General features: G+C 32.3%; 17 protein-coding genes and 2 non-coding genes across 29 annotated transcripts in view; 8 read left to right on the top strand and 11 right to left on the bottom strand.

Annotated features, from left to right (window-relative positions):
• The window catches only part of LOC107029440 (thiamine pyrophosphokinase 1), a 5,266-nt gene extending 1,468 nt beyond the window's left edge, over positions 1-3,798 (bottom strand). Inside the window, exons 1-5 of one of the 2 annotated variants that reach the window (XM_015230853.2) lie at positions 3,556-3,798; positions 3,207-3,303; positions 2,148-2,220; positions 1,027-1,125; positions 181-430 (exon numbers count right to left, since the gene is read on the bottom strand). In XM_015230853.2, the coding sequence (XP_015086339.1) occupies positions 181-430; positions 1,027-1,125; positions 2,148-2,220; positions 3,207-3,303; positions 3,556-3,760 (724 nt within the window). In that variant the 5' untranslated portion in view covers positions 3,761-3,798. Of the gene's footprint in view, positions 1-180; positions 431-1,026; positions 1,126-2,147; positions 2,221-3,206; positions 3,309-3,555 lie in introns of both variants that reach the window. The other variant, XM_015230854.2, reaches the window with a different exon arrangement.
• Positions 3,799-20,517: 16,719 nt separating this feature from the next.
• LOC107030434 (probable metal-nicotianamine transporter YSL7) lies at positions 20,518-23,074 on the top strand. The gene has a single exon (XM_015231715.2). It carries the CDS (start codon positions 20,625-20,627, stop codon positions 22,626-22,628), a length of 2,004 nt encoding a protein of 667 aa, XP_015087201.2. The 5' UTR covers positions 20,518-20,624; the 3' UTR covers positions 22,629-23,074.
• A 1,030-nt stretch (positions 23,075-24,104) lies between these two features.
• LOC107031164 lies at positions 24,105-38,816 on the bottom strand. Of its 2 annotated transcripts, none has more exons than XM_015232415.2 (27): positions 38,552-38,816; positions 38,109-38,340; positions 37,895-38,016; positions 34,361-34,483; positions 34,070-34,213; positions 33,306-33,961; positions 33,011-33,132; positions 32,832-32,923; positions 31,686-31,908; positions 31,427-31,490; positions 30,968-31,116; positions 30,779-30,849; positions 30,523-30,696; positions 30,366-30,437; positions 28,334-28,435; positions 28,169-28,258; positions 27,681-27,756; positions 27,492-27,588; positions 27,290-27,359; positions 27,007-27,186; positions 26,709-26,831; positions 26,549-26,632; positions 26,197-26,381; positions 25,951-26,089; positions 25,767-25,826; positions 25,401-25,505; positions 24,105-24,404 (listed from the first exon to the last, which is right to left on the bottom strand). In XM_015232415.2, exons 1-27 carry the CDS (start codon positions 38,639-38,641, stop codon positions 24,291-24,293), a joined length of 3,759 nt encoding a protein of 1,252 aa, XP_015087901.1. In that variant the 5' UTR covers positions 38,642-38,816; the 3' UTR covers positions 24,105-24,290. The 2 variants fall into 2 exon arrangements, with proteins under 2 accessions (XP_015087901.1, XP_015087902.1); XM_015232416.2 differs by having other exon boundaries at positions 38,109-38,289.
• An 8,877-nt stretch (positions 38,817-47,693) lies between these two features.
• Positions 47,694-52,245, top strand: LOC107030552 (translocase of chloroplast 159, chloroplastic). The gene has a single exon (XM_015231822.2). It carries the CDS (start codon positions 47,858-47,860, stop codon positions 52,058-52,060), a length of 4,203 nt encoding a protein of 1,400 aa, XP_015087308.1. The 5' UTR covers positions 47,694-47,857; the 3' UTR covers positions 52,061-52,245.
• A 1,385-nt stretch (positions 52,246-53,630) lies between these two features.
• On the bottom strand, positions 53,631-55,615 carry LOC107030551 (stress-related protein). The gene is made up of 3 exons (XM_015231821.1): positions 55,377-55,615; positions 54,715-54,939; positions 53,631-54,451 (listed from the first exon to the last, which is right to left on the bottom strand). The coding sequence occupies exons 1-3, from the start codon at positions 55,536-55,538 to the stop codon at positions 53,957-53,959; spliced, it is 882 nt and encodes a 293-aa protein (XP_015087307.1). The 5' UTR covers positions 55,539-55,615; the 3' UTR covers positions 53,631-53,956.
• Positions 55,616-60,619: 5,004 nt separating this feature from the next.
• Positions 60,620-60,736, bottom strand: LOC114074101. Its single transcript, XR_003574585.1, has one exon. It is a non-coding gene; the product is annotated as a U5 spliceosomal RNA (small nuclear RNA).
• Positions 60,737-62,931: 2,195 nt separating this feature from the next.
• Positions 62,932-63,048, bottom strand: LOC114074102. The gene has a single exon (XR_003574586.1). It is a non-coding gene; the product is annotated as a U5 spliceosomal RNA (small nuclear RNA).
• Positions 63,049-64,300: 1,252 nt separating this feature from the next.
• Positions 64,301-68,800, top strand: LOC107030550 (alkylated DNA repair protein alkB homolog 8). The gene is made up of 4 exons (XM_015231819.2): positions 64,301-64,682; positions 66,311-66,342; positions 67,467-67,664; positions 68,118-68,800. The coding sequence occupies exons 1-4, from the start codon at positions 64,436-64,438 to the stop codon at positions 68,418-68,420; spliced, it is 780 nt and encodes a 259-aa protein (XP_015087305.1). The 5' UTR covers positions 64,301-64,435; the 3' UTR covers positions 68,421-68,800.
• A 794-nt stretch (positions 68,801-69,594) lies between these two features.
• On the bottom strand, positions 69,595-70,484 carry LOC107030549 (translocator protein homolog). Its single transcript, XM_015231818.2, has one exon. It carries the CDS (start codon positions 70,322-70,324, stop codon positions 69,728-69,730), a length of 597 nt encoding a protein of 198 aa, XP_015087304.1. The 5' UTR covers positions 70,325-70,484; the 3' UTR covers positions 69,595-69,727.
• Positions 70,485-76,501: 6,017 nt separating this feature from the next.
• Positions 76,502-83,322, top strand: LOC107029293 (dol-P-Man:Man(5)GlcNAc(2)-PP-Dol alpha-1,3-mannosyltransferase). The gene is made up of 13 exons (XM_015230676.2): positions 76,502-76,739; positions 76,846-76,880; positions 77,380-77,517; positions 78,333-78,401; positions 79,428-79,585; positions 79,695-79,761; positions 79,863-79,916; positions 80,365-80,453; positions 81,150-81,266; positions 81,438-81,544; positions 81,681-81,759; positions 82,575-82,631; positions 82,715-83,322. The coding sequence occupies exons 1-13, from the start codon at positions 76,592-76,594 to the stop codon at positions 82,896-82,898; spliced, it is 1,302 nt and encodes a 433-aa protein (XP_015086162.1). The 5' UTR covers positions 76,502-76,591; the 3' UTR covers positions 82,899-83,322.
• Positions 83,323-83,917: 595 nt separating this feature from the next.
• LOC107031434 (rapid alkalinization factor) lies at positions 83,918-84,598 on the bottom strand. Its single transcript, XM_015232809.2, has one exon. The coding sequence runs from the start codon at positions 84,482-84,484 to the stop codon at positions 84,128-84,130; it is 357 nt and encodes a 118-aa protein (XP_015088295.1). The 5' UTR covers positions 84,485-84,598; the 3' UTR covers positions 83,918-84,127.
• Positions 84,599-88,746: 4,148 nt separating this feature from the next.
• Positions 88,747-93,699, bottom strand: LOC107031433 (protein LOW PSII ACCUMULATION 1, chloroplastic). The gene is made up of 9 exons (XM_015232808.2): positions 93,378-93,699; positions 91,714-91,817; positions 91,214-91,349; positions 90,813-91,044; positions 90,509-90,666; positions 89,900-90,088; positions 89,582-89,682; positions 89,319-89,415; positions 88,747-89,134 (listed from the first exon to the last, which is right to left on the bottom strand). The coding sequence occupies exons 1-9, from the start codon at positions 93,624-93,626 to the stop codon at positions 89,060-89,062; spliced, it is 1,341 nt and encodes a 446-aa protein (XP_015088294.1). The 5' UTR covers positions 93,627-93,699; the 3' UTR covers positions 88,747-89,059.
• A 2,256-nt stretch (positions 93,700-95,955) lies between these two features.
• LOC107031420 (cytochrome b-c1 complex subunit 6) lies at positions 95,956-102,669 on the top strand. 2 transcript variants are annotated; one of them, XM_015232779.2, is made up of 5 exons: positions 95,956-96,060; positions 96,239-96,286; positions 98,690-98,774; positions 102,102-102,191; positions 102,319-102,669. In XM_015232779.2, coding segments are annotated over exons 2-5 (210 nt in total). In that variant the 5' UTR covers positions 95,956-96,060; positions 96,239-96,284; the 3' UTR covers positions 102,352-102,669. The 2 variants fall into 2 exon arrangements, with proteins under 2 accessions (XP_015088265.1, XP_015088266.1); XM_015232780.2 differs by having other exon boundaries at positions 96,045-96,135.
• A 2,490-nt stretch (positions 102,670-105,159) lies between these two features.
• Positions 105,160-109,167, top strand: LOC107031419 (cytochrome b-c1 complex subunit 6-like). Of its 2 annotated transcripts, none has more exons than XM_015232777.2 (5): positions 105,160-105,264; positions 105,506-105,552; positions 107,533-107,617; positions 108,650-108,739; positions 108,824-109,167. In XM_015232777.2, coding segments are annotated over exons 2-5 (210 nt in total). In that variant the 5' UTR covers positions 105,160-105,264; positions 105,506-105,550; the 3' UTR covers positions 108,857-109,167. The 2 variants fall into 2 exon arrangements, with proteins under 2 accessions (XP_015088263.1, XP_015088264.1); XM_015232778.2 differs by having other exon boundaries at positions 105,219-105,331.
• A 2,285-nt stretch (positions 109,168-111,452) lies between these two features.
• LOC107029376 (glutathione S-transferase PARB-like) lies at positions 111,453-114,509 on the bottom strand. Its single transcript, XM_015230775.2, has 3 exons — positions 114,363-114,509; positions 113,707-113,755; positions 111,453-111,901 (listed from the first exon to the last, which is right to left on the bottom strand). The coding sequence occupies exons 1-3, from the start codon at positions 114,507-114,509 to the stop codon at positions 111,453-111,455; spliced, it is 645 nt and encodes a 214-aa protein (XP_015086261.1).
• On the bottom strand, positions 111,811-120,751 carry LOC107029375. Of its 5 annotated transcripts, none has more exons than XR_003574520.1 (16): positions 120,621-120,751; positions 120,415-120,445; positions 120,246-120,307; positions 119,756-119,795; positions 119,596-119,645; positions 118,750-118,965; positions 118,491-118,644; positions 117,793-118,115; positions 117,551-117,676; positions 117,344-117,465; positions 117,132-117,223; positions 116,971-117,062; positions 115,626-115,759; positions 115,186-115,277; positions 113,707-113,755; positions 111,811-111,901 (listed from the first exon to the last, which is right to left on the bottom strand). XR_003574520.1 is itself a non-coding variant. In XM_027911891.1 (15 exons), exons 1-14 carry the CDS (start codon positions 120,660-120,662, stop codon positions 115,211-115,213), a joined length of 1,554 nt encoding a protein of 517 aa, XP_027767692.1. In that variant the 5' UTR covers positions 120,663-120,751; the 3' UTR covers positions 113,762-115,014; positions 115,186-115,210. The 5 variants fall into 5 exon arrangements, 3 of the variants coding, with proteins under 3 accessions (XP_027767692.1, XP_027767691.1, XP_015086260.1); XR_003574521.1 differs by having other exon boundaries at positions 118,750-118,968; positions 120,246-120,304; XM_027911891.1 differs by lacking the exons at positions 111,811-111,901; positions 113,707-113,755 and adding an exon at positions 113,762-115,014 and having other exon boundaries at positions 118,750-118,968.
• Positions 120,752-122,348: 1,597 nt separating this feature from the next.
• Positions 122,349-127,244, top strand: LOC107029703 (wee1-like protein kinase). 2 transcript variants are annotated; one of them, XM_015231144.2, is made up of 10 exons: positions 122,349-122,814; positions 123,228-123,288; positions 123,390-123,459; positions 123,914-124,168; positions 124,328-124,395; positions 124,479-124,588; positions 125,018-125,058; positions 125,151-125,299; positions 126,200-126,553; positions 126,825-127,244. In XM_015231144.2, exons 1-10 carry the CDS (start codon positions 122,492-122,494, stop codon positions 126,918-126,920), a joined length of 1,527 nt encoding a protein of 508 aa, XP_015086630.1. In that variant the 5' UTR covers positions 122,349-122,491; the 3' UTR covers positions 126,921-127,244. The 2 variants fall into 2 exon arrangements, 1 of the variants encoding a protein (XP_015086630.1); XR_003580255.1 differs by lacking the exon at positions 126,825-127,244 and adding an exon at positions 125,524-125,669 and having other exon boundaries at positions 122,391-122,814; positions 126,200-126,336.
• A 5,250-nt stretch (positions 127,245-132,494) lies between these two features.
• Positions 132,495-136,598, top strand: LOC107029721 (potassium transporter 5-like). Of its 2 annotated transcripts, XR_003580203.1 has the most exons (9): positions 132,495-133,027; positions 133,203-133,428; positions 133,506-133,754; positions 133,861-133,914; positions 134,007-134,267; positions 134,357-134,524; positions 134,630-134,884; positions 134,999-135,996; positions 136,395-136,598. XR_003580203.1 is itself a non-coding variant. In XM_015231164.2 (8 exons), exons 1-8 carry the CDS (start codon positions 132,890-132,892, stop codon positions 135,883-135,885), a joined length of 2,238 nt encoding a protein of 745 aa, XP_015086650.1. In that variant the 5' UTR covers positions 132,495-132,889; the 3' UTR covers positions 135,886-136,314. The 2 variants fall into 2 exon arrangements, 1 of the variants encoding a protein (XP_015086650.1); XM_015231164.2 differs by lacking the exon at positions 136,395-136,598 and having other exon boundaries at positions 134,999-136,314.
• Positions 136,599-137,371: 773 nt separating this feature from the next.
• On the bottom strand, positions 137,372-140,330 carry LOC107030849 (transcription factor bHLH125-like). The gene is made up of 3 exons (XM_027911903.1): positions 139,659-140,330; positions 138,626-138,970; positions 137,372-137,718 (listed from the first exon to the last, which is right to left on the bottom strand). The coding sequence occupies exons 1-3, from the start codon at positions 140,238-140,240 to the stop codon at positions 137,605-137,607; spliced, it is 1,041 nt and encodes a 346-aa protein (XP_027767704.1). The 5' UTR covers positions 140,241-140,330; the 3' UTR covers positions 137,372-137,604.
• Positions 140,331-141,504: the final 1,174 nt, after the last annotated feature.

Raw genomic sequence — 141,504 nt, 5'->3', positions numbered from 1 at the left:
AGAAAAAATGTTAGCATTGGCTATCTGGCGAGAATTGTATCCTTCTTGTAAATGAACCAATAGCTAAACAGAGATGTCCTTGGCATAAAGCATTAGCCCATAACAAAATAAAGTAGGTAGCATCTAAAGTCTAAACCACACATAAAATTTTATATGGAAAAAGTAGATTGAGCTACTCACCCAGATTCCATTGGAGACCCGTAGTACTGGTTCTTCCGGCAACCGTTCCAATGGGTATGAGTCCGCAATGTGGGCCCTCAACTAAGGATTGTATATGAATCTTGTGATGATGCTTACTTGGAAGAAGTTGGATTAGACTATCATCAGAGAGAAGAATAATCCGCATGGAGGGGAAACAGCATATGACATTAATATTTCCCATCTCATGGTCAAATCTTCCCCCAAGTGCTCCAGTGACTAGAATACACAACTGTAATTACACAGAGATAAAGTTAGTCCCACTGAAACTCTATTAGGACATTCTTTCCAGTGATGGAAGCCTATATTCAAGTCAATATGTTGACTGTAATACTGCATCAGACTTTTAAGCTTCACAATAGTCGCTTTTTTTCAATGTCAATAGATGCAGTGATGAACTCAAAATAATAATAAAAAGACAACAAATATACTGCTCCATTTATTCTTAAAAAATATATAATACATATTGCACCATTTAATACAGTTTCATGTTTATAATGACTATGCCATACTGTAAAATGTATTATCACCAAAACCCAATGTGTCAACTCCAAAATTTGACAGTGCATGATGATCCAGAACCGTTTAGGGCAAAGCTCAAAATTTTTACTATTTCAAGCATCCATTCTAAAAAGAGTAATATATTAATTATTTGGAGTAAATATAACTGCGGAAGAATTAGATCACAAATATCCACAAGGAGATATTGGTCGACAAACTATATAGTGAAATGACATTTTTAACAGATGTAAACTAGAATACCACATATTTATAACGAATAGAAAAAGGTTAAAAATTTCCAGAGCTATGCTGCAAAGCTTAACTTACATTTGGATGTTCCGAGTTTAGTGAGTCACGAATATATGTAACGCATTTATTAAGATCTGTAGTATCTTGATCTTGAGATTCATCAATTATCTTGGTTCCCTGCATGTGGTTAGCAAGCAAATCTCAAAATATGGTTTTTCCCAAATCGGTAGATCTTCAAAATATGGTTCAAACATGCTTTGTAATGAAATGCTGGAAAATGAAATACACATGTAGACAGCTAGCTAATCATCCCCCAAATTGGAGTTTTAACATGATTCAAAATGAGAAAAAGGCAGATGTATAATTGTTAAATAGGCTAGAAAGACATTTAGACAAGAGCACATACATTTGATGTAATACTCACACAAAAACTAGTAACTAAAAGTGTAACAATGGTCGTTATGCAGCTCAAAACTTTGAACTCAACAATAAATTTGGGACTTCATGTGGTGTTAACAAAGTAGGCATCTCTCTACCAGACTGAAGAATATATTTGCAGAGCTCACTGTACTGTAAGCAAGTTTCTCACTCTGGCACACAATTTAGCAAAGTTTTTCATTTCGTTATTACATACAAGCTACTTGAATTTCTGATCTTCCTAACTGGATTGTAATTTAATGTTATCACATCATTTAACTCTGAGACCAACAGGGAAGCCCTTAACACATTATACACTAGTAACCCGTCACATGATGTCCCACTCCATACACTAGTAACCCGTCACATGATGTCCCACTCCATAATGTATCCAATTTGAGCCACCACATGGAAAAAAGACTCACCGTGTTACCTTTCTCTAAAACGATACAAGGCAATTTTCAAGCATTTAACCCAAAGTGATGATTCAATTAAAGTAGTCTTAAGGGACAAATTCTGAAAAATATCTCAATTAACTAGGTCTCATATCCCAAATTAGTTGAGACCAGCTACATCAATCATCTCCTTTCGGCCACACAATTCAGGCTCCATTTAGTTTCAATACTAAATAATTGTCCTTTAAGGCAAACTATGGTTTCTCTAAAACTAATTCTCTAAATTTTAGACTTATCCCTACACAATTTTCTTAAAAAAAAATATCCCATTTCAAAAGAAATTTGTTGAGCATCTACAGGACCACCCATAAGAAAATTCTGGCTTACCAGGCCTCTATAATAATCAAGAACATCAGTTCTGATTGAATCCATATCTCCTTTTATAGCATATGGCTTGTACCTGCAATAAGATCATGATTTAGTCTTATTCAATCAATGATAACAGACAAGTTTTCCAAACATAAAGAAAATGTGCTTTGGCCAAACAAAAAGATAAAATATGAGCTTTTATATATAGTCAGATTGTGTTTTAGCTAATTTAAAGTTCAATCCTATTATAAAAAGGCATCCGGGTGCACAAAGCATCCGCGTTGGCGGGGAACGGAGAAGACCGCACCCCAAGTGATGTGATGCAGACAACCTAACCTAATCCCAAATAGTGACTAATTTTCTTCCCTAATGTAGAAATCCAAGTTAAGCTTTCCTTTAGTCCATCTTGGTCCAAGGAAAAATAAACGAGGCTCGCACATGTGGAAGTGTTGTAAACGTAACTGATCCACAAACAACTTTTATTTATAGATGCGTTCATTATGAGTTGGAATTCCTAGACTAAAGCTCCGATCCCTAGCAAAGGCGATTTCATAACGAAGAGGATTTGAACTTGAGACCTCCGATTAAGGATGAAAGAGTAGTTACCATTCCAACATAACCTTTGTTGATTTTCGTTGCTTTTTTGCTTGGACTCTTCAAAGATGTATATGGGTGCATGTCACATACTCCAAAAGCAGTGCAATTTTTTGAGGGTTTGATGAACATAGACTAAGAATAAAATCTCTCTATGAGCTAAAACTTTTCGCGAGGTGATTCAAACAATTCAAACAACAACAACAAAGGCAAACATAAAAAAAGATGGAGAAAACAATGTAATCAAAAACAGATTTCACACATTGAAAACACACAAAGGAAAAGACAAAAGAGTAAAATTTCTTTTGTAGAAAGTAAACTACAAAAAAAGTTGTTCCTCTCTAAACACCTCAAAAGCTAATAAAATTTCTTTTGTAGAAAGTAAACTACTACAAAACTCATTTAAAAAACACATCAAACTAAATCAATAAGCTACTACAGAACTCATTAACCACATAAATCACTCAATATATTCAAACTCACCTTTTACGAATTTCAGAAGCCTCCTCATGAGGAAACATGCCAGGCAATTCATCAAACACCCTATTCGCTCCACCGTCAGCACAAATATGAACCTTTGCTGTTCTAAACAACAACATATTCACCATATTAGACAAAAACTAACACAAATCCCAGAGCCAAATGCACTACTTAAAAAAAGTTCAAAAAAAAATGAATCAGGAACAAATTGATACCCGGTCCTCAAGCTAAATAACTTAATATTATGATTTTACGAAGAGATCACCATTTCACATATACCATATTTAGACTATAACAATACAGAAAACTACGAAAAACGCTGAAAAAAAACGAAGAGCCGCAAGTCCATTACCGTGCTTCCAAAGCAGAGGAGTGAATTTCGGGAGGCTTTGGTTAAGGATAACGAGAGCGTACGTTAGAGCAGGTCCGTCGTCGGCGGGAAGATTTGGTAAGAGGAAAGTAGAAGAATGAGACGTCAAACTCATCGTTGCTAACTTGCGCACACCCCTACTGATTCTGTTACTCAGATTAAAGAATGGAGAAGGCATGAACATCATTGGAGTAAGTATTTATATTCAATTTCTACTAATAAACAAATAGTACTATATTATTTATTTTTTTATTATATTATAAATATGAAAAGTTCTATTTTGACCGTAAAAAAAAAGAGAAAATTATAAACCCTTTTCACAAAAAACGGGACGTGATGGGACGTGGCCAGTTGGGTTAGATACTCCTAGACCCTATGTAGGGTCGTATATTATTAATTTGATTTATTAATTTTAATTTTTAATGATTTGATTTTTTATTTAATTAATAAGAAAATATTTTGAAAATAAGTATATGACTTTTCTGATAAATTTGATGCATACACACAATAATGTAATTATACAAACGAGAAAAAACTATACAAGCATAACAGAAAGAGAAATTAAGAGGAATAGAGTTTTTATTGATTTTAATATTTTTTATAATGTGAAATTGTGAACTTAAAGTCATTATGAAATGTAAATAAGTACGTTTACCCAACAATACAATACTATTAAAAATCAATATCGAACCGATAATTCAATAAGTTTTTTTATAAAATTGTTAAACCAATAACAATAAACCAACAAAATTTTTATAGGTTCCATTCATTTGTTTGTTTGATTTTTGCACAGTCCTAACTCCTATCTTTTATTGTAAGTTACTCTAGAAAAAAAATAAAAACACAGTAGATTTTTACTTCTCTTTTTACAATGAAAAACGAGAAAAAAAAAGTAGAGAGAAAACTTCTTATTTCTTTAAAATACTAGTAATCGAAAGATTTTTATTGACAAGAAAACCTCTTTATTAAGGGGTGAAATTGATTATTTTTTTTTAAAAAAAAGAAATCCATCAAATAAACATTCACTATTAAAAAAAAGAGAGAGAGAGAAGGGGGGGAGTAGGGAAGAGGAAATAGAGACGAATTATAACGTGGAATTGAATTCTTATGGGGTAGGGAGTAGGGAAGAGGAAATAGAGACGAATTATAACGTGGAATTGAATTCTTATCAATAAGGTGACAGTTTAGATAGTCAATCAATTACATTGTTAATTTTTTTCATTGTAGCATAAATATATTTGTAACACATTAATTACTTTTTTTTAATTTTATTTTTGATATTAATAATTTATATTTCAAATTTATTTGATTATATATCCATTAATATATGAATTTATAATAAGTTTTTATAGTATTAATTATTACATCTTAAGTGGCTTGAAAAATCAAAAAATTAAAGTAGTAAAAGTGAACAAAAGAAAATAGTAGTTTAGATGATTCTTTGATTTAGCGGTGGAGAAAGGAAGTGATAATAAAAGTCAACGAATTTAGGTCGAAATGTAAGGGATGATCTCCTTTCAATTTTATTTTATTTGATTGATACGAAATTTTAAAAAATAAGTAGTAATATCTTTGATTTTTGACTTTAAATTAAAATATGTGATATAAATATATTTATTGTGTTACAGTGAATGTGTTTATTTGGAGAAAAATTAGAAATTTTTATCAGAGATCAAGTCAGTTTTTCTCTTATTAATTATCTCTGATAAAAAATGTTATGTCTACCATCTCTTTTTTATATTTTATAATTTTATAATTTTAAATATATCAAAATATTTTTTAATTTTACAATATTAAATATGTGAAAATTGATAAAAAAAATTGAAAAGGATAGAGATATTTTTTTATGTCGAACTAAAAAAAAAAGATAAATAAATTCAAATAGAGAGAATATTGTGTTTTTTTATCTATATGTAGATTAATACGTAATTATTTTTCCGATTTCAATTTGTTTCTTTTTTTTTAAGTTTATTTCAAAAGTCATACCTCTTCTCTTGATAATAGATAACTCTTTGATTTCAATTTTTCTTTATCTTTACATCAAAATCATAAAATTTTAAAAAAAAAATTCTATTATTTTTTTTTACTTTCTGTCAAGTTAAACTTAACCAAATAAAAATTAAGATGGATAAAGTAATTAAAAAGAAGTTTGACTATTGTGTTTACTCTCTCTCTATCCTAATTAATGTGACGCTTTTCATTTTTTAAGACTTAAGCAATTTAAGTTTGATCGATAATTTAATGAAATTTTCAAAAAAGAATTAATAAAATTTATGTGTTTATAAATTACGTAAAAAATATTATAAGATTACAATAATTGACAATTTAAATTTTAAAATATACATAAAAAATTAAACTTATTTAAATCTCAAATAAAAAAATATTAACATAAATTAAGACAAAACATATATTGTTTTAGTCTATATTAGATAAGATATATTCAAATTAAAATTTAAAATACAAAATCCCAAAGTTGATTGTCAAAGTACAAGAAATTGAAATTGAAATTTAATTGCCTGACAGAAACACATGGTGGAATGGGTCATGTTCATCCAGGAGGAGAACTGGAATGAAAGCAACCCATACCCCTCACATTCCCGAGGGCATACGATCTCTTAAAATTGTCCTCAACAGATAATAGTTATAATTAAGATATCTAAATAAAATATACGAATAATTTTAAAGAATAATAATTTAAACCTTTAATTTTTGATGAGTATACATAAATATTTTTCTCGTTTATGGGTGTTTATTATTTAATATACCATTCAGTATATAATTGTTTTCCCTTGTTTTTATCTATTTTGAGATGTCTATGTAGTTATTTAAAATTTATTAAATATACATTTATAAAGTTGTTCGAATTATATTAAATTAATGAATATATTAGTCCAAATAAATATTATAGATTAATATAATTGATTTAATTATTTAAATTCAATAAATATGAATTTAATTAAAACCAGCTCCATAAAACTCATACGACATGTCACTTAAATCTGATTGGCCGAAGGGAGTCCTACTCCAATCGCAACTCTCTATCCTAAACCTATAAATAGGGTCTCACAGTTCATAAAAGAGGACCGAGAATTTTAACTAAAAGCTATAGAAAGCTCGTGGATCAAAAGTTACAGATTTGTCTACAAGTTCAAGAGTTCAAGAATTCAAGTTTCAAGAATGATAAAGATCAAGACTGCCGAATTCAAGATCAAGCTTGAAACCCCTGGATTCAACTAGAAGTCAAGCTTAAGATAAAATTCAAGTTCAAGATCAAGATAAAGTTCAACATAAAGAGCAAGATCAAGTCCAAGTCTAAGTTCAAGTCCAAGATCAAGATAAATTCTAAGTTCAAGATCAAGCTTCAAAGCCTTTGAATTATATTTGAAAAGACGAATTCAGAGGAATCGTAGAGATTGTAACACTCGCACTTTAAATAATAAATTGATTGTTGCCATAATCTTCCTTTCTTGATTATTGTTTTCTCGACGCGAATTTATTGTCTACAAATTCTGCCACGCCCGGTGGGACAATCTCTACCTCTCATCTCAACTTTTCAAGCATAAAAAATATCAAAATGTCTTCTACTATAGAAGAACAACTAACAAGCTTAATTAACATAATTGAAGGCCAGACAAAGTCCGCACACGAACAAGATACTAAACTTTTCAAGCTAACAAATACGATGGATAACATGATTGAAAGAAGATCAAGTCAATCACCTCTGAAGCTTTTTGAAATTCAAGATGAATGAGAGTCTTGCGTAAAGCAAACAAAGATCATAGAGATTCATATCTCAATTGAAGTTTTGATTCCAATTGATCAATTAAAGAACTTTATCATAGAGGCTATCAAAGACATACTGAGTTTTCATCCAAATTTTCTCCCATATATGCAAAGTCATATACACAAAGGATTGATAACTTGAAAATGTTTGAGGGTTATCAACCTCCTAAGCTTCAACAATTTGATGACAAAGAAACTCAAACAACATATAACGCACTTTATTGAGACTTCCAATGCTGCTGAGACGTATGGTGATTATCCTGTTAAAGAGTTCGTTCAATCTCTCAAAAAAAATGCCTTTGATGGTACACAGATCTTAAACCTAATTCTATAGATATTTGGGCGCGATTCGAGCAAGTGTTCCTTAATCGTTTCTATATCATGAGACGTGTCGTTAGTATGATTGAACTTACAAGGGCTCGTCAAGGTGAAGATGAGTTAGTTGTTGACTTTATCAATTGCTGGAGAAGTCTGAGCCTCAACTGCAAAGATCGCCTTAGTGAAATTTCTAGCATTGAAATGCGCATCCAAGGTATGAATTGGGGTCTTCGCTACATTTTGCAAGGTTTAAAGTCCAATACATTCGAAGAGTTGGCAACTCGTGCACATGACATGGAACTAAACATAACTTTAAGAAAAGATCAACAATCTCCTGTTTATGGACCTCATGAAGATGAAGATATAGAAGAACTCCAAAGTGGGGGCAAGTCTGCATCCGAAGATGGCTTTGAAGAGTCAATGTATATCTAGACGCTTCTTAACGCATGAGCTTAAACTGCAAGTTACAATGCTCCTTGAGACACGAGCTTAAACTGTATGTCACTTAAATCTTCAAATTGAAATGCTCCTTAAGATACGAGCCTAAACTGTATATCATAAAGCTTTTTTAAATTTGAGCAAAATCTTCAAGTTAAAATACTGCTTGAGACATGAGCCTAAACTGTATATAATAAAGCTCTTTGAATTTGACTTAAATCTTCAAGTTAAAATGCTCTTTAAGGTACGAGCCTAAATTGCATGTCACTCCTGACCCCCAAAAGTATAAACTGTGTATGACACAACAAAAAAAAAACAAAAAAACAGCTCACTCTTCAGAACTACGTTGTGACTTGATCCTCTTCATTGATTGAGGTACATAGGCACTTAGAACCATATTCTAGGTTCAGTTGCATGAGTGTCAAAAAAACAAATGTTTCTACTTGATCTGTTACATGAGTTAAAGCTACGAGTAAGTTTTTATAAAACTTCAGACTTACACCAAGTGGTGGTGACTCAATGGGGGCAAACTATTATGAATAAAATTGTTTCAAGATGAAGTCTTCAAAATCTCCAAGTATGCGAGTTGAAGTCTTCAAATTCCTCAAACCTAATCTTTGAAAGATAAAATATCTCGACAAGACTTGAAAAAGGGGGCATTTGTAATCACTTAAAATTTATTAAATATAAATCTATAAAGTTGTTCGGATTATATTAAATTAATGAATATATAAGTCTAAATAGATATTATGGATTAATATAATTGATTTAATTATTTAAATTCAATAAATATGAATTTAATTAAAGCCCGCTTCATAAACCCATATGACATGTCACTTGAATCTGATTGGCCGAAGTAAGTTCTATTCCAATCGCAACTCCTCTATCCAAAAACTATAAATAGAGGTCTCATAATACAGAAAAGAGAACCAAGAATTTTAACAAGAAGCTTGAGAAAGATCGTGAATCAAAATGTGCAGATTTCTCTACAAGTTCAAGAGTTCAAGAATTCAAGTATTCAAGTTTCAAGAACGATCAAGATCAAGAATGCCGGATTCAAGATCAAGCTCGAAACCCTTGGATTCAACTAGAACTCAAGATAAAGTTCAAGTACAAGATGAAGATAAAGTTCAACATAAAGATCAAATTCAAGTTCAAGTCCAAGATCAAGATAGAGATCAAGATCAAGTCCAAGTCCAAGATCAAGATTAAGATAGAGATCAAGATTAAGATAAATTTCAAGTTCAAGATCAAGCTTTAAAACGCTTGAATTATATTTGAAAAGACGAATTCAGAGGAATCATAGAGATTATACTCTAACACTTGATATAATAAATCGATTGTTGCTATAATCTTTTGTTCTTGATTATTATTTTCTCAAAGCGAATTTTATTGTCTACAGTCTAATAGTAGTATTTGTCAACTATATAAATTAATGGATAATTGTACACCTTATCTAATTATAGTTTTTTTATTATGTTTTGTAAGAGGTTAAATTTATTATATTAATTAAAGACTAATATAATAGAATTATTTTTTAATTTATAATTTGTTAGGAAGTGTTCAAAACCAGTAATGAACAAATATTGTTGAATAGAAAGAATATTTATATTAGAAAATAGAAATAATTGATTTGGAAATGATTTTTATTTTTTTCTCCTATATCATATTATCATTTTAAAAAAAATAGGAAGGTGCTTGGATTAGTTTAAAAGTTGGTAAATTTACTTTTAATTAATGACTTTTGAAAGTATTTGACAAATATAAAAAATAGTAATTTATAATAAGTTGAAATTGACTTAAATTAAAGGGATAATGCCCAAATACCCTTTCAACCTATGCCCGAAATCTCAGAGACACACTTATACTATACTAAAGTGCTATTAATAATTTTTTACCCCTTTTTAGCCTACGTGGCACTATCTTGTGGGCCCAACGATGGTTGACTTTTTTTTTCAAACTAGTGCCACGTAGGCTAAAAAGGGGTAAAAAATTACTTATAAAATAAGTTCAGGAAGGTAATAGGACATTAGTATAGTATACGTGTGTCTCTGGAATTTCGAGCATAGATTGAGGGGGTACTTGTGCATTTTCCCTAAATTAAATTAAAAAGTGTTTGATAAGGTAAAAAAAAAAAAAGAGTTTCAAAATATCAATTATAATCAGTGCCGGGAGAAACAATTCCGTCTAAAATGCATCTGCAATTAGGTTAAGAAAATGCAATAAATTGAACGAAAAGTATTTTGAATATTTATGATTTTCATAGTGATTTTGAATGAAACTCAAAGGAAAAATCAAAGGAGAGGCATACCGTTGGAGTGATTCATCATCCAGAACCTTCTAGAAACTTCAGCTTCAAAGCAGCGGCATCGTTTTTGTGTGAGCTATGATTCCGTTGTTGCATTTGAGAAATGAAGAAGGAGAGTGAGCGCGTGGGAAATCTATGGAGCGCGTGAGTGTTCTATAATAGGGAGTATGGGCCGGGTTATTGGATATTTAGGCTTCTAGTTTGGGCCTAAAAATATACAAAAAAAGTCCAATTTTTTTTATATTTGAAATATGACTATATTGGATTATTTGATGCGTAAATTACATAAATCTCATAGTTTTAATATGAAATTATAATGGGAAAATTGAATATAATGGCAAACCAACAATTCAAATTATATGTTATAATTATACTTTGATTTAATTGTGTCTTGTAGCAAACTGTTTGTCAGTTCCCTCTCTCCCTCAAACTCTCGCTCGCCATTCTCCCTCTCGTTTTTATACAAACAACATATGTATAAAATGTATTTGTATAAAACGAGAGAAAATTGTATATATATGTGTATTTTCGTTCCCCTCTCCCAGATCTCGCTCGCAACCCTCGCCTTTCTCGCTTATACAGACATAAACGAAATGTATAAATTGTGTTTCTGTTTATATAAAGCGAGAGAAAATTGTATATACACCTGCAAATACATATATATATTTTCGTCCTGTACACTTATAATTATACAATACAAATAATACCCTGCCCAATTTTCTTTTCTCTTTCTCTCTTTCTCGTTTTATACATAAACAAATTATATAATTGATCTTTTGTATACAACTTACTTTCTTTTGTATATGTATAGAGAATTATACAACTGATTTCTTTGTATATTGATAGTGAATTATACAATTGTTTTTTTTGTATATGTATAGCAAATATACATATTTATGTTTGTTATGAAGCGCAATTATAAAAAGTATAGCTATAACATACAAATATGATTTTTGTGTTTGCTATATGTGAAAGTTACTCAATTATAATCTATCCTCAATAAGTTTATAATTACATTAACCTCTTAAGAATTAAAAAAACTGATACAATAATTAAAGCTCGGATACATCAAAAACTAGCTCGAATACATTATATGTAGCTCAAATACATTAAATACTTGGATTGGATACATTAATATGTAGTTAAGATACATTAAAAATTAACTCAGATACTTAATATGTAGCTTGAATATACTAAATACTGACTCAAATACATTAATATGCAGCTCAAATACATTAAAAAAATAAGAGATTTTGGAAACTTTTAAAAAGTAAGAGAGAATAATGGAAATAAGTTAAACGAAAGGTGTGCATTTTATGACATAATTAAATGATTATTTTCTCAAAGTGTGAACTATATTTTAAAAGCTGTAAAAAAATATATGTTTTGGTATAGGGCTTCGTACTTTAAATTTTGAGAAAATTAATTTAAACTTCTCGTTTGATCATTTATGAAATGTATTAATACAAAATGAAGTTACACTTCATAATTTATTTTCTCGTAACATGAATTGAAAATTTGTGATGGATAATTACTTGGTCAATAAAGAAAGAGCCACTACTCCTATAGGCTATAAGTTTAACAAAATTATAATTAATTTTAAAGTTTTAAATGTTTATATTTCCGCCAATATATGTAAAGTCGTTTTATTGGATATAAAATTTAAGAAATACAAGAAGAGTTAGTTATGTTTACCAAATTGCATTTATTACTTTAATACTCTTTAATTTTAGTTAATTTTTATTCACAATAAAATGTTGAGCAGGATTCAATAAGAATATGGTGCAATTTAATAGTTATCAGAAAAGATGAATTTTTTCCGAATGGATAAAAAAATATTACATAAGTTAGATATATTAAATTTTTAACATAGTTAAAAAGGGGAAATTTGTAAGGTAGTATTCTAATCAATTTCAAATAACTACTTCTTACAAATAAGTAAAGATGATAAATGATGAATTTTCTCTATAATTTTTTTTTTTTGAATTGAGACAGATTGGACTTTTAACATGGTTCAAATAAGGAAAATAATCAATTTTAAATAAATACATACATCTTACAAATAAGTAAAGATGATAAATGATTATTTTCTCTATTACTTTTTTCCCTCTATTGTTCAATTCCATAATTTCCATAAATAGGAAAAATGAGAAGAATCTATTCAAAAATTAAATTATAAAAATACTCTTTAACTATTAATTAGTTTTCTTAAAATCATTTAAACAATGCACTTTTCATTTAATATTTGCTTGAAATTCAATGAATTTGGATGGTAGAATTTTATGGTAAATTAACACTCCTAATTGCAGAAAAATCATACCTATAAATATTTTTTTTTTCTTCTTCCCTTATTTAATTAGGTTTTTATATATTCCAGATAAAGTATTATATCATGTAAAGCTTTTTTTCTCCTTTTACAAAATCTCATTCTTATTATTCACAAAATTCTCCTAGTTTTTCTATTTCTTAATTTTTTATTTTTTTTTCTCTTTGTTATTTTGAATTAAATTGATTTTTTTATGTTCAGTGAAAAGAAGATTTAGCAAGTAGAAGTTTTAAAGACAATAGAAGAGAAGTGTTACATGTTACATTTATTGGTAGAAAAATTCATTGAAGGCTTTTTCAAGATTTCATCTACTTATCAAGGTAACATTTTATTCAATTTTACCTATATTTTATATTTTTGAGATATTCCAAACATTAACTTGAGCGTTACTTTGGTAGGATATGGTTAATATTTGTATTTAGGTATGTATTTTTTTTTAAAAAAAATTAATGTGAAATGCTTTGTGTATCGCTTTTTTTTTATAATAGAAAAGTTTTTTTTATCAAAAGTCTAAATGTAAGATTATTTTGTATGACAAGTAAAGTGTAATTGTTCTTTTAAAAAATAAAATTAAGTCGATTTTGAATTTCTATATTTTTCTAACCTGGAAAGATTCAATACATGAAATTTAGTTAATTTTAAAATTTTAAATATTAGATAAATAATTAAATGATTATTTTGTCAGTGTGAACTCTATTTTAAAAGGATAAAAAATAATTATATTTTGTCATCATAAAATAAATATTTAGTAACTTAATTTTAACTTTTTCATTTTCCTTTTCATGAGATATATTAATGCCAAATGAAGTTACACTTTATAATATATTTTCTCGTATCACGAGTTGAAAATTTGACAAACAGTTAATTTAATAAAGAAATGATTATTATATAAATTATCAAAATTATAATCAATTTTAAAGTTTAAAATATTGCAATCTTTATTTTAATTTATGTGGCGTTATTTGATTTGAAATTTCTGTTTCAATTTATGTGACGTTATTTAATTTGAACATAATTTAAAAAATAAGAAAAGAATTTGTTATTTTTACCAAATTTTCATCACTAAAGTTAATTTAGTACTCACTTATTTTAACTTTTATTCACGGATTGAGTGGAATCAATAAGAATACAAGATAAAGTGTTAGAGTGATAATTTTATCTTATTTTTTTGTCTTCAATAAACATTTGTATTTCTATTTCCATAAATAGAAAAAGTGGAAAGAATTTAAGTTTAAAAAGTGAATTGCATAAATATCATATAACTATTAATCTTTCTGTTTAATAAATAATTGTCCACTATTAACTTGACATATATCTTTAACATAATAAACAATAAGAGAAATGTTACTATTTATCCTCTAAATAAATTGAATTTAATATTTTGAAAAATATATTAGATACTGAATATTGAATACAAAATAGTAAGAGTAAAATATATAAAAGGATAAAATTTTGAAAACTAAATAGTAAGAGTAAAATAGATATAAAAGGATAAACTTATCTCTTCATTTCTTAAATTGGACAAAAATTATTTAACAACTATTTTTGGTAGAGTAAATAAGTAAAAAGATTCACTTTTCATTTAATATTTGATTTGAAATTTAATGAATTTAGATTGTACATAGTTTTGGTGAATTAACACTCTTAATGCAGAAGAAGATTACACCTTTAAATATTTTATTTTCTCAACTTCCCTTATTTAATTAAGTTTTATCATTGTATATTCAAAGTTATAATATTGTATCATTCTTCACTTATCTATCAAGGTAAAGAAAAGTTACTTTCAAAATTCTACTAATTTTCTACTTTTGATTATTTTTATTTTGAATTTAATTGATTTTTTTATTTTCTTTTTTGTTCAGTGAAAAGAAAAATAACAATCGAAAATAGTGTTTGCTCAATTGAAGACTTTTTCAATATTTTGTCTAATAATTCAATTTTATTACCTATTTATATATTTTTGAAATATAATATAAATTGATTGAAAAGTTTTGATAAGAGTTTATTTTTATATTTTTTGAGTTATTCAAAGCATTAAAATAAAAAGATCACGTTTAATATATAACTTCTCATTTTTCTGTCGATAGAATAGAATAAATTAATCTAACATAGATCGAAAAAAATGTTGTTGATATCCATCGTTATTTAATATTGTGTTTAATATTTATTCTTCTATTGTTCGATCATTACATTATTTTGTAGTTATTGCTTCCTTTTTGTAGACTTTGCACTATTTTCTTGTGATTCAATACGTTTTCATCTTTGTATATGAAATTGCTAATAAATCGAGGGTATGTTGTTCTTGTTGATCGAAAAATAAAAATTAAAGTGTGATCATAATTCACATGTTTTCGAGTGAAACTTACTTATATAATACCATTGATTTATTTATATACTAGACTTGGCACTATTTTCTTATGGTTCAATATGTTTTCTTCGAAATTGCTTATAAACCGATGGTATGTTGTTGTTGATTGAAAAATGAGGGTACAAATTAAAGTTAGGTCATAATTCACGTGCTTTCGAGTAAAATTTACTTTTATAATATTGATTTATTTATATACTTTGAATAACATTTATGTTAAGATCCTTGATCTTCACCATATGAGGACCTTCAAGATGAGAGAAGAGAAGAGAAGAGAAGAGAAGAGAGGAAATATAATGTTTGTGTATTTCCAACTTGTATTCAACAACCTGTACATACTGTATTTATACACTTCATTAACAACTTTTAACAAACTCTAACTACCTTTCTAACAATATAACTAACAAGATACAACTAACTAATTAATGGAAAATATCTTTTTTATTTAACATCCTCCCTCAAACTGATGCTTTGAATACATCCTTCAAGCACAGTTTGGTCATTAAGTGTTCATGTTGTTGCCTGCCAAGACTCTTGGTTAATAGATCTGCCTGCTGTTCCTTAGTAGAAACATAATGGGTTTTGATAACACCTTGTATAATCTTGTCTCTCACAAAATGACAATCAATGTCAATGTGCTTAGTTCTTTCATGAAAAATGGGATTTGCTGCAATCTGAATAGCAGCTTTGCTATCACAATAGAGACATATTGGAACCTCAATACTGATTCCCAGCTCTTTATACAAACCAATCAACCAAGTTACTTCAGCCACAACAGAAGCCATGCTTCTAAACTCTGCTTCAGCAGAGCTTCTAGCTACTGTTTCTTGTTTCTTTGACTTCCAAGACACTATAGCATTGCCAAACTTCACTAAGTATCCTGTGACAGACCTTCTAGTCTGTAAACAACCACCCCAGTCAGAATCACAATATGCTACAAATTTTCCAGAACTATCTGAGGGCATTAGAAGACCAAGACCTGGAGCATTTTTTATATATTTCACTACTCTTAAGGCAGCATTCATGTGAGATTGTTTGGGACTGTGCATGAATTGACTTAGCACTTGCACTACATATGCAATGTCAACTCTAGTCATAGTAAGATATAATAACTTTCCTACTAGCCGTTGATATTGAGTAGGATCAACAAGTAATATATCTTCACTTGTAGAACCTGCTTCCTTAGTTATAAAATCATCATAGTCAACTGATGTAAGTTTCAGATTTGTCTCCAAAGGTGTGTTAACTGGTTTAGTGCCACTCAATCCCAACTCACTAATTAGTTCCAATGCATACTTCCTTTGGCTCATCACTATTCCCTTTTGTGATCTCACAAATTCAATTCCAAGAAAGAACTTCAATTCTCCAAGATCTTTCATTTTGAACTTTAGCTTTAAGTCATTCCTTGTTTGTAGAATCAGATCTGTACTGCTTCCTGTCACCAGCAAATCATCCACATAAACCAACACAACTACCAACTCTCCTTGAACTATCTTGGTGAATAAGGAATAGTCAAAATGACTTTGTGAGAAGCCAAGTTGTATCAATGCATCAGTGAGTTTCTTGTTCCATTGCCTAGGTGCCTGTTTGAGTCCATAAAGAGACTTATGTAATTTGCAGACAACATGCTTCCCCTCCTGGCTAGCAAAACCAGAGGGAACCTCCAAATACACTTCCTCCACTAAATCCCCTTGAAGAAAAGCATTATGAACATCCATCTGAAAAATAGACCAATGTTTAGCTGCTGCCACAGCCACAACTGACCTGATAGTGACCATTTTACCAACTGGAGAGAAGGTGTCGGTGTAATCTAACCCCTCTTGTTGGCTATAACCTTTAGCTACAAGTCGAGCCTTGTACCTTTCCACAGCCCCAGAAGATGTGTATTTAACTTTGAACACCCATTTACACCCACTAGGTTTTTTTCCAGCTGGTAGTTCAACTAAACTCCAAGTAGGTTTTTTTCCAGCTGGTAGTTCAACTAAACTCCAAGTGTGATTATCTTGTAATGCTTGAATTTCAGATTGCATAGCAGCCACCCAATTTGGATCTTTAATAGCCTCAGTATAAGAAGTAGGTTCTTTGATGACAGAATAAGATGCCAAAGCAGCTCTACACACAAGTGATAAGTGATCATAACTAACCACATCAGATACTGGATAACAACAATTTGCACTTCCTTTGCTTGTGGAGACATAGTCATGCATCCAAATAGGAGGCTTAGTAGTCCTGGAAGATTTTCTAGTAACAGGAACTGTTGGAGATTGTAGTGTTGAAGTTTCAGAAACAGAAACATCACCCATTGAAGAACTATCCATAGAAGGAACAGAAGAGGAAGAAGCAGGAGCAGGAATATTGAATGATGGAGCATTATTCTCTATATAGGATGACTGCAGTTCATCTTCCTTCAAGGAAAACAAATGAGAAGGAGAAGTGGAAGTTGTCTTGAAAGGAAAAACATCTTCCTGAAACAAGACATCCCTACTTGTCAAAAATACTTTGGACTCCAAATCATACATAGTATAGCCCTTTTTTGACACTGAGTAACCAAGAAATGCTGCAGGAATAGCTCTTGGAGAAAATTTGTCCACCTTTCTTACCTGAGTTACATACCCCAAACAGCCAAATACTTTCATGTGAGCTAGAGAAGGTGAGTGTCTATGAAGTCTCTCAAAAGGAGATTTATCTTGAATGATTGCAGAAGGCAGTCTATTAATGATGTATACAGCAGTGATCACACAATAACCCCAAAATTTCAATGGTACACCAGCCTGAAATCTAATAGCTCTTGCTACTTCTAAAATGTGTCTATGTTTCCTCTCTACCACTCCATTTTGTTGTGGAGTGTAAGAGCAAGAACTTTGATGTACAGTCCCAAAAGACTTTAGCAATCCATTCATTTGTGAGTTAAAGAACTCACACCCATTATCAGTCCTAAGACACTTCACCACAGAAGAATAAACAGTCTGAACCATAAGCAGAAATTCCTTAATCACAACAACAACATCAGCTTTAGAAGGTAGTAGAAACAACCAAGTATATCGAGAATAGTCATCAACAAGTGTAAGAAAGTATTTTTTTTCCATTATGAGTAGGAACTCTATAAGGACCCCAAACATCACCATGAACTAACTGAAAACAACACTCAGAAGTAGTAGTGCTTAATGGAAAAGACAGTCTAGTTTGTTTTGCTAAAGGACACACCTTACAACTCTTGATACATTTGTCCCAATTTGTAGAATTATGACCAAACAGCTTGCTTATAGTGACAGAAGAGGTGTGACCCAACCTCTTGTGCCAAAGATTCATACTCATGCTATAGCTATCAGAATCTGTAGAAGACATTCCAAGTGATGAAGAACAGGCATTAGTAGCTGCAGCAGCAACATTTGCTGTAAATGCTTTCTTATGACCTGATTGAAACACATACAAGCCATTTTCTTCCTTACCAATCCCCTTCACCTTGCCACTTGAGAGATCCTGAAGAATACAAAAATCAGGATAGAATAATACAGCACACTGAAGCTCCTTTGTCAGTTGAGAAACAGACAACAAATTGTATTTGAACTCAGGAATATGCATGACATTGGTTATTTCTTGACCAGGAAAGAGACAGGATGATCCTGTGTGAGTTACATTGACTACATTACCAGTAGGCAAATGAACTTTGCCTAGACCACTCTTGTTTACTGTTGTAGTGTGGGATAACAGCTCAACAGAACTAACCATATGACTAGAAGCACCAGAATCCACTATCCACTTAACATCATCTGAAATGATAGTAGTATGAGGGATCATACCTACTGTCAAGGCTACATGATCAGCTTCAGATTTTTCTGAATCAAGCATGGTTAAGATCTGTTTGTATTGTTGTTCAGTAAATTGAGGAATAGCACCAAATGCATCAGTAGAACCTTTAGACATGTGAGAAGATCCTGCAAAATTGGCAGATTGACCCCCAAACTGATTTCCAATATCACTAGGATTAGGATTGCCCTTACTAGTTTCATTGTCTTNAGTTTCATTTTCTTTGATATATGATCCTGTTTTCTTCTTGAATTTATAATCTGGAGGATATCCAATTAACTTGTAACACACTGCTTTTGTGTGACCTGTGAGATGACAATGATCACAGTAGAGATCACTCTTTCTGCTTCTGCCCTTGTAAGAGGAATTATTCCCCTGATAGTTAGTGCGTACACTCGAGTTGCTTTTACCACTAAACAAAGCTGTCCCCTCAGCAATTTCAGAGCTGTAAGAAGAAGAAGAAGAACCCAGAGATCTTCTACTTTCCTCAGAAATGATCATGGCATATGCCTTATTAATCGATGGAGTAGGAAGCATCATCATGATATGATTTATAGACTGTGAGTAAGACTCATTTAAACCCATCAGAAATTGAAGAAGGCGTTGATACTCAAAGTGTTCCACATATTTCCTAGACTCAGCACAAATACATCCAGGACATGGCATCAATGCATCAAATTCTGCCCATAGTTCTCTTAGTTTTGAGAAATAGGTTGAAACAGAAGAAATTCCTTGGTTAAGAGTAGAACTTTGTGAATGAAGGAAGAAGACTCGAGATCCATTAACCTTGTCAAATCGTTCTTGTAGATCAGTCCACACCTTATATGCACTTGTAGCATATACAATCCCACTAAGTAATTCAGTGCATACAGAATTCATAATCCATGAAAGGACTATGGCATTACATTTCTCCCACAAATCATGAAGAGAAGCATCAAATTTCTCCTTAGGATATCGACCATCCACAAATCCTAACTTGCTTTTACCTAACAGACTAATTCGCATTGAACTGCTCCATAATGCATAATTCTCAGGGCCTGTTAGTTTAATTGAAATTAGGGAACTACCTGGTGTATCATTGGGCTGAAGAAACAAAGGATGATGTTGATCGATTGTTACCAAAGTGGGTACAACTTCAGCTCCAATTTCCAGATCTGCAGGTGAACTAGCATTCACCATTGTTGAGATGTTGAACAGGAGAAAACAGAAACAGTAAAGAAATGAGATGAAACGTGAACCAGAAACTGAGAAGATCGAAGGAATATGAGATCGATTACTCAAGCTCTGATACCATGTTAAGATCCTTGATCTTCACCATATGAGGACCTTCAAGATGAGAGAAGAGAAGAGAAGAGAAGAGAAGAGAAGAGAAGAGAGGAAATATAATGTTTGTGTATTTCCAACTTGTATTCAACAACCTGTACATACTGTATTTATACACTTCATTAACAACTTTTAACAAACTCTAATTACCTTTCTAACAATATAACTAACAAGATACAACTAACTAATTAATGGAAAATATCTTTTTTATTTAACAACATTTTGATTGGATTGTGTATATATGGACAACTAAACTTTGAAATCAATTGAAAAACTACTAGCATGAGCAATCTTTGAGTTCTTCCTTCCAACTTCTCGATCACTTATTATACAGGTGTAACACACGTGTTCAGAAACTAGACGTATCACTTACTTTGTGTTGTATGATTCGTCAATGTAGGGTTCAAATGGTGAGAAATGGAGATGAGGAGGATCAAGAGAGGGGAGGAGTTACGCGAGGGGAATCAAGAGAGTATGCATTCAAGGACGAATATGTGCCTCCGTGGCAGAAACAGATAACGTGGAGATCAATGGTGACCGGACTGATCTTGAGCATTGTCTTCAACTTCATCGTTTGCAAACTCAATCTCACAACTGGTGTTATCCCTTCTCTCAATGTAGCAGCTGGACTGTTAGGGTTCGCGGGGGTTAGATCATGGACTGTTGCTATTGACAAGTTTGGATTGTTGAAGCAGCCTTTTACTAGGCAGGAAAATACTGTTATACAGACGTGTGTCGTTGCTTCTTCTGGCATTGCATTTAGCAGCGGAACAGCAAGTTATATGTTGGGAATGAGTCCGTATATAGCAGAACAATCAGGGGCAGGAAATACCCCGAATAATACTAAGAAACTTTCTGTTAGTTGGATGTTTCCTTATCTATTTGTGGTTAGTTTCGCGGGGCTTTTCTCCATTGTGGCATTGAGAAAGTTGATGATAATGAAGTATAAGTTAACATATCCTAGTGGAACTGCAACTGCATATCTTATCAACTGTTTTCACACTCCAAAAGGAGCTAAGCTCGCGAAGAAACAAGTGAGTTCATTGTTCAAATCGCTTGGGTTCAGCTTTGTATTCGCGGCTGTTCAGTGGTTAGTTGCACGGGATGAAGGGTGTGGATTTGGTAGCTTGCATACATTTGGTGCTCAAGCTTATGCTAAAAGGTTCTATTTTGATTTTTCGTCTACGTATATTGGAGTTGGTATGCTTTGCCCTTACATGGTCAATATATCATTGCTAATTGGTGCTATAGTATCATGGGTTATAATGTGGCCAATGATTGAAGCAAAGAAAGGGATATGGTACTCTGCTGATTTATCCGCGACAAGTCTTCATGGTATTCAAGGATACAGAGTATTTATCGCCATTGCCATGATGCTTGGTGATGGTATTTACCATTTTGCCTACATGTTGGTGGTTACAATCTTAAGTTTCACGAGGAGGAAGAATCCTCGGAAAGAAGATGAAGAAGAGGATGATGACAATAAGATACAGAACGAGTACTTCTTGAAAGACCAGATTCCTAACTGGGCAGCAGCTCTGGGATACGCTTGTATTGTAGTTGTATCTATCATTGTGATACCGATTATCTTCCCCTCACTCAAATGGTATATGGTTTTGGTTGCATATTTGATCGCTCCTATTTTGGCCTTCTGCAATTCTTATGGAGCTGGTCTTACTGACTGGTCCCTTGCCTCAAATTACGGAAAAATTGCAATCCTCACGTTTAGTTATTGGGTTGGTTTGGAGAACGGTGGTGTGATTGCTGGGCTCGCTTCATGTGGTTTGATGATGTGCATAGTAGACACAGCTTCTGGTTTGATGGGAGATTTCAAAACTGGTTACTTAACCCTTTCATCTCCGCGTTCCATGTTCTTTAGCCAACTCATTGGAACTGCTATGGGTTGCATCATAACCCCTCTAGTCTTCTCAATTTTCAACACTGCCTATACCTTAGGTGATCCAAACGGTCCATACCCTGCACCATATGCTCTCATGTATCGTGGGATCGCCTTACTTGGAGTCGAAGGTTTTGATAGTCTACCCACTCATTGCCTCATCCTCTCTGTTTGGTTGTTTGTAGCTGCAATACTCATCAACCTAGTCACTCAGGCGCTGAAGAAATGTGAGACCAAGTATAGAATTTATCGATTCGTTCCTAGTCCAATGTGTATGGCTATACCATTTTACCTTGGAGGGTACTTTGCCATTGACATGTGTTTAGGTTCATTGATCCTTTTCTGTTGGCAAATGTATAACAAACAGAAGGCAAAAGATTTTGGATCTGCAGTGGCTTCTGGTTTAATATGTGGCGACTCCCTGTGGGGAATTCCAGCATCTATTCTTGCTCTAGCTGGTGTCAAAGCTCCATTTTGCATGAAATTTTAGTCAGTTTTACATGTTGTTTTAAGGTATGGTATTTTACTATTTACTAGTGTTAAGACAAGTTGTGTTTCTATATGTTGTTCTTGTTTTGAAATTCATAAGTCATTTGCATAGACAATTTATGATTTGTTAGCAAAATACTGCACACTCTATTTTGGTTTTATGTTTTGTATTGATAGTAATGTGTACTTGGCTTAGCCGTGTAATGTAGAGTATACATAGATCTTACCTGTATCTTGTGGAGTTAGAGAGGTTGTTTTCGAAAGACAAAAGGAGGCTAAAGAAAGAAAAACATACACTTGACATGTTAAAAGTTTAGTCACAAACTTGACTTTGTAAACTTAGAGCTGACAGTTAATCACTCCAGGACTTCATCACACCTCACAGAGTGATTCAGGTTCACACTCTTTTATCATTCACAGCATTAGGCACACAATATCACTGGACAAACAACTACTTCAAAAACTTGATATGAACAGAACATGTTAACTTGGTCTTACTTCAACTAAATACTCCAACTCATCCTCAGTGTGTCTTATGCAACGAACACTTGATGCTGACGTAACATATAAATTTTGGAGTACATTTTGTAAGTTGAAACGTAAAACTGACACAATGGAGACAAGTTGAGGTGTCTAGATGTGCATACTCAAAATTGTTATGTTTAACTGTCAGTTTGAGGCCAAATTCGAGAGTCTGTTATTGCAATTCATATTCATTTCAAGGGAAGAGCGTGATTATCTGCAAGACAGCAACTATGTTCTCAAAACTTGGTAGTGAAAGTTTTGCCTCTTGTTTATCTCATATCTTCATTTTCTTCAGATAGGTGGTGTTATGGTACACCAAAGGCGAAGCTAGGATTTTACAAAGACGAGTTTTAACTAATAATAACTGAGTTCTAAATTTAATATATCAAAAACTACTAGTGTCCTAAGGTAGCAAATCCCCTTGACACATAAGTAGCGACCTGCACTAATGGTGTAACGCTATCTCTGTTGCAGGAAAGGGAATCAATGTCTCTATTGGAACTTGGAATACCCTAAAAGGAAACATTTACGTGAACCTAAATAGAAAGAAGAAAAATCACATACACAGATCTCTGGATGTGTTATTCCTTCTCTTAAGTTTTCATGTTCTGTAAGAAATGGGTACAATCTACCCAAAAAAAGTGAATAGGTGGTTAAGTTCTTACGCGATGTCGGTGACCTTATGCTAGACGTACTCACTGAGGAAAACGTTGAGCAGTCAATCTCGTGACAGAGAGAGAGAGAGAGCAGGGATTGAGGTGGTGTCCGTGCTCAACGAAGTCGAAATGCTATCCAAAGTAAACTAAAAGATTCAATAGAACAAGGCCTACTCCATCAGAAGATGTCAAACTATACAAAAGCTCAAATGCAGAAAAAGAATATTAGGATATGCTTTTTCTTAAATTACTCAACTCATATGTACAGAGAAGAGAGCTAAAAATGACTTCAGGACTTGCAACTGGAAAAACTCCTATCAACTAAGTATGATACACAAGGGGGGGTCAGGGGCCAAGGCCAATTGGACTTTGGGGAACCTGAAATGGATTATCCACGCAATGCTGATCTCGCTGTTATCGCGGGTTGCAGAACAGGAAAACAAATAAACCAATGCCTTGCTATAAAGTTAAACATATCTCCTCTACATGAAGTAACTGAGAGATGTTTTCTTTCTTGATCCACCTTCTCCATATAAATCATTCCACTGGAGAAGCTCATTCATATTTGAAGACTCTGATGACACACTGGCACATACCTGCATTTATCAACACACAAACAAGTCATGAATCTACTAAAAGATATCAACATCCAACATCACGTATGCAGCAAGATATTTGATTGACGTTATCAAATTAGCTGCTGTTATGGAGTCATCGAGAGTGACGGTCATTTGATCGCATTATCTCAACTTCTCTTCTTCATTACAGATAAGCTCTTCTGGAGCGTGCAAGCATAATCACAAGGATAAGATGAGATGAGTTTAGGTTTATGTGGAAGACTCTAGAATTAACCAAAAAGAGGCATCACAATAAGATTAGTAGCCTAAAGAATCGCATTTGAGCTCGTAAGTCCAAGTACCAAAGTTCCTCGGACCTCCAACATGGCTTTACCCAATGGACATCCTCTTAGTCACTTGTATCCACACAATTAGCAGGCATTGCACTATTACAAAGATTGTGATGCTGTAATAGGGACCAAAGCAATTAGCTTAATAAACTAGGACGCAAGGTTTATAACGTGGCACCACATCATTAAAAAACCACCATTGTAAAAGAGGAGTATTGGAGTATCTCTATATTTCGCTTGTCAGATTAAGGGCCAGCCAGTGCAGATACAGAATCCCTATCCACATAAACCAAATTCCGTTTGAACTACTTCACCAGTAGCATGTAATAAGACGTGAGAGCCAACAACACTCACCCAGTTAATATGATTTACCCCTTAATTTTATGAAGACAGCTCCCAAATCCAAATCTGTATCTCCCACCAACAAATATATAAATAAAATAAAACTAATCACTTGAGTACATATCTATAACCTAATCACTTGAGTACATATCTATCTAATGTTGACGATCAGCAACACGTAACATCCTAAAGGATCCATGAGAGTCCCCAACTCCCCAAGTTCACTACTTGGCAATAAATAAAGTTACCAACCTTTCTCCTGAACCCCAAGTAAATTTCACTAAGGAAGTAGAATGCAACACATAAAAATCATCTTAACAAATCACAGTATGTGCTACTGTACCTGCTCATGTGCATACTTAAAATCATCCATGTTAAGAGGACGAATGTCTGCACTACTATGCAAAGCCGGTGATGGCCTGCTTTCTGCAATTGCCGATGCTTTCTCCTGAAATCATGGCCCAAAAGTAAAAAAAAAAAGAAAAAGAAAAACAATTGAAAGATTAGCAGATTAAAGTGTAAAGACACCTCGCAGTTGATGATGACCCAATAATTTCAAACATCACGAAATGAAACACACACATCATGAAGCATAACTAAACGACTTCCAAACAAAATTAGTAATAGTTATTTTTTGTATGTTGTGGATCCAGGTCACCAATTCAACCAAATTTTGAAAGAACAACAAGACAGAACTCAGGCGACTGACCTTCTTCTCCTTCTCCAAAATTTCTCTAATAGGGCAATGCGCAGCGCTCACACACAAATTCTGGGATTGGAAATTCAAAGTGGCAGTAAGTATGATATGCAACATGGATTAATAAATGCAGTTATTTTGAATGGGGTTTGCAAAAACTAATACATTAGGCAGTACAAGTAATATTGATCCAGACCTTCAAATCACTCCCTGAATACCCGTCCGTCATAGTAGCAATAGCTTCTAAATCAACATTTGGGGCTAATTCTTCCTTCGCCAAAATAACTCCCAAAATTTTCTCCCTATTTGAAGCATCTGGCAAGTTTACCATTAACCTGCATCAAAGGTACACTTACGGCATCACTACCATAAAACACTTGAGACATCATGATCAATCAATCAGTTACATAAATCACAAAGAAATAATTAAATTTAAGTTTACCTACGGGGAAGCCTCCTAATAACTGCTTCATCCAGGTCAAAGGGTCTATTTGTTGCAGCAAGTACAAGAACCCGTTCCTTGTCTTTTGTACGCAAACCATCCCAATTAACCATGAATTCATTCTTCATCTTCCGCATAGCTTCATGCTCTCCCGGATTTTCTCGTCTTCCCAACATGCTGTCCACCTAGTAGACATGAAGAAATGGATGGAAAAGGAAAATATAAACAATAATGACATAAAGAAGAAAACTTAATAACTTCGTATGGATGTGAAAGGGAAATCAAACTGTCATCTATTTCGGAAATAAATTTGGGGCGAAAATGGATGCATTGTGAAGAAAATGTCACCAACCTCGTCAACGAAAATAACACTCGGAGCTATTTTACTAGCTAATGTGAAGACTGCTTTGACATACTTCTCCCCTTCACCGAACCACTGGCAAGAAAAAGTTGTCAACCATTTTAAGAATGGCAAGTCAAAAAAGAAATGGCAGAAACCACATCAGTGATACCTTGGATGTAATGCTTGACATTGATATGTTGATAAAGTTTGCACCAGCCTCAGTAGCAACAGCTTTCGCAAGCATTGTTTTACCAGTACCTGGAGGTCCAAAGAGCAATATTCCCTTGCAAGGCTGCAGATACCATCTTATTCAGAAACATAGGTGCATACTTGATGAACAAGCTTTAATAACCTAAACCTCCCCCACACCCAAAAAAAAAAAAACACACAAAAAAAAAAAAACACACACACAGAGATGGGGTAATGAAGATGCCAATGGACTTCAACATAAAACAAATTCCTTTTACCTTGGTCAGCTGTCCTTTACAAAACAATTCTGGTCGCTGAAGAGGCAGCATCACCAGTTCTTTCAGAGTATCCTTGACAGTTTCCAACGCCCCAATGTCATTAAAAGTAACACCAATATCACTCGGCGGAATTACATCCCCAAGTAGTTTCTTCTCGAACTCATTTTCAGTAACCACGTCCTGAAAATCAAGCACCAATCTCACAGTTCAGGAAATTCAGAATAAGAAGCACCTTTAAATAAGTAAATTTGTAGAGTCAGAGAAAAATAACTAGAGCCTTCACCTTGAGGGATTTCTTCAAACTCTTCGTTTCACCCTGAATGCCTTGAAACATACTGAGCCCATAAGCAATGCTGCAAAAAAAAAAAGACATTTCAGTGACATGTGAACTAACCGAAAAGAACTTCGCCCCTACACAATTGAACCAAGAGAACATTAATCTACATGTTACAACATTATGCACTACGGTGAAAATCAAATTTGACCTTTCACTGGAGATAGCTAGCTTCGTCTCTTTCATAGCAGACTCGGATTTATGCATAAGGTGATGACTCAAAGCCCAGCCGATTATCTTTTCAACACCTTGACAACCACATCAATAAACATGACAGACTATTATGATCAATTAAAGCATTTCAAATCTTAAAGGCCTAAAACTATGAGAAATTACTTACTTTCATTTGTCAGTGCTTGATCCTTTATGCATAGAATTTCAAGGTCATCGCAATTAATTTTGAATCGATTCAAAACCTGAAATCACTCATATAGTTAGAACAACTCTATAAATCAGTTCATTGAGGATGCAATTTCATAAGCATCATACTCTTCTTTCTTACACAATCATTATAACTGTCAATTGTAAGCACTATTTACAACTTTAGGTCCATCATCCATGAGTGGTCGAACAAAATTAACTGCCTCTTCTCACAAGGGATACGCTGATGAGAAGGTGGTTTTAGACTTTCGGGTGAATCCAGCATAATACAGTACGAAAATGAAAATTGACGTGCTAAAGAAATGTCCATAGTGTTGCCTATGTAAGTAATTAGAATTTCACAGAACATAGAATATTTCATATGGGCTTACAGAATCCACAACTGGAGAACACTGAAGAGATCTAAGATAAAAGTTCTTTCCCCTTAGATAAGTAAATAGCACTCACATTGCGAATGCTTGCAATGTTTGACTGAGATTTCATAGTTTCCATATCCCGATCTAACTTTTGCTTCCAGTCGGATAATAAGGTTTCGTCCTGCCACAAGACCTATATTAAATGCTTGCATCAAAATTAATGCAGTTGGCCGTCTAAACATAAACTGAAAGTTACCTGAGGGATCTGTATGGTAACTTTGTTGGGAAACAGTCGTGTGAGCTGCTTCATCGTCTTGGGGGTTTCTTTGCTTCTATCATGCAACCTACCAAAATTATCCTGGAAAGAAATGACATTAAATGCAGTAATATCAACCATTTTGCAGGTAAACCCAAGCCCCTAGGCCTCTTTAGTTTATAAAAACGGTTTAGCATAGGTTTCAAAATCCATTTTTACTGAGTTGCCTGTGGGTTTAAGAGATGAATAGTTTCTGTTGGGGGATGGTTGGGAAAGAATGGAAGTTAAAGGATTTGATCAAGGAAAAAGCCACAAACATCAAATAACATGCTCTAGTCAGTTTCTTTGTACGCCACACCTGCCACCCTCTAATGCCCAAACAACTCCAGCAAAAGAAACTAGGTATTTTTGGTTCTAAAATAAAAACTACACTATTTCCTTCCTGTCCCTCCTTGTAACCTTTCATTCTGTAACTCCCTTCCCAAACAACTCCCGCAAAAGAAACTAGGTATTTTCGTTCTAAAAATAAAAACTGCACTATTTCCTTCCTGTCCCTCCTTGTAACCTTACATTCTGCAACTCCCCTCCCTCATACTTACAGACACATCATGCATATGCATCTACTACAAACACCACATATGAAATTAAATTTCTAGAGGAAATTGGTAGGTGGTGGCAGTGTTGTCAAAGGCGTGCTTTGCCTCACTTAATGCGCGCTTCATTGTCATCATCAGTGTTCCAAGGCATGCTTTTCCTTGACAATAAGACTCTTCTGAAGAGGCAACACTAAACAATTGATATTTCAATTTATTGTAAAAAAAAGTCAAATTGTTTGTTCATATATTTGTCATTCAAGCTTATAATCATTAGTCCTGAATTAAACATATATATTTGTACTTTTTTCTCCCTTCGCGTGTTTTTCATTAAAGCTCACGGCCTCACGCTTTTTTTGCGCTTAATTCCCTTAGTGATCTTAAGAGCTTTTTGTGTTCAATGCTATTGACAACACTGGGTGGGTGGTAGTAGCTTCAGTGATTGAAAGATAAAGAGATATGAGTAAGAGTAGAAATGTATGCCTAGTATAAGATGGGTAAGAACAGAAATATCTGTGCTGTATAAGAAAAAAGAACAAGGATATGGATTAAATGGGTGTCAGGTGGCTTGGTAATGTCTGTACTGATTACTAAAACCAATCTACTCCTGCCGATACCCAATCTAATCCACAAATTTGACATCACTATCCTGAGAATTTCATGTAATGTATGAAAGAGTTTGAGTTGTATGCTCAACCATGCAAACATGTGAGTGTAATACTTTTCAGAACTTAATGTCAGCCACAGGAAAATAGAAGATAAATTTGAATTTTGTGACTTGTCACAAAACTACTTTCAAATAATTATATGAAACCATTTGCAAGTGTAGACACATCATATATATGTATCTACATGTGTGTGTTAAAAAAATAATTACTTGAGGACAGAGACAAAGATGGGTAAATGCAGTTTGGGTTATTGAGAAAAGTAAAATATGGACAGGAATCGGCTCCGAGGGCTTTGGTCTAGTGGTAAGAGTGCAGCGGGTGATATGTAATTAGGTGCATGTTATGGGCTCGAACCCAACCACAGACAGAAGTCTGGTATTTAAGTGGAGAGTAGAGCGGTAGACCCATTAGAGTAGAGAAGAATGTACTGTATAAGAATGAAGTACGAGGAATGGGTTTTGTGGATTAAAGCTGGCACCATATTTTTAAAACCCAATTTGACACCCAATCATTTGACAACTCCTACACCTCAGCATATTGAGGAAAAGGAGTCTCTTTTGTATTGTATGCTCTTTAACTATGCAGTTCGTAAATGACCAAATGTAAAAGGCTTGGAGACTCCTAGTGTCAGTCATGGGTAATAACAAAATAAAGAAAATCCATATGAGGCTATTAGCACATTGACAAACTCCCCGTTCTTAGGTACAACACTGACAACAAGAAAAGGGAAAACCAAAAACAAAAGGAAAAGGAAGAGAAAGTGTTACATACTGGGAAGGCAAGGTCAAGCAATGCTGTTTGGTTACTTCCAAATTTTGTAAATAGCAAGCCACCAGGATGCGACTGTAACAGATAAAAAGTAAGGCTATCAGAATCACAAGTCAATTTTTTATCAGAAAGGAATGCAGAATAACTATGCCTTGCATACTTTCTCCTTTCGGCTGTCCGACTGGGCATGGGAAGCTATGGCAACAACATTCTCTGGCAAATGCTCGAGCTTAATCTTGAAAGCAGCATAGGCCTCAGGATTACCCACCATAGACTTCTCAATGTCTTTGATGAACAAAACAAGAGGGCCACTTTTACTTTCTTTTGAAGCAACCTATACAGATAAACATATAAATAAGCTATCACACTCGGTTAAGAAGTGGAATAGTATCATGGAAAGGAATATTAGAAAATACCTCAAAGAGTTCATTAATAGCAAGTTTATCAATTTCATCAGTACTTGAGCTATCAAGACGGAGCAAGTCAGCTGCGGAAAAAGAAAAGATCAGGTCACAAAAACGGCATGCTCTGTTATTTGACATAGCTGGGACAGGCAACAAATAAATGATGGAACTTTCTGATATAAACCAGGCAGCAGAGAATACCAGCACAAAAGAACCCATGATCTTCATCGCACAGGCCACCAAGATCATTACCCTCAGGAATTGATCTATCAAATCTGACACCAATTTTAGAGGACCCATTTTCCTCAAATGCAAGAACCACTTTGCCCCTGTAACCATATGTTGGACCCCTGCAATCATGCATGTTATAGTGATTTTAAAATAAAGAAATGACTGACTGACATATCTCAATAGAGACAGCATTTTGTTCACAAGAAAATGAACTAAACAAGAAGTTAGTCCTGACAGAGAGCATTTTATTCACAGAGAATAACAAGTAGACTAATAGCTTGTTTTTCTATCCTAACAGAGATCATTATTCAAACAGCAAGTTTTCAGAAGTGATTCAAAATGCATCATCAATCATATTATGTATGAGATTTAATGAGCTTACTGAACTAATATCACTGGAAAATAAATTAACAGACTTACTGCAGGTACCTTATAGGTGATTGCAACGGAGAAAAGCTTGATGTTAAGGATCCGATATACTTCACTCTATCACCTGTCAATATGACGGTTTAGCATTAAGCACAAAACTGCCACCTCCAAAGGACATTTTCTAGCCCGACATATATAATGAACCATCTCTTTTATCGGATATATATATATATATATATATTATATATATATATATACATATAGAGAGAGAGAGAGAGAGTGAAAGAGAGGGAGTTCTCACTATCAAAGAAACAAATACCTTTCTTAAAAGTGTAGTTTTTTGATGAGGCAGTCGATGCCTCCTGCTTGGGCTGAGCATGAGAACTTAAAATTGAACCACCAGTTATATCAGCCTCAACACTTGAAGCCGGCTTTTTATTCAGATGCAATGCTGCCGCTTGCGCCGCACGTTTAGCAAATACACTAGCTCTCTCTGGTTTTGAACTTACTTTAACAGGCTCGATATCTTTGGAACTTGAAACCTACATAATATTAAAGAAAAAGGAAATGAATTGGAGGGTAACGAAAATTCAATCATATTAACCTGTTCTTACACCAACAATAACAGAAATGTTCAAACTACAATCACTCCCATTTCACTTAACACTGCCCAGTAATTCTCAGGTGGGCAGCTGTTCAATAGTCTGACCACCATCCATATGATTATTAGAAATTTTGCAAAACTTTAGATTGCATTGCCCTGAGCCAGCCATCAAGCACTTCCCTATTTACTTCTAATCTGGCTTGCAGTGGGCAGTGTGGATGATCAGTGTTGATTTATATGAGCATACTAACAAAATCCCAAATGAAACAAGGAAAATTGTTGATTTACACGAGCAAACTAACAAAAATTGCAGCCAAAGTTTCTGTCCCATTCTGTAATACCCCATTGAAGTAATATACCTATTGTTCTCGAGGCCAAGGCTCAAACCAAAATGTTTTCCTTTCTTTCCCCCCTTACCCAAAGCTGTTTTTTCCTGATTTTCAAGCCATTTTGCATATATTCTGTCAGTAAATGTTAGATGAAATGAACATAAATACATGTAATAGTTTATCTTTTGATGGTTACACTAGAAAAAAGAAAAATTTGGCTATTATGCAAAGGAGCTATTAGTCACAATTTTAGATACAAGTTTCCTTTTAATCAACCCCAATAAACAGACTTTCCTATTCAATTTATTACTAAAAAAGGAATTGGAAAACCAGAAATGGCCTGTAATCCGAACAGTCTTAGCTTGTCACGTATTTCTCGTATAGCTTTCAACTACATTTCTAACTTTCCATGAAATGAGGCGATAGGAAGCAAGATAACTAATATAAAGAGGCATCTTGGGTGTAACCAGTGGTAAAAAAGTATGAGCCCCTCAAATGAGGACACATGAGCCAAGTAACAGAAGAAACTTACACCAGGCAGCAAGAGAGAATCAACTATCATTAGCTTAGCACAAAAGTACTTAGCAAGTGCTTTGGCCAATGTCTCCTGATAAATCTCTGAACCTGTGAGCAGCAAGTCAAAATGTGATTTCGAGGGCAGGATTGAACTCAACAAAGCCAGATAAGTGATTTCTATGGAGCAGTAGTTACCTGCTGGACCTGATAGCAAAATCCTAGGGCACACTGTGGGAAGATCTGATGCAAATTTTGCAAACCCGTTACACTTCAAGTGTATATAAGTGGAAGCAATCAGAACATTCTTTGTATTTTCACTGTCAGACAAAAATGTAGTATAGAAATCAATGGAACACATTCCAGAAATACACGAGTGCCAATTTCAACTTGAACAAACATAATTTTGGTGCGGGAGAAGACAGAAACGAAAGCAAAACCAGCCAGAAAACTGGAAGGGGGGAGGGGGGGGGGGGTAAGATCAAATTTTTACCATAAGTAATATGGAAAATTTTCAAATGTGACATCAATAGTGTTGAAATCAACTACTCCTTGCTGTAAGGCATTTTTAAATGTTTGGCGCCTAGTTAAAGCAGAAACTGGAGGATCAAATTTGAGTAGTTCTCGGAAATTCCTTTGCTCCTCAAAAATTTTGGAAATGCTACCACTCAAATCGAACTCAGAAGCAGAAGATCCAGCAAGCACTTGAAGGAGAGGTTGCACCTTCCCAATCTCTGCATCAACTGAATCTAGTACAACATTATCAAGATTCAAGTTACCATTCTCAACGCCAGGAGATATTACATCATTCTTCTCATCCACCAAAACACCAGGTTCGTCATTACCATCAGAAGCATCCTTCATATCAGTATCTAAATCATCTTTCTCTGTCAGACTCAGACCACTTGCAGAGGGTAGTATTTGCACCTCTGAACCTTGTTTTCCATCCTTACCATTTTGAGATGATGGTGGGAGAAGGGACAAGTCTTTCCGAAGATTTGACAAAGATGCCAGGGTCGATGCAACTGCTACAGTGGAGGGATCCCCAGACCTTGCCTCAAGATGGAGTCCCTTGATTGATCCACTATGAGCTTCCAATATGCTAACAGGATGGGCCAAACTTGTAGCAGATAAGTCGTTATCAAAGATCTAAAGGTATAAGTCAAGGAAATGCTGGTAATTCTAGTTCTAACATCCAAATGGGTTTCAAATTTTTTACATGAGTATGAACTCTCATCCATAATGAATTAAGGATACGTAAGCATGTTGACCAGATGAGCCAAAAACAACCTCATCACCTCCTTTGAGAGGAACAGTAGAATTCTTTGGGTAGACCTTGCCATTGACTTGCACATCGCCTTTTTTCCCCGTAATTTCAAGAAGAGTAATGGATACCCCTTTCTAGTCATAAGGAAAACATAAACAGAATGAGTAATGTGGTTATCTTTTTACTAAAAGTGGGAAACAATAGAAAACAATGTTAAACTATGAAGAAACACAATTTTTGAGCCAGGATAAAATAGTGTCTTAAGAAAAACTCAGGCTTACCTCTGTCTCAGTGTGCTTGAGATTACATAAATCTTTACTAACTGTCGAATCTCCTATCCACAAGTCACTTTCACGACTTTGACCTACAGTATACGTTGGGCGATGCATGACAAGATGAGGATTCTGCAAAAGCAAGTAGAAGCTAATTAGTGTATTAGGTGGCTTAATTTCAGAAGAAAACCCATCAACAAGTTGGCATATAATATGATGTTGATATAAGGAATGGTAAATATGTAAAGTGATCCCGCCTACATTGAAAAGTGAAAAGATCTCGATAATGTGTGCAACCATTTCAGGTATATTTAATTTTATAACAGTATAAAGAAACTTTCTAATTGTTAACTTCCATAAGGCTAATGTTGAAAGACAGACAATTGAGTGGCCAACACCAAGCCTCGTCTCCTTGACACACTAAAAATAGAATAGTCTCTCAAACTTCCATATCAAAAGAACAACTACAACCAGATTTAAGTGAATGAATCAGATCAAAGCAGTCTGGAGACATTATAAGGTGCACCTTTGTGTAAAGTCTAACTCAACTTTTAACATGTTTCCTATACCAACCCTACAATGTCCATATCTATCATAATTTAAACATTTTTTTTATAATGCGGTGTTCTTGCTAGCTTGGGTGAACCTTGACTACTTCCACAACATACCCATTACCTCCTACTAATTCAGGTACTGAGTACCTCTGTCCACCAAGTCTGGGATAGATGGGAATAAATCACCTAGTGTTATTGCTTCGGCTGAAATATGAGCTTGACACCTCATGCCTCTTAAACTCACTTTATTGACCACTAGACCACACAATAGCGTACAAAGCCAACTTGCTCTTCAGCACTCATCTCACCTGCCTGGATACTCATGTTGGCTTGTTGGACAACGTTGAGACACTACATCACACAATCTTATGCTTTTCTGGAAGATCTTTTCCAGGACACAACACAAACTTCCACAGAAGAAAAATGGATTCTACGCATAATGAGACCTTTCAGAATGTCAAATCCATCCTTCTTTGAACAAGTCTTTAATTAAATTTATTAAAAATAAAAACAAAAAACAACAACCTAACAAAAACAAAAAGAACACCTTTAATCAACAATGAAGATCAAGATTTTGCAACTACATTAAGAAATTTAAAATCCCCATACCAGATAATGTATCCACGTCTTCTCTTTAATGTACAACTTTCCAGAAAATAAAAATAATAAGATCCCTATACCAGACTTTCCAATCATTCAGATTTTTCCTAATGCAACATTTAGAATTTTAAAGTCCCCATACCAGACTACGCATCCACATCTAGTCTTTTTTGTACAACTTTCCAGAAAACAAAAAGTAGTAAGATGCCTATACCAGACTTCCCAATCATTCAGATTCTTCCTAAAAGTTATGCATCTACTACCCTGATTTTTGTAGTCTGCCAGTATTGCATCTGATTGAGTCCCAGACTGTATATATCAGGCCACACTTTCAACCATACTAGCCTGGCCAAACATCTTTACATGTCACCTAACCTTTTCAGATTTCTAACTAAGATGGAAAAGTTAAACTCCTTTCAAAGAGTCCATGCTAATACCAGTGGTTCGGGCATTTCTACCACCTTCTTCCCAACTAATTCCATTCTTCACATTGGTGAAATAAAGCTACAGTGAAGCCATTCGTACCGGGCACGTTATCTCCCAAGCAACGTCCCAGAGCTTGAGTGCTTGAAAGTAAGATCTCTTTGCTGAAAAGTTTTTCCAAATCTTCCCTATAGTCTGAAAAGTAACTTCTTTCAACATTGATCCCCAAATCTTCCCTCTCCTTATAGAGGTTGCAATAACACTTTGGAGTACGTTCCTAATATCTTCCTGCTCTAATGCCTCCGCTCTATCAATAATAAGATACTTCACAAAATTATCTCTTCTATGAGTTATGAGCGTTAGTCATTTCAAAGAACTTCATTTCGCTATCACCTATTATAACCATTTAATGTGCCATTTCTCTTGTAATCTCCTCATCACCGCTTAGGTCTTTCCTTTAATCCTTTTAATCCAGTAACTTCAATGCCCAGAATAGGTTTGAAATCTTCCATTTGAAAAAATGGAAAGATCCCAAAAGCTTTTCCTTCCATTTCTCCAATCATTCCTCCGCAACTTCACTTTCCTCACCAATACATTGCAGTAATCCCAAAATGGAGTAACTACCACACCAAGATTTCACGTTCTCGTTAAATTCTGATGTTCTATCTACTAATACCAGATCTGAAGAGGACTAGAATCTTGTGCAGGACTCTATTAACAAGTGGAAATAGACATAGTCTCTGTAAGCGTGTACTCTAAAAAAGAGACATCATGCTTATTATGGCTCTCCTCTTTGAGTATTTGGAGTATATGAATCTACACAGATAGTTGTGAAACCGTAGCTCCCTTTCTCATACTTCTGCAGTACCTTCATGGTACTAGCTAAGGAAATACATTTACGTATCAACCAAAAGTAAGAAAAAAGATTGGTCTGAAAGACCTCGGTAAACCCTTTTGGATGAAAATGAGAAACTTTTCCTCCTATTTTTTGGAGATCAGAAAATGATAAAGATATGGACCACATATCCATTTCTCCATGTGAATTTTGGATTTCCTCAATGCAAGTTGATAGCTTTGAATCCTGTCTTCCACATATCTAACAAAATGATATGCCCTCGCTACTACCCAGGAATGATATTTCCAACAAACTTCATACTCTGTTTCTCCCAAATCTCCCTCCTCATTGATCAGCAGGCCATGTATGCAGTCGCTGTAATCCTTGAGAAACCACACAAAAAATTGACACGTTTGAAGGTACATCTCAAAAGAATGCGTCTGTGGAGGCACCTTATACTTTTGAGCACCCTTTTGTCCCACTTTATTAACAATGCTGATGCCTATTTACCAAGAAAGTCCAGCACACAAATCTAACTTTCCATAACAATGATTTCAACTAAAAAAGAAAGGTGTCCCCATAACGATGATACAATTGTATTTCATACATCTTCAGTGTTTGTCTTTTGCAGATTTGCCAAATTTTGTCCACCTTCTATCTGGCTTTCGCTGCTACTCATTTCAAGAGATCATCTACACTCCTTGTGTTCGACGTCATGATGTTCTTCTACCTGTTATCAGATCACTTTAGAGTTTAGCCTATTACCCCTCCCCTGGCTTCCCCCTTTTCTACACTTGTCCACATTACATCAGAAGATTTATGAACTCCTTCCCTTCCCACAAAATCAGATTTTACACTTGTCCACATTCATAAATTTTTTAAGGTTGCTCAAAAATTGAAACTTTACTCATTTGTTACCCGTGGCAGTAAGCTGGTTAATGGAATACTAATTTTGGTGTCAAATCATCAACACTACATCACATATGTCCTGCTAATTTATTTCGAGATTTTACTTGAATCTTTACTACTTTACCCAGTTACAAGAGTAGAAGATAATCACAGTGAGAGCTTAAGAAGCAAAACCCACCTGCAAGAATCAAAGATAAACATACAGAAAGCTTCAGAACCCACCTGCGAGCACTGCGAAAGAAGTTTACCCCATGCAGCACCATTAGATTTCAGCTGCCGCTTCTTTCCCCGGTTCAATGCCGACCCGTTTGACTTGGATTTATCCACATCAATCGCAGAATCACCTAAACCCATCACACAGAAGTTCAGAAAACATCAGAAAGATCAAAATTTCGATTAAATCGAAGCACATGCAAAGCAAAAAAAAAAAACATACCTAAAGTCATCGGTGATACCAAAGGCTCGTTTGCCCCTTCAGTTTCCATCGATTTCTGTGGCGCAGCAGCAGCCGGAGTAGCAGCAGCATCATCCGATGATTTAAATACAGTGGCTCCAACGAGATCAGCTGATCGAACCTCTTGCTCAGCAGATTCCGGCCCTGAATCATTTACCCCACCCTGAGATTTCATCCCAAGGGTATCATTAGTCGATGACAATGCCTCCACCGCCTACAAGGCGGATCAAATTACATACAAAATTCAAACAACTCAAGAAAAAGAAACCCCAAAACAAAAACAAAATCCAAGATTTAAACTCTAGTTGAATTATAAACAAAATTCAAACAACCCCAAATCTTTCTTGCATGTTTTAACATCGATTCACACGGAAATAACCCCCAAAAATCCTGAATTGATAGTCAGATAAGAAAAAAAGCCAAACCTTAGACCGCTTGCCATTATTCTGAAGAGAAGATGATGGTGGTGAAAGCGAACGCTTTGATGAAGAAGAACTTCTTCTGGTCTCAACCATGTTTGATCTTCTTTACTTCTTCTTCTACAGATCCAAAGAATTAGAGAAGAATGAAGCAAAAAAAAAACGATTTGGGTTTGTGTGTGAGAGAAAAAAATGGGGAAAAGGTGAAATGATTGCGTGAATATCAGTTATCGAGCTCCGTTTGTTGCTGAATTTATATGCAGCTAAAGTTTTTAAAATGGCAACTGGCAAGGACCAGCTAGCACTAAGTAGAAACTTTATTTGGAAAAATAAGGGTTAGATTATTTAATCTTTTATTTTTAAAAAAAAAACGAATTATTACGTGGGCTTCGATGTGGGCTTCGGACACCGAATGTAAAATATTTGACTAATAGACATTGATGAAAGTGTTTCATTCTTAATTAGATGTATCAGGTTTAAGCCTTGGGTATGGAGAAAATTTTGTTAGGAGTGTCACCCCCGAGTGGGCCCTGCGGAGCGCAATTAAGATTCAGTTAGAACTCCAATGTAGACTCCGAACACCGAGTGACAAATAAAAATAACAACAATGTAATTCATATTTGGATGGGTTATTTACCTTCTTTTTTTTTGCCGTTTAACTCTATAAATGACACTACATAGGTTGAACGGACCAGTAATAATACTTTATTTCTTACATAACTACATGTGTGTTAGCTCATAATAACATTGTTATGATCCATGCTCGAATTGACTTATAAATTCCTAAATGAGACGTACATAGATTGGACGAACCAATAATAAAATTCAATTTCTTATTATTATTACTATACATGTATCACCTCATAACAACATTGTATTTCATATTTGAATTGATTATTCACTTTTCTTTGGCTTTTAAATCACTAAATAGACATTTATAGGCCAGATGAAGCAATAATAAAACTTGAAAAACTAAACTCTTACTAACAAAGTAAAAAATTATGTATTCAATCAATTGAACTACTATGATTAACATGTACAAATAATTAATGGTTATGATCTCTCAATGTTATCATTCAATTATTTTTTTTCTTATAAAGACCCTAAATTTCACAAACACGTATAATGGTATCAATATGAAATAGAAAAAGATTGAAAGTTAAAAGGATAAAATTGGAGTGCATGAAATCAAAGCATCTTTCGATATAAGATTTGAAACATGACATTTGAGAGGATAGAGTTAGTTCTTCTTCTTTTTGCGGAGATTGCTTTCAATGATAATGTAATTTATTATTTTCTCTTATTGTTTCCTAGACTTCTTTTTAATTCATCTTCTTCTTAGTCTAATAAAGGAAATGGTATTTGATACATTCAATCAGATGATATAAAATATCAGTCAAACGATGAACGTAAATTTATTATTAAAGAATTTGTTAGAGTTCTAATTTGAATGTGATTTATAATCTTTTGTCACATATTGATTATCATGCACCAACTTAACTTTCATCTTCTGATTTATGATTATTTGATGATTGTATATAAATCACTTTTAATATCTTCTCGAGTATCACTGGTACTAATTCTTTTGTGTGTCCAAGTGCAGGAAATGAATGATTAATAATGTAAAATTTGGAGACTTTCGATGGAGAACTAATGAGAATTGTTAGTTCATTAATATGTTTAAACGATATAACGAAAACTGTCACATTTTAAACAGATTTAAAATAATTATGCTTGAGCACAAAAAATTTATGCTCATAATGGTATTGAATAAAAAGAAAATTCATAAACTTACGTTTCAACGAGTCACACAAATAATGTCATAGTACATTGGACCTAACATTTTATTGAGAACTAAATTCTTTAATAATATTACTTTTTTAACGGATCAATTAAACTCAATCGATCATATAATTTTTAATAGAGATCTTAATCTATTTTCTCAGAAAGAATCAATGGTACATGTCTCTAAAATTCTGCATAAAAATCATTTGATATTCTCGATCTATTTTTCATTTATTAAAAAATTAGGCAATTCAACTCTTGACATTCTTAGTAACGAATGTCTTTGCTATTCAATTTTGAAATTATATTTTTAACTTTATTGATTTAATTAAATTTATAATTTAATCTTAGTTAATTCTAAATTTTAGTTATCTCATATCCACTTCTTTTTTTGTCATCAATAATCTTACATATCTCTCATTCTCTTTTATCAAATTGTTTGAAATGAAGTTAGTAATTAACACGAACAGTTTTAACTTTCAACTTCAATCTATGATTATATTATTCTTATTTTTTACACAAATTTGTGATACATTTATTTTATTATAATTTAAAGACAAATGTAATTTTTTCCTAAATTTTAACATAGAATTATTATTTTAGTTAGAAAAATTATACTTGCTAAAATATTATATTGTATCCCAATTTTATTGTCTCATCCTCTTTGGAATATTTTATTAGCTTGTTTGTTGTTAAAGATGGAAAACACAACTATTGGGCACTATATACACTTCTGTTATTATTTTATAATTATTTTTTTTTGCCTTTCTTTAACCACACACTTTTACCATTATTTTATTCTATTTTTGCTATTCCTGGGGAACAATGAATGGTCAAGGAAGAAACAACCAACAATAAATTTATATAAATTAAAATTATTTTTTTGAATTTTGTAAATTAAAAGATTCTCATACCTATTTATTTTTTAGTATAACTACTTTATTTTATTCTTTGTACTTCCTCCTTCTTGTTTAGCTGGCGTTTGACCATAGATTTTCAAATATTTTTAGTAAATATTATTTGAGTGAAAATTTGGGTGAATATCACCATGTGTTTGGCCATATTATTTGGGAAATATATTTCACTTTTTTAGAAAAATATGATTTATACCCATAAATTTTTAAAATATAAAAAATAACCATAAGTTTGTATTACAAGTTAATTGGATCTTTGTTAAAATAACAATAAATAGTGTCCATGACACTAGAGCAATGTGGTGAATGCAACAAGCATCATTTCATACATCGCGAAGTAGACAAAACACATGACTTTGTTATCTTGAGCCGATTGTTCATCATTTTCATCAATAACCATATTATCATTTAACATTCACCGAATATTTCATCACTACTTTGAAATTAACGTAAAAAATTATGTAATACAACGTAAGCAACAACTATAGAGCGTGTTTTGTAAAAAATAAAAATTTGAGATAAAATTTTAATTTTTAAAAGATCTAAAATAATGAGATTTGACCCAAATACTAGAAAAAATTAGTATTTGGGAATTTGGGATATTTGCCAAAAATATATGCTAAATAATGGCAAACTGTATGGACAAATACTATTGCCAAGTTTTCTCCCAAATATTATTTAGGAAATCTATGGACAAACGCCCTTGGTATGAACATGAATACAATACTATATATTATATTATGATATATAATATTAATTATGGTCAAAATCATTCTATTTTTATATTATTAGTATTACAACTTGCTCTGTGTGAAAGCATGCATGTATATCCGTTCGAAAAATTAAAGGAAGAATTGTATTTTGTGATGTATTTTTTTTTTCTAATGTGACCAACAATTTAGAATGATTGGTGAATAATATATATTTTGTTTTTATTATCATCGAAAAGAGATCGATTGAATATCGTTTATTCATATTCATAACAAAAATAGAAAATAAAGTTAATTGTAACATTTGTAAGACTTTTTCTTAGACTCAAACTATTAAAGTAGTCATCATAATTTGTAAAATTATTTTTGTTAAGGAGTGGTATGGTTGATCGACGAAAGAGTTGAAATTTCTTTGATCTTAATTATAATTTTTAGATTTTGTTGTGATATGTATGATCGTTTTATGCTATTGAATATATTTTTCTTCAATTTTGATGCTTGTCGTAGTTTTATTATGTTATTTACTACTCACACATACGAGTGACATAGTTTTTGAAGTGATTAGATGTGTTTTGGAGAAAAAAATTTATTTTAAAAAGTTTGAAAACGAGAAGTTTGACCAAAGCCGATATATATTTTGATTAAATGCATTTGAATTTGAGTTTTGATGCTCTATTAGGTTTGAAGGATGATTTACAAGACACTCCAAAGAGTGATTTAAATCATTAAGTTGATTTTTAGTGGATTTTTTTATAAGTCTAGAATCTACTTCGATCAATATCTGAATAACATGACCTCAAAACGAAGATTTGATGACTTCAGCAGGTTCATAAAAACATGATTGATTTACATATGATATATATTTTGGAAGGTCTCCAATGAATTTTGAGTGCTTGGTTAAAAATTTGATGCTTTGACAGTAATTTCAAAGTCATAGTGAAATGAATTGTTGAAATCGTACGAAAAAGTTATGATTTTTTAGTGTGAAGTATTGTTCTTCTGATGGACTCGTAGTTGCAAAAGTTTTATCGCAAATGTGAAGATCTCTATATATAAAAAAATTGATTTCATATCATTCACTAAACATCGAATTTTGTGAGGTAGAATGATTTTCAACGATATCTCATTTTATGATTTTCTTTTTTCAATTTGTTAACGTATCATCCATGATATGATCGTATAAATTTGAAAATTTTAATTTTGAGAATGGAGAAATGATTTTTTTTTTTTGTATTGCAGTATTAACTCATGGTGAAATTAACTTATTTCTAGACTTAGCATCTATGTTTTATGAGTGATATTTTAAAATGAAAATTATTGTTTTGAATCTGTTCAAAAAGGAAATACGTATTTATGAAAGTTTGTTATATTTTTGTTTGATATTTAAGGTAGATTATGATATATTTTTAAAACTTGACTTAGGTGATACCTTATTGTATCCAGCATGTTATGATGATTTCATTAAAAAGTTGGAAAAATGACTTGTCTAACTTCAACTATTTACGTATGAAGTTTATATACATGCGACAACAGTACAAGCAACAATTGATAGATAGAAATACTTTAATTATATATGACTAAAATTCACGTGAACTTACGAAGATCAATCATTTTTTGTTTGAATTTCAGTCATAAATGCATGAACATCACTCATATGCAGTATTAGACAACAGACGTACCAAAACCTAATTTCAAACAATGTCTAAAATGTGCATACAATGTACATTAAAAAAATACAAATTAAATGATAATGTCAAAATAATTTACCTCACCGAATATTTCGATTTTATATCAAAAGTCACTTTTGTAAAAGAAAAAAGCCTCACGATGCACGGCCCAAACCAAATGACATGATTGCAAAGCCCAATTAAAATGTGAAGATATTTCTTTAGAAAGCCCATAAAGGGGAAAAGTTGAAATCTTTTTCTTTCCATCTAAGAAGATAATTTACGCTTTGTTTATATCATTGTTACCTATTGTTTCATAATGTATTGTATTGTATTGTATTCTATTGTATTGTATTATATGGTAGATACAATGTTTGGTTAGATTGTATTGTTTGTTTTGATTGTATCGTACAGTATTGTAATTTATAAATATCCTTAATTATTCTAGGGTAGGAGGTTTGACTAGGTTTAAATAATTAAGGTAAAGGATAAAATAGTATTTGTAAATATTATGTAAAGATTAAGAAACTCAGTAACAATGGGAACACACCAAATTAGTTGTTTCATAAAATAGGGGTTTTCATTGTTACGTAACAACGAAATTTAACAATACAGTACAATACATTTTAAGTAACAATCAAAACAAACATTGTAGGTATAGTAACGATACAATACAATACAATTGATAACAATGATCCAAACATAGTGTTAGAGTCACTTGCACTTTTACCCATATTTTGTGTTAGGTTTTTAATTTATGCCCCCGTGACAAATATTTTTCTGTCCTAAGTTATGTGATACTTTGCAAATTTTGAGATTTCAATAATTTTTCATATATTTTTTTTAAAAAAAGGTCTTAAATATATTCGAAGTTTGACCAAAATTGTTGCTACGATACAAACTTTATGCATGACCTTTTACCCCTTGCACTATTTAATAATGTATTTTAAAGATATATATGTGTCCACGTGGACATCATAAATATTGCATCATTTTAAATAGTAATGCGTCCACGTAGGCACATATATATCTTTAAAATATACTTTTAAAAAGTGCATGAGGTAAAAGGTTCTCCATAAAATTTGGTATCAAAACAACTATTTCGGCCAATGTTGGAGTATTTTTCGGACCATTTTCCCTTTTTAAAATATCAATTATAATGTCTTACAGTATTTCTTACGTAGTTTTCAAATATATAAAATTTACTTTGATAAATTTACATATTACATGTCCAATTTCACAGATAGAATTAAATCATTTAACTCTCAAAAATTTAATTATATCATACAAATTGAGACAAATAGAATAATTTTTTAAGGAGGACATAAGTATATATTCATATCATCATATCCCAAAAATTATAGAGTTCACTAAACATAAGATCAATTGCTAAAAAAAAATTTAAAATCAAATTATTTAAAATATATAAAATATAATATATAGTTTTATAGATAATTTAGGGAATTGGAATATCATGGAAGCCAAAAAAAAAGAGAAGGCCATACATTAAAGATGAGGAAGTTGAGGTCCACATATAATCAGTAAAAACCCAATGTTGACAAAATTTTAAAAAGCAAATGGAATATACTCAAACAAAAAAAGAAAAAAAAAAGGGTTTTGTGGGGAATTAAAATCCCTCAAGATATTATAATTTTTCTTTTTAAAAAAAGTAATTTGGTCAGACCAAAGATATTATCATTTATCATCATTTCCATCCAAAGCCTGCAGTTACAACCAAACAAATATGCAATTCAAATTATTCAGTATTATTGTGACATTAAATCGTATTTTCAATCACTGATTCAGAATTTTTGTTAAGTAGGTTAGAAAAAATAAATATGATATATCCATTTAAAAATGAATTATGAAGTTCCTAAATTACTAAGGTAACTTTCAGTCTTATGCTTAAGTATTTAAAATCTATATATTCACTAGAATTTTGAAAAAACACCTTATATAAACAGTTAATTTTTTTTATAAAAAGGGTTCAGGTGAACACTCTCGCCCCATCCTAAATTCATCACAACCACTCTATCTTGTTATACTTTGTTCAATTTTCAAAATTTTCAAAATAAAAAAAAAATTTATTTCAAAGAGTTAAAAACGTTGAACATGTTTTTAATAAAAAAAATGATTCTCAAAATAGCATGCTAAATTGTTTTTTTAATACTATATTTTTCCTAAATGCACTTTTTAAATATTGACTAAATAGTTACTAATAAATTTATGCTTAAATTAGTAACTATTTATTATTATACACATATCAAACTCCTAATGTGCATTTAATTCACAAGTCACATTCTTTTTTCCATTTCAAAACAAAGTTATAAATTTTATTTTGAAGTTAGGCATTTTTTCTTTTACAAGTAGACTTTCGACATATACATTGGAAATTTGGTTTGTCATTAATGTTTTTTTGGTTTGTTATTAATGTTTTCTATGGCCGAACCTCACTTTTTTTATTTTATTTTTAGTTGTCATATTACATTTTACGAGAGTAAATTTGACTTATTCTAAAGTTAAATTAGATTATATTGATTTAATATTTTTTAAAAAAAAAATAGATATTCAAAAATATATGGAAAATATTGTAAATTGCCACTTTTTACAAATCAATATTATGAAAAAATATATCGTAACATGTAAGTTAAAGTTCTTAATATTTGATTTAAAAAAGAAATCATAATAATTAAAATTGAACGGAGAAAGTATATGCATGCATTTTTGAATATTAAGACATATATGTTCAAAATTAAGAATAATTTTTTTAAAGTTATTATTTGATTTAAATTCACTTTTTATATTTGAAATTCATCTCACTTCTTCAAAACTTATATAACACTTAGAAGTGTACCCTTTTGTGGTGTTTTGTCAAAATTTCTAACCAATGAGAAAATTCTATGTTCATTCCTTAATAGTTTAATCTTTTTTTTTTTAAACACACTCAATGAGTAAATAAAATTACTATAGATCATGATTTTTATAATTAAAAACATTCAGGAAATATTTAAAAATAATAGGCCATTATATGTACTCTTTCTAGTTCATATTAATAGTGAATGATATGAATTTGATACATTTATCGAAAAAATATTTAAGAACATAAATAAAAGGTTATTTTTCACTATTATTTTTTTGATTATTTTCGAACTATTCTACTAGAAAAAGAAATATAGTTAACAATCTTATTAAATTAAGAATAAATATTAACAAAAAAGTATCAATAATTTCCTTAAATTTTGAAAAAACCACTTATTTTGAACTATATTTTTTATTTATTAATTCACAATATGAAGTAAAAAAGTATCTTTTTTGGTGTTTAATATAATTTCTTTTGTAATAAATAATCTGTGAAGTTTAACAGATATTTTCTAGTATTTTTAGTTAATTATTTTTCTTCCACATTTTCTACAAAAAAAAATCACAAGTAATTGAAAACAGATATAATTAATTAATTTTACTTATGATAAATTTCATAATATTATACCTCATGATAATTTTATACCTCAAATTTATATCTCAAAATATTTTGAATACGAAGAAAATTTTATCAAGAACGTTCTCCTTAAACATGTTTTAATTGACGTATATCAAACAAAAAATCAAAAAAAAAAATCGATAATTTTAGGAAAAATTACATGAATCAATACATTTTTAAAAATAATTACTGATTTTAGCGATACTACTTGTTTATTACCATTTATAGCAATATTGTGATAAGTTTGTAATATGTATTAAAAGTGAATTATATATGTAATATATTTGAATTGTAATTATTTTTGAAATATATTATGTTTGTTTGGTAAAAAATCGTCACATTGTATTATAAGTGTATTATCCATCATTAAAACTTGTATTATATTTGAATAATAAATTTATCTTTGTAAATATATATTACACTTGTATTATAAATGAATTAAAAATGGTCAAATAAAAAAAATATTATTACTATAAATGGTAAATATTTTTTTATTATAGCATATTTATATAAGTTTTTCATAATTTTATCACGAACCAAAAATACCCCTAGAGAGTGAAAAATCTCAAAAACCCCAAAGCCCATAGTGTGCCAATAACAAAATGCAGCTAGTAGTATAAACCTTATCGTCTACTCTTATCTCACAAGAACCAAACCCCTCTTTGTTCTCTCCACAGAGAACTTTGTTATCTTTCCACTTTTTTCAATTCTTCACAGTTGAGTGGCGGAGTTGTTGTTGTTTGTTGTTTGTTGGCGCAATGGATTCTGAAGAAGCGACGTTTTCGCCTCCTGCTGTTTCTTCTTCTCCAGGTTCTTCTCCCATCAACAATTCTTCTTCTAATCATACTGAAACTGAAAATGTCTCCAAAATTAATGTAGAAATCAATGATTCCGATATTAATAGTAATAGCAATAGTGAGGGTAAAAGCGCTAGTGATGTAACTATTGTGGGTGGTCAGCAAGAATTGCCAATTCCTGCTGACCCAGATGAGGGAACCCTAGAAAAAACTATTGGGGAAGAGAAGTTGGATGATTCCGTTGTGGGTTCTGCGGAAGTTGAGAAGCCTGTTTCTGAGGTTTCTAAGAGTGAGGGTGTTGAAAATGTTGAGGTTTTAGGTGAAGATGTTGGTGGTTCTGTTCCTGTTATTGGGAATAGTTTACCTGATTCTACTGACTCTGATGCTACCAAATCACTGGGGACGGGAATCGAGGGTAATACTGAAGAGTTTGACTCGGTTGATAAGTTGAATTCAATTGAGCAGGTGAAAGATAATGGTGGTGAGGTTGCGGTTGGTGCAGGATTGAAAGAGGGTGAGGATAGGTCCACTCAGGAGGAGGTGAAGGAAACTGTGGAGGATGAAAAGATGGAACCGAAAGAGGGCGGGGATAGGTCTATCGCGGAGGAGGTGAAGGAGACTGTGGAGGATGAAAAGACAGAATTGCAAGGGGGTGAGGATAGGTCCATTCAGGAGGAGGTGAAGGAGATTGTGGAGGATGAAAAGAATGAAGCTTTAACTAGTGTTGCTTCATCTAATTTAAAGGAGGCTGAGGAACCTACCTCGGTCATTGAAGAGAGTGCTATTGCTTCATCCAATTTGAAGGAGTCTGAGGAACCTACCTCGGTCATTGAAGAGGTTGCTATTGCTTCATCCAATTTGAAGGAGGCCGAGGAACCTACCTCGGTCATTGAAGAGAGAGCTATACATAGTGATGATGCCGAAAAAGTCAATAAGGTGGTTGTTGAACAACCGTCGGAATCTTTGTTGGCTGAAACAGATAGTAAGAAATTTACTTCCGAAGGAGATGCAGTTGTGGATGCTATTGAAGTCAATGTCTCAGGGCCAGGGGTTGCTGTTGTTGGAGATGTGGACGAGAGCAAGGAAGTGGAAGAACATATTGAAGGTACCAATGATGAAAATGTGACATCAGTAAATGATGTTGGTGAGACCAGACAACTTATTGAAGAAGTGGCTAAAATGACAGTTGATGAAGTAGATGCACAGAACCCTAAGCCTGTGGTGGATGATACTGTTGCAACTGCAGAATCAAAGCCTGTGGATAACATTGTTGGTGCTGGAAAACTTGATTCTGCAGTTGTTCAGACTGGTGATGTGGTAGATGTTACTGAGGAAATTAAAGAAGCTGATCCTGAAACTGTTAATAAAAGTCTGGACACCAAGGATGTTGAAGTGGAACCTGAGCAGGCAGTGTCTGGAACTATATATGCCAATGGTGACCATTCCGGAGAAAGCGTCGAGCGAGATGTAGTGGAAGTTGAAGTCTCTGGTCAAACATCTGCTATATCAAGGTCAATCACTGGCTCAGAGCAAGAAGGAGAAGCTAAAGATCATATAGATGAAGAAGCTAACCTTGAAGGCTCAGTTTCAGATGGAGAGACAGATGGTATGATTTTTGGAAGCTCTGAAGCTGCCAAACAGTTTATGGAGGAGCTGGAAAGGGAATCTGGTGGTGGCTCCTATGCTGGTGCTGAGGTTTCTCAGGATATTGATGGTCAGATTGTCACCGACTCAGATGAGGAGGCTGATACTGATGAAGAAGGAGATGTGAAGGAGTTGTTTGATTCAGCTGCCTTAGCTGCTCTTTTAAAAGCAGCAACAGGTAGTGATTCTGATGGTGGCAACATAACAGTCACGTCTCAAGATGGATCAAGACTATTCTCTGTTGAACGTCCTGCTGGTCTTGGGTCATCACTCCGGTCACTGAGGCCAGCTCCCCGACCAAGCCAACCCAATCTTTTTACTCATTCCAATCTCCAGAACAGTGGAGAATCTGAGAACAACTTGAGTGAAGAAGAGAAGAAGAAACTGGACACACTACAGCAGATCAGGGTCAAGTTTTTGAGGCTTATTCACAGGTTGGGTCTATCTTCTGATGAGCCCATAGCTGCACAAGTTTTGTACCGGATGACACTTATTGCACGAAGGCAAAACAGTCCACTTTTTAGCGTTGAGGCTGCCAAGATGAAAGCTTTCCAGCTTGAAGCAGAGGGGAAAGATGATTTGGACTTCTCTGTGAATATCCTGGTTATTGGCAAATCTGGGGTGGGTAAGAGCGCTACCATAAACTCTATCTTTGGAGAGGAAAAAACATCAATTGATGCCTTTGGACCTGCTACCACCAGTGTGAAAGAGATCAGTGGTGTTGTAGATGGTGTTAAGATTCGGGTGTTTGATACACCTGGCCTCAAGTCCTCTGCGATGGAACAGGGTTTCAATCGCAGTGTCTTGTCTTCAGTAAAGAAGTTGACTAAGAAGAATCCCCCTGATATTTACCTCTATGTCGATCGGTTGGATGCCCAAACTAGAGATCTCAATGATCTTCCTATGCTGAAGACTATCACAAGTTGTCTTGGCCCTTCAATATGGCGAAGCGCCATAGTCACCCTCACACATGGAGCTTCTGCACCTCCAGATGGACCTTCTGGATCCCCTTTAAGTTATGAGGTGTTTGTTACTCAAAGATCTCATGTTGTTCAGCAGTCCATCGGGCAAGCAGTAGGCGATTTACGAATGATGAGTCCAAGTCTGATGAATCCCGTCTCTCTGGTAGAAAATCATCCATCGTGCAGGAGGAATAGGGATGGACATAAGATACTACCTAATGGCCAGAGCTGGAGGCCTCAATTACTACTATTAAGCTACTCAATGAAGATCTTATCTGAAGCAAGTGCACTTTCAAAGCCTGAAGATCCATTTGATCACCGTAAGCTCTTTGGTTTCCGCACACGCTCACCACCTCTTCCCTACATGCTTTCTTCAATGTTGCAGTCACGTGCGCATCCAAAGCTTTCTGCTGAGCAGGGTGGTGACAACGGTGATTCAGACATTGACTTAGATGATTTGTCAGACTCTGACCAAGAAGAAGAAGATGAGTATGACCAGCTTCCTCCCTTCAAGCCTCTTCGGAAGGCTCAGCTTGCTAAGCTCAGCAAAGAACAGAGGAAGGCGTACTTTGAGGAGTATGACTATAGGGTCAAGCTCCTTCAGAAGAAACAGTTGAGAGAAGAGTTAAAAAGAATGAAAGAGATGAAAAGTAAGGGAAAAGAGGCTGCAATTGACAATGGTTATGCAGAGGAAGAAGCTGATGCAGGTGCAGCAGCTCCCGTAGCAGTTCCCCTCCCTGACATGGCCCTCCCACCTTCTTTTGATAGTGATAATCCCGCCTACAGGTACCGCTTCTTGGAGCCCACATCACAGTTCCTTGCAAGGCCTGTTCTGGACACGCATGGTTGGGATCATGATTGTGGCTATGATGGTGTTAACGTGGAACAAAGTTTAGCCATTGCCAGTCGTTTCCCTGCTGCAGTTACTGTGCAAATCACCAAAGATAAGAAGGATTTCAGTATCAATTTGGACTCTTCGATTGCTGCTAAGCACGGAGAAAATGGATCAACCATGGCTGGCTTTGATATTCAAAGCATAGGAAAGCAACTTTCCTATATTGTCCGAGGAGAAACCAAATTCAAAAGCTTGAAGAAGAACAAGACTGCTTGCGGAATTTCTGTTACATTTCTAGGTGAAAATATGGTCACTGGACTTAAAGTTGAAGATCAAATCATCTTAGGCAAGCAATACGTTCTAGTTGGCAGTGCTGGCACTGTTCGATCTCAGAGTGACACAGCTTATGGGGCTAACTTTGAACTGCAGAGGAGGGAGGCAGATTTCCCAATCGGTCAGGTGCAGTCTACATTGTCTATGTCCGTCATAAAGTGGAGAGGTGATTTGGCTCTAGGTTTCAACAGTATGGCGCAATTCGCTGTGGGACGCAATTCGAAGGTAGCTGTTCGAGCAGGAATCAATAACAAGCTCAGTGGGCAAGTAACCGTGAGGACAAGCAGTTCAGATCATCTCTCTCTTGCACTTACTGCTATTATTCCAACTGCAATTGGCATCTACAGGAAGCTTTGGCCGGATGCTGGCGAGAAGTACTCAATCTACTAAATTTCATTTCCATATCAGCATTGCATTTTTGGTTCATTAGACCTTACATGATGACATATTATCTTTGTCAGTTCACTGAATAATGCTTCTGTTAATTTATTCCTACTGTTATGAGTTATAAGTCAATTTTGAGTGATTGAATGTACTTTTTTGCCAGATGAAATGAAGAGGTTTGTGTTGCTTTATATGCTTCCTACAATATATTGAACAACTGTGATTCTTTTTCTCATTTAATGTACTTCTATTCAACAACATACATCTTACTAACAAGGGTCCACAAAGCAGAGTTTCCTTGATTCTTGATATTTTGTTTTATAACATGATAGTAATTGAACCGACTGATACTTTTTGAGTGGTGATATTACAAGTCATTTTTTGATTTCTTTTTGGAGAAAATGATTGTTTTACCGGAGTCGAGAAACAAGCTCTCTACTCTCACAAGATAGAGATAAAGTCTGCGTACGTCACTATTCTCATTTTTGGTGCCAATCTTATCTCACAAGGTGTTTATGCTGTGTTACATAGAGGACAAGGAAGTTAGGGGGGGGGGTGAATCTGTCATTTCACTCTTTTGTAAAGCATGAACTTTAGAAAGCATTTAGAATTATGTACAAACTATTGCAAAAATGATTCAAGTGATAGATACTATCAATGTAAAAATTATACCTAATAATTGTATTTTAAAATGTTACTTCACCATTTTTACCAATTAATCATTCATATTTTAATTTTCTAGATATGCATAGAAGCAATTCATCATTTTTTTAGTACGAGTAGATATCATTAGCTATTTGCATATTGTACGCAAATATGGAGAAACAACTAACGATCATGATGGATCTTGAGTCATTTAAAAAAATGTATATTGTTGCTACTTCTTCGTGTCAGATAAAAATAAAATAGGGTGGTGGTTTGGGAAAATTACGCAACAAAATAAATTTATACTATTTGATTACATATCGTAGTTGTAGTTTGCTATAATTACTCTCGCGACTAACATTATACATTAATTACATGGGCTGACTTCGAGTTTGTATAATAAGTCACGTTTGTATATGTATAATTCACCAGAATATACAAATACATATGTATAATATATAATTATTTAACCTACATATGTATACAATTCACCTCTCTCCCTAGTCTCGCTCGCCTCTCTCCTCCCTCTCCCAATCTCTCTTGCCATATATACAAATACATAGGTATAATATACAATTATCTAACCAATATACATATATAATTCACCTTTCTCCCATTCTTTTCCCCCTCTCTTGCCTCTCGCCTCTCTCTTCTCTCTCGCAGTCTCGCTCGCCTCTCTCCTCCTTATAACATGTAGCTACAAATTGTAACTTTTCCCCCTCTCTCGCCTCTCTCCTAGTCTCGCTCGCCTCTCTTCTCCATATAACATGTAGCTACAAATTGTAATTATCAAACTATATCTATGGAGAGTAATTAATTATATTTAAGTAGCTATATGTGAAAATTTCTTTGATTTAAACACGTGAGGCTTAGAAATATGATGGAAATGATCTCTGAAAAATATACAAATATTTCCCTAGACTGATCGAAATCTAAAAAACGCACGTCTTATTCCAATAACTTTGTGAAAGGTCACAAAATCAAATCATTTCTTTTGATGTTCTTTACCATCGATACTCCCTAAAACCTCTTTATTCTTGTATTTTGTTTCACCTGCTTGATTAAAAGTTGATACAATATGGTTTTTTCACGAATTTAAATTTGGTGATCTAGGATAATTACTAAATACAATATATTAAGGAACTTAAGAAGTGGCTTACGATATAAAGATGAACAATTACTACCGACAAACATAAACCAAGTTATTAACCTGACGGCCCCATTAAGCCAAACCCCAAGTACAGTAATTTAAAAAGGTCATTGCGCCGGAGCAACAGGGCCGTCGGTCAAGGGAACGGACTGCTCGTTCTCAGCGGTGGCGCCGCCTTCAAACACCTTCGCGATCCTCTCTACGGGAATAATCGGAAAATAATTCGCCGCCGCATAGCCGTTCTCCGACGCATATGTCAACGCTTGATTGTATTTCTCACTCCAATAAGCAGCCGTCGGCACCAAAATCTGAGCCACTTGAGGGAACAAAGGAAGCTTATTCAGAGATCTCCATGCCAAAACCGCATTTTTCTCGATCACTGGCTCGTATTTTGTGTATAGCTCCTTGATTGTGGGTTCGTACTTTGTGTAGAGTGTTTTAGCTACGTTGCTTGCTGTGTCCACTAAGCCATCGTGCTGTACCTCGCCGGCGAGATCTCGGGCCAATTCTGGAGCCTTCTGAGCTATTAACAGAGCTTTAGATGATGTCTGCTTTAGTAGAGAAGGCACATGGCTGTCAACTTCTGTCATCAAGTCTGCAACCTGCATAGATTCAAACTTTCAAATCCTTGCCACTGAAATTCGAGTTCAAAGTTTACAACATTTGTTTCTATGTTAGTGAATTATCATGTGCATGTCCATGCACATTCTTCCAAATTGAGCTAGATCTAGGATTTCGATTAGTTGGAGAAGACAATTTCTAAATGCCATACAAATACCTTCTCAATTCCAGCAAACTTTCAGCTGCAAAATAAGTATGGTGTAGACAGTATGGGTAAAATTCATTTTGGAGAAAGAAGGTGAACCTTTAGGTCGATGAACTTGAGGAGATTGAAAGGAACGTTATGGAACTTCTCATAAACCGGTCCGATAACAGTTTTAACAGTGGCTTCTACGGCCTGTACACCAGGTTTCAACGGGCCGGAGTTTTCTTTGCCGTATTCATACAAAGTTGAGAAGCAAACAATCACATAGATCGCTGCAACTTGAATGAAATCCAGATATTCGAGTTTCCTCTCATCTTCTGCTACCTTCAATTATAAACACAAATCAGGTGCAGATTTAAAACTCAAAAATTCTGAATCTCATCTATGTTGAGAAAACACATCTCGAATTAAATTCAACAAATTATACTAGTATTCTACCTGTCAATGCATTTAATCAAATCTAACTACTCTTTCTCGAATTTTTTTTTTATCAGGTGAGTGACGACCATATGTATTGCGAAGATGAAATTGACAACCATGAAGGCATTGCACAACAACTCATTCCTAATTTAACACCTCAAAATAAGAAGATAACAATTCATTCTGGCAATTAAATTGAGTAATTGAACAACTTAGATCTAATATGTGAAGCCTGAATAACAGAATATGAAGTTACAACCACGCTACAACGGTGTGCGTTTGAAAATTAAAATTGATTTAACTGTAATATCATGTAAACATAGAAGACATTGTATACTTACTGGATCAGCTGGATCAGTACTAGTAGGCGGCGTCGTGCTTGCTGGATCAGTACTAGTAGGCGGATCAGTACTAGTAGGCGGCGTCGTGCTTGCTGGATCAGTCGTAGCAGGTGGCGCCGTGCTTGCTGGATCAGTAGGCGGCGTTGCAGCTGCGTCAGCCATGGTAGAGATGGAGAAAACTCAAGTAATGGAGTTTGTACAGGAGAGCTTCGAAAAGGCAGGCAGTTGGCAAACCCTCTTTTATAGCGGACGGGGCACGTAATAATCGTGTGCGGAGAAGTCGATGAAAATTTTACAGGTTTTCAATTAATGTTTAAAACCCAAAAATAAAGTGAATAAATATTCTTAATTAAAGTGATTAATATTCATGACCATAAATAGAAAGAGATTATTTAATAATATATTTTTTTTGTTAATTTTTAATTTTTAATTAAGGAAAATTACACAAATTGTCCAAGTGAAGACTTTAACTCAATTTATTTACTTTGATGGAACACATTGTCCAAATTATTTACCTTACTTCCTCATGTTCAATTCACTGAATCATTTTTTTTTAAATTCTTGATACGATTTTAATACATTTCGATAATATTAATCAATAATTGAGCAGTTTCCTCTTTGATATCATTAGAGTGGTATTAAAGAGTAACTGAGTAGAGTTTTCACTGAAACATTGTCTCTTCTTCTAAAATTACTCTAATGGTATCAAAGAGTAAGTGAATCACTGCACTCTTCCTCCTCTTTGATACCATGAGTATATATATATATATATACTTTGATGGTATCAAACATTAAACACACATTAGTAGTTAAAAATATGGGTATGGACACACATTAGTAGTTAAAAATATGGGTATGGACAGTAGGGTAGCCACATTGTGATCAGAATGTCCAACTTGACACAATTCGTCGGGAAAAAAATATATAAGTAAAATGATATATGAAATTATTAAATAACATATTTTGAATACTCTTAACCTAACAAGTTGTTATTGCCCAGTTGTTTCACTTCTTTGGAATGAGTAATTGCTTATATGTTCAAATCTCACTAGTTCTACTTTTTAAAAGAGTTCTTATTGTACTAAATCTGGACATTCTTTGTGAAATTGTTGATTTCGCCACTAATATGAAAATAAGGAGGATAACCACTTATAAATAGTTTTTTTTAGTTGTTTTCTCTTTAAAATATTACTCTCTTCGTTTAATTAAAAATGACCTACTCTTTTATTTGGTCTGTTTAAATAAAAATGTCCCTTTTTTTTTACAATGCTTTAAATTCAACTTTTCACGTGATATATTTAACACCATAAAATTAATTTTTTAGTACATTTGATACAATTTTAATTTAAGACAAAAAAATTTATTTTTATTTTTATTTTTTTAAACCAAACATTATTATAAAATGAAAGGAGTATTATTCTTTAACCCTTTTAATTATTATCGGTTACACTTTAATGCATGTCACTTTTTCAGTAAGTAGGTTATTCTCACGTGATTAGCTAGCTGTTCTAGAATCTCGACAGAATCACGTATATATCCTGTTTATTTTAAATTTTTTTTTGTTTATTAATAAAAATAATTAAATTTAATAGGATCGGATCCCGGGTATTAACTTTTATGCGAAGATTCATTTTAGTTTGTCTAGATTTATATCCCCTATAGTTGTCCTCAATTTTTTATTTTTTTAAAAAAAAAGGTAATTATTTTAATTATTTTACTTTTTACTTGAAAATATAAATAATTATGTAAAATTCAAAAAGAGTTTTTTAAAGCATAAATTTGTAAAACAACATTTTTATTTATGGTTTTGTTAAAGAGATGTATAAAGAAAAAACAGACAATTACTCTTCAATGCATCACTTTTCCGTGTGAATTTAGATTAGTCAGGTTCTAATACAAATATTGAAGATGAGATAGTATCTTATTTCATACTCTCTCCGTTTAAAAAAGTATGAATTAATTTGATTTGGAACTGAGTTTAAGAAAAGAAAGAAAACTTTTTAATCTTGTGGTTCTAAATTAAAGTTATGTCAAATGTATTAAAATACCCTTAAATCTTGTGGTCTTGAAAAGTTAAAATTAAATCGTTGCCAAAAAAAAAATCATTCTTTTAAAAAAAACTAAAAAAAATAAAAATATTCTTTTTAAAACAGAAAGAATATTATTTATTCCTTAAAGTTTTTTTTAAATAGTATTTTACCTATCGATTATAGGAAATCAAAGGTACAATTCTTATTATTAGATGACTGCATAAAGTATTAACAATTAAATTAAAGTTTTCAAAATATAATTAATTTAACAACAATATACCTATGATAAATATTATTTTAAAAGGAATGTCAGATTAAAATGGATCATCATCAAAGTTATAGTAATAAAATAAACAAAAGGGAATACTATATATTATCACTTGCATTGTTCGGTACCCTACTCATTGATGAGAAAATTGAAAAATGGGTAGAATTTATGGAGCATTTCAAAATTTGAATAAGTTTATTTTAATTTGTAAATATTTTATTAAAATTTTAAATATTTTGAATTATTAAATATTGTGACTTACATAAATATATTAACATAATTTATAAATATATAAAATAAAAAATTTCATATGCAAATTTTCAATTAAATTTAAAATAGTTGACTCTCGAAAAATGAAACTAGTATATGACACGATGATCGAGGTTGGTGTATGTCTCCCCATCTCCTTGATTTTTTATTTGAATTATGTCCTTCTGGAGAGTTATGGGCTCATTTTGATCATTTCCTACTTTTCTTTGCTCATAAGATAGCGATAAGGTTCTCTCTTTATTTGTCTATGTCTTGTACACTTCACATTTTCTTTTAGTTATTATATGTCGATAGGTTAAAATATCATCATTGTTGGTGGGCTAAAACCCATAAGGGTGAAAGGGGTAATTTTTTTTGGGAATAATTTGGTATATTAAAAGGCAATTTTCACATATAGCAAATAAAATATTCATATTTGTATGCTATAGCAAAGTTTGCATAATTGCGCTCTATAGCAAACATAGAAACTGTATAATTTGCTATACATATACAGTTGAAGCAAATTGTATAAAACGAAGTGTATAAAACAAGAAAGAGAAAGACACTTGGGCAGAAAACTGTATAAAAACGAAAATTGTATTATTATAAGTGTATCGAACGATTATATACAATTTGAATTTGCACAAAATGAGAAAGAGAGAAAGAGAAAAGAGACTTGACAAGGAATATACAATTGAATCGAATTGTATAAAACGAGAAAGAGAGATATTAGATACAATTTGAAAATTGTATAAAACGAGAAAGAGAGAAAGGCAAAAGAAACTGGGCAGGGGAGTATTTTTATTGTATAATTATAAGTGTATAGGACGAAAATATATGTACTTGCATGTGTATATACAATTTTCTCACGTTTTATACAAACAGAAACGCAATTTATATTTCGCTTCTGTTTGTATAAGTGAGAAAGGCGAGGGTGGCGAGCGAGATTTGGGAGAGTGGCGAGCGAGATCTGGAAGAGGGGAACAAAAATATATGTGTTTATACAATTTTCTCTGCTTTATATAATTAGAAACAATTTTCATACACTTGTGTTTGTATAAAAAGTGAGGAAGCGAGCGAGAGATTGGAGGAGAGTGGCGAGCGAGATATTTGGGAGAGAGGTGCCTGGTTATTTTTTGCAAACGTTTGTTATGGAGCACAATTAAATCAGACGCTAGCTACTCCATTTATTTTAGGTTATTAGTTTGCTATTATATACAATTTTTCCTATTAAATTTTCGTTATGTAAAATTTACGGAAAAATCAAATAATGGTATTATTTATAAGACATAATTTTATTTTATATTTTTGCAAGAGGTTATTTTACAATTTAAACTGTGACCTTTTTTTATTACATGACAATAACTTTAATGTGTTGACAGATATAAGGGTGCAGGAGGTTCAATTCTTTAATTTTGTTGATAGGTAAAAACAATTGGGTTCAATTCTTTAATTGTGTTTGATAATAGGGCAAAATTAATTAGATTTTTCATATGTATATAAGTTTTTTGTTCTCTTATTTAAATTTCTAATAACGCCATTCGTTTGATTATTACTTATTAATAACAGTAATTTAATATTTGGGGTTATTGGCATTACTAATTTAATTTTTGATAATTGTGTTTGAATTATGCATGTGCACCTAACTCCTAAGTTAGCAAAGAGTCAAAAAATATATTGCAATAAGCTATTTTCACGATTCAAATTTTTAATTTTTTAATTACAATAATAACTTCATAAATTATAACGAGACACAGGATTTAAAAGAAAAATTCACGATTTAAATTCTTAATTTTTCAATTGCAATAATAACTTCATAAATTATAACGATACAGGGATTTCAATTTTTTTAATTATGTTGATAGGTATAAGGGTGTAGGGGTCAATACTTTAAATTTTGTTGATAGGGTTAAACTACGAAGGTTTGTGTATCTATCAAAGTATCAAGGCAAATATTAAAAAGATTTACATGTATTTAAGTATTGAAATTGTCTTTATTTAAGTTTCTAATAACGCAATTCGTTGGGTTATTAATAACACTAACTTAAATTGGTTATCATATTGAATTATTTACCCAAATATTTAAGCCGATACAGGTACTATAATATTACTCCTTCGTTTCATTTTATGTGACATCATTTCTTTTTTGGTCAGTCCCAAAAAGAATGTCACATTTTCTTATATGATAACTATTTAAAGGTAATACCCTTGTTGGTCCCAATTCATTTTAGAAATAGTACTCTAATACATTTATGAGGAACGAAAAAAGTGAGTCTAAGAAGGATAATTTGGTAAACATTTTAAAATAATCTTGCCACATAAAATGAGATTAAAGGAGTATAATTGAAAATAATAACAGTTAAAATGACTTTCAAAGTAATTTAACCACATTTATTGAGTTAAAATGACTTTCAAAGTAATTTTAACCACATTTATTGAGACGAAGAGAGTATAATTTAAGAAAATTATCACAGTTGAAATGACTTTCTAAGTAATCTTAACCACATTTTTCCGTTTTCCACAGTAATTTAACCACATTTAGAGGGTCTTAACTTACTTTATAAACGACCCAAAAAAATGACTTTCAAAGTAATCTTAACCACATTTTTTCGATTTCCACAGTAATTTAACCACATTTAGAAGGTCTTAACTTACTTTATAAACGACCCAAAAAATTTTGGTATTGGTATTATTGGGATCTTCAGCTAAGAAAATCCCTCCAAAAATTGGCGTATGCCACTGATTGCAGCGCGCACACGGTATTCTTTAGTAAAAGGCGAAAGAATAGTTCGCTATGTGCTCACTGCGTGGCTGCGTGAAATTATGTTATTAGCACGAGTCTCTTATATATTGCTTGTAGCTGTTCGCTTACTCACTTACATTACGATGTGGTACTTTTATCAACAACACTTGCATTTATGAAAGCATAAATTCCAGTATATGGGCTTTGTGCCTTTGTTGGACCCAATACTTGCAAGTTTGGGAGGGCCTCATTCTGTATTAGCCCACTTTTTCATTGTAATGTAAACACTTCTATAATGATTAGAAAAACAGGTCAAATGTGTTTGGGATGAAAAATAAGTTTTTCCCAGCAAATGTCATCTTGAAAAACAAAGTGTTTTTTAATTACTTTTTAGTGGTAGATAATTAAGCAAGAAAATATTATTCAAAAGAGAATCTATATGTTGTTTAACAAAATATGATAGAGGTTGAATGGATTGGTGTATGGGGGGTGGGGGGAGGGGATGATCAAGGGGTGGGAGTTGAGGAGATTGAATGGGCGGGGAGGAGACGATACATTTGCAATAACACTTATGTAACTGTTTTTTTTTCATTAGTGAAGTCAATTTCCTCATTTTTAAAGACAGTATTTTTCTAAATATTTTGACCAACTAAATATTAAAAAAAATAGAAAAACATTTTTTTTTTAATATTTTCCTCCATGCTAACCATAAGATTGTAAACTATTCTCCATACTTATCATAAAATTATAAATTATCTCTTGATTTTTCGAACATAACAAGTAAAAGTCGGAATATAAATGTACGTATTTGAATCTACATTTAGGATAATTGACTAAGACCGCATTTGTTTTCACTAAGATGAAAAATGACTGAATATAAATGTACTTGTTAGAATAATTAAGATCATGTATATAGACTTGAATACTGAATAATTAAGACTATTTATTTTTTAATATGTCGCTTTGAGCCTATACATTGAAAATGACCAACACTCTATATCATTGTTGCTCTAAGCGTACCCATAACGTGACATTGGACATGAGCATACATCAAGACATGAGTGAAGGTGAAGTTTAAAAGCATTTAAAGAGACAAGTTTTGTAAAAGAAAACACTTGTATAACACATAAGTTTGTGGAATTGAAATCGTTAAAAAAAGACACAGAAATTCAATCTGAAACATAACCATGTATCTCTCTATGAAAATCTCTAAACATGACTGAGAAGTATCTATTAGGACAAGACCCTTGGTATACCTTAAACACATAATTATAAAGTACTAGAAATGTGTATATTAAATCTTTTTAAGAAACAGAGAGGGGCTCCCCAATTAGCAGAAAATATGGAACCTAGTGAGCGACTTGATCAACACCCTCGATAAAAGGGATGTAATTACATATTAAATAGTATTTGTATCTAAACATATCGGTACATACCATATAGCATACTATAACATATGAAGATTAAGAGATAAGGTCGTTAACACTACCTTAATGGTACATCTTTTTATCATATTTTTTTTTATCATAATAAGATTCTGACAGTATAATGATATAAATACTATGTGAATGCATGAAGTTTGATCTCTCGATCCAATCAACTAAGGTATTTCATACCTCCTTGGGTGGAGACATATGTGTCCATATCCATAAGTATAACTATCCCTTATCAGAAGCATAAAAGAACAATTCCCCCGAATCAACGATATTATCTTTAATAGCGTTGGCAAATTAAGTTTTATATAGATTCATGCACTTTCGATCAACTATAACTGTCTTTAGTTCATACGTTCACGGATTAGCCCAAAAATTCATATTCATGACTTTCAATGAACATAGTTCGTAACTTAAGTTCATATTATCATATCATGAAATTATATTTATGTATATTATAATTTGATAAATATTTTAAAATCTTGCCATATAAAATGAGACGGAGGAGTATAATTTAAGAAAATGATAACAGTTAAAATAACTTTAAAATGAGACGGAGGAGTATAATTTAAGAAAATGATAACAGTTAAAATAACTTTCAAAGTAATTTAACCACATTTTTTTAATTTAACCACATTTTTTCAACTTCCACAGTAATTTAACCACATTTATTGAGACGAAAGAGTATAATTTAAGAAAACTATAACAATTGAAATGACCTTCAAAGCAATCTTAACCACTTTTTTTTGATTTCCACAATAATTTAACCACATTTAGAGGGTCTTAACTTACTTTATAAACAACCCAGAAAATTTTGTCATTAGTATTGTTGGGATCTTCGGTTTGAAAATCCCTCCAAAAATTGGCGTATGCCACTACTTGCAGAGCGCACACGGTATTCTTTAGTAAAAGGCGAAAGAATAGTTCGCTATGTGCTCACTGCGTGGCTGCGTGAATTAAATGTTATTAGCACGAGTCTCTTATATATTGCTTATAGCTGTTCGCTTACTCACTTACATTACGATGTGGTACTTTATAACAACACTTCCATTTATGAAATTCCAGTATATGGGCTTTGTGCCTTTGTTGGACCCAATACATGCAAGTTTGGGGGGGCCAACTTTCTGTATTAGCCCACTTTTTCATTGTAATGTAAACACTTCTATAATTAGAAAAACAGGTCAAATGTGTTTGGGATGAAAAATAAGTTATTCCCAGCAAATGTTATCTTGTAAAACAAAGTGTTTTTTTTTAATTACTTTTTTAGTAGATAATTAAGCAAGAAAATATTATTCAAATAGAGAATCTACATGTTGTTTAACAAAATATGATAGAGGTTGGATGGATTGGTGTTTGGGGGGTGGGGGGAGGAGATGATCAAGGGGTGGGAGTTGAGGAGATTGAATGGGCGGGGAGGAGACGATAAATTTGGAATAACATTTATGTAACTATTTTTTTTCCATTAGAGAAGTCAATTTCCTCGTGTTTAAAGATCTTATTTTTCTAAAAGAACAATTCCCTCGAATCAACGATATTATCTTTAATAGCGTTGGCAAATTAAGTTTTATATAGATTCATGCACTTTTGATCAACTATAACTCTCTTTAGTTCATATGTTCATGGATTAGCCCAAAAATTCATATTCATGACTTTCAATGAACATAGGTCATAACTTAAGTTCATATTATCATATCATGAAATTATATTTATATATTACAATTTTGCGTTTCATAAAAGACATATATCAATCATACCATTATAATAAAGGTCTAACTCATCAATGGTTCCTTAAACTTAGCACGAAATTTAACTTAGACACCTCAATTGGGCGATGTTCATTTTAACCCCTCATGTAGGATCTTGTTGTGTCATTTCGACACTATTTTAATAATCATCCAAAAATACAAAGTGTGTGTAATACACTTGCCGATGACATGTCAAAATGACGAATTAAACAAAGACACATGTCATATATGTAAAAAAATAATTCTAAACTAATGACTTTTAAATATAAAAAAAATAACCACTCACTTGATGACATGTGGCATTTAAAACTCAAATAATAAATATTTTTATTTTAAAGATAATGCACAAATAATTGTTAAATATCAGAAACACACTTATACTAATACTAAGTCGTGTTATCCCTTGAACTTATTTTATTCCAAGTGAAATTTCATGTCATTTTAAAGGTTCACCTATGGTTTAGATCAATAATAATAAAAGAAGCATAAGATTGCATTTAGGTAATTTCACAATCCATAATTCTAGGATTCATAGCATAAGAAATTTCAAGGCAAAATTGAACTAGAAAGAGCCGCAGATTATACAACAATATGGATGAGCTGAAGATGATTCTAACAGAAGCATTTGGCGATTCATCAAACAGCGAAGGCGAAGAAGAAGAACAATTTCTCCATGTTCATTCTGTTGAGAATAAGGTCAATGGAAAAGCCCTAATCGGGTCAGTGTTCGGAGAAACTCATAATTGGGAAAGAATCAGTGAAATTGATGGCCTTTGGCTGTGCAAAGACTTTTTATCTCCTGATCAACAATCAAAGTTGTTATCATCAATCCAACAAGGTAATAGCCCCTCTCTTTGTTGCTCATATTCATACTGTTTCAAAGCAGATTTAGGGCGGATTTTGTGGTTCAATTTTTCGAATATATATGAAATTGAAGTAAAATGTATGGGTATAATTAGATAGCACTCCTTCAGAATCCATTATTATACAATGACCTAGAATTTTGAATAATTCATTTACTACTCTTCTAGACTACCTATGGGGGCCTTGCATATACACAGGGCGGAGCAACAAGGCGGTTACGGGTTCTGAGCAACTTAGTAGCTTTAGCCTAGACATTGTATTTGTGTTTGTATGGGGAAAATCCGGACTTAATAAAGAAGTGAAATCATGTGGCTACACATGGTAAGTCCGAATATGAAGGAACGTCTGTGGGCGAATGGTGAGGCTCTCCCCGGTATGTCGGAGGAAGCCTTGAGCTCCTGGTTGGGACTGACTCGCAACCGGACACCCAAAAGAAGCCTTGCAATCAGCTTCAAGTGAGAAGTTAGAACATACACACTTGCTATGAAATAGTCTTTTCAATATCCAAGAGTGCTATCATTTCACATTGAGGTGACGGTTCAGTTTTTTGGCCTGTAAAGAAGGTTTTGCAGGCAATAGAAGGCATGGTTTCTTAGAAAACCCCAAGAAGCTTTAGTTATTTGATAGTTCTCCCCCATTTTAGCTTCTCCATGAAAGAGGATTTAGAAACCTCTCCCACTTGCACAATTCATTTCCCATTTTGGAAGTTATGTACTTGTAAAAAAATCACGACCTTGACGTTTTAGTCATAGGGGAAATGAACTTGATTGGCCTTGACTCACATGCCTTTGACCCCTATTTACAAATTCAATTATTAAATTGAACGCCAGTTCAATTTCCATGTTGGAGGTCTAAAATTCGAAACTCCTTGCCAGTGAAAGCAAGGGGTTTGATTTCCGAGTCAAGCTCGCAACGGGCTTGCTTTAGTGCGGGTTATCTCTCGTCTCACATGCGAGCTATTGCATAGAATCAATTGTCTTACCCTGTCTGTCCACACCAAAGGGTAGCGGCGGCGGGTTTTCCTGATCATTAAAAAAAAAGATTGAATGCCATTTTTTCCGGAAAACGGGTTTTAAAAGTTCACTTATTATGTATAAATAATTTATTCAGAACCCAACAAACTCGTCTTTTCCAGAACCTGGAACCCACACACTCGAAATTCTAGCCTTGCCTCTAAATTTACTTATATACAAACATATATACTCACACATTTTAAAGATGATTTGGCCTATATATATATATATATATATATATAGGTATTCATATATATATATATATATATAGGTATTCATATATATATATATATATAAAGTTTGCATTTTAAAGATTCTTTGCATATAGAATTTTTCAACTATATGTATATAAAGTTTCAGCATAATAATGTAGTGAATAGCCTTTTGTTTCAATTATAGCTCAATTCTTTTGAGAGAAAACAGTTTAAGCAGTCATCAGGGAGCTCCTTATCACGGGTTTCCCTGTAAATTTTCTGCTGCGCATGTATTATCAGTGATATTTCAATGGTTTCATTTGGCTAAGGAGTAAGACAAATGTATTTGATCAGGCAGAGCTCTTATATTTGCTTCTTGATGGTTGTGGTTGCAGAAGGATGGTTTGCTGAGTCTTCAAGCAATCAGGTTTTGTTGGATCCTCAAACCTTTGGAGTATTCTTGTATAATACACTTATTCCCTTTAACTTGTTATATCTTATTCCCTTACATATCAACTTGAGAATCATGCATTCATCAAGTGTGATCAATAATCTTGTGTCATTTGGCTGAAGGATATATTACCTGACGACCACTATATTCATGTTAAATCTTTAGTTTTCATACTTATGCCCTTGAGTTGTGTAGAGCATTTGAAATAAGATGATTGTTGTAGTAGTAAATTTTATGTCAAAATGTAACGTCTCTATTTACTGGCGCTAAATCTTGAGAATACTATGACTACCACTTGAGGCAGAAAATGTACTTGTGACACTTCTCTCAGAATATCGTGAATGGAATAATCTTGATGTTTTTCATTTATTTGTCTGCCGTTTATAATTGTAAGTTAGTATTCATTCTGGGGAGACTTATCAAAACAAGGACTTGAATACTGAGGGGTTGTTTGGTATTAGGGATTTTATGTGTTTGGTTAGGGGTATTAGTTAGTTTCAGAATTATTTATCCCACCATTTATACTGCTATGATGGGATAAGTTATCACATTTTATGGTGGGATAACTAATTCCATGGGATAACTTTGTCAATCCCATCCCCTACCAAACAACCCCTAAGAGATTTTGGATAAAAAAACATATATAAGCCAAAAGTGCTGGATGCTCAAGAATTTATTTAAAAAAAAAAAAAGAGATTCTGAAAGTACTATTCATCACGATGTTGATTCGCACGCTATTTCGACCGTGTGCATCAAACCAATATCCTCCTTTCAAAGTTTAAAAACTTTAGACTCTGCATTCAGCTTTGTTTTTACCCTATAGTTGTTAATTAACCTTCGAATAAGCATACTGCAACGCATATCTGTCATGTACTTGAACAATGGAAAAGTTCATCCTGCAGTTCTCTAAGAAAGACAGCAGGGCTGTTGGTTCTGTTTAACATTTTCTTTTCCTTTGTTTAAGTGACTAGTTTAGCATTTTTAAACTAACTACAAATTTCTGAATTTCTCATAAACATAATTAGATCACCCTGTTCGTCTCTTTTAACCTGTAGTCATTTATCAATGCACTTGATCACGTGTATTTTCATCTCATACAGGCTATGAGATTTGGCGACCTACCAGGATGGGCGGTTGAGCTCTCCAGGTCTATCCATGAGGTGATTCTTTTCGGTAGTTATGCTGCAGAGTTGGAAAACTGTGAAAAGGGCAAGGAAGCATGTATTTTTCCACAAGATCTGTTATGGAGGGAACCTCTATTTGATCAACTTATAGCTAACATGTATCAACCAGGTGAGGTGCGACTTTATCCTTTCACAGAACTGTTTTTATAGTGGTAATTGTTGTACTATGATAAATTACAGTGCTACTGAGTAACTAGTACAACCATCAAACCCTTTAGGGTGGTCCAGCGGTTGAACTCGGGACTTCTATGTTAGAGGTCTCAAGTTCGAAAACTGCTTGCCAGCAAAAGCAAGGAGCTCATCGCTCCAGACTTGTCTCAAGTTCTAAAACCGCTTGCCAGCAAAAGCAAGGACCTCTTCTGGGTCGAACTTGTCGAACCAGACTTGCTTGATTACCTCTTCTATTACCTATGTGCATCCAAAATATAGCGGCCGCAGATTTTCCTCATCATAAAAAAGTACAACCATAAAATTATTGATGTAGTATAACTTGCTCATGAACAGGATCAGCGTCCTTTTCTTTACAGTGGAATTCTGGTGATGAATTACCACATTGCTTTATAACAGGGTATCTGTGCACATGTTGATCTAATGCGGTTTGAGGATGGAATAGCTATTGTTTCTCTAGATTCATCCTGCGTAATGCATTTTTCTGGAGTCGAAAATGACACATGCACAGCTCAAGATCCACCACACAATGTGCCTGTGCTTTTGACACCAGGTTGTCTTATTCTGATGTGGGGAGAAGCACGCTATCTTTGGAAACACGAAATTAATCGAAAGCCTGGGTTCCAAATATGGCAAGGTCAAGAGATTGATCAGAAGAAGAGAATCTCAGTGACACTGAGGAAACTTGGTCGCACTGACTAGAAATTTAGTGCTACACATTTGCTCGCGTCATTTTCTTGTGCTTAGGCAGGAACAGAGACTTGCATTATTCATGTTGCTTGAAGAATTGAAGCTTATGATATAACATGGACATGCATCCACACATTTCTGCAGATTATACTTTGGTATAATCCAATATATATGGAAACTTATATAGCCACTCAAAAATAGCTTCATTATGCTCCAGTAATAATTCATAGCTACATGTTATAGAAAGGAGACAGAGAGCGAGATTGGAAGAGAAGAGAGAAGCGAACGAGAGAGGGCAGAAAGTGGGAGAGAGATGAGTTATATGTATCATCACTTAGATGGTTGTATACTCTCTCTATCTCAATTTATACGATATCTTTTATGTTTTGAGAGTCGAAACAATTTAATTACGCATAAAATTTTTAATTTTTTTGCAATAAAATTTATGTATCTATAAATTACGTAAAAAGTATCATAAATTGATAATGATTTGATGATACAAAATGTCTGAAAGATCTATAAAAAATTTACTGTCGAATGTAGACTTACTTAGCTCTTGAAATTTCAAAAGTAATACATTTATTTAACTCTTGAAATTCAAAAAGTGACATAAAATGAAAAAAAATGTGACATAAAATGAAACAGTGACATAAAATGAAACGAGAGTGTGTAATTAATGTACATTTTTCTACCGAGTGAGGCCGAAAGGACAACAATTTATATAATTTGCATTTCATTTTATATAATCCGTATTATTATTTTTTCATAATTGAGCAATAAAGCCTGAATTGTACAAATGTACTTTTTTTCATAATTGAGTAAAGAGTCTTGAATTGTACAAATATAATAAGATCTGAAATAATAGATTGATACTACAAAAACTTTAAATAGTGATACAAATTATATTATATGAAAATTGAAAATTACACGTTTATACAAAATTAAAAAATTAAAAACCAAAATTATTGAATGTTATATATAGTAATAAAATCGAAAACAAAAGAAAACATGCAAATTATACTTACTGTGACGAATTATACAAACTAAAAATCGATCTACATAGTTGAGGTTAATATTAATCGCAAGTATAAGTTATAGCTTTGATGACTAGCTGACTAATATAAATTTAACCAACAACGTAGTATAGTATGTGAGATTTTGTTTGCTTCGAATTATAGCCATATAATGGAACCGGTAAAAGCTTATTTGATCTGATTAAAGCATAAAATATAGATCACTAATACATGTAATTTACAGTACATAAGCCTCACAAGCCAAAACAAAACAAAAAACAAGAACACTATATTATTTATTTCTTCCTAATGATACACAAGCTTAAGATTTGCTAAACTCAAAAGCACAGCCCATCCAAAACAAGGTTTAACCAAATCCCCAGCAATAGGATTCACATTTTTAAAAGCCCTAAAACAACCAATCAACACTCCAAACAAAGCCACACATAACACTAACCCAATTCTAGTAGCACCTGCTTTGAACACAACTGGATCCCAAGCCAAACTCAACCCTAATTGAGTTAAATACAAAATTATAGCCATAGGTTGACGATGAAACCCACCTTCAGCCCAAACAAGCCAAGCAGAAAGACCCATTAGAAGAGAAGAACCTAAACAGGCTAAATGTAAAGCCCATAGACGCGGAAACCAAAAAGGCTTCTCCATTGAAACGTACTGGTAACTTGATCCGAATAGAGAGATGTCAATTAGGGTTAATAGAAGTGGAATTGATAAAGCGATTGTCAATGATTTGACGCCTCGTTTCGCGATCTGTTTTCTTGTTGATCTGTTGATGTTTTTGTTCGATTTTGAATCCTTATCGTGAGCAGATTTTGTGTATTGCTCTGTTTCTTGTGATTTCGTAGTACTTCTGTGTTTTAGCTCATCTTGTTGAGAAGCCATTATCAAAATGTACTTTTTAGGGAAGTGAAGAGAGTTTCTGAGTGCAAAAGGTAAAACGAAGAAGAAGAAGAAGGGTCAGGAGGATTTTCAGGTGATGGAATGATATTGAAAGAAGATGGATCCGCTATTTATATCCATCCTCTTATTTTTCTCATTATATATGCATTTTTATTTAGGCATAATACATCCTAAATTTTTTAACTTTGCCTTTTCAGTTTTCATAATGCACGATCAAATATTTTAAATAAACGCATAAATCCTACATGGCATAATACACGTAAGATATCATGCTGGACAAAAAATGACATGTAGGACACGTGTGTCTATTTGTTCAACTTTATACAAGTTTAAATATTTACTTGTGCAAACTCAGAGTTGAAGAATATTGATTCGAAACTAAGTTAAAGGACATATTTATATATTGTGTCTTTTATTTATACAGTACATCGCTTGATTTTTAATTATTTATTTATTTTTATTATAAAATTAACGATTAATATGATGAATTAATTGTTTTATTTTTATTAATTATGAAGTAAAAGAGTTAAAATTTTTAAAAAATTTCATATTTTCTAAAGGAATTGATTGAAAGTGATATAATAGGGGAAAATTATCTTTTATTTATCAGAATAAATAAATAATTAATGACCAAAAAATAGATAAATAATTATTGACACATAACATAATAACTTTGATATTGATATGATGTATCAGATGAGACTGTTTATATCTAAGCCAAAGGTTTTGAGTTTTGAGTATAAATTTTTTTTCATATTGATTTGACATTTTCTTTCTAATGGTAAAAGATAATCAGATTTTAGTTTAGAAATTTAATATATAAGAGAAATAATAAATATGACTTATATGGTGTGAATTTAATTAATTAAATTTTTTAAGTCTTTTAACTAATTTTTTCTTTTAAAATAACAATTAAAAAACGACAATACAAACTCAATAATAATTAATAGAACTATCAAAAAATATATATAATGTATATAATTATTTTGGTAAGCTATTCAATATTATTAGTAATATTTAGGATGTGATAAGAATGCACTTGTTACCTGTAAGTTCGATCCCTTGTAGGCGTGAAATATGTGTAAGCAAAGATGAAGATCAGTAATTAAAAGAAAATTGACATATGGCAGAAAGAGGTTATGAAGAGTGGAAAGGAGTACTACACGTGGAGAGAAGTCACTCACAACACTAATTGATGTTGTTATTACATAAAAAATATTGAATATGTTATCGAATTTGAGAAAAAACTATTCATGTAATTTTTATTTGAAAAATATTAATATAGAGGATAAATAAAATTATGTTTAATCTTATCAGCTTTATCTATCTAGGTATTTGAGAAGTTTTTTTCAAAGTTTTAAATGACTTGATGTTTTCTTAGATGTTAAATTATTTTTTTTGATATTATAAAATTAATAAATAAAATAAATAAATATATTTTTAATATAATGAACAAATAAAATTAAATCAAAGAGGTGATACAGTAATTTCAATAATAAATACGAAGTAACAGAATAACAGAATTTTTCTCATAAAACACTATTGGTGAATCGTTTTGCGCCTAATCTTATCAGTTCTTTCTACTTAGATATACGAAAAACGTTTTTTCAAGTTTTTAACGTTTTGACCTTTTTTTTAAATGTTTATCTTTTCTTGATATTACTTACAAAAGTAAAAACAAAATAGAAAGAAATATATTTTAATACGATGGATAAATAAAAATAAACGAAAGAGGCAATATAATAATTTCAACAATAATAAGAAGTCACAGAATTTTACTCATAAATTACTATTGGTGAAAGCGTTTTATAACTTATCTTATCAGCTCTTTCTATTTAGGTATCTGAGAAGCGTATTTTCAAATTTTCAACGACTTGACTTTTTTAAATAATAAAATATTTAGCTTTTCTTGATATTATAAAAGTAATAAATAAATATATTTTTAATATAGTGGACAAATAAAATTAGACGAAATGGGTAATATAGTAATTTCAACAATAAATAAGAAGACACAAAATTTTACTCATAAAACACTATTGGTGAACACATTTTATGCCTTATCTAATCAACTCTTTATATTTAGGTATCTGAAAAGTGTTTTTTCAAGTTTTCAACGACACAACATTTGTTTAAAAGATAAGATATATATCTTTTTTTAATATTATAAAAGTAATAAATGCAATAAAAAATATATATTTTTAATAAATTGGACAAATAAAATTAAAGGAAGGGGTAATATAGTCATTTCAACAATGAATAAGAAGTAATAGAATTTTACTCATAAAACGCTATTTCTGAACTCGTTTTGTACCTAATCTTATCAGCTCTTTCTATTTAGATATTCGAGAAGCGTTTTTTAAAGTTTTCAACGACTTGACTTTTTTTAAATGATAAAATGTTTATCTTTTCCTGATATTATAAAAGTAATAAATGAATAAATATATTTTAATATAGTGGACAAATAAAATTAAACGAAAGGAGTGATATAATCATTTCAACAATACATAATTTTACTCATAAAACGCTATTGCGAAAGTCCTTTTACGCCTAATCTTATCTGCTCTTATCTATTTGCATATTTGAGAAGCGTTTTTTCAGTTTTCAACGACTTGACGTTTTTTAATGATAAAATCTTTATCTTTTCTTAATATTATAAAAGTAATAAATGAAATAAATAAATACATTTTTAATATAGTGGACAAATAAAATTAAACGAAAGGAGTAATATAGTCATTTTAACAATAAATAAATAACAGAATTTCACTCATAAAGTCCTATTGGTGAACGCGTTTTATGTCTATTCTTATTAGTTCTTTCGATTTAGGTATACAAGAAGCATTTTTCAAGTTTTCATCGACATGACGTTTGTTTAAAAGATAAAATGTTTATATTTTCTTAATATTCAAAAGTAATAAATGAAATTAATAAATATATTTTTAATATAGTGGACAAATAAAATTAAATGAAAAAGGTAATACAGTAATTTCAACAATAGATAAGAACACACATAATTTTACTCATAAAACGCTATTTGTTGAACGCGTTTTATGCCTAATCTTATCGGTTGTTTCTATTTAGATATATAAGAAGTGTTTTTTCACGTTTTCTACGACTTGACTTTTTTTAAATGATAAAATGTTTATCTTTTCTTGATATTATAAAAGTAATAAATGAAATAAATAAATATATTTTTAATAAAGTGGACGAATAAAATTAAAGGAAGGAGTAATATAGTCATTTCAACAATAAATAAGAAGTAATAGAATTGTACTCATAAAACACTATTGGTGAACGCGGTTTATGTCTTATCTTATCAGTTCTTTCTATTTAGGTATTTGACAAACGTTTTTTCAAGTTTTCAATGACATGAAATTTTTTTAAATGATAAAGTATTTATCTTTTCTAAATATTATAAATGAAATAAATATATGTATTTCTAATACAGTGGACAAATAAAATTAAATAAAAGGGGTAATTTAGTCCTATCAACAATAAATAAGAAATGACATAATTTTACTTATAAAACGCTATTGATGAACCTGTTTTATGCCTAATCTTATCAGCTCTTTCTGTTTAGGTATTCAAGAAGCGTTTTTTCAAGTTTTCAACAACATGACGTTTGTTTAAAAGATAAAATGTTTATCTTTTCTTGATATTATAAAAGTAATAAATAAAATAAATAAACATATTTTTAATATAGTGGACAAATAAAATTAAACGTAAGGGGTAATATGGTAATTTCAACAATAAATAAGAAGTAACAGAATTTTACTCATAAAACGCTATTGGTGAACACGTTTTACTCCTAATCTTATTTGATCTTTCAATCTAGGTATCCAAAAAGCATTTTTTCTATTGTGACTTGACGTTTTTTAAATGATAAAATATTGATATTTTCTTGATATTATAAAAGTAGTAAAAGAAATAAATAAATATATTTTTAATATAGCGGACAAATAAAATTAAACAGAAGGGGTAATATAGTCATTCAATAATAAATAAGAAATAACGGAATTTTACTCGTAAAACGTAATTGGTGAACACGTTTTATGCCTAATCTTATCAACTGTTTCTATTTCAGTATTCGAGAAGTAATTTTTTCAAGTTTTCCACGACTTGACATTTTTTTAAATGAAAAATTATTTATCTTTTCGTGATATTATAAAAGTAATAAATGAAATAAATTAATATATTTTTAATATAGTGGACAAATAAAATTAAACGGAAGGGGTAATATAGTAATTTCAATAATAAATAAGAAGACACAAAATTTTACTCATAAAACGCTATTGGTGAACGCACTTTATGTCTTATCTTATCAACTCTTTCTATTTATGTATCCGAGAAACGCTTTTTCAAGTTTTCAACGACATGACGTTTGTTTAAAAGATAAAATGTTCATCATTTCTTGATATTATAAAAGTAATAAATGAAATAAATAAATATATTTTTACTAATCAATATCATTATTTGTTGTCAGAAATAAAAAATCGATTTTACAAAACTTTTGTTTTGCATGTGGTCAATTATGATTTGACCACGTCATTGATTATTCATTTTTTAAAAAAGGAAAAAGTTCAAGTATTCCATCGAAGTTTTAAAAAGATTTATTTGTGTCATCTATTAAAATTTGTTTCATTTGTCTCATTTCAATTATACTTTTAATGGATGACATAAATGTGTTTTTTCTCGAAATTCGATGATATATTTAAGTATTTCAAATATGAATCGGTTGAAAATGTACCAACATAAAAATAAATAAAAATTAAAAAACTAAGGTTTAATATTGTTAGTTTCTTTAAATTATCAAGATATTTATTTAGATACTTGAACTAACCTCAGTTTAGAGTAGCTTTATTTTAAATAAAGATAATGCAGATTCGCATTCGCTAATTATATATGTTTTTATTTTTTTAGCATACAAAGTTTACATAATTGTACTCTATAACAACATATATATGTAATATGTAATAATTTGTTATACATATACAACTGAAAGCTATGCCTATTTCGCTATATATATATATATATATATACACACACATATATATATATATATATATACAAAAGAAGCAATTGTATAATTCGTTAGTTCCACTTCAGATTTGTATAGTTTCGTTGGCAGATCATTTTTATAAATTGTTGTTTGCCTCTCATTTGTATAAATCATTGTTAGCCTCTCAATTCAATTGTATGTGTTTGTATATCTGTATATAATTTGAATTTGTATATAATTGAATTGAATTGTATAAAACGAGAAAGAGAGAAATTATATATAATTTGAATTTGTATAAAACGAGAAAGAGAGAAAGACAAAATAAACTTGGACAGAGAATATACAATTGAATCGAATTGTATAAAATGAGAAAGAGAAAAATTATATGCAATTTGAATTTGTATAAAACGAGAAAGATAAAAAGACAAAAGAGACTTGAGCAGGAAAATATTTGTATTGTATATTATAAATAGGACGGAGATATATGTATTTGCATTTGTATATACAATTTTCTCTCGCTTTATACAAACAGAAACACAATTTATACATTTCTATTGTATAAAGCGAGAGAGGCGAGCGATAAAGAGCGAGCGAGAGAGGGAGAGTGGCGAGCGAGAATATGAGGGAGAGTAGCGAGCGAGAATATGAGTGAGAGAGGCGACTGACAAACAATTTGCTATGAAACACAAATAAATCAAACGATAGATACTGTATTTATTTACATTATTAGTTTATCATTCTATATAATTATCCCAATTAAAATTAGGAGATTAGTTAGATATTAAGTCAAAAAATTACTATATTTAAGGGGAATGTGTTGGACATGAAGGTCTCTAACATGATTATGTGGTTAAATTATAAATGGGCTATTTGCTAAAAAACTAGTTTAAACATTTTAATGCTATTTCTAGTAGTTCAGGGGCCTTTTTAAACTAAAAAACAAATAGAGGGCTTCTTTGTTCAGCTTCTAATAAATCAGGGTCTTTTTTGTCTAATTTTTAGAATCAGGTGCCTTATTGTGCTATTTGCTAACAGATATGGCACTATAATTCTACTTCTAATAGTTCAGGGGCCTCTTTAAACAAAAAAAGAAATTGAGGACCTCTTTGTTCAACTTCAAATAGATTAGGGTTATTTCCCCATATTTTTAGAACTATGAAACGCTGCGTTTTAAACAGCAAAAGAAAATCCCAATTCCCAAATTCCTAAGACGTCTTTTCGCCGAGATCGTCAGTTCTCCTGCTCCGGCAGCCATGGCCGCCAAAGCAGCTGCTATACGCAAGAGTAATAGATCGGAAAATTTCATTCAAAAACTCGTTAAAAATCCTAAAATACCTTTTGCTATTGCATTACTCATTGCTGATGCCATCCTCATTGCGTTGATTATCGCTTACGTTCCATGTAAGTTTCAGTTTTCCACACTTCATTTCCATTTTTTGTTTTCTTATGTGTATATGAAATCATAAAATTCATAAATCGTGAAATTCCTCAATTTCTCCTTTTTTAGATACGAAAATTGATTGGGATGCTTATATGTCTCAGGTGAGAGTTCAACATTTTGATCTGTTTGTTTGTCTTGTTCAGTAATGTAGCAACGGTTTGAGTTTGAATTCAGTCTGATCAGTAATTTGGATTAAATGACAAATTAAGGCAATATATTTACCAGTATTTGACATTATAGTGTGATTTATGGGAAAATGCACTATGCCCGAAATTTCGGAGACACACTTGTACTGTACTAAGTTTCTATTACCCCTGAACTTATTTTATAAGTAATTTTCTACCCCTTTTCGGCCTACGTGACACTAGCTTGAAAAAAAAGTCAACCAACATTGGACCCACAAGATAATGTCACGTAAGCTGAAAAGGGGTAGAAAATTATTAATAAAATAAGTTTAGGGGTGTAATAGGACCTTAGTATAGTATAAGTGTGTCTGTGAGATTTTTGGCATAGGTTGAGGGGTATTTGTGCATTATCGCGTGATTTGTTGATATCTTGCTTATATAGTTTTAATTGATTGTTTTTTTTTTGGTTTAATAGGTTACTGGTTTTCTCGAAGGAGAAAGGGATTATAGTAACTTGAAAGGTGACACGGGGCCTCTAGTTTACCCAGCAGGCTTTCTTTATATTTACTCTGCTATACAATATGTTACTGAAGGTCAAGTCTATCCTGCTCAGGTAATTTTCCTACTTTCTCCATTTCCGGGAGGTGCCTTTTTTTGCGGTGGTAGCCAGTGAACTTGCGTAAGGAGTTATTAGATTGATTGTGATTGTCCACTTTCAAATTTGATTAGATTTGAAAGAGCACGCAAATGCAGTTAATTGGTTGTCCCCTTCCAAATTTGATAGATTTTGCTACTGAATTTTAAGTAAGTGAGACAATATATGTTATGTGTTAAAAATAATAAAATGGATGCATAGCATCTGTATTGATGATGTGAACTAGTTAAGTAGGTGTTTTCTTATGCAGGCTTTGATTTCTAAGCAGTTACATTAACAATCTTAACTCTTGCTTTCCTTCGACTCTGTGTCATAATTTTTGGAACTCCAGCTAGATATTCATGCCCGTGAGGCGTGATGCACTTTTCTTTGAAGATGCTACTACTCTTGGAAGTATACCATCTTCTAGAGTGTTTCTTTTCCAATAATGACAATCTGAAGTAAATATTTTCTTTTCCTCTAACTTAATACTAACTAGAAAAAATTGCAATGGTACACTTTCTATGCTTGTGCTGCTGGTGTAAGCTTAAAGTAGATTCCAGCGTGAGAAAAAAAAATTAGTATCCTTTTTCTGGGTTTTGCATGTTCTGGAAGGTTCATACATACATAATAAAGTGTAGTCACTTGTTTAGCTAACTAGTTGTGATTTTTGAATAATGTGGGCATGTTCAGCTCGTTCATTGGATAATCCGTACACTCTATTATGTCCTTCGGTATAAGGTCACGTTACTTGCATGCCAGTTGTTGATTTCTATTTTCTCATGCCAGTGCAGATTCTTTTTGGCTTTCTCTACGTGCTGGATCTTGCAATTGTCGTGTTCATCTACTTGAAGACTGATGTGGTAGGTGTCCTCTTCATCTGAATTTTATGGATAACTTTTTTGGAACTGGTAATTCTGAATTTTATGAGTAATGTTTTAGGCTAATGTATTCTTGAAAAAGAGTTGTATTTTGTGACTGCTGTAAGACTGGATCCAGTGGTGAAATTTGTTAGTGTTGACTACAGCAACATACCCAGTGTATTACCACAAAGTGGGGTTTGGGGAGGGTAGAGTTTTTAGAGCTAAGGTCTGCATACACTTTCAAAAGATTTGAGTTTCTAGGTCCCTATATATAGTTTTATACGTGGATATACTTTGTCTTCTCACTTTTGCCACAATAGACTGAACTCTAGCATAATCTTAGTGCTCTTATGAATGAAACCTTATCATTTTATAAAGAATAAAATTCTAGACATCAATTTGAGACCTGGTGACAAAATGCACCTTCTTTAAGCTTACACAGGTGAGCTTTATTTAAAGGAGGTATCTTGGTAAACGATAAATCAAAATTGAACTTCAACGGGATTTATGGAGGAAAAATATGATGAGGCTGACAAGTTATTACGTCTCTGGGAGGTATTCCTAAATAAAGAAGTTAAAGAACAGTGAATCTTGGGACTGTAGTTAGACCATTTATCAATATCATTCAAATCTTATGCTAAGGAGATCAAGAATTTTTGCTCAAATAATTTCCACAAATAATTATGTGTGGTTCAGAGGAAGTTGTAATGTGTAATTGAGGACATCTGTAAAAATTTGTCTGAACATCTCTAATAAGACGGAGTCTCGACCAAAACTTTTGGGAATTTGTATATCTTTTCACACTGAATCAAGGTTGGCTTTCAACTGTAGCAAGAGAAGAATGTCCGCAATATGTTTTACTTTCTTCTGATAACCATTTCTCTTTCTGATTTAGCTTTAGCCTTGAAACTTCTAATAAGTTCTTTCAGTAAATATTCAGAATTCAACCACTTTGTACTAAGTAGAAAATCTTTATTCCTTGGAGTTAAGATATGCTATGAGTAATTGGAAACATATTTTTTCCAGGTACCTTGGTGGGCTCTCTCCTTGCTTTCTCTGTCGAAAAGAGTTCACTCTATCTTTGTTCTTCGATTATTTAATGATTGTTTTGCCACTACTCTCCTCCATGCTGCATTGGTCTCAATTATCTGCCAAAAATGGCATCTAGGGTTGGTAATTTTCAGGTATATTCTTGCTTGCTTAGACATTTTAATTGTTGGATTAAATTTTTCTCTATATCATTGATTAAAAACCATCAGTTAAGATTGATCAGTGGTCTTCTCTTTAGTACAGCGGAGCTGTTTCCATAAAGATGAATGTGCTCCTGTATGCACCACCTCTGTTGCTCCTCATGGTGAAGGTATACTATTGGGACGGTTTAGGTCATTAATAATCTCTGTAGGACGTTGAGTTACATCTCTGATTAGCTTCTGTGTTATATGGTGGGAACTTGAAATACAGGCAATGGATATTGTTGGAGTTATATCTGCTTTAGCAGGGGCTGCATTAGTGCAGGTGGGTAATCTCCAAGTTCCCTTTCTAATTTCTAATGCAACTATGTTCAGTGGGCGGCATGATTTTCTTATCTTTACTTTTGCTATTGTGTTCATGACTGCAATTGTGTTCTTTGTAAATGTTGTTTTGGAAAATAGTTTAAGCATGTTTCGTTATTTGGGGAGGGGAGGTTTGTGGTTGCTCCAGGATCAAGGCATCACTTTCTTCGGCGTACTCATGAACAAAACATAATGTTTTAACTTTTGTGTGATCTATATGTTCCATCTTCAATGCTCTTGGGCATTCTTTTAATTGTTACAATATTATTTCTATTCTTTCCTCAGAGATCGACTGATGAGTTTGTGGTTCATATGCATAGGTGAGTCGGTTACAAGTATACTTCTGTTGAATGGAGCTTCTTCTGATCAAATTCTTTACCAATGATCATGGTGATTGGTGATTGGTGCAGATTCTCATAGGGCTTCCTTTTATCCTGTCACATCCAGCTTCATATTTATCAAACGCTTTCAATCTTGGTCGGGTTTTCATCCACTTCTGGTACTTTCTTAAACACAATGTGTGCATAATGGGTACTCTGAGGCACCATGTCAAAAATATCATGCAACTTTTAAGTCTTTAACATTGCCGTCATCCTTCTTTCTGGATTTATTTATGTTTCGGTAAAATTGTTTTAATGTGCAAAATAAATAAACATTATACCCCTGGATATTTATGAAATCCGCATTAATATGGTGATAAGAGATTGTGTATCTATTCACTTGACACACTGTTATATAACCGTGCATTATCATTACATGAAACAACATTATTGTATTTGTCATGCACTTTTTACCTTAAATGTCATCAAACAATACATTGGTATTTGGTGGTGTCTGCTAAATGTAGGAGATGCATGTTCTTACTGCTGGCTGTAGTTTGTTCTCTGTCTCGTCCCTTGGGAGTTCAGGTGGGTAGTGGGCTCGTTTCTTTCAGTGGACGTAGACAGCTAAGTACTTTTTTTCCCCATATCCCTTGAATATCCACTCTTACCCTAAGCCTACTCTGATCTTCTAACTAAAGTTCAGTCAAATCCTTATAAATTTTAAGTTGTATTTGGTATGCCTTTTAGAATAATCTTGTTCGCTAAGAACTGTATTTCTATCAACTGTGTTGGTGCAACATTATGCTCATGTCATGATGTTGTGCTATCCTTTACAAAGAACAATTTATCGTAACTCTCTTCTTTTGTTGCAGGTCTGTCAACTTCAAATTTGTTCCTGAAGACATCTTTGTTTCTAAAGCTTTTGCTCTCTCTTTGCTAGTTGCTCATCTCAGTCTGCTATTGGTGTTTGCTCATTACAGATGGTGCAGGTGAGTATTTCTCATATTATCATTACATCTAGTGTAGTGGTGTTGATATTCCAGTACTGAAGTAGGAAAAGAGAAGTCATAATATGATAACTATATCATTTTCTTCTCTACATACGGAGGTAATAAGTTAGCGGCTACTGGACTGCATTTTTCCTTTTTCATCTTTTGCAGGCATGAAGGAGGACTGTTTGCTGTTGTGCGTTCTAAAATCATTCAACTGAAGCTCAGAGTTTCTCAGAGAAATCCTTCCTCAACCAAGAAAGTCCTTCAAGCTGACCGTAAGCAACATGCACAATTTATATTGTGATTTTTCTATACTCAAAAAGGCTGTCAAGTGTTATACTGTCACTAGTTTTGTCTTGATTTGACATGATCTTTGGTTGCTGAATTGCTCTGTGTCTATTTCATTCTCAGATATTGTGACGACTATGTTTGTTGGGAATTTCATTGGCATTATATGTGCCCGATCCCTCCATTACCAATTTTATTCTTGGTAAGTTTTTGCAGCTTATTTCATTCTTTAGGTCATGGATTCGATCTCATACTCCTCACCTCTTAACACAAATGTCTTGATGTGGTTTTTAAGGGTTAGCTAAACTAATTCTCAGAGAGTGAATTAGAAGAAGATTTAAATTGTCCACATTAATTTAAATATGCAACTTTCCATATATTTAAACATTTGAAAAGCTTTAGTAAATGATAATTTTGCTTTGATTCTTGGAATAGTTAACATAATATTCAGCTTGAGATAGATGCATGCTTTTATGATCTTATGTTTGTATTGAGCTCGGTTCTGGTGGTAACTGCACATAAAAGTACAACAAATATTTCAAGAGGACATAATTGGAATGTTTAATCAGAAATCAGAATGATAAACTATTTTATTCTAACTTAATAATTGTGCCACACTAAAATAAATAATGCATTTCAGACGGACATAGTAATAAATAGAGATGCTTCAGCATCTCATTGAAGAACAGAGAATTTTGGGATGCATTTTGTTAGTAGTTCACGGGACTGCAGCATGTACTTAAGGGAGAAGTGTATTTGAATATAAAATGCTCATTGAGTAGTTGACCACCTCTCTGTGTGTAACTTTTTCCCCGGTGAGTCGGTGAAGATCACAAAAAATTAGCTCCTCTCCCCTGCTAGCATGGCACCAAGCAAGACATAAAGGCCTTGACTAACATTTGCCAAGCAAATGAAAATTTGGAAGATTACTCGCTCTTTCACTGCGTTCCTGGGTTCTGTGTCAGAGTATTAATTGAATTAAGATAAAACCATTGATGTCCTAGAGCTTGTTTGCAGGTACTTCTATTGCTTACCATATTTATTGTGGAAAGCACCATTTCCAACCCTCCTACGGTATTCAGTTTAATACTCAAACTTCTTTGTTTGCTTTAGTTTTTTGGTATTTTCTGTTGACAAGTTTTCGTGTTGTACTGCAGTTTATTCTTGTTCGCAGCTGTAGAGTTTTGCTGGAATGTCTTCCCCTCCAACACGTACTCATCACTTGTCCTCCTCTGTGTCCATTTGATCATATTGGCCGGTCTATGGATAAGTTCACCAGAATATCCATACGTCGAAGAAAAAACAACTGATAAATCTACATCTAAGAAGAAGGCCAGATAAAGCACTATCTGGTTATGCATGTGAATGGCAAAATTCACCCCCCCAGGCGTCATTTGGGTATACTGAGAGGAGTTGTTGTTTTTCTGTTTCTTTTCGTAGTGTTTATTCTTACACTGGTTAGATGGTATACAAAACCAGAAAGCTGGACAGATCATCCCCATGGCGTCAAGGATGAATATTTTCTGGGGGTTTCAACATTTGAGGATTTCATTAGCTCAAATCTGAATTAGACTTGAATATTTTAGAAGGTCAACCTATTTTATTTATCTAAAGTCTGCATGGTGTACTATTTATTGTCAAGATTTAAGGACATTTAGTCATTTTCGTCGAGGTTAGCTGGTCGTTTGTGCCTGCACCAACTAAGAAGCTAGGCAAGAACGCTGCTAACTGCTCTTGGAAAAGTTCAACCTATAATTGACCTATAGTTAACGTTTCTCTTCATGATTCATCAGATTTTGAATTTGACAACGTGCCTGTAGGGTACATGAAATCCCACAAGTTAACTAGTGCTGAACTAGGTGATTTTTTGACATTTTTATTTGATATTTTCTTGAAAAGAATTTTACATATTTATAACAATTACATAATATATATACTACAATGACAATCTTCATCGTTCAAAATTACCGGAAAAATTGTAGTCAAAGAAAATATTGGCATTAATCTTTTCGGTAGAGATGTACTGCTAGTTTGCCACAATCTTATAGCACTAAGCTCTCGTTATGTGGGGAATTTATGAAAAGAGCCCTGGACATCTTATAGCACTAAGCTTTCGTTATATGGGGAATTTATGAAAAGAGCCCTGGACATCTTATAGCACTAAGCTCTCGTTATGTGGGGAATTTATGAAAAAAGCCCTGGATCACAAAGTCTATCTTACAATAATTTTTACGAGAGATTGTTTTCACAATTCAAATCTATGACCTCCTAGTCACCTAATAACAAATCTACCAATTGCATCAATATTTCCTTTAGTTTGCAACGATATTTGTGTGAACATAATAAAAAACAGAAACAAGTAGAGAATAATACATGTATTAACAAACACCAAATGAACATTGTATTAACCATAAAGCATTGCCAAAGCACCACTATCACTTTATTTGTAATTGCAACTGAAAAGAAAATACTCCTACTTAAAGTACATAATATAAACACTACGAAATTATTCAAAACAATTACACTTACTAATAATTAATTAACATCGATTAATTCGATCGTTAATTACTTTAACTCCGGCAACGAGTAATAGCACTGCAACCACGTGTATACGGATTAGCTTCAGCACCTGTTTTGCAGTTATAATACGACGCACCTCTTCTAGAACACGGAACACTGTTACTCTGCAGCGCACCATAGCTTATATAATCAGTAGTTGCTAATATACGCCTGTTGCTCTCCGAATCCATTTCGAATTCTCCGGCAGCCATACACTCCGCTATCGAACCTTCACAGCTATCGGCGGATTTCATCGGAATCCAACCGCTCACGTCGAAATCGCCGCCGGTAGCATCGCCGGAGATGATCAAAGCTGCGATCAATAATGAAGAGATGATGAAAATGGAACAAAAGGAATTCGCAGCCATTGTTGATAAATTTTTCAATGCTGATCGGTGCGTTATCTTCCTTCTCTCTTACTCATATATATATATATCAATAGAGAGAGATAACAACTTGATTTTTTTATTTTTGTATGTTCTAACTACTACTACTACTGGTGCTGCCATATTTTTTTAGTAGAACTTATATTAGAATTCGATTAAATTTAAATTATACACAACTAAATATCGTTAATAATAATTTTTTATATATAAAATCTCTGATTAAAGGCGAAGTACTGGAGACGCAACCCATGTTGTTGGTATATTCTTACTGTTTTTAGCTCAACGACAATATGGCGGGATTAGGAATAGTACTATATTTTTGGCCTTTCTCGTGAAATGGTGTCCATGTTGCCTGTATTTACCAAAGTGCCATTCTCAAAATATAAATAATGTTCAAAATATATTTGACTCACTGCCTATTTGAATTGATTTAAAATTTCATCAAACCAATTTTAAAGTCATTTTTTTATTTTTAAGAGTGTTCGATAAAATTAAAAATATCTTAAAATTAATTTAAAATGACTTTTAGAAAGTTAAAAATGAAAAGTAGGTTTTTTCCTACTTTTTATTTTTTGATTTAAAAGTATTTTAAGTTCGAATTTTTATTTCTTTTTAATTTAAAAGTCATTTTATTTTAATTTATTCATTTTTTACTTAAAAACTACTTTTTGAAGTCAATCCAAGTGAGCTCTCAATATATTATAAACACCAAGTGTGGCCGGTACTTGGTAGGATGAAAATTATTTTTTAGAGTAATAAACATTTTGTATAATATAATATTGATATATATCGCGGAAAAGGCAGTGATAAAGTCACGAAATTTAATTAAAATATTTAAAATTTAATATATATAAAAATAATTTTTAATTTATATATTTTGTATAAATTTTTAATAAATGATGCTTAACTGATCGTCCTTCACACGTAGCTACACTAGTGGAGGTGGGGATGATGGGAATAGGGGTTACGGGGTGGAGTGAACCGTGAAAATAAGGTGTTTATGTAAAGCATATTTTCTCTATTTTCATTAGAAAAATTATATCATTTTTCTATGTGAAACTAATTTTCCTTGGTATATAATTATGTGGGAAGGATTTAAGTGTAAAGTTGAGATTTTATAGTGGGAAAATAGTTAATAGTTGTGATCCAAAGGATTCATCATTGTGGTTATAATCCCAACATTCTCGAAAACAATTTCACCATATGAAGGCACATGATGTACCACTTGTATCAATAACGTAACGTGTTGCTAATTACAATAATAAGAAATCCAAGATTAAGGGTATATAAAAGAAAATAATTTATCTATATTTGGTGTTTCTACCAACTTAATTATAAGCACATATAAGGTCTCTCTTTGAAAAAAAAAAATATCATGTCTTCTATGTAATTTTATTATATTAATGAAAAAGGGTCTGATATACCCCTCAACTTTGTCATTTAGAGCTGATATACCCCTTGTTATGAAAGTGGCTTATATATACTCCTACTTGTAAACAAATGGCTCACATGTACCCTTTTCCTCTAACGGAAATGAAAAAAAAATAATTTTAATCTAAATTTTTATTATTTTTTTCTAAAAAATATAATCCCATATAAGTAAATTTAATCCTCGTCAAATATATTTTTTTTGACTTTTTCTGTTTCAATGACTAATTTATAATTACTATTTTGATAATCAAATTTATTTATATTTCATTAATATTCTTGTAAAACTTATTGTAGATGACCAAATTTTTTCTTCGAATACGAAATTAAATTACAATACACACAAAAAAAATAGTTTAATTTTTTTTCTCTTTAAACTAAGGAATGAAAGAAAAAAATAAAATAAGAATAAGAAACTCAAATAATTATAATAAAAGAAGTCAAAAAATAATTTACGTATGAAAAAAATTAAAAATATACCTTGAACTTTTATAGAAGAATCATATATACCCCTAAATAATTTTTTTTAAAAAAAATTAGAAGTAATAAATAAAAATTTAAAACTAATTTTTTAACTTTCGTTAAATGAACGGTATATGTGAGTCATTTTGTAACGGTAGGGGTATATATGAGCTGTTTGTATAACTGTAAGGGCATATATGAGCTACTTTTAAAACGAGGAGTATATCAACTCCAAATGACAAAGTTAAGGGGTATATCAGACTCTTTTGTGTGCATCTCGATTATTTGAATAATGTGTATTCTCATGCATGTAGCATACACATTGAATATGAACAATTTTTTTTTATATTAAACTTTATTTTTCATTATAATTTGAAAAATAAAATATAATGAAATTTAGGGGAAAGTAGAGTTTATTATTAGAAGTATATGGTCATATTGATTTAGTATAAGAGTTTAGTTGTCCTAATCTTAGACCTAATCATAATATATAATGATAGTGGACGTAAGGCAAATCAAGTATTATTATGGTCGGAGAAGAAATAATATTAATTTCAATGGTTATAATAATAATAATAATAATAATAATAATATGATATTAAATTCAAATGAAAAATGAAGCTTCTTTGGTAATGGGTTTCGTTTATTTACCAGTTCAAACGCGTTACTCATTGCTGTTGGTAAGTTCAAGTCATCATCAAAATAGATGAACCTTTCAAAACCTACCAAAGAAAATGATGTCAATTATTATATATTATTAAAATAGGCAACTTAATTAATTAATGTTTTCTGTGTTATCTTAATATCTTTTTCATACTTAATCTTTAGCAAATTGTTTCGTATTTATTCTTTATTATATATATGTAGCTCCAATGCAAAATGGATATACTCCATGTGTTTAAATTTATTTATTTATTTTTTAAAAAAAAAACTTCAACTCAACGAGAATTCATTTTGTAATTCACTCGCATATTTTTTCTCTAAGAGATTTTCTTTTTTGCACAAACATTTTAGGAAAAAAAAACTTTTCACTTTTTCAAATAGTGAGTAATATTAGGCCAAAAATCAAAGAGAAGGCAAAATTGCTTAATATTGGTTTTTTCAGTAATAATTTTTTTCAATTTGTTTTAGTTTTGGTGGACAGAGTTAACTGATATTCATTTATGGCGGAATGTGATAAATATCCCGTAAAATTAATCAAGGTACGAGAAAGCTAATCTGAAAAGAAAAACATCGTATTATTTATAGAGTCCAACAATTTTTTCACCGACTTCAAACATGTTCTAAATAATGTTATGATTAATAGTAGTTTAGTACTTTTTATATAGGCTTAAAATATGTCAAATGTTACTTAAAGCAAAAATAAGAAATTAATACCATGGTTGCTCTTTAGAATAAAGTCCCAGGAGAAATCCTAGAAAGAAAATATGTCCAGGTGCCTTGTACAATAGTAAATCATCACATTTATCCTCGAGATTTTAAAATATTCATAATCTAATATTAAAAATTACACAAATATTTGAGTACGCAATTTTTTTTAAAAATAAATGCATCAAGCAGAGTGACCGTGCAGGCAAAGAAGGGATCAAATTTTAAAAGGAATAGAATAATGCACAATCATCTTAGTCTCTTCGACCACAGTTCGACAGAATTCAGTAATTTTGATTTCAAACAATTTATTAATACGTATAAATTATTAATTTAGAATTCGATAATTCAAAAAAGACTAAAATTTAATATAAATGAATTTCAAATCATGGTCTGCCTTCACCTTATACTGTAGTTTAATATGCAAAAGTCTTCCTGGCAAAGTTATTGGTATTTTTTTTATTGGAGTAGGTTCAGAATATCTTTCTTGTTGGAACCATTCCAGCTTATATAGTTTCTTCTTTTCTCGTTTTTTATTAAAAAAGACTTGGGTTAATATTAAAACAGATCAATGTATTAACAAATTATGAACTAAAACTCAGTTTGAACGTCTGCAAATAAATAAATAATAATAATATTTCTCAAAGAAGTCAACTACATAGCAGAAATTACTTCCTAGCTCATTAGATATATTTTCTCTTGTTATTTCCTTCTTTTTCCTGTTGATTGTCCCAACCTTCAATAAGGTAACAAAAACCAAGACTTCAAGCACAGGTGGATTCACTTGTATGCACTTGCGAAGCCAGAAATTTCACTAAGGATATTCAAGGTTTAATATGTGTTTTTGTGTGTGTGAGATTGATAATTTGACCTATATATGCATGCAATATAGTTTTCCGCCAAAGGTTGTTCAACAAACCAACCTTCAATGATAAAAGTGCTAACTAAAGCTAAATATCAGATCCAGTGTCATAAAAAGTGTCATATAGTGATAATTCGTGTATATTGAATTAAAATCATAGATCCACCTCTAGCTTCAACAGTAGATGAATAACTATGAGTTCCATTGTTTGGATTTCTATTTCCTATGGAATTTCATATCCTTTGGATATTCATCTGGCAAATATCAATATCAATTTATAGAATTATAGTACAGTATATGTTCGTGAAAAAATGGAAACATAAAACAGACAAGCTCAACAGGCATCAATTAGTGCCTTTTATATTTCAAGTAAGGAGACTGACCGAAAATACACCAGGTAGTGAAAAGATTTTAGCACTCAGCAAGAGGAACTTGTATTATCTTTCTAGCTTGCTTAATATTGCTTCCATTGGAGGCAGTTCCTTTAAAATTTGAGCCCAGTCAGGCATCCCCTGCAGAGTTGGTCGAATTAAAATCGAAGAATTAACCCGTAAGAATAGTAAATTATACTTCTCTGGATACAGTCATCTATGTTATGTCATGATCAATTTATGTGCTGATTATGTATGCATATAAGTATATCATTGAGTCAGGATTAATGGACCAAAGAAGGGAATTGCAGCAACAAGTACTGACCTTTCCTGATCGTCGAACACGACCGTCTAGACGAAGTATAATGTAGACATCTTCACCAGGAGTAACACCTTCAGACTTCTGTTGATCCCTTATCCACCTGAAATAGATTTGAGGTCAGACAATAGATCTGGTAAAAGGGAAAACAATTCAGTCGATCAAACTGTGTAACGGGATGTACAATAAATTAAAGTGGCACAAACATAAATGCACATGACCATGATGTGTTGAGTAGTTTCAAGAGTATATGGAACAGGTAGATATACCTTTCCCACTCTGCAGGTGAAACGACCTCCGCCTTGAACCGGATCTCTGACTTCAGTTTTGATTTTGCAATTATTGACTGAGTTCTTTGGTCAAAATCTTCCTACAAATTGGAGAAAAATAAGAAAACCAGAACGAGATACACGCACATTATTGTCTTATGCTTATTGAGCAACAAGAAACAACTTTTAATAATCCTGTAGCGTATAAAAATATATTTTGGACTTTGAGCAAATAGAAAGCAGAATCATGAACTTGACGTGCATGCTATAGTATCATGTTGTTTAAAAATGATCATTAAGTGCTACTTTCAATCTTACCCCTATGGATGGGAGGGAAGCAACTGCCTTTTGCGAAAGACCAAAACCTTTCTTCTCAATTTTTGTTTCCCTACCTTCACCCCAAATAACAGGAACTAGAAGGACTCCTCGTTTAAGAAGTTCGGTACGGAATTTCTCAGCATTTCTCATAGCCAGAGAGACTGTCTCCTTTTTTCCAGCCAAAATAACCTAACAGTAAGCATCTGGTCAAACTCCAAATACGAGGAGACAATATATTTGAGTCAGGCAGGCATTTTAGAAAAAGAAATAGAGATACAGAGAAAACAAATACATAAAGGGATATCTTTTTGCTCATAAAATATACGCATTTGTTGCAAAACTAGCAAAAGATGTTACGAACTTTTCTGTCTTTATCATCCCTCCGACAATGTAAATGTGATGGAAATGGATTCTTCAAATGAGATAGGTAAACCATATCTTTTGATCTCTTACACAGAAACAGTGCAACGAGAACTAGACAAGTGACAACAGTAAAAGTTATACAGGACTTCTCATTCTTCAAGGTAAAATTGAAGGACTCCTGACGTTTTCCTCTCAACTTCTGGAAATTGAAAACAGGAAGAGTAAAGGGGAAGTTGTCTCACTAACAGGCCTCACGGTGTCTCTTAGCTGGACGAGTTCAACAATCCTATCAGTTGAAAGGCGCAAAGGCAGCCTTGATAGTGTTTCATCACGCAATATTTGTGCAAGCTGTTCCTCCTCTTTTTTGTTGTCCCAAAACAACAAAGCCACAAAAACAGCAATACCTGCAGAGTGCTGGTTCAAGAGGTTAATCATTTTTGAGAAACAGTTCTTTTCATTTAAAAGCGTGAGTTAATATAGCCAGCAAATATAATTAACAGAACTTTAGAAGTGAACTAAATGATTCGTAGCAAAGCTAGTCGTTATTTACCAGCGACATTTATAGCAGCATTTCCTGCAGTAGCCCCTAAATCAGGAGCACCATCTCCACCTTGAATTGCACGGATTAACCTGGGTATAGTGAAAAATGTAGAAATTCCAGCAGCAGCAATGAATGCCACATAGAAGAATCTTCTGACCCCCCTAAATGGTGCTTGTACCTCACTGATGAGCTTAAGGTCTCTACGGAAACTGTACCCTATGTCTTCCCCTCCTAACCTAGCCTGTGAGGTAAATAGAAGACTATGAGATTCAGAAACAATGAAGCAAAGCTAGAGCATTGCGAAGTTCTGGAGATACTGTAACATAGTCAATGTGGTAAGGAGCTGAATTAAATTCAGACATTCAAGCATGACGAAAACTAAAGAACTATATCCACAGCTGGAAACAAACCTCTTCCTGTAGTTCCTTAAATTCAGGCAATGCTCTGAAGGAAGCCAAATCTGGATCATTTAAGATTGTGCCAAACTTAAGGTTATACTCTTTCAAAGCAGTGCGCAAACACTCAGCAGCTTTCTTTCCTTCCCCCCTTGAGTTAATAAAGAAAAATAAATTATTAAACAAATAGAGAAATAATAAAGAGTGAAGAAGAATAAATAAGTATAGTAACTTTGTGACGCTCATTGAAGATTCAACATTGGTTTTAGTGATCCTTCCAATGAAACAATTAAGCTAAGAACTGTGATTAAGAAACTATAGGTGCCTCTACTTGCAGTTCACAAAGCTAAAACTGTGATTAAGAAATTTTAAATTCCTTTACTTGCATTTTACACGAGAAGAAAGTCGAAAATATGTTTTTTTTCTCAATGTCTCACATGATTTCAAACAAATAACTGTTTATCTTTATCCAGCTTAATCAATTCAACCATGAAAGAGGCAAAGGAGAGATATACCTGTAGGCATGGCAACATGCTTTGTTATAAAATGCAGCTTGAGCCTCCTCAGGGTTGGGATTTAAAGTAAGTGCTGTGTCGAATAGCACAAGAGCATCTTTCACCTGGAAAGATCAAATTTAGTGAACAATAAGGTGCATGTCGCCCATATTGCAGATTGAAATTGTAACCAACTTGCAAGAGGTTTGTACACAAACCAAAATGCAGATTATTGGAAACATAATTAAGTGGGAAATAAAAAAAAAAGGCCAACTGAATAGATTTTAAATAGGTAATTTCACAAAAGGAAAATTGTTGATTAAAAGCAAAAAGAAGATTTGATCAATGACATTAACAAATTGATAGCTTTTCCAGTAATAATTGTGATTCAACCTACTAGATACTATCCTTAAGCTTGCTATGCAGGATCAAATAGAGATACACAAGAAACTATAACTCAGACATTCAAGCTTCTGATGTGCACAAGATTTAATAGAAAAACTTGTTGAGTAAAAAAATCTTTGAATCATCAATCTTTTGGTACACTTTCAGTTTTAGACAGAAATTTTCTTTCCAATTATACTCCTTCCTAGTCCATCTATCTCAATTCATGTGACACATTTTCTTGTTTGATGTCAAATTTACAATCTTAGCATTATTATAAAGTTTCAGTCATACGCATTTTGAAATCTAGTTGTTGTTGCAGATAAAATCTGATTGTACCTTCCAATTTTTCAAGTCACTGTCAAAAGTCCACTCACGACCAATTTTCAATAAAGCAAAATTAGGGCGGGTGTTAAGTGTAGGAGCCGAGCCACCCCTTCAGCCATTGGTTCAACAAAACCCTGTAGCTTTGGCTCAAACCTCATAGTTATGTTTCAAAAAGTTCATTTGCTATGTGTAAAATGATATATTCAAAACTCATAACTAAAAATCCTAGCTCCACCTCTGAGTACAACTGTTACCATAAGATTTACACAAAACAGGAAAATTTTGAATATACATGTCAATCTAGTAAACTTGCTCAAGTTGCAGATTCTTGGAGAACACTTGCCCTAACCAAACTCTCAAAGCCCTTATGACTACATTGTAAATGTTGATTAAGTTAGAAGGAACGAGCCTCAATTTATAGAGTACTAAACTATTTTCTACGAGAAAATGACTACTTAAATATGGAAACTTTATAACCTATTTATGCTAAGAAACTCAGGTCAAATACCCAACAACAGACTCTTGGAGAACACTTGAGGAAAATTAGGTAACAAACTTAGGTAACAAATAGAAGGGAATAATATGACTGCAAATGATCAAATGATGGGGATATTAAAACTCGAAATCAAAACCTCTATTGTCATTTATCAAATTAAATTGCATATACTAAAACGAATCCCTTCTATTTAATTTGATATCTACAACTAGTGGCGCAGCTACAATTGAAGTATATCTTTGTTTTAAAAAAAATATCTATAAATAAACAAAAATTTTATGGTCATGAACCTCAAGCCACATTCTCTCTGTCTAAATCAACAAAAAGAACAATACAACAACAATATTGAGGAGTTTCATAAAGCATAATGTATATGCAGACCTTATCATTGTTTATAATAGACCTGAAAAACAATGCAATCACAAAATAATTAAGGAATTTCTGCTGCCATGAAATTGAAACAGAATTAAGATAATACCCGTCCTTTAGAGAAGAGGTCGAGGCCGGCATTGACACAGGACTCAGCAGTGGGAGTGGGTTCACTGACTTGGGGAGACGGCGATGATGGCGGAGGGGGCGAAGTAGAAGAAGAACAAATGACGAGTGAAATACGATTCTTCGGGGGAAAATTTAGGCATAATTGTGTAGTAATTGAGAATTTGGAAGATGATGAAGAGAAGAAGCAGAAATGGAGGTGATGAGAGGAGGGAAGAGTTGTAATGGCCATGTCAAGATTTATCCATTCGCACCACACCTTACACTTCTTGTGGTTTTCATAAAAGGCTTTAGTCCATATTTTTCTAAAGTTTGGTTTTATTAAGGGATTATTATTACTTCCTCACTCTCAAAATATTTGTAGTGTTTAATTTTTTTAAAAATATTAATTTAAAAATGTTTGATTATTTCCTTACTAAACATTTCTTTTATAGGTGTTTATTTTATACATAAAACTTTCTTCGTTTAATTTTATTTGTTCATTTTAGATTTTGCACATTTATATTTTATCATAATACACATATTAATTGAGGTTTAATATTAAATATTGAAATATGATTTAAGGAATAAGTAATTAATATTAAGAATAAAATGATTTTTTCTTGGTTTATACAAAGTGTCAAAGGAAAAATGAAAATTTTCTTATAAAATGATTACAGTTTAGGCTTAATTAGAGATTTATAGTTATAGTTCGCTTAATTATAAATTATAGATACGTATCAGGGGGAGGAGAGATGCGAGCGAGACTAGAAATTGAGCTGTTCAAAATGAAATGTAACCAACAAGCCAATCGCAAAATTGGTTTATTAATTTTTTTTTTTGTATTGAATTATCGGATTAACGATTGATGTTTTATAGTTAAAGATTTATCTAAGCGGAAGCAAATTACTCAATTTCCTTATTGGGTAAACCGTTAACCATTAAGAATTGTCGTAGTTGCATTTTTACAGTAAGTATATTTATTAAGTAAATACTTATATGCATACACCCTCTAAATTTACACTTTCATATATGTCTCACACTGATTGACCTATATTAAAAAAAGATATTTCTTTTGATGGGAGATAAATATATTGGTGAGTCAAAGTGAAAGAAGGTTGCATGAACTAATGAAACCAATATACCACAAGATAACAATGTGTTAATTTTTAATATGATAATGTACCAATTGATAGCTTATTGGTTGACTAATGGATTAGTATATTTAAAATCTGATATCCGATAAGTTAAACTATTAAATATAATTATTCATTTGATCTATCTAATAAGTAACCTTATTAGGAGAAGGGGAGAGAGGGAGAGAGAGTAGATAGGAGACAAGCTTGTATTTGTTATATTATGTTGTATCACGATATAATTGATACAACTGATTTGTATCGAATGAATACAAATATATCAAAAATTATTATATTCAGCTGCATGTTAGGAGGAGAGGCGACTGGGATCGCGACAGGGAGAAAAGTAGATGAATACATATTACATTTGTTGTATCGCAAATAGTACTAAATACAAATATAATTGATACATAATACAAATATAGTTGTCTGTATACAGTTGATATACAAATCTCACCTTTACTTGGATGAATACAATTGATACATTGTAATTTAAGAAAGATGATAAATGCATATTGTTTTTGTTGTATCAATTTTTAGCACGAATACAATTGATTTGTGTCATATATGAAATATAATTGTATCAACTGCATTAACTAACACAATATGAATCGACGAATACAATAAAAAATACAACTTGTCATAATACAATTGATATAGAATAGAAATACAGTTGATACATAATATATATATATATATATATATATATATATATATATAAAATAAATATATTTGATACATAATACAAAATACAATTATCATGTTATGTAGAATGTTTTTGGACTGCAATTGTTTAGGATGGAGAGAGAGGGGCGAGAGGGGAGGAAGGAGTGAGAAGACGAGAGATAGTGCAGTGGAAGGAGAGAGGAAGAGAGGAAAGAGAAATTTGTTACTTATAAAACCATAGAGAGGAAGAGAGGAGAGAGAAATTTGTTACTTACAAAACTTTACTTATAGCTATAAATTACATTTGTTTAAATTATAGTTGATTTATCATAAATATATATCACATATTTACCTTGCTACATAATTTTTCCTTTTAAAATAGTAAACAAATAAAAACTGAACGCATATTTAGTTAGGTTAAAAGTATTTAGTAGGAACATATTGTAGTTGATGGCTTGAAGTCACCATTTTCTTTAAAAACATTTCAGTAATCTGTAATTTTTTTTTTTAATTTTCTTGTTACATATTCGAGGTCGACAACAAGTCAACAATAACCTAATATAATCCAAAAAATGAGATTTGAAAAGAATTTAACATACACAATTATTTTTACTTTCGAGGTAGAAAAATCATTTACAAAAGACGCTTGACTCATGAAAAAAGATATAGCTATTTAGAAACGAATCAAATATTTTGATTTCTTATAACTTTGAATAATTTTACGACTCGACCACGCCTAAAACAATTTGGGCCATAAACCCGGCGTTACCTGCCCCAAGTTAGAAGACGAACTATCATAAAGCCCAATAGAAAAAGGCCTTTTTAAAACTCTCTGTTCTCTACAGTCTCCTCTTCGCCATCCGCAGCTCATTCTAGAACAGTCAGGTTTACCCGTTGCTCCTCTTCTCTGCATTTTGATCTGTTTACTCTTTACTTTTTTCTTCCGATCTGCATATTTAGGTTTTGTTATTCAAAATTTTTGTTTATTTTGTACATATGGAGGATTTTTTTGTGTTTCAACTGGTTCATTTTGTATTAATTAGTATAAAAGTTGCATTTGCAGGTGATTTTTGCTGAATCGAAGTCTTCGTCTCGAATATCTCTTTGCCATGTGAGTAACTGTTGATCTATTGATAATGAATCTATTCCCTCTTCATTAGTAATTTGATTTTTAGTTTTACTTTTGATGTGATTTATTTGTCTCATTTAGTTTGTAAACTCGATTCACTCTACTAATAAGTTACAAATAGTATGTAACTTGTGTTCTCCATACCATATGTCTTAAATAGTTTTTTCGATTCTAAACTGTGGGGTGCGTCTTTTAGGTTGTTAAAAATTGAGATTCCAATAAAAATAATGCTGAAGACTTTGATCTGGGGCAATCAAAAAGATAACAAACTCATCATCATTAGTTCATCTTTGTTTTTCTAAAGAGCGAAGTGCTTGACTTAACCAACTTGTGGTTTGTTGTTGATTGGAACTATAAGTTGAGAGAAGTGTAGTTTTTCGGAAATTTAATAATATTATAAAATTTTGTGACTTTTTCCCATTGTTTATATAATATAGCAAAATCAACAGTTTGATTATACTGATTCGTTGTTAGTTAGTTTTCCAATGTGCAAATACTTACCAGGTTAACACACTTATTTAAGGCTTTACTAGTGACCTAATATTCCTAAGTAACAAAAACAACATACGCAATGTAATCACCGAAGTAGTGTAATCCCTAGGTGTGGTCTGTGAGGGTGATGTTTACGCAACCTTATCAAACCAAGTATATAAGGCAAATACAATAGCAAAAAAAGTCATGCTGAAAAACAATTAAGAAGAGAAACAAGTGACAACAACAATCAATATGATAACTGAAGCAAAGGAACTGACAGTAATGCCAAAATTGAAAATAAAATAGTAGGAAAGTAATAGTAACAATACGGATAAGGAAATTAGACAACGTTAGACCACCTACTTACCTTCTACCCTTAACCTCAAATCTTCCTATCTAGAGACATGTCATGTTCTTTGTAAGCAGTAGAAGTGCCAAGCCCTAAGTAGATGGATGAATTATGTTCTCTGTCATGGCTGGAAATTGTTTAACTAGAGAGTGAGTGTGAGTATCCAGACCTGAACCTATCCTGTTATATTTGGATTGTTACTAGTTTTAGGACTTCACCATAGCCTTCAACAATTAGAAGCTCAACTTACTTTACCTATAATCCTGCACCTCGCTTTCATGATATCATTCAACTGTGCTCCGGAGACACGGTCGAAGCACGCCCGTCCAGTGTGCTTCTTTCACGACATTCTGTAGTATAACCATCAGCTTATACGTTGTGACTGTATTGACTAACCTGGTGTTATCTGTAAAAGTTAGAAGTCAAATCTTTTTCAAATTTCTACTTTCAATATCAATGTCATCGGGGTAAAGTCTCTCAACCATGATAGCCTGCTCCCATTTCTTTCTTCGCATAAAACATCTTAAAATTTCAATTTGTTCTAAATGCGTAGCCATTTATTTCTGAAAATGTAACAAACTTAATAGATTTTTTAACAATATGCACAGAAGAGTGCCACAAACTCCAGAGCATCTGTATGTATGTATAGACATATCAGGAAATATGGCGCACTACTTACTGAAAACACAAAAAATTCTACTTAATTTCATTTATTAAATAGTAGTGCTTTGTCATAATCCTTATCCTTCTTCTGATGCAACTGCTTATTTTTAAACTTATCCTTTCTTTGGTGCAACTTCATGTATTAAAGAATACTTTCATGTCTCAATTTTAATATTTTGGTCACAGCTGCATATTATTCTATAGATATATTATATTTTTGTTGGTTTTTAGTGAGAAGCAACTTTTTCTAGTTTACACTCCATGTTGAAACTTCCGATAAATCTATTCTTTCAGAGTCTTCTTCTTCTTGCTGCTTTCCTGATAACTAATGTCAGAAGAATCTTATATTATTCTTAGAGCCTGTTTGAATTGCTTAGTTGATGTGCTTTTAAGCACTTTTGTTGTGTTTCAGTAAAATAATCCATAAGATAGAATTCCTAACTTGTGATTTTTGGCTTATAAGCCTAAGCCCAAACAAACAGGCTCTTAGACTATAATCATTAAAATGATTTACAAATATTAAGCCGTTGTTACAAAATGGCAGTTAGACTGTGGTTTGGTAATTAATGACAAGTGACAACTCAGTCACTATGAATTTGTTTTGGTAAGATACGTGAAAAAAGCTTAAATGCAAATTTGATTAGTCTACAATCCCCTAATACCACTTCTCTAGTTGTATCTGTAATTTTATATGGGTAAGAAATTTTTGAAGTATGCTTTACTCTTCAAGTTTTGATGTATATTGTGATTTACATTCAGGATATTTTAATTTACACCCAAAAAAATAATTCTGCATGAAAGAAAAAATACTTGTAGGATATTTTCTTCCAAGTTTGAGCTTTTGCTAATATTATTATCTCTTAGAAGATACATTGCTGATTTTTTTTTTCTTGTTCAAGGTCGGACGAGGAAGTTGTTGACCCAAAGGCAACACTAGAAGTAAGTTGCAAGCCTAAGTGTGTAAGGCAACTAAAGGAGTATCAGGTGATTCCAATGCAATGAAATAGCCTTTCAGTTATTTCAAAAGCTTTTGGTTCTTATTTTAATTATTGGAATTATTACTTATCTCCTTTATTTTTGGGTAGTGTGTAAGGCAACTAAAGGAGTATCAGCTGATTCCCAATTCAATGGAATAGCCTTTCAGTTATTTCAAAATCTTTTGGTTCTAATTTAATTATTGGAACTATTATCTCCTTTATTTTGGGTGTTCAATACTTCCACTGATTAAACCAATATCAGGATGAGCTATGACATCGTTTATTTTAGTGAAAGGCTTTTTTTTTTTTTTGTAATTTTTAGCATCATCATACACTGTTTCATAGATGGGTATAGCAGTTGAATCTTCCTTTAGTTTGAGAATTCGAGACATTCTAGTGATAGGTGCCTTCAAATGGAACACAATGGTATGTTTCTTACCAATGCATCTGATATTTTCCTACAGTTCAAAATTCAATGAAACGAATTTGAAAATGAGAGATTTTCTGAAAAATTAGTAAAAAGTAGAATGAAAGACAATCCTATATTGACAAGGCCGAGCTTTTTCACAAATAGTAATGCCCAAACTCTTTCTTCTGTATCAAAGATCATCGAAATATGCAAGAATTCTATTTCAATAAAAAAAAGTACTATTTACAAGGATTTCAATCAAGATACCTTAGCAAGATTTTAGTTCTCTTGTAAGTTCTTGTATTGAGTGTTGTGGGATGATGAATTTATCTCGTCGCCTTTTTGGGGTTGCTTTTTTCAATAAATACATTTCTTTACATAATTTGTATCAGTAATCTGGGTTTATGGATGACTGCTCTTGGTATAGTTAGTCTAGCCTTAAACCATAATTTATTAGAGAACATTAACATAATGTTTTAGCTTGGTGGAAATGAATTCTTTTTCCTCAGGATCATATTAGATAGAAACAAAGAACAAAATAACTAGAAAGGTTGTAAGAATACCCCTCCTCTAGAAGGATCGTCTACAAAGCTATTCGTTTAAAGTGTATTCAGGTCAAAAGCTCGAATGGCAAAAGAGGAAGGATTTGTGGCTTAGGTCGCAGGTTCAAGCCCCACACCATGCAAAGCGAAGCCCGGTATTTAAGTGGAGAAGGGTAGAGGGGAGGGCCCGTTATCCACCAAGTTTAGAAGGATGTGATTGGTCCAAAAGGCGGGTCACAGACGGATTTCTTGGTTATCAAAAAAAGATCCAAATAGAACAACTCGGTTGAAGCGTAATGATCATATGTCTGTAGTGCATTGTATGTCCCATGATAGGTCCCATTCTTCTTCTCTTTCCCAAACAAACTCTATGATTATTCATATCTATATTACCTTGATATCAAAGAAGAGTTCAACCCAATCTATGTTTCCATTCCAACCTTCCCATTTATCCGACTGTTGCTGAGCAGTTTATGGATATCACATGGACTGCCCCAGATGGTAATTTAATGTGGACAAATTTTCGTTGATCATGCGACACTCGGATTTGAACAGGGAGAAAAGGATTTGCAGTCCTCGCAGCTCTGGGCTCGCTCTCGTAAGTGGGCCTGTTTATGTCAACTACCCTCTAGGTTTTTTAAGTGGATGACAACAAACTTATTAAATCTCTTTTCTGCCTCAACTTTTTTTTTAATCAGTTCTTAGTTCACTTTTCCCTTAAAACCATTTCTTCCGAACTGTGAAATACACATAATTTTTTCTAAGAAAGAACCACAAAACCATTATTTTCCAAAAATCAGACCTAAAATAATACTCCCTAAAACATTGAAAACAAAGTGTTTTCTAACAAAAATACAAATCTGGAACTAAGTAAGTTAATACCTTTTCTATTTTTCATGAATCTAGTGTAGTTTCATATTTTATTTCTTCTATACTCTAAGGTCTATGATCTTCCTCAAGAGTGGCACAAAAACGTCTTGGATTATGTTATGTTATGTTAGACCTGAAAATTTTATATTTGGAAAATATCAAATATTATCAGATAACCTAACATAATATGTACTGATTCCAGGATCTACTACTCTAAATACCAAATCAATTAAAATAGCATGTCAAGAGAATTTTCTTTGCATGTTACTCTGATGGGATGAACCAACATAGGGACTTCATCTGTGATTATTTGGTCTCTCTAAGAAGCCCCCAAAAAAACATGTTTCTGGCTTCCAAATACTTCTCCCTCTCTAGATTTGGCACTCCAGATTTCAGCTGGTTAGCGGTTGCTAGTATTTGTATGTTTTTTTGTTTCTTTGTTTTGTGTGTAGCATGTTCTTAGATCCACGAGGAATTGCAAGACTTCAATCAGATTTTCACTTCAACCTTGCCTTTTTTTCTGTTTGATTGCTTTCTATGGGGTCCTTTTGTTGTTTGTATTGCCAACAGTTTGCTGTAAGAGTTTTTGATGAAGAGGAGTGTTGCTTCAAGGTTTTCTTTCTCCAAGACTCTGATTTCTAATCTAATTTTGATGCCATTAAACATTTTCCAATTTATTTTTTATTTTTCTACTTCTTGTTCTTCATATACTACCTCTGCCAACATCTCTGTAACCAACTTAATTATTTGTGCAAAGAATGTGCTTTGGATGGGGAGTATGAGTTTCTAACTTTTGGAAGGATTTTGGTCTCTCTTTCTGCAAGAAGTGAAGAGTTCTTTTTTTTTTTTTGGAAGGATTCCAGAACAAAGATGTCTCATTCAGTTGTGCCAACTGTGCACCTCATATAACAATACAGTAACATATTTGATCTTCAGAACAATTGCGTATGATTTGTTTTTTTAGATTTTAACTAATGGATGTGGAAGTATTGCACCTTAGAATGAAGGTGATATTCCTTCACTAACCTCCCTGGGAAGTATATATTACTTTCATCAAGATATACATGTATATTTTGCGTTTTTGTTTTGTCCGGCAGAGGGGAGGACTTCATTTGTGGATTAAGAACGATGGATATTTAGTCCACGAGGTGTATCATTTTCTATCTTGAAAAACACATTAAGTGTTAGTTAGGGTTTGTTATTTATCGGGTGCACATCTTTCCCACCGCTCTATGATGGTTAACTGTTGACCTGCTTTATTTATCTGATCTGACAATTCTTTTGGGTAAATGTCACATTAATCTTTATTAAATGGGACAAGATTATTTGCACTTTGTCAATAGTTGTGGTCCCAATAAATTTGTAACTTGCAATATTTGATTATTTTCATCTTTCTGTTTGTTTCTTGTGGCGGGGTGGGGGTGGATAATGAATTCTGAAGAAGGCCAGCTTTTGTTGCTTCAAAAATTATAGTGGTTTTCTTACTTTGTGGGTCTCATTCTGCATCCTACAGGCATGTACTAAAAGGATAGAAGGTGATGAATCAGGGCACAAACATTGCACTGGACAGTATTTTGATTATTGGCACTGCATCGACAAATGTGTAAGCTCCCTTGTCCGTTTGTTTGGCATTTTTGTGTTGGGGTTTTCAGGGTGTGCTGCCTCTTGTTTCTTTTCTCCGTTGTTGTCGTTTGTTGTTTTCTTACCTTTTCGTGGAACTGTTTACACAGGTTGCTGCGAAGTTGTTTGACCACCTCAAGTAACAAGGATATAAGTTGTTGATCCCTTGCAATTTATCTTCTTTTTGGTTGTTGAACAAGTCATTACCATATTATTCCTCACTGTGCTGAAGACTTGCAACCCTTTCAATCAACTTGGTTGCTGCATGCAAAATTTTGAACTATGCACATCTTAAAAAGTGATTAATAAATCATACTCGTGGGTTAAATTGGACCCTTTTATTCGTTCGAAATATTGAGAATCTCCCGGTTGTTATTCCCTGATGGCTTCATGGGGGAAAACGTCTTGTCTTGCGCTCACTGAATCCTGCGCATATATTGATAACTGAGTTATTTTGAGTAGACAGAAGTGCAAATGCAGTCAGCTGCTTGTTCTGTCCACAGTGTTTGTGCGTTTTCGTTTGCACTTTACTCGTTCTACTGTATGTTCCTTCTTATTTGGTCGATGCAGAGGTAACAAGTATCGAGTGAAATGGTTATATTCTCTCACTATGCTGTGGGGAGGGGTATAGCCATTAGAGATGAAGACAGAGGAGACGTCTTATCCAAAATGAATCGGTTCAGTCTTGTCTCAAAAATGGCTAAAAATATAGTCACGTAAATAGCAAGTTTAGCCTACGTATTTATTTTATTGATGTTGGAAAGGGAAATATTGAAGTAACAATTGAAAAGTGCAATTGATAGGAAATATAACGGCCTAAGAAGTACCAAATTTTCAATGGACATCACTACTTTACCCTCACATGATAGGCTTTGAAATGCAATAAATAAAATTGTTTAATCTCTAATTGATAGAATAATTTTAATCTTTCGACTATTGATGTAATTTAACATCGTTAGGACAATGCAAATGATTTTAGGTACCTAAAAAGAACGAGTGAGCGTACATTTTAACAATCCTAATATGGGCACTATTGTCTTTTATATCACGCTTTCTACTTTGAATATCACGCTTTCTACTTTGGAGATGGACTGATATAGGGCTTTCTATTTCTTATCTATGTGCTTCTACTCGAACCACATACCTTTTGCAGACAACAACTGCAATAGTCATCAATCTGGTCTTTTAATATCTGGTAAAGGATTAATTTCACAATGATATCGTAACGTGTTCTTGATTATTTTAACCCCATATAATAAGAAGTTCTGAAACTAGTTTTAGAAAATTCGTTAGACGCGCAGGTCTTGTTGCTCATCGGGCATAAATTAGTTTTTACTTTTTACTATTAAATATGATTTTATTATATTTGAAGACAATGAAATTAAATATATCACAAGTTGTACCTCCCAGACAAAAGTTAATACTTAAGTTTGATACATATAGATGAAACTTCTGTTGTCCATCAAAGTTCCTTAACTTTTCTTTTTCCTGCAAGTCAAAAATTTAAAATATTTTGAGATAGTGAACGTGCTCGATTGACCATAAATTCGACTTTATAGGCAACACAAATTTTTCTTGCAATTTATTTTGAACTTAAAATTATATTTTTAAGAATTATAAAAAATACACAAAATTGGACACTTTTTGATACACTATAGTAGGGTGTACATGACCGGATTGGTTCGGATTTTTCAAATATTAAATCAAATTATTTGTGTCGGATTTTTGAATTTACAAATCAAATCAAAGCAATAAAACTCGGGGTTTTCAACTTCGGATTTTTTCGGTAAAGTATTCATACAAACATATAATTTACTTGTACTTTAAATATTTCTTTATTTCTACTAAAATGCAACTATCTAAGTTATTTCTCAAGAAAATAACATAACATATTATATGATTAATGACACTAAAATATCCAACAAAAAAATAAATAATAAAATCTCGTAAAACAATATTGCAAATTAATAAGTCATAATGAAATTGATCATAATTTAAAGTACTAAATCATGCTAAAAATAAGTTTAGTAAGTACTAGTTACATGACTAAATATTAAAAGAAAGTAAAATTAGATCATGTATTTTAATTGTTTAAATCTATGTAAAACTAAAAAATAAATATTCAATATTATTGTCATTCTTAGTGTTGAATTGATTTTCTTTTTGTATTAGTATTAATTTGATTTCTATTTGAACTTTATTATACTTACCAACATGTATGGACTATAACCTTTATTAGATCATTAAGAATTCTAACTTCCAAACATGAAGTAAATATATTAAAAGATTAAAACTATGTAAAAGCATAAGAGATATTTAAAAAATATATCAAAATAGTTATTTTACGTATAAAATAAAAATTTTAAAATTATATATATAATGTCGGGTTGGTTTGGTCTCGAGTTGTGTTTTTTTTTAGCTGAAATCAAACCAACCCAAATATAATAGATTTTTTTCAATACTAAACCACATGTCAAATTTTTTTTTTTTTAAAAGATTTGACTCAATTTACAATCGATTTGATTTTGTACAACCTACACCATACCTCATTGAAAAATTACATGAATTAATATATTTTAAAAAATAATTACTGATTTTAGCGATACTTTTTGTTTATTACCATTTATAGCAATATTATGATAAATCTGTAATATGTATTAAAAATGAATTATGTATGCAATATATTTGAATTATAATTATTTTTGAAATATATTATATTTGTCTGGTAAAAAATTGTCACATTGTATTATAAGTGTATTAAAATGTGTGATAAATATATTATTTATTATTTAAACTTGTTTTATATGTGAATAATAAATATATATATTAAACTTATATTATAAATAAATTAAAAATAATTAAATAAAAAAATATTATTAATATAAATGATAAATATTTTTTTATTACGGTATATTTATATGTAAGTTTTCTACTTCCTTTAATGGCTAAAGCTAGAAGACCAATTCAAAAAGCCCAATAAAAAAGCCTTTTTAATTTAACTCTCTCTCTCTTCTGTCTTCTCTTCACCATTCGCACCTCATTCAGAGAAAAGTCAGGTTGCTCCTCTTCTACGCATTTGATCTGCTTCCTCTTTATGTGTTCATTCGATCTGCATAATATTAGGTTTTGCTATTTTATCTTGTTTTGTTGCATTCGCACACATGGAGAATTGTTTTTTTTTTGCTTGATAGCTGGTTAATTTTGTATTGATTAATGTAAAAATTGCATTTGCTGGTGAATTCGTAGAATCAGTGTCTTCGTATCCAAAATTGATTAGTGTAAAAATTGCATTTGCAGGTGAATTTGTAGAATCAAAGTCTTCGTATCCAATATCTCTTTGCCATGTGAGTACTGTTGATCTATTGATAATGAAACTATTCTCTCTTTATTAAAGTAATTAAATTTTGATGTGATTTATGTGTTTCGTTTCGTTTGGTATAATCCATTTATTTTAATAGGATTTCACTGTTTATGAGTAATTTATTCTCCTTACCATATATGTTAGTGATTTTTAAATAGTTTTTCAATTATACACTGGAGAAATTGAGATTCCCTAAATAATTTATATAGAATTTTGATCTGGAACAGTAAAAAAATAGAAATAAAATCGTCATCTTTATTTTGTCAAAGAGCAAAGTGTTAGTTGGACCCTCTATGTTGAGAGAAATGAAGTTGCTGGAAATCCTATTGTAATATTATTATTTTTTTGTCATTTTTCCCATTGTTTATATAATGTAGAAAAATAGTAGTTCAATTATGCTTGCAGCCACCAAAAAGAGAGGAAAAAATAGTTTGATTTTACTCAAAATGTGTTTGCTTTCTAATGTGCAAAGAATTACCATTTTCAGTATGTCTGTTTAAAAAGCATTGACTAGTGAGCTAATATTCCCAAGTAGAAGGATGAATTATGTATCTCTTCGCGAAGCAGTAAGTCATTTATTGAAATACCTTCATTGGATTTGATTGGAGAGTGGGTGCGGGTGTCCTAGTACCAATTTATCCTGTTATTTGGATTCGGTTAATAACGTCCAACATCAATGTCATGGGACTAAAGTCTTCAACCATGTTAGCTTGCTATCTTCTATTTCTTTTGTTGCATAAAACATTTTAAAATTTCAATTCTCTAGATCTTAGACATTTATCTTTAAAAATGAAAAATACTTGGAAGTTCCTTAAATAATATGCACAGACTTCAAGTGTGCCACAGATTCCAACAGATATATATGTGTTTATGCGCATATCAGGCAATTAGCATGTATATGGCGCTATGCTAAGCAAATGCACACTTACCGAACTTCTACAGATATTACTTGATTTCATGTGTTAATCAGAAGTGCTTTGAGCCTTTGACATAATCCTTATCCTTCCTCTGATGCAACAGCTAATTATTTTTACCTTATTCATTCATTGGTGTAACTTCATGTATTAAAGATTACTTTCATGTGTCAATTCTAATAATTTGTACGCAACTATATATTCTACCCTATTTGATTGGTTTACAACTCTATCCATTTATTAGCCCGTAGTGGATAGTATTATATTGCTTTTAGTGTGAAGCAAAGTTTTGGAGTGTACATTCCGCGTTGAAACCTTCCATAAATGCTCTGTCAAAGGCTCAACTTCTTTGATTGCTTTTTTTAAAATTTGTTTTATGCACAAGTATTTGCTTGTGATATACCATGTTCTTCTCAGTGTGTTTGTTGATGTAACTAGTTGGCGAGAAACACCATTGTCCATTTTTACTTACTTACATTAAGTTAATCGAAGGAGCACTGCAATGAGATGTTTGTGAATAGTGTTGGCCCTCTTCGTAAGCTTGTATTCCTTGCAGACGTTATAGGTGGAGAGAAATTTTCATGCTATTTTCCCTAATACTCCCTCCGTCCCATTTTATGTGGCACAATTTGATCTAGCATGGAGTTTTAAAAAAAAATGACGACTTTGAATTGTTTACCAAATTGTCCTTCAAAAGTAGACTCACTTTTCTCTCTTCTCATAAATGTATTAGAGTACTATTTAAAATTAAGTGGGATACTTACCATATAAGGAAATGTGACATTCTTTTTGGGACTGACCAAAAAGGTAATGGTGCCACATAAAATGGGACGGAAGGAGTAACTATTATGTCAGAAGCATCTGATATTATTCTTACACGATAATCCTCTCAATGACTTACAAATATCGAGCTCATGTTACAAACACAGAGTTAGACTGTTGTAATTAATGACAAGTGACACTCGTGACTCCCCCCCCCCCCCCTCACACACACACACAAGTATTGCCATCTCTTTGAAGATAAATTGCTGATGGTTTCCTTTGTTCAGGTCGGACGAGGAAGTTGTTGACCCAAAGGCGACAATGGAAGTATCTTGCAAGCCTAAGTGTGTAAGGCAACTAAAGGATTATCAGGTGATTCCGACCATAACAAAACAGCCTTTCAGTTATATCAAAGGGATTTTCTTGTTCTTATATAATTGTTATTGGGTGAGCTGTAACTTGGACTTGATTGTTTACGGTGGTGGAAGGCTAATTCTTATTATTGTTAACATTATCCTGTACGATCTCCACAAGAACTCAGAGTGACACAAAGATGTCTTGGCAATGTCATGTTAGACCTGAAAATTGTAAATTTGGAAAACATCAAGTACTATGGCCGACATATGACCTAACATAGTATGTATCACTTAAACTTTCAGCTACTCTAATTACCAGATCAACTAATATAGTAAGCCAGGAGAATTTTCTTGTTATGTCACTCTAATGGGATGAACCAACATGTGACGAAGAGACTTAATCTGTAACTGTTTGGTCTTTCTAAGTAGCCAAAAAGGCATGTTTATGGGCCTCCAAGTACACCCACCGACCTCCTCTCATATTGGCTCTCCAGATTCAACTGGTCAGCAGAATGCTAGTATTTGTATGATCTTTTTTGTTTCCTCTGCTCATTTTTCTGTATCATATGTGTCTATCGGGTCCATTGTTCTTTGTATTGCCAACAATTTGCTGTAACAATTTTTTATGAAGAACACAGTGCTGTAAGGTTTTCATTATCAAAGACTCAGAGTTCTAATTTCGATCCCGTTAAACCTTTCCGAGTTAGTTTTTGGCTTTCAACTTCTTGTTATTCATCTACTCCCTCTGCCTAAATCTTTTAATCAACTTAATTCTTTGTGCAAAAGGATGTGCTTTGGACATGGGGAATCTGGTTTTTTTATGTGTTATGCTTGAAGGATTATATCTAATTGATTTGTGACAACTGCCACCTTAGATAACTGTACAGTAGCATTCGTTTGATCTTCAGAACAATTGCATTTAACTGTTCTGTGCACTTCCTGAACATTTATGTCTCGTTCATTTGTTCTGAATTTGTGCAAATGTATTTAAAATTTGTACTGACTTTCATACTTTATGGTTCTTATTTGGGAATTTTGCATCCTACAGGCATGTACTAGAAGGATAGAAGGTGATGAATCAGGGAGCAAGCATTGCACTGGACAGTATTTTGATTATTGGCAATGCATTGACAAATGTGTAAGCTCTATTTCTCTATTCTCCCTTGTTGCTCTATTTAGCATTTCGTTTTGTTTCTAATCTTTTTATGGAATTGTTACACAGGTTGCCCCAAAGCTATTTGAAAAACTCAAGTAACATGGAGATAAGTGTTCATCCATTACGATTTTATCTTGCTTTTTCATTGTTGAAGCCTGTGCTACAGACTTGCAATCCCTTCAATCAACTTAGTTGCCGCATAGAAAATTTTGTACTATGCACATTATTAAGAAGTGATTAATAAAGGATACTTATGGGTTAAATTTTGTGGACACTTTTATTTGGTCAGATGATTCAAAATCCGGAGGATGTTATTCCCAGATTTTTGTTCTCTCTTGCTTTGTTATATGAGCTCCCAGTTCCCTAATTTCTTTATGGGAGGAAATATCATAAAGCAGTGATTTATATAAGCCCATTTCTTCATAGTTTTGGTTGTTTTGTGGTTTATAGTCCTGAATTAGTTGGCATTAAAATTTGTATGCAACCCTTTAGGTAGAGAATATTGCTAAATGAGTCATAGAGTAGACAAAAGTGCAAGGTACAGTCAACTGCTAGAGTGCTGTTCCTCACTGTATTTGTGGGTTTTCTTCTGGGCTGTCTTCTTATTTAGCCGATGGAGAGGTAATAGGTATCCCGTGAAATGGTTGATGGAGTGTTCACCTAACACTATAACATGTTAATCTATGCGTAATCAAAACCATGTGGCAACTTTATCATAAAAACAAGACAAGTAAATTGAAATGGATGGAGTAATTTTATGGAATAATTAGGTTTTTGTATTAGTTGTTGACTTGTGATAACAAATCAAAGGTTTCTTATCTTCTTTTAGGTGCTTTGTTTTTAATCTGTTGATATCTTATTGATTTTTTAGAGCTTCCTGATTCTGTATGCTTATTCACTTGTTTGTCATAGCAGGATGAGAAGTATATATGTTCTCTATATAATGAAATGACTAAAGATTTTTTTTGTATTGAAAATTACAGAGAAAGAGTCTGTTTTTAAGAAATGAACATAGCTTTACTGTACAAAATAGAAGTGAAAGTACAGATTTTGAATACAGGGAATAAGATTCTTTTTGATTTTTACCGTCCGCCGAAAATAATTACTAACTTATAAATATACATAAATTATACACTAATGATGTATAATTTAGCGTATATTATACATCCGTAGATTATTATTTTGGACGGTGGCGATACAGTGTGAAAATCCCCTTTTAATGTTTAAGAATGGGTCCAAAACCCCAAGAACATGATAGTTCTAATGGGATCTTCCATGTTTGAACTCTTTCTTCTTTGATTTTGAATTTCTTTGGAATTTTGCTTTGATTTTGAGAGCTTTTCTCTGGTTGTTCTCTTTGATTTATGAATCAAAGATTTATCATCTTCAGAGAAATGGTGAGGCTTCATCCTATATTTTGGTGTGTTGAAATATTTTACTTAAGATATTGAAGCTTCTTATAAATTGTGGACAAAATACATACAAATTTATAGAAAAAAACTTCATGAAATGAGAAAAAAGCATTAGAGATGGCATATATGATAGATATCTCCATTTATTAAGCATATATTCCTTTTGTCTGTTGATGTGGATGGGGTGTATATATCAGTATTTGCTCGTATCATTTTGAACCTCTCTCGTCGGAAAATTATATGGTTAAATTTTTATCAATAATAAAAAATCACTATTTTATCGTTGTAATTTTCTGTTGAAAAATATTTAGAACGTGATTCCATAGATATTTTGATTGATCTCAGTAAGAAAAGAAAAAAGTAGTAGTATTTCCGCACATAAAAAATAGGAAGTTTTTCAATATTTCAATGAGAATTTGTAACCCATCATGCATTTTTCTAATGAGTCGGTATGGTGAAAGAATTATATTTTGTAACACAAATTTCTCACCGATTTACGATAAATTATTTTGTTTTTATTCTCCCTGTAAAAATTCCATCTTCTGTGATGAGTGTTTGTGCAAAAATAATATAAGTTCGAAGCAATAAATTTGGATGATTTATTTGTCTAGTTGTTAACATATTGGATTCCAGATAACAAAGTTGGAGGAAAAGTACTTTTTAGTGGAACAAGAATATTATTTCCAATTGATGCTGTTGTGGATTAGATGCCACCAGATCTCAGATAAGAGCATAATCTCAAAAAACTATAATCCACTCCAACACCCCCTTCATGTTCGGGCTTGATTGAAATGTGAATCAAAAGTCCAAATGATAAAGTATTTGATTCTGATATCACGTAAAAATATGTTATTTTGAGCTAATTAAACCCCAAAATGTAGAAAGATTGTTCAAATCCGTATAAACAAACTACCAGTTCTTTCCTCAATCATTGCGGAACTATAACCTATTCTAACAGTTTGCCTATTTACATAAGAAAAGGGAAAGAGACGAGGTTGAGTCTAGAAACGCCAAATTATTATATGATTTTCAAGTAAGATACACCGACAGCATAAAAAATGTTATCACAGAAATATAGCGCGCAATTATTTTATAAATGACTTTAATATAGCATATATGTACATCAGTACAATTAGTAAAATCACATAGATATAGATCACTGTTTATTGTATTGCAAGACAACATCTTCAGACAAGAAACACAACATATTAAGACACAAATGCTTCTGAAAAAAAATATATATATGAATTATGATCATCCATTAACTCATGTTTTTTTTTTTTTCATTTTTGCATCTTCTCCAACCCCTTCACCCAAGCTGGCCTAGCCAATATATCAGCACACCATGCACTCACACGAGGGCGCGAATCAAACAGTGCCTTAGCTTTTGTATTCATCAGATGGTATATATTTGGTATATGATGCAAATCAACAAGTGTAAAGGAGTCGCCACCCAAGTATTTTGACTCTGTCAATCGAGTTTCGTAGATGTCAAGAACCTTAGACAATTGTTCTTCACTTTCCTTCACAATAACATCATCGGTACTGCCCATGCCAATCATTGGTTTTATGACTAGCTCCCATGTTAATTTTGAAGCTGGTGGTTCAAATTTTTGGCCTTCTACTTCCATCCACACTGACATAATGGCCATTTTCATTGGATCTTGGAGTATTAGTTGAATGCCATTGCTAGCATAAACATGAGCAATGTATTGAGTGATTGCCCTTGATTCTGCATTACAAGTGCACATATTATCATTCAAATTGATAAGTTTTAAAGAAAAGATCACTTATCAGCAACGGTAGAATCAAGAATTTATGTAAGGAATCTTTACATAATTAACTGTATGGATTCACTTGTTTACATTTCCCAACTGTTATACATAAATTATACATGTGTTGAACGATTGGGTGGTGACTACTTAAGTTAATTCTTCTTTATATATATATAAAAAGGATTCAAAAATATATATTAGGATGTCAAAGTTAAGATTGAACATATGAACCCCTTTATCACTAGTAAAATCTTCCTTTTATGTCAAGGGGGAAAAGGTTGGATATAACAGTTGGTCTTACTCTATTTGCATAAATATAATTATTCGGCGGAGGATTTAGTTGAACCCCTTCTGTTTTACTAGCTCTGGCCCAACTTTATTATAATATAAAAAAATTGGCATAATACATAAAAGTGTTCTTTAATTTGGACTCAGCTGACATGTGTACTCTCCAACTTTGGATGTACACAAGTAGCCACTTAAACTTGTATAAAGTTGAACAAACAGATACACATGTCCTACGCAGCAAAATACACTTAGGGCACCACGTAAGACTGCAAATTGTCATGTATGACATGTGTGTCTACTTATTCAATTATATATATACAAGTTTAAGTGTCTTACTTTTGCAAATTTCAAATTAGAGAGCATATAAGCCAGATAAGGCCAAAGTAAAAGGCATTTTTATATATTATGCTAAAAAAATTATATTACAGGCATTAATAATTACTAGTAAACTAGTAAGTATAATGAGTAACCTACTATAACATGATAGATTACATCGATAGTATAAAAATTATTTATAATGTCTATGTATAGATAACTTAAATCTTTTCATATATATAAATCATATCATATATATATATATATATATATATATATATATATATATGTATATAAAAGAAAACCTTAGGTCCGTCTACGTGGCGCTCCCACAAACAAGAATTCCCTTTTAAATTTATTTATTCCTAAAACTAGCCTTCCCCTTTCACGAAAAGTTGAGACTCTTATGAAGAGTTGCAACTTTTGTGTAAAATTGCGACTTTTATTAAAAGTTGTGACTTTTATGAAGAGTTGCGACTTTACTTTTATGAAAGGTTGTGACTTTTACGAAGAGTTGTAACTTTTCCAAATAGTTGTAACCTTTCCAATAAAGCACAATAAACATTTCTGCAGGCCACTCTTTGTTGTCTATAAATAGAGGAATTTTCTCTTATTTTAAAACAACGAAAATTCTAAACCTTTCTTCTTCTTTCCTTCTTCTTTTTCACAACTAAATATTTGTGTACTTAGTTCCTGTTGAGTGACTCACTGACATCATTGCTTATGTTACAGATATTGGTATGTATTTCTACAGTCATTAATTTCTACCTACGTCATTAAGGATAAATGATAAGATAAGTTACCTTTATCAACTAAATATTTGTGTACTTTGTTCGTGTTGAGTGGCTCACTGACACCATTGCTTATGTTACAGATCTTGGTATGTATTTTTGAAATCATCAATTTATACTTATGTTATTAAGGATAAATGATAAGATAAGTTACACTTATCTCAAGAAAAATGATAAGATGTAATAAGTTTCATCTCTCTTTACATTATTAATGTTTGTTATCGCGTAATCTTATATATAAGATAATATAGTGTTTTAGTTTTAATGACTGATAGATTTAAATTATTATTTTATAAACTTTGTAACATCAAATCCCCGCGCAAAGCGCAGGTAAATTTACTAGTTGTAAGAATAGCTAAAGACTTTACCAAAGAGCTTCAAGACCCCATCTTCAAATGCTGGTACTTGAGCAAAAGGCTGCACCCATTGAGAAATGTCATTTTAATATATGATATGAATTCATGATCTCAAATTACAATATGAAAAAAAAATTGGATTAATAAGAAGTATAAGTCAACTGATTTAAGTATTTTTGACACGGAATATAAATTTATGTGTAAAAATCACTACCAAATAGATTTATAGTTTGTATAGCCAAACTTTTAGAAATTATTAATTTTAAAAAGTATTGTATTTGGTAAAAGTGTTACTCGAAAAAGTATTTTGGATGATGACAATTAGAATTTGCCATCAATTTGGAAAATGTTTTGTCACCACAACAATTTGTGTTTGACCAAAGTTTCAAAAGTGTTTTTAGAAAAAAACAATATTTTTTTCAGTTTTTGCTATTACTAAAAAACACTAAAACACCTCAAATTTCTAAAATAAACATTTTTAAAAAAATGAATACTTTTAGCTTCTCCAAAACTTGATCAAACATGCTAATAATGTACTTCAACCTTTCCATTTATGTAGCACCATTTGACTTGACACGATGTTTAAGAAAAAAATACTTTTGGATTTTATGATCTAAAACAATTCTTAAATATTTATGTTGTTATACAAAGTAATTAATTATGCTTACATTGAGTGAAAGGAAAGGGTGCCTCTTGTGTTCTTCTTTGGCCATATCAACAAAGACAAACTCAAAATCCAAATCCTTCTCAATAAGGCAAGAAATAACTCTCATGGTTGCAGTTGACAAGGGGATACCATGGACTTTTATTGCCATTATTTCAAGAATAATAAATTAGGATTATGATAGATTGCTCCAAGTTGATGAAATGAAGTTATATGGAGGGGTATATGTAGGGTAAAAATTTCTTGATTTCATTCTTAAAAAAATCAATATATCCAAAAAGTCTTGGATCCTAAGCAAACCTTTTTTAAATGCTTTAAGATTAGAGGCTAAGTAATACCATGATTATAAGATGGAGAAAGAACAATTTACTAATCTAATTAGGTAACTAATGACCTCACAACTATCCTTATATGTTGACTAAACCAATTTGTTAAGTGCATTTTAAAGTTGAACAAACAGGCTGGATAGTACAGATTGACTACTTCAAACTATGGGAGGTGTAAACTTCAACACTCAGAATTATTTTTATTTTTTCTGTAAAAATTACATAAATCCTACGGTGTTTAGAGTTAATTACATTCCATATCTATTCTTTCCTAAATATAAAAATTCCTTTATAGGATCTTGGATACATCATGGGGATGTACCAGGAAACCTGCAGATGCATACCAATTTGTTTTAAGGCATTCATACATTTTGCAGTAGTCATGAGTAATATTTATGGCGAAAATGGATAAATTAGACTTCTATATTTTTATCTATTTAGAAAATATAGGGCAAGTGCAAAGTACAACAATAGAGTTATCTCAAGGAACCTTGCTATTACCTTGGTATAAAATGTGATCCAAAGACTAAATCTGAGAGAAATATGCACACAAAATGATGGCCTCGTCTTTCTCGTTCACATGTACCTCCTTCCTGTACCAGAAAAAGTCAGTCTGTTAAAGAATCACTTAGTATTTGTTAAGCAATACAAGAAAGTTTAGTAAAAGGTACAGCTAATAATTTACAAGGACAGAATCAGAACTTTCCTCCATGCTATGAGGGGCTAAAATCAACCTAGCTTTGTCTTCTTGTTTTTAGAAAATTTAATGATTAGAGTTACTCCACTTCTACCAAAAAGGTGTTCTAGGTATTTCAATCACAATAGTTTAGGTTGGATGCCAAGAGCCATCTTACTCAAACGGATACCGAGAAAAGAGTATTATTCCAAACAAACAAAAACAACAAATATTGAAAAAAAGAAAATATTTGAGCTGCTCCTACCAAGGTTGATGTATGCGGATAACATTCCCTATTGTAAGTTCGACATCTTTACAAATTCTTGAGTTAAAAATGATAATAAACTTCCTTCTGCCAGTACCCTTCCTTTCTCGAGGATTGCTCAGGCACTCAGAACCCTGCAAAGAAAAATAAAATTGACAATCGCATTCACCCAACACCACAGATCTATTCTGTTTGGTAAATGAAACCATCAACACCAGTAAGAGTAGGAATAAACAGTTGATAAATGTCAAGACCCCAACTTTCATTCTTAAAATTCCCATATGACGGAATGACTAGCCAGATGGTATGAAACTTCTTTTTTTTCCTTCTAGACCTATGTGCTTGGGGAATGAGTACTGATTAGTGTTTTGTCGAGATCACTTTTTTCCCTCCTTCTGTATTTAAACAAAAGCAGATAAAACCTAAATATATATTAATTTATTTAATCTTGCATTAGATAATCCTCCAGTACAAACTACGTATATAGATCGTAAGTGACAGCGAACGTCCTTGGTTAGACATTTGGATCATGGGCATATTCTGACCCTAAATTTGCAAGCTTCTTTGTGAATTAAGAAATAATATTGATCCAGACGAGGTAAAGAAGAAACCAAGAAGTGGTTTAAGCACAAAGGATGAAAAATATTGATCTAAAACAAAAGAAGAAAGAAATCATAGAACAAATGTAACGTCTCCATGGTCCCTCAATTATCTGAAGCTCCTAAGAGTCAAGTCGTTGATACTACAAGGAATACATTTCTGAAAAAGTTTATACAGATCACAGTAAATGCCATATTATTAAACGACTGCAATTATCGGGGAAAAAAGTGAAATATGCAATTATTGAACATTGTGATGAATATAATTTTGGGAGTTCCTTACTGATTACACATTTCAAAAAAAAAAAAAACTAACTACCACATTGTTTGTTTAATTTGCAGGGCTTATTTCTTACAGTGCTTCGGACGGAAATGGTGTATAGTAAGTTAAGAAACTAAGACACTTCACCCAAAAGCTACCAACTATAATGGAAAGTAAAAGTTCTTTACCCGCAGTATCCACGGTCCTAGGTCACCCTACCCGACTTTTTGTGCCATGCAGCAACATGCTGAATTTCTAAAAGTTGTCCATTTATGAGAATGGTAAATGTTCCAGGCACCAAGTAAAAATTGGCTATCATCAAAACAAGTACTGGGAATTTCTACTTAAGAAACTAGTGAGAGCAAGAAAAGCACGCTAAGGACCTTCAAAAAGTTGAAAGCAACGTTGTATCCTCAATAAAGTAGACATACTCATACTTTTAACCTTTTCTGTTTAGCAAATGTACAATAGTTAGTTCAAGTACCTCTTCATCTCCATGTAAAGCACAAAAACAAACAGTCAGCTTGGCCTCCAAAGAACTTGACAAAATTCTCACATCAATGAAGCTTTCTGCACCTGAATTAACAGCAGAGGAGAAGGTCAGGAACAAGCAAGAGACAGGAGATACACAGTTTGGCCTTTTACCACTTGTAGCAGCATGTGTTTGTGACTTCTCCAAAAAATATGTATCTTTGTCCTTTTCACATTGCATCACGTGCTGCAACCTTCCAGATAACCTGCATGACTTATCAATACAAGTAAGAAAAGATAAAATTTGAAGAATATTTTTCTGTTTCTGTTCATAGAAAACATGCAGAATATGCTCATAACTGATACATTCTAGTTCCATAACTCACCCGAATTGCTTAGGCCTTGCAATACATAGCCTCTCATTTGTGGATACAGCTCCTAACGCTAGATGAAATTGGTCAGCCATGGTCCTCTGAGGTATAGCAGACTTCAGAATCTGGGGAACTTCCTGAAACAAAAAGAAAGGAATTGAGAGAACTACATATGGCAATTGATCGTGATGATTAAGCAGTAAAAGATTAACTACATATTACATCCTCATCACTAGATGGATCACTATCTAGTTCCTCAGGTTGATCGCCATTGCTCATGTTTCTGTCACCAAGCAGCAACAAGTTTCTCTTCCGTAAGAACCGTGATCCAGGTCTTTTTGTTTGCAGCTGTTGGATAAGCATGATTCTTACATTCAAAAACATAATTGAAATAGTAAAAATGGTAATACGGAAGCGCTGCTGAGATCTTTAAGAAAAGAGATCTGGAGAAGAAGAAAGCAAACCATTTTAGGATTGCCTCGTGAGGAACTTGTATGCTGAAAGTGATCCAGAACCTCAGCCATGGAATGCTCATTTGGATCATGTACAACTGCTACTTCAGATGAGACCAAATTCTCCTCGAACTGTTGTACTTCATTTCCACCATAATTCTCCAATAAGTCATCCAGTGACTCTATATTTTTTCTTTGCATGTCTAATTCTGCATTTAGTGGAAGCACAGATAAGGGCATGCAGGCTTCACAACTATCATGGACAACCAAAGCATAGTCTTTCTTCTGTGGCCGGGATTGGAACAAAAGTTTGGCCTTAGATTTGCCCGGGCTTCCTGCAGTTGATATCAAAAGTCATTCAAAAGTTTACAGCTTGAAAACTCAATCACAGATCTCAAGTAAAAAAAAAGAGCCATCATAGATGTCAGACTCGAGGATTCAGTATTGAGATGCATCCATTTCTTTTCTATTTTACTTGGAGTTCACTTGTTCCTGAGAAACACCACAATTACACATGTTATGCTGGGGTAGGGGGGGGGGGATTACATTGTTATGCTAGTCAGTAACAGCTTAGCCCAAGACAACTTAACCAACTATGATGAACAATGCTTGATTAAGATCATTCTTCTCGTTGGGGGAGTTGAAGACATCTTTAGCATCAAGATAAAGAATGCAAAATAGGGAAATGAAGTCAACAGAAATACTAATACCTTTAGATGATCTGTTTAATTTTGATGAGGCCCCGTATACCGATGAACACCCAACATCTTTATTGAAGAAAGCTCCTGATTTGCAATCTGCACTTACTTTAAGCATTGTACTTTTACCATCTCTTTTGAATTTTCCATCAGTAGAAGGCCTCATCTGCCAGATTTTTAACCTCCAAATATCCACTTAGTATAGGTTGGACAAAATATTTACTATTCAAGTTTTAGTGATATCGATCTACATAGAGATCAGCAGTCATACCTCATCATCAGACATAATTTCCTCTTCTGAATTACAAGTGGATGTAATTCTAGTTACGTGACAAAATTCATCATCTAAGGAGCAGGACAACGCCTTCCAATGATCATTTTTGTTGATGAAGCTACCATCCTGATCATTTTTGTTGATCAGGCTACCATCCTGACTCTTAAACAAAGGAACTTCAACGTCATCTTCTTCGCATAAACCTGTCCGCCTCTGCTGACAAAAATGCAAACGCAACTGTAAGAGGAAGTTGTCATCTGAACTTTTTCCTGCTTATCATTTTTGTCTATGTCCACTTAGTAATAGATCACTTTTGTATATGGGGTACACATAATGTTAATACAGGCCTCCCCCATCAATTAATAAGATATGTGTTGCGTATCTGAACAAAGTTCCACGTTGGTATTTTTTTTTCTTTTTTCTGATAAGGTAGTCACACATTGGTAGCTGAAAGGAAAAAGAAGCTACATAAAAGGTATAGCGATGGATACTCTTAATGTTTGAGCCCTTATTGGGAAAACCGTGCGACTTTGGCCAAAAGCGGACGATATTACACCATGCTAAGAGTATCTCCAGGTTATTTTACCCCAACATGTTGTTCCTTAAACTGAACGATTCAAAAGAAACGGGAGAAGTGGAGAGCAACTTTTTCTTGAAATCCCCATTAAAAAGTCAATTTCCATGTTGAATCCACCATGACCCATTAAAGTCAACTAGGAACTATTTGAGACATTTAACCCAAAAAAAAAACAGAGAGGAAAAGACGAGGACCAAAGGAACAATAGAAAGAAGGAATGAAGGTAGGTCATATGACAAAAAAAGGAGGTGAATTCAAACCCGTACCAGCTGATCAGAGTTCACTGTATCGGTTGAATGATGAAGTCTTTTGACATCTGCAGAAGATTAACATGGATAACTTCCCAAATGTCCTTGTCTTTTTGAATATTTTGCAGGGGGGTGCTGATGAATGAAAAATCAAGTGGAGAAGTTTCATTGGAAATACCTGTGAGCAGTTCAAGCTGGGAAAGGACTCCTAAACCTCCCTGACAAACAAGAAACATCCAAGTCTTGGGCATTATAAAGTATTCATCAGCAAATTCATATACAAAATAAGGGGTTCACTGATAACTAGAAAATTTGTGCAGTGAACATGCCTGCATTGTGAATAAACACTAAACACTCAATCTCACAACTATAATTTAATTGCTAACGATCAAAGCCAAAACATAAACCTTAACCCTCCAAACCACTTTGAGATTTGTTTTTCTACGACTAGTAAGCAAGACAATTATGTGATAACATTTTAACAATCAATCAGCCAATATAGTTGGGATTGGCTATACGACTCCTCTATATCCATTCTGCTAATAGTAAACAAATTTTGTCTTAGACTAAAAATAAAGTAACAGCTTACCTAGAACATTATAGAAGGCAGCTGACGTTTTAACTCGAGGAATTTCAAAATGTAAGCAAGAAAATTAACTAGGCATTACCTTGTTTTCTAAGGAACAATTGTCATTTGTCATCCATTCGTCATGGTCCATATCTTCCACTTCTAACAATAACAATTTAAAACAAAGCAAAGCAGATTCAATTAAAACAAACAAACAAACAGACCTAGGTTATTACTGTGAAGCTTTCTTTCAAGGAGAAGAAAGGTACCGGAAAAACTCTGGTTCGAATCTTCCTTTTCCTGCATTATAATTGAGGAAATCAAGTTCAATTTTACAGAAAACATCGAAATTCATTCAAAATCAACACAAAAAATCGTCTGAACAATTGCAGGTAACCTAAAACTACAATACTGATGAGATAATCTCCGATTTTTGAGCTAAATGATGAAAATTGTTAGGAAAATCTCGAAATACCTGAAGAAATACTCTACTAGCAGCTGAACCTTTCTCTTCCATAGCTGGTAACAAGCAGAGACGCAATTTTGCGGAGCTAATTGGGGCAACAGTGGCGGGAAGTTTAGAGTGAGGAGTGGAGTTGAACTGTATATATACTGATACTACTACTGTAATTTACATTTTTCTTTTTTTAGTTAAATAAAGCGAGTAGTGAAAAAATTATTATCTATAACGTCTGAAAAATATTTTATTTTTTATCAAAATTATTGTTACAATATCAAATTTTTATTCCTGTACTTCCCTAATATAATCAAATCAAACACTTTAATTATCCTACATAACATAAACACTTCCTATGATATTTTCTTCTTAAATTAGTCTTTTAAACAGCACCATCAAAACAAACCATAGGTAGAGTAACGAATTTCTCAAATATAAACATACTTAAAATTTTAAATTATCCAATAAAACATAAATATTTCCTATGAAAAATATAATATTTTCTTCTTCAATTAGTTTTTCAAACAGCACCATCTAAACATATTTAAAATTTTCAATTTTTGAACATTTAAATATGAGATTAAGAACTAAACTTTTCAAGTATGTAACAATGCAATAATCTCGATTTACATTCAACTGAGGTTAGAATTAGATGATTATGCAAAATTTTAATTTTTGAACTCAATAAAGTATTCAACATTTTTACATCAAAATGGTGATATTCAAATTTTTCTAAAAACCTAATCCTCCCTCACTTTTTGTTATATATATATAGAGAGAGAAATTGCGTTTGCGTTCTAATGATGGTGTAAAAAGGTTCTGTTTTAAATGTGAGCTTATTTGAAGTATTTTTTTTATTCATATTCAAGTAATGTTTTATTGAATAACATTATACTTATTCAATAGAGTTTGTGAATAGTTAACAAGATAAATAATATTTAGATAACACAAAATTATATCAATTCAAATTACATGAACAGAATGAACAAGAACCAAGTCTTACCAATAGGATAGATTTCAAGTTAATCACAACATATAATGTAAATGATTACAAGTTTTGATAATCTACTTGAATATAAAGGCAACTCAATAATATGCATTATAAAACATTACAAGTATATTTTGATAATCTAACATGACTTCGAGCAATGCAGAAAAAAATATGTTATAAACATTTACAAGACTTGAAAATTCGACATATCTTGTGAACAATAATCTTCTCAATTCAACCAAACTTCAAGGTAATACAATAACGAATCGACCAAATGAGCAGCAAAGACAAACAAAAAAGCACTCAAGAAAATCTTGTCAGTTTGATAAAACTTCTTGATAATTCATCAACACATCAACCAAATAAGCAGTGTGAACAAAAGTTAAAGAGCACAACTTTAACATTTCATTTGGTTGTGAACAAGTTATCCCCGGTTAGCTATCTTGGGATAACTTATCCCATCGTGTACGTAGAATAACTTATCTATTACTATGATATGAATGGTGGGATAAGTTATCTCAAATATGACAACCAAACAAGTTACAAAATTTTATCCTATCACATTCTTTTATTTTTATCCCTCACATCAAACGACAACTAAAATTAAAGATCACCCCGAAATAAGGACAATTTGTGCAAAAACTTGAAATCAAGACAAGGTGTAGTGGGTACTGGGCCCCAAGCGAAGCTTTGGGCCTAAAAGTTGCTTTACTGGCCCATGAAAAAAGCTTACACAGCACGCCTGCCTCCGACAGAAAATATAATATGAGCCCAAGTATATAAACCCGCTCAAATTTGAAATCTCCCCAAATCCCCATTTCTGACACCATTACAGAGGTGAAGCACCGAGCACGAACTCTCTTTAGATTCTCTCTACAAGAAGCTCCATTTCCAGCTGATGGAGAGGAAAACTCCAAATAGAACAAGGAGGAAGCAGAGAAGCAACCAAAAAAGCAAGAAGAGGATGAACAAGGGTTCACTGTCTAGGCATTTCACTCTTGGGATTGCAAAACCTCCGCTTCCTAATCAACAGCTGCTTCATTCCTCACTTTCTAATGTTACTTTACCGAATCCTTCTAGATTCCAGAAACTTCTGGATTCTGATGACCTTCCGCCAGCTCAATCTCAGTTCTCTTCAGTTTTGCCGTTGAATCTCGATGCTGATGCTGATGTTGCCGATGTTGCTGAAAAGGACTTCATTCTCAGTCAAGATTTCTTCTGGTAAATCTTTTTTCCCTTTTTTTTTCGATTAGAAAGATATGGGTTTGAATGGAATAAGATGTAGAGTAGCCACTGAGATTTGAACTGGTTCCGATTGTGCCCTTTTTGGTCCCTTGATGTTCCATATGGGACCGGGGACTGATTAAGGTGTAATAAGTTGATTGCTTACTGTTCAATTTTACATTGGTTAGGTTTTGATTTTTAAACTTTTACCCCCAATTCCTGATCGTATCTTGGTATTGGTGGATCTTAGTAGCTTAGTTGGTTGACTAACTTAACTTGCACCTTGTTGGTAAGGGTTTGATTCCCAACTTGTAATCTCCTCCCCCGATTTTTAAATATAAAAGATCATATCTTCACATTGTATCCCCTCTAGTTTGTTTTCTGCTTATAAATAATTTTTTGGAATGCAGTACCCCGGATTATCTAACGCCAGATGCACCTGCAATTTGTAATGGGCTTGATGGTGATAAGGTAATTTCTTTACCAGAGTGTTAAAAATTGTGACTTTTTTTCTCTATGACAGGCTGTAGTTTCAGTATGTCATACTGTGCGTTTCCCTCTATTTCTTTTAGGATGATTATACTCCTTGTCCCAAATCACCCGAGAAGCTTCTAAGTGTATCAAGAAAGAGGCCGCGACTAGGTATGGAATATTTTGTACTTTGGTGTCCATTTAACTTCATTTTTCATTTGTGGAATCGTTACTGGCTCTGTCAAGTTTTTAACTTTTATCATGCAAATTCTCTTCTTTCTTTTCTTATATTTGTTCTACTATTGAGGCATGACAAAGGCGTCGAGTAAGGTAAGGGGACAAACTAATAGCACATTCGGATATTGAAGAAAATTAGAACAGAATAATCTTTGAAAGTTTAAGAAACTATAATGTGTATGAATATCCCTTGCATTTTCAAGCTTCTATTTTTAGCCGTTCTTTTTGTTACTGTCGGACACCTTTGTATCTGGAGATCTCTTTCTCTCTCTCTCTCCACTTTAGCATGTTTTGAAGTTTGTTGTTTGCACAATTATCTTCCATAATTAATCGTAAAGTTGTAAATTAACTTTCTTATGTGGTCCTTTCATGATGCCCATCTTTACAGTGTCGGTAAGGCCTTTTAGTTCCGATTTATCTGGACAGCAGCAGCCAGTAGATATTCCTACAGATACTTTTGGGACAGACGAAATGAAATCAGAAAAGATAAGTGAGTCAGAAAAGGGTCCCAGTTATGTGTCACAATCTGCTATTGCTTTAAGATATCGAGTCATGCCTCCTCCGTGCATTAGAAACCCTTATCTCGGGGATGCTTCAGAGGTAGATGCTGATCCTTTTGGTAACAGGAGATCCAAGTACCCAGGTACTGGTCAGTGAGTTTGAATAATTGGTGGATTCTATTTTCTTTGGAACAGTTTAGTACTTCAAAAGAAAATTAGAGTGTGATCACTTGTTCTTCATGGCAGAATTATTGTGTTGTTTTCTGTTAAATTCCTAATGTTACTCTTTCTTTGATCTGTAGGTTTTAACCCTGCAATTTCTGGTAATGATGGTCTGTCACGGTACCGTACTGATTTCCACGAAATTGAGGTATGTTTTGATGCGTGTATTCTTGACTCCTACTAATACTTAAATTTTATTCTGGACCTATCTAAGACCCTTCATTCTTTCAGCAAATCGGTAGTGGGAACTTTAGCCGTGTTTTCAAAGTCTTTAAGAGAATCGATGGATGTATGTATGCAGTGAAACATAGCACTAAACAGTTACATCAAGACACAGATAGGTGATATATCCTTTCTTTCAACACTCTGGCCTTTATGATATGACATTACAGAGTGTGCATATTTTTCTTGACATATCATATAACTAAAAGAAACATTTCCTTAGTTATTTTCTGATATCCTGTTGGCCATATAATTGGTAGCATCTAATAGCAGTGGAAGTTTGGGGTGAGGCTAGAGTGGTATTGCTATGGGGTTTGCATAATATACAAATTAAGAATGCAATAGGAAATGTTCTACATCTATAATTTATGTGTACTGTTTCTTACATTTGGCATATTGTGTTTTCTCCAAGATAAAAATTTTCAATAGATTTGAGCACGTATTTTTGGAAAATGTCTTCATAAGGTGAATCTTATGTGATGCCAAGCATGCTGTTTATATTCAATATAGTTCAGTCATATTTATGCATTTAAATTGTGTTCTTCCAGGAGACAGGCTTTGATGGAAGTGCAAGCATTGGCTGCTTTAGGTAGCATGCTGATCTACTTCCTTTGCTGATATTATTATTTGAACTACCCCAGAGATTATTGTTTCAACATGTTTTGTTATTTATACTTACAGGACCTCATGAGAACGTAGTTGGCTATTATTCATCTTGGTTTGAAAATGAACACCTCTACATCCAAATGGAGCTCTGTGACCACAGCTTATCCAATAAAAAATATTCTAAACTATTTTCGGAGGTAGAAGTTTTGGAAGCAATGTATCAGGTGCGGCTCTTGTTGGAATCTTTAAGAGCTACTTTGTGTCATGTACTGAGTATGACTGTCTTATAAGTCTGAAATAAAGTTAGAAGGAAGATATATATCTTGCAAACCAATTATAATTCATCGACCAAAGAGATAATTTTTTACTATATACATAACCAATGAGCATATCATCAATCATGAAACTTCAACTGCTAAAATAACTGTGATTTCTATCTGTTATTTAGGGAAAGCAACTGTAGCAAAGTCAGAACCTAATCCACCCTCCTAATACTTGCAACATGGAGCACACAACATGCAACACTTCATAATGTTTTAAGGTTTTCATGGAAATACAATATTCAGATCTAGTTCCATTTTGTTATTTACATTGGTAGGTTGTACTTTTGTAACTTGATTCTCATTCAAATGCATATAATATTACTCAAAAATCCTTCATTGAGTTGGTGCTTGTTGCTTTTACACGAGAAAAGAGGATCAGACTATAGGCTGTATAAAAAAAGAAAAAGAGAGGATCAGCTTTATATCTGTTATAGAAGCTGATACCATTGACTGTATATGTGATCCAAATAACCCTCTTTGAGGTCGTAGGGGAGCTGTTTTATATCATGTATTTTAGGATTTATTACTCTCCTCTAGCTTGAGATATGACTGGAACTGGTTTTCAATTTTGAGAGGCCGAAGACCTGTATAGTAAACTATTTTGAGCTTTTAGTCGTGATCTTCTTCAAAATGCTTAAGAGTTCACCCTTTGTCTACTAACTTCATTTGCTTTTGACTTCCCTTTGCTTGTTTTTGTTCGTGTATCTGGGTATTTTATTTGTGGGGTGGGAAGGCTGAGGAAAAATGGTTGTTCAAATTGAGGTCAAAATATTGATACTTGAAATGCTTTCTGATATGCAGGTAGCCAAGGCATTGCAGTTTATACATCAGAGAGGGGTCGCTCATTTAGATGTAAAGCCAGATAATATTTATGTGAAAAATGGTGTATATAAGCTTGGTGATTTTGGATGTGCAACTCTTCTTGATAAGAGCCAGCCAATTGAAGAGGGTGATGCACGTTATATGCCCCAAGAAATACTTAATGAGAACTATGATCATCTTGACAAAGTTGACATATTCTCCTTGGGCGCTGCAATATATGAACTTATTAGAGGGTCTTCACTGCCAGAATCAGGGCCTCATTTTCTAAACCTCAGGGAGGGGAAATTGCCTCTTCTTCCGGGTCACTCCTTGCAATTTCAGAATCTACTCAAGGTACTAACTTCTTCCCTTTTACTATGTTAAAAAGTCCGTGGATTTGTATTTTCCTTTATGCTTCGTGTTCATATGCCTTGATCATCTATCATCTTGTACAACCAGCACGCTATCTGAAGCACAATATTCCATATATTTTAATCCGAGTATATCTAAACTGTAGTTAGATGATATATTTCGTTTGTCTGTGGCCATGTATGATAACGCTAATCCATAGTCATCTGTAGAGGCAAATGCTAATTCTCTATGTCCAAATTGTAAATGTTCTCAGGCAATGATGGACCCAGATCCAACACGCCGTCCTTCTGCAAAAGGCCTTGTGGATAATCCAATCTTTGAAAGATGGCAAAGAAATGCTAACAAGTAGATATCCATGTAAATCACTGTTTTCTCGGATTTGTCGATTGCTACTTTTGCCAAAGATCCAGAATTCAAAGCTGCAGTATTCATGCAGCATTCTGGTGTTGACCTATAGCCATTTCTGTTAATAGAGATAAAGCTTCATGCACCAAATTTTCCCATTTTGATGGTGCTACTTTTGCCAAATGTTATATCAAGAGGTAATGTTGTATCCTAATTGACCTGCAAACTGTGGTTTGTATGTCAAAATATAGTATTTGGTGGCTTTTAAGCTGATTAATTCAGTATTGGTTTTTGGTTTTGGCAACTCAGATTTGTATTAATCACCAGTAAAATAATTACATAACCATGGCAAGTTTAGACTCACTTGCTATTTCTCAAGATGGAAAATACTACAAAACTCAACAGGAAATTACAGTTTCACATTTAAAATCGCTGTGAAACTCATTAATTTATCTCATATTTATCTAAAAATTATCTAATAAATTTGTTTATATAATCATATTATATATTTTTAGACATGTGATATCATACAGCGACGTCAAATCATAAAATGAAATCGGACATGCAATTTCATATCACATGAATTTTTCAAAAATCGTGATTTTGAGATTATTTAAATACATTTGAGTTTGTTTGATATTGATGTTAAAAACAACTTATTTTTAGAAGTACTTTTCAAAAATGCCTTTTTAGAAAAGTGCTTTAGAAAAAAAGCAAGTGTTTGGCTAATTCATTTGAAAAAAAGAGCAAATTGTGTATGACTAAATATCTTTTTTTCAGAAATGCTTTTAATAGTCAAATTACCAAAAAAAAAAAGGACAACTATTGATGTACTTCTAGTATTAAAATTTATTTGATAGAGAAACTACTTTAAATAGGGAAAGTTATAATCACTTAAAAATAATTAATTACTCTCCATAGCTACAATTTGATAATTACAAATTGGAATTGCTACATGTTACATAGAGGAGAGAGGCGAGCGAGACTGGGAGAGAGAGGAGAGAGGTGAGAGAAAGGGGGAAAAGAGTGGGAGAAAGCTGAATTGTATAAGTATATTGGTTAGATAATTGTATATTATACATATGTATTTGTATATATGGAAAGAGAGCTTGAGAGAGGAAGGAGAGAGGCGAGCGAGACTGGGAGAGGGAGGAGAGAGGGAAAAGAGTGGAAGAGAGGTGAATTGTATATGTATATAATTGTGTACATATGCATTTTTTTTATATGGCAAGCGAGATTAGGAGAGGGAGGAGAGAGGTGAGCGAGATTGAGAGAGGAGGAGAGGTGTGAGTGAAGAGGGCAGAGAGTGGGAGAGAGGTAAATTGTATATGTATATATGTTAAATAATTGTATATTATATATATGTATTTGTATATCTTGGCGAATTATATATATACAAACTTGACTAATTAAACGAAGGAAAACTTATATAAATGTGCTACAATAAAAAAATATTAACCATTTATAGCAATAACATTTTTTCACTTGATCACTTTTAATTAATTTATAATTCAAGTTTAATACATTTTACAAAGAACAAGTTATTATTCACATATAATACAAGTTTTAATGATGGATAATACATTTATCACACATTTTAATACACTTATAATACAATGTGACTATTTTTTAACAAACAAACACAATATATTTGAAAAACAATTATAATTCAAATATATTGCATAAATAATTACTTTTAATACATATTACAAATTTATCATAGTATTGCTATAAATGATAATAAACAAAAAATATCGCTAAAATCAGTAATTATTTTTTAAAATATATTAATTCATGTAATTTTTTCTTATACGAACTCGAAGTCAGCCCACGTAATTAATGTATGTTAGTCGCGGGTGGTAATTATAGTAAACTATAGCTATGATGAGTAATTAAATAGTATAAGTTTGCTTAGCCACATAATTTACCCTTTTAAATATCTACTATAAAATATTAATTTTTATTTTTAAAATTAAAATTTATATATATTTGAATTTTCAATCAACATTATACCTTTTTGGGAGGCTGAACTCTTTAATTGTTATTATTTTTCTTTTTTCTAAATTGTAAAAGTATTGTTGTTACATTATATCAAATGCTACAAAATAATACTCAAAATAATATATTAATTATAAAATAATAATGAATTATAAGATTTATTATATAAAAATAAAATAAAATTCTCAAATGAAATTTGACCAAATTTATGTAATATTTTTTATTTAATTAATAAGAAATATATTGGTAACTATGTAAATATGAAAAGAATATTTTTCTTGAATTTTTTTTTTGAAATTTTTAGCTTCTTCCCAACAACAGAAAAACTGTTTCTACTTTCATTAAAAGCACTCTTATTGATTTACGAAACACTTAATTTTTCAACAGAAGTGTTTTCTCTCTCAAAATAAGTGCTTTTGGCCTCCCGACATGTCAAAGACGCTCTTATATCTAACAACCATTTATTTTATATAAAAATAAAATTAATAGTTCATATCATTACTTCTCAAACCATTGATATCTCATATAACAATTAAAGAATTTATTATTACGTTCAATCAATTTTTACTTTACCATTTATATTCATCAATTTCATTATTTTTGTCAAATTTGTACAAACCAAATTGACCAACAAATGACTCAACGTAACAACGTTAGTTTGCATTCTCAATCATATCATCGAGAAATGCAAGTTCAACGAGAGAAGATAATTTGTACTATGGGAGGATTATTAAAGATCAGTACACTACAATTTATGTTCAATCTTATTTTTTATTGAACTAAAGTTTGATTAATAAATGTTGTATTTTTTTACAATAGCTTTATGATAGCGTAATATGCAATTTTATAAACTATTGATTATTTTAATAAGATTATATAAAGAACTAGGATATTTTTCATAGTTTTACCATTTATGAATTTTTTATATTGGCGAAAAAAACATAATATTTCGCTACTCTCATGAACTTTACACCTTTTACTTCGATATATACTTATATTAAATTTTATCCTCATTATCCCATATATTTGACTATATGATAGCTTATACCTCCTTTTAACTATCTCAACCCAAGGATGTATGATATGAACTCGTTATTGCAAGGACATTTTTTTTCTACATGGTCCTTTTTTTTTAATTAATAAGTAAAATATTTCATTTATCAAGGGAATATTTTTAGCTCATGGAAATAAAACAAAACAAAATTGTCACACATGAATTGAACATAGTCTTGAACCTAGGCCTCGTCTGTTTGTATTTAATAAAGGTTTTAATCTTATTTATTAAGATTCAACTTATTTATAGGTTGTTTGAATTGATTTAAGAGTTGGTCAAAGATGTGTTTGACAAATATAAAAAATAATTTAAAATAAGTTATGACTTAAAATAAGTTGGAAAGTGTTTGAATAGGTGAAAAATAACTTTAAATAAGTTCAAAATAACTTAAAATAAGTCAAAGACCAAATGTAGGTCTCTCCTACTTTTCATTTTTTGACTTAAAAGTCATTTCAGTTTGACATTTCATTTTTAAGTTAAAAGCTGTTTTTTTAAATCCAATCAAAACGAGCTCTTGGTGTGTTTGTTTATATGATCTGAATCTTAATCATTAAGGTTCAACCATGCATTCATTTTATTTCCTTATATGTAAAACATAATCTTAACACCATTCAAACTTATTTAAAGCAATACGCGTTATTTCACTTCTCAAAAAATTATATAAATTGATCACATTTTTAATATTTCAACAAAAATATCACAAAATACCTAGAGTGGAAAAAAGGGCAAAAAGGAGGAAACAAATATATATAAATTGAGCCCTCTACCTTGGTATAAAAAAGGGTAAATAAAAACTTCTTAAGCTTTACTTGCAACAACTCCACCTATATAGGCATAATAGGTCAGTGTTTTTTCTCTTTTCTATTTTTTTTAATCTCAAATGTTTTGTGATTTTTTTTCTTTCTGTTTTCTATTTTTTGTTTACTGGTGCTTATTTGCTTATAACTAGTAAAGTTGATTCTATTCTTTTGTACTATTTTTAAAAGGGACTTTAAAATGAACTTCTTTAATTTTGATTTTTGAGGATATTAGTGTTCTTAATTATATGAGTATTCATTATTTTACTTTCTAAATTTATGTTAAATAGGTGATCTTTTTTTTTTTTCAATCTTGTAATGTTCTAGTGTTTGGATTTCTTAATTAGTTGTAATGTGTTAATTGCAAAGTGAAAAAAAGAACAAAAAAAATGTAATTAGATGAGGGTTTCTAGTTTGGCTGTGACACTTTTAATATTAGTATGTGTGAAATTTGATTTGATTAAAGATACCTTTTCAATTTAATTTTAATGCATGTGAGATGTTTGTAATTACCACGAATTTGATGACTTGTTTAATCAATACAATTAATTACCTCAATTAATATTTTTTATGAGAAAGAAGAAGAACATGAAAAAGTGCTAGCTAAAATAAATGGACCTAATTTGACAATTAAAGATTTTCGCAAATAATGCACAATATACGTTAGAATTTGTAAGTCAACTGCTTTAAAGAAGAAGAAACATTTGAAAGTTTTATATTTTTATTATTTGAAGCATATAGGGGCATCGAATCAAATCGAATTAGTTTTGTTAGGGGTTTTGGCATACGTTTTTTAAAATCGAAGAACCGATTCAAACTTAAATAAAATCGAACCGAAGAATCGAAGATAGGGGTTACCTTGATTGGTAGGGCTTTTATATTGACATGTTATATATATACTCATAATAAAGAAAAAATATTTTTTAGGTAATATATATATATATATATATATATATATATATATGAATTAAAAATAAATAAATTAATTAAAACTTAGAAAGAATTGACACGGTTGAGTTATGACTAACACTTCAGTCCATTTCGGCTCAAGTAACTTTTTGGTGGGTCAGTAATCCGTCCATCTATAAACTCAACCCCATCTTGACCCGCCCAAATCCAGTCAAATCCTCCCGTTCTCCACATAGAATATATATCACTAAGGGTTCGTTTACTTTGAATGCAAGTTACGATGAGATTATGCAACATTTAGTTACGATCAAATTAGGTATCCATGTATTACTTCTTAGTGAATGTTCGGTTTATTGTATAAAAAATAATAGTAACTTGCATAACTTATAAGATTAAGTTGTTTGTTTACAAAAAATATCCTCAATAATGTGAAAAGTGATGTACAAAAAGAGTTTGAATGGATATAAGTTATCCCAAAATTATTATTCCATCCAAAGACGATATACTAATTATTAATCACGAAATAAGTGATCCAAAGCTTTATAACTAAACAATGTATTAAATTGTACTAAAAACTTATCGTAGAATTATCTCCTTTTATCGACCAATAAGTTAGTTATTTTTCAAATTTTAGTTACGTACATTGACCATTAGTTAACAAACAAAACATATGATGAGATTCGAAAAAACAGGACATATGTGAGTTTGAGAAATTAGATAGATGCGTTAGACGCGTTTGTCCATTGATATGTTTATTGGTCAATATGAATTCTTAGGCCAATTTCTTCTCTTATAAATAAGATACATTTTTCACATATTTTAAATAAGTCGATTTTGGTATCAACTTCATAGATTGGTGTAATAAGAGAATTGTAGTGTTGGGAAACGCTTTTGCGAAAATTTTGTAATTGATTGAGTTTTGAGGATTTTGATCTCGAACTCAATCAATCATACAAATTTCGTAGTTGATTGAGTTCTGTGGTGTTTTGATCTCGAACTCAATCAATCATTCATTTGCATTTCGTTGGTGTCTCCCTCCTACGTTTCTCTTCGTTTTTCTTCTCTTTTTTTAAGCAACCAATTCATTGGTGATTAAGTTTACATGTCATGGAACTCAACCAATTTTTATTTTGCTTGATTTGATCAGCTTTTTTCAAAACAAACAAACAAAAGATAAAATTAAATTCGTTTTCATAAATTAAAAAGAAAAAAAAGATGGGGAGCAACATTGAGGATAACCAAGATGATGTTCCCATGGAGCTACAACTCAAGGGAAAGAAGCCTTCGAGCCAAAAGTTGAAACGACATGACTCTTTGGATGTCGAAGCAAGCAAAATGCCCGATGCCAAAAAGGTGTGTTAGCTAGCTACCTCATTTAAATACGAGATATTGTATTGTAAGTAGGAGAGTGGCCTTGCTGTTATGATCCACCTCATTTAAATACGATACATAATATTGTAAGTAGCAGAGTGACATTGCTGTTATGATCCACTGAGATTTAGTCCTTTATGTTTTTGTGGTTGAGCAGGTAATCGGAACGTCTGTGCTACTAAAACTTGCATTCCAAAGCATAGGAGTGGTGTATGGAGATATTGGAACGTCACCATTGTACGTGTTTTCAACCATCTTTCTCGAAGGAGTAAAACACGAAGATGATATACTTGGTGCTCTATCTCTCATCTTGTATACGATCACCTTGATCCCTGTCATCAAGTACGTATTCATCGTTCTCCAAGCTAATGACAACGGAGATGGTAAGTACTTTTCACCTACACATTTTTACTATGCTTTAATTTCCTATTTAACTCATGATTTTGCCTTTTAATTTCAGGTGGTACGTTCGCCTTATATTCATTGATATGCCGACATTCCAAGGTGGGATTGATTCCGAGTACAATGGCAGAAGACAGCGATGTCTCGACTTTTAAACTTGATATGCCTGATAGACGTACACGTAGGGCATCACAACTTAAGTCGGTGCTAGAAAACAGCCAATTCGCGAAGTTCTTTCTGCTAATTGCAACAATGCTTGGTACTTCCATGGTTATCGGTGATGGTGTCCTAACGCCCTGTATTTCAGGCACGTTGTTGATTTCCCTCTCTTTTATTCTAACAGAAATAATACGAATTGGAACACTGGAGATTAACAGAGTTTATGATACTAATAAGCTAATTTATGTGATCAGTTTTGTCTGCAATTGGAGGAGTTAAAGCAGCTGCTCCAGAGGCAATGACTGAAGGTAAATTTTGCATCTGTTAATGAAAATTGCAACTTCTTTATCTGTTTTAATTCTCGATTTACTAATCGTTTGTTTGTTTTCGTGGTATACAGACAGGATCGTTTGGCTTGCAGTAGCCATCTTGATACTTCTGTTCATGTTTCAAAGATTTGGAACTGAAAAAGTTGGTTACACATTTGCACCTATACTTTGCTTATGGTTTGTATTGATTGCTGGTATTGGAGTTTACAACTTCGTGAGCTATGATATAGCTATTTTCCGAGCTCTTAATCCTATGTACATCGTTAACTATTTCAAAAGAAATGGAAAAGACGCTTGGGTTTCCCTTGGCGGAGTTGTTATGTGTATAACAGGTAACAATTTGCTTCCAACAACCTTGAAATTTTTACGAGTAGTAATTCAGAAGAGAAATAAATAACATCTGAACAAAAACAAATTGCAGGATCTGAGGCACTATTTGCTGATGTTGGTCATTTCAGTGTTCGATCTGTTCAGATAAGTATGTGCTTTGTCACATACCCGGCTCTCATATTAGCATATTTCGGTCAAGGTGCCTATTTAATGAATAACACTGGTGATGTTGCTAACACTTTCTACGCGTCCACTCCAAGTAAGTAAAAATTGCATTGGTAGTGTAAAAGTTCTTTATATCATCAGTTACTTGTGTGTAGTTATGTTTGGGAAATGAATTGACATCTTGTTTTATTAAATGCAGAACCTATATATTGGCCAATGTTTGTCATAGCTGTATTCGCAGCCATCATTGCAAGTCAAGCTTTGATTTCCGGGACATTCGCTATAATCCAGCAATCTCTGGCTTTAGGATGCTTTCCTCGTGTTAAAATCGTGCATACATCAAAGAAACATCATGGACAAATCTACATTCCTGAAATCAATAACCTTCTCATGGTCGCTTGTGTTCTTACCATTATCGGATTCAAGACTACTGAAAAGCTTAGCAATGCTTATGGTAAGGCCACTTAACTCTATTTCTTCTACGGAGTAAAATAAACATGTAAAAAATGCAGGGGACTTGCCTTCTTTTCTATATTATTAACTCGATCACTCTATTGCTTGATTACAGGAATGGCAGTGGTGTTTGTGATGTTCCTAACATCGTGCTTCCTCATACTAGTCATGATCTTGATATGGAAAACCAACATTCTTCTTATTATCGTCTATATTCTAATCATTGTTTCGGTTGAGCTTGTATTCCTAAGCGCAGTCCTTTACAAGTTTGAACAAGGTGGTTACCTCCCTGTGGCTTTAGCTCTGTTCCTAATGTTTATCATGTACGTATGGAACTATGTGTACCGTAAGAAGTATCACTACGAGCTAGAACACAAGATCTCTCCCGAAAAAGTTAAAGAAACATTGGATGCAACCAGTTCACATCGCCTTCCAGGTCTTGCCATTTTCTACTCTGAACTAGTCCACGGAATCCCCCCAATCTTCAAGCATTATGTTGAGAATGTACCTGCTTTACACTCTGTCCTCGTGTTCGCTTCTGTCAAATCACTTCCCATAAGCAAAGTTCCACTAGAAGAAAGGTTCCTCTTCAGAAGGGTGAAACCATATGACCTCTATGTGTTCCGTTGTGTGATACGTTATGGATACAATGAAATGCGCAATGAGGAAGAGCCTATTGAGAAGTTATTGGTAGAAAGGCTAAAGAACTACATCAAGGAAGATTACATGTTCTCAGTTGCAGCAAATGGAGACAATCAAGGAGAAACTGCCTCCTTGATTGAGAAAGACGTCGAAGTACTTGAGAGAGCTTCCAACATGGGAGTGGTTCATTTGGTTGGAGAACAAGACGTCGTCGCGTGCAAGGGGTCTGGTGTAACCAAAAGAATGGTGATCAACTATGCATACAATTTCCTCAAGAGGAACTTAAGACAGAGTAGTAACAAAGTATTCGATATCCCAACGAAACGAATGCTCAAAGTTGGAATGACATGTGAGCTTTAGGGTGATTATTTTCTCTAAAAATTTCTTTTTAAGGTTTAAAATAAATGTGCATTGAGTTGAAGGGAACAAGGGAGAAGGCACCATACATGTTTCAACTTCCATCATCAAAAGGTGCTTGCACAAGAAAAAATAATGTCTTTTTTTTTAATTTCTTAGTTTTCAGTTTGTTTTGTTTGTTTGGATTTTGTATGAGATAAGCTAAGCTAAGCCTGATTTTGTAAGAGAATAAGCTAAGTATTTGTATTTTGTTTTTTCTTGTTTCAAAGAAAAGAGAAGATCAAGATATGTCTAGATAAAAAAACAACATAGGTGTAGTTGTTTTTGACTAGCAAAACATTTTTGTTATTACCTTGTAATGTCTTGTAAAAGATTGTCAGTTTATACATGATAATAATAACTAATCTAAGAATAAATAGTTTATAGAAATACTATCTTCTTTGTGCTTTTCTCTTAGTGTGTAATGTGTATGTTTTAATTTTACCTTACTAATTTTGCCCCCCAATGCGCAGGGGCGAAGCTACAGTGTGACAAGGATATTCAGGCAAACATCATTTGCTGAAAAATTATATTATATACTTTTTATTTCTGTTGAAGAACATGTATTGTTTTATTTGTATGATAATAGTTCAACTTCATTCAATGTAATTGCTTAAGTCATGAAGAAGAAAATTTGTCACTTTGTTGCTTAAGTAATTTGAAATTTATTGAAAAAACTTGTTTCTATTATAATGTTTTATTATTGTTGACTTTAGGTTTAAACTACAGAGTTGTCTCTAATGGTACATGATATATAACCACAGCTATACCCTTTTTAAGTTCAAGAGTAGTGTAGGTCGGAAGAGAAACTAGTTAAACTTTTTGAGTACTGAAATATTGAACAATAAATATTTGAAAAAAAACCCTGAGATGAGAAAGAAGGTTCATTTGGCATGAATCCTGGATTTGATCTTGAATCCTACATAGGTTAATGATGCAATGGGGTTAAGTTTTTGTTTTTTCATCAATGTTGGTACAGTCGAGGCTCGTACACCCATTTGTCCTTACCCTAGCTCTATAATCCTCCAAGTCGCAATAGCTGGTACCAAAGAAAAATGTTGGAATATAAACAATATAGCATAGGACACCGCTTATCATTATAGTGATTTATTGAGTTGTTAACTTCTTTCACTATCGACACTGTTTACAAAATTTTTTTGTGTATGTCACTTTTACTAATTGTTCATCATATGCCCATATCTTATGCAATCAAATAATTCTAAGACAAAATTGGTATTTATATAACTTTACAAGCAAGCAAGGACGTTAGCCAGCTTGGAGGTGTCTTACTTTTAGCAATATGCTGTCAATAATTTTTAGCACTAAAATCAAGTCCTTATAATAATAAAAAAAAATGCATGCAATAATAGGTCCAAATACTAACACAATACCAAGGGGTCGTTTAGTTGAAGAACAAGTTATTTTGATATTAGTTATCTTACTCTCAATGTGAGATAAAAATAACACTACAGTTCCGAAAAAGTTATCCTGTGATTCTATGATCTCCAACCAAACCGAGATAAACTCATCCTAAAATTAATCAAAGTCTCACACGGGATAAACTCATCCTTTAGAAGTTTAGATATATACACGTGAAAACTATAAAACTGTAGCAAATGATATAAGAAATACATATTTTGAACTCATGACTTCAAAAATATAGCTAAATCAGTGCTAAGAATTTTAAAAATTGCACTTACCAAATTTAAATTCTGAATCCACATTTTTTAAATTAATCACATCAGTCAGCTTCTTTTGCAACCCAACTACAGTGAGACCTGATGATATATCACTCACCTACAAGAAAATGATTAATTAATTTATTTGAAGAGTAAATATATTCCTTATAAATGAACACAACATTTTGTATCCTTAATTCTAGAGGTATATAACACAAAAATTCTTTATAAATTATAATGGCATTGTTGATTCGGATATTATTTTGATTATTTTAGAAAACATATAATATAATATGAAATAAAAAATGCCATTTTTGAAATTTATAATCAAAAGAATCGGATATTTTTCACGTAAAAAAAATTGTGTTTTTACTTTAATGCACTTCACAATTCTACATTTTAGAACCAAGGAACAAATAAAGCAACCTAGTTCATTGCTTAAGAGAAAATTAGGCTAACCCAATTCACCCCCCTTGTGTTATTATGATGTACATAATACCAACTCTTTTTCGTTTTATCTCATATTTCTTAGTTTGATTGAACACAAAAATTATGAATATAAAGAAAATTTCAAATAATCTTGTGACATTATAAACTATAATCATGTATAACACATCATATATATTTTGAATCTTAGAGTATAAAACATCTCAATTGTCATGTCATTTCTATGTCTAGAGCCATTTGATGTAGAGTGAAAGCTTTGAATTTATAATTTAACATAAAAATGTGATTTTTTAAAATACACAAAACAGAAATATAAATAAAACATATAAAAACTAAAGACATTGAATTTAGCGATAGATAAATTTTTTTGTTAAATAGAAAAATTCGTTGCTAATCTTACTTAAAGATATATTTTACAACGACGGATCAGCGACGAAATATATAGCTAATTCCAGTGTTCTTTTAGTAGTATAAATTGAAACAAAAAAGAGTATATTTTACTAATACATTAATTACTAATAACCAAACTATTATTTGCAATATTGAAATATATAATTTGTATATTAAATTTTTCTTACCTGACATTGGATCTTGATCAAAGTCCTTTCATCTTTTTTGGAATTATCACAACTAACCACATTTAGCCCTTGTTTAAGTAGCCATCTCAACACCTTGGATAAAGAAAATATTTCCTCTTTATGGCTATTATTGACATTAATCAAAATCTCCATACCATCTTCACATTTATTCACTGTGACACAATTATTATTTTGTTGAAAAGTATCAATAATTGTTGAACTTTTATTTTGATTATCCAATGAAATAATATATTTTCTTGTATTATCCAACTCTTGTATATTCTTCTGAAGATACTTAATATAATTCACGGCTGCATGCATATGATCTGATGCTGAACGTTTACCCTATATTTATAAAAAAAATTCAAATCATGTTATAATTTTAAAAAAAATGTTCATGGTGTGTGCACTAACGAAATAAAAGGTATTTATACAATCAAGTCATTTAAAAGGTGATTGCAAATAATTTTTGCAGTAAGCATTGATAAAAAATGATAAATAACATAGTATAATTAGAAGGTAATTGCAAATAATTTTAGTAGTAAGCATTGATAAAAAAAAATGATAAATAACATGTTAAATTATAGAGATAATGTAAAAGTTTTAAAGTTCTTCTAATTTTTTCTACTCAATATAATAAAACCCTTACAAAACATAGAAAGAAAGACAATGTAGAGAAACTAGAATTAATATATAACACAGGCTGATATATATACTTAATCTTGGAAACAATTTTTTTTTCTCAATGATCATATATTCAACATTTTTTTTTTCAAAAAAATAAAAAAATTATAAGGAAAAGAGGAGAGGAAAATAAAACTATGTCCCGTATTTTAAAAACAAATTTTAATTTTTACTTATCGATATATTAAAAACATTTTTTTTACCTTAATATTAATTACTTATTCTCAAATCATTTCTTGAGACCAAAAAGTATACATCAATTAATATGAATTTTATGGTAAAATACCTATATTAATCATTGTTTCTTGACGAACGTAACGTCAGAGTCTAAAAGGAGTAGTTATCTCACCTTGATGAACTCAATGGGAATTAGAGATCTGAGAGAAGTAACAAGATTTGCCATTTCTTGCCTTCTATGCCTTTCAATATTTCTATGCACAGCTTTCTTGAGCTTATTTGATTCATCATGACTTCTTAACCCCTCCCTAGTAGAAGATTTATATAGTCGATCACAACTTGTCTGGAGTTGACCAGGCATAATAATTGATGTACTACTTCTGTTTACTGAAGATTTATACAGCCGATCACAATTTGTGTGGAACTGAGGCGTAATAATTGAAGTACTTTTCGTACTAATTGAAGATTTACATAAATAATCACTACTTGTCTGGAACTGAGGCGTAATAATTGAAGTATTTGTGCTGACTGTTGATGATTTATACGGCTGATCACAACTTGTTTGGAACTGAGACGTAATAACTGACGAACCAACATGATCCTCTACGAGATCTTGATTATCTTGTTGGGAAAATCCATTTAATTGGAAATTAGGAATCTGAATCTGAAGTAGGTGGTGGTTATGATCAACATGATCTTCACTAATATTTTGTTTGTTATTAGTGAAGATCTCCCAAAGATAATTATTGTCCATTGAACTAATTATACTCTAATGGATATATTTTGATCTTCTTTTTGGTATTTTAATTGAAAGGTGATAAAGAAGAAGATACGTTAGTTAGGGTTTTGAGATCTCCCTAATATCTTCATAAACAAGAAGATAATACACTAATTGTTTATTAGATTTTTTTAAATTTAATAGTACCTATTCATATCTACGCTTATGGTCCCACCATTTGCTTCCACACTATCCTTTTAATTTATTTAGCGTCACTCTTTTAATACTTTATAGATGTTGACAGAGCCTAGAATTAGGGGGGTGTTAGTTCGGTTTGATTTTATGTATTATTAATTTTATTAATTAATTTTTAATTTTTAAATGTGTAAAATTAATAATCAAATTAATAATATATTTTTTTTATGGATTTTTGGTTTATCGATTTTTGATCCTTAATAGTTTAGTTTTTGGTTTAATCAATTTGAAAATATTTATAAAGTAAATATATGACTTTTCTAATAAATTTGATGCGAAAACACAATAATGTAACTTTACAAATGCTCATAAAATAGAAACAATAATAACAAACATGAAAAGAACTATAAATATGTAAGACAGAGAGAAATGATTAAGAAGAATAAGGTTCTTACTTTAGATTTTAACGTTTTGTACAATGTGAATTTGTGAACTCAAAGTCATTGTGAAGTGTAAATTGAAGGTTAAATGACAAATATAGTAACTAGAAAGATATTGAAATAAATATATAATATTTATGTACAAGTAAAAGTAGTAAATTACTAGTCTTAATGGGTTATCGGTTTACCCAATAACCCAATATTAAAAACCAATACCGAACCAATAATTCAATAAATTTTTTTATAAAATCATTAAAAACCCGTAGAAAAAACCATTAACACTTTTATGGTTTCGATTTTTGTACACCCCTATGTATAATAATATTTATATCATCAGATTATCTAACAAGTAAATAAAAAATATAACCAAAGTGTAAAAAATTGATATGACCTCAAATTGATCGAACTCCAAGTTGGTCTGACCGGTCCAGACCCTTTTCTGGATAAACAATTTTCACATATATCAAACATGAAAATCATTTTGTATATTATATCTATAGTTTATATAATTGCAATTCATAGCAAATTTTATGTTTGATATCACTATTAATATTTATATTTCGCTATACATATTCATAAAAAATTATATTTGGATTTATTTGTATATTTCGGTATATAAATGGATCCTGCAACGGGTCCTGTAATTGTATATTTCGGTACACAAA

The sequence above is a fragment of the Solanum pennellii genome, chromosome 9, assembly GCF_001406875.1.
Source record: "Solanum pennellii chromosome 9, SPENNV200".
In the NCBI taxonomy this organism is placed as follows: domain Eukaryota; kingdom Viridiplantae; phylum Streptophyta; class Magnoliopsida; order Solanales; family Solanaceae; genus Solanum; species Solanum pennellii.
Note: the sequence above shows the minus strand (reverse complement) of the source record. Positions and strands in the feature narration are given on the sequence as shown.

Excerpts from the sequence above, each read along its gene's own strand:
- LOC107029293 (XM_015230676.2), top strand. The coding sequence starts at position 76,592 with ATGGCCGCCAAAGCAGCTGCTATACGCAAGAGTAATAGATCGGAAAAT. Across the intron at positions 76,740-76,845 it reads GATTATCGCTTACGTTCCAT|ATACGAAAATTGATTGGGAT; the intron begins GTAAGTTTCAGT and ends CTCCTTTTTTAG. Across the intron at positions 79,917-80,364 it reads CAGGGGCTGCATTAGTGCAG|ATTCTCATAGGGCTTCCTTT; the intron begins GTGGGTAATCTC and ends TGATTGGTGCAG.
- LOC107029721 (XM_015231164.2), top strand. The coding sequence starts at position 132,890 with ATGGGGAGCAACATTGAGGATAACCAAGATGATGTTCCCATGGAGCTA. Across the intron at positions 133,429-133,505 it reads AGCTAATGACAACGGAGATG|GTGGTACGTTCGCCTTATAT; the intron begins GTAAGTACTTTT and ends TTTTAATTTCAG. Across the intron at positions 133,915-134,006 it reads TCCAGAGGCAATGACTGAAG|ACAGGATCGTTTGGCTTGCA; the intron begins GTAAATTTTGCA and ends CGTGGTATACAG.
- LOC107030434 (XM_015231715.2), top strand. The coding sequence starts at position 20,625 with ATGATTCGTCAATGTAGGGTTCAAATGGTGAGAAATGGAGATGAGGAG.
- LOC107031433 (XM_015232808.2), bottom strand. The coding sequence starts at position 93,626 with ATGGCCATTACAACTCTTCCCTCCTCTCATCACCTCCATTTCTGCTTC. Across the intron at positions 90,089-90,508 it reads TAAGAGACACCGTGAGGCCT|GTTATTTTGGCTGGAAAAAA; the intron begins GTTAGTGAGACA and ends GCTTACTGTTAG. Across the intron at positions 89,416-89,581 it reads TCACCTGCAGAGTGGGAAAG|GTGGATAAGGGATCAACAGA; the intron begins GTATATCTACCT and ends AATCTATTTCAG.
- LOC107029375 (XM_027911890.1), bottom strand. The coding sequence starts at position 120,662 with ATGGAAGAGAAAGGTTCAGCTGCTAGTAGAGTATTTCTTCAG. Across the intron at positions 118,969-119,595 it reads CAGTGAACTCTGATCAGCTG|CAGAGGCGGACAGGTTTATG; the intron begins GTACGGGTTTGA and ends CATTTTTGTCAG. Across the intron at positions 117,466-117,550 it reads ATCCATCTAGTGATGAGGAT|GAAGTTCCCCAGATTCTGAA; the intron begins GTAATATGTAGT and ends TTTTTGTTTCAG.
- LOC107031420 (XM_015232779.2), top strand. Across the intron at positions 98,775-102,101 it reads GGCAACTAAAGGAGTATCAG|GCATGTACTAAAAGGATAGA; the intron begins GTGATTCCAATG and ends TGCATCCTACAG. Across the intron at positions 102,192-102,318 it reads GGCACTGCATCGACAAATGT|GTTGCTGCGAAGTTGTTTGA; the intron begins GTAAGCTCCCTT and ends CTGTTTACACAG.
- LOC107030552 (XM_015231822.2), top strand. The coding sequence starts at position 47,858 with ATGGATTCTGAAGAAGCGACGTTTTCGCCTCCTGCTGTTTCTTCTTCT.
- LOC107031434 (XM_015232809.2), bottom strand. The coding sequence starts at position 84,484 with ATGGCTGCGAATTCCTTTTGTTCCATTTTCATCATCTCTTCATTATTG.
- LOC107030551 (XM_015231821.1), bottom strand. The coding sequence starts at position 55,538 with ATGGCTGACGCAGCTGCAACGCCGCCTACTGATCCAGCAAGCACGGCG. Across the intron at positions 54,940-55,376 it reads GTACTGATCCAGCTGATCCA|GTAGCAGAAGATGAGAGGAA; the intron begins GTAAGTATACAA and ends TTATAATTGAAG. Across the intron at positions 54,452-54,714 it reads TCAAGTTCATCGACCTAAAG|GTTGCAGACTTGATGACAGA; the intron begins GTTCACCTTCTT and ends GAATCTATGCAG.
- LOC107030550 (XM_015231819.2), top strand. The coding sequence starts at position 64,436 with ATGGATGAGCTGAAGATGATTCTAACAGAAGCATTTGGCGATTCATCA. Across the intron at positions 64,683-66,310 it reads GTTATCATCAATCCAACAAG|AAGGATGGTTTGCTGAGTCT; the intron begins GTAATAGCCCCT and ends TTGTGGTTGCAG. Across the intron at positions 66,343-67,466 it reads CTGAGTCTTCAAGCAATCAG|GCTATGAGATTTGGCGACCT; the intron begins GTTTTGTTGGAT and ends CATCTCATACAG.
- LOC107030549 (XM_015231818.2), bottom strand. The coding sequence starts at position 70,324 with ATGGCTTCTCAACAAGATGAGCTAAAACACAGAAGTACTACGAAATCA.
- LOC107030849 (XM_027911903.1), bottom strand. The coding sequence starts at position 140,240 with ATGGACAATAATTATCTTTGGGAGATCTTCACTAATAACAAACAAAAT. Across the intron at positions 138,971-139,658 it reads TTCCCATTGAGTTCATCAAG|GGTAAACGTTCAGCATCAGA; the intron begins GTGAGATAACTA and ends TTATAAATATAG. Across the intron at positions 137,719-138,625 it reads TGATCAAGATCCAATGTCAG|GTGAGTGATATATCATCAGG; the intron begins GTAAGAAAAATT and ends ATTTTCTTGTAG.
- LOC107029703 (XM_015231144.2), top strand. The coding sequence starts at position 122,492 with ATGGAGAGGAAAACTCCAAATAGAACAAGGAGGAAGCAGAGAAGCAAC. Across the intron at positions 123,460-123,913 it reads AAGAAAGAGGCCGCGACTAG|TGTCGGTAAGGCCTTTTAGT; the intron begins GTATGGAATATT and ends CCATCTTTACAG. Across the intron at positions 124,169-124,327 it reads CAGGAGATCCAAGTACCCAG|GTTTTAACCCTGCAATTTCT; the intron begins GTACTGGTCAGT and ends TTTGATCTGTAG.
- LOC107031419 (XM_015232777.2), top strand. Across the intron at positions 107,618-108,649 it reads GGCAACTAAAGGATTATCAG|GCATGTACTAGAAGGATAGA; the intron begins GTGATTCCGACC and ends TGCATCCTACAG. Across the intron at positions 108,740-108,823 it reads GGCAATGCATTGACAAATGT|GTTGCCCCAAAGCTATTTGA; the intron begins GTAAGCTCTATT and ends ATTGTTACACAG.
- LOC107031164 (XM_015232415.2), bottom strand. The coding sequence starts at position 38,641 with ATGGTTGAGACCAGAAGAAGTTCTTCTTCATCAAAGCGTTCGCTTTCA. Across the intron at positions 31,117-31,426 it reads CCGTTGCAATCACCTATAAG|GGGTCCAACATATGGTTACA; the intron begins GTACCTGCAGTA and ends GCATGATTGCAG. Across the intron at positions 26,382-26,548 it reads GTGTTATTTTCGTTGACGAG|GTGGACAGCATGTTGGGAAG; the intron begins GTTGGTGACATT and ends CATGTCTACTAG.
- LOC107029376 (XM_015230775.2), bottom strand. The coding sequence starts at position 114,509 with ATGGCAATAAAAGTCCATGGTATCCCCTTGTCAACTGCAACCATGAGA. Across the intron at positions 113,756-114,362 it reads ACCCTTTCCTTTCACTCAAT|CCTTTTGCTCAAGTACCAGC; the intron begins GTAAGCATAATT and ends CAATGGGTGCAG. Across the intron at positions 111,902-113,706 it reads TGGGGTCTTGAAGCTCTTTG|AATCAAGGGCAATCACTCAA; the intron begins GTAAAGTCTTTA and ends CTTGTAATGCAG.